Source organism: Meriones unguiculatus, chromosome 2, assembly GCF_030254825.1.
Source record: "Meriones unguiculatus strain TT.TT164.6M chromosome 2, Bangor_MerUng_6.1, whole genome shotgun sequence".
Taxonomy (NCBI): domain Eukaryota; kingdom Metazoa; phylum Chordata; class Mammalia; order Rodentia; family Muridae; genus Meriones; species Meriones unguiculatus.
The window spans coordinates 92,270,372-92,414,550 of record NC_083350.1 but is presented as its reverse complement, the minus strand read 5'-3'; the positions used below and the strand labels follow the sequence as shown (position 1 = coordinate 92,414,550).

The following is a 144,179-nucleotide window of genomic DNA, read 5'->3' as shown; positions in this document are numbered from 1 at the left end:
AATATATGGAAATCCATCAATGTGATCCACCATATTAACAAACTGAAAGAAAAAAACCACATGATAATCTCCCTAGATGCTGAAAAAGCATTTGACAAAATCCAACATCCATTCATGTTTAAAGTATTGGAGAGATCAGGGATACAAGGCACATATCTAAATATAGTAAAGGCGATATACAGCAAGCCTATAGCCAACATCAAACTGAACGGAGAGAAACTTAAAGCAATCCCACTAAAATCAGGGACAAGACAAGGCTGCCCACTCTCTCCATATCTCTTCAACATAGTGCTGGAAGTCCTTACTAGAGCAATAAGACAGTTGAAGGAGATAAAGGGGATACAAATTGGAAAGGAAGAGGTCAAATTATCGCTATTTGCAGATGATATGATAGTATATGTGAGTGACCCCAAAAACTCTACCAGGGAACTCCTACAGCTGATAAACACTTTCTGCAAAGTGGCCGGATACAAAATTAACTCAAAAAAAATCAGTAGCCCTCCTGTATACAAAAGACAAAAGGGCTGAGAAAGAAATTAGGGAAACAACACCCTTCACAATAGCCACAAATGACATAAGGTACCTCGGAGTAACCCTAACCAAGGAAGTCAAAGACTTGTATGAAAAAAATTTCAAATCTCTGAAGAAAGAATTAGAAGATATGAGAAGATGGAAAGATCTCCCATGCTCATGGCTTGGAAAGATTAACATAGTAAAAATGGCCATCTTACCAAAAGCAATCTACAGATTCAATGCAATGCCCATCAAATTACCAACACAATTCTTTACAGACCTGGAAAGAAAAATTCTCAACTTCATATGGAATAACAAGAAACCCAGAATTGCTAAAACAATTCTCTACAATAAAAGATCTTCTGGAGGTATCTCCATCCCTGATCTTAAGCTGTACTATAGAGCAACAGTTTTAAAAACTGCATGGTACTGGCATAGAAACAGAATGGTGGATCAATGGAACCGAACAGAGGACCCAGAAATAAACCCACACACTTACGGACACCTGATCTTTGACAAAGACGCCAAAACCATTCAATGGAAAAAAGATAGCATCTTCAACAAGTGGTGCTGGTCCAACTGGATGTCTACATGTAGAAAAATGAAAATAGATCCATACTTATCACCCTGCACAAAACTGAAGTCCAAGTGGATCAAAGACCTCAACATAAAACCAGACACATTAAATCGGCTTGAAAAAAAAAGTGGGAAATACCCTAGAACTCATTCGTACAGGAGAAAACTTCCTGAACAGAAAACCAACAGCACAGGCTCTAAGAGCAACAATCAATAAATGGGACCTCATGAAACTGAAGAGCTTCTGCAAAGGAAAGGACACCGTCATCAAAACAAAGCGACCGCCTACAGATTGGGAAAGAATCTTCTCCAACCCTTTATCTGACAGAGGACTCATATCCAGTATATATAAAGAACTAAAGAAGCTGAAAAGCAGCAAACCAAGTAATCCACTTAAAAAATGGGGAACAGAGCTAAACAGAGAATTCTCTGTAGAGGAATACCGAATGGCAGAGAAGCACTTAAAGAAATGCTCAACCTCACTAGCCATTAGGGAAATGCAAATCAAAACAACCCTGAGATTTCACCTTACACCCATGAGAATGGCCAAGATCAAAAACTCAAGTGACAACACATGCTGGAGAGGTTGTGGAGAAAGGGGAACCCTCCTCCACTGCTGGTGGGAATGTAAACTTGTACAACCACTCTGGAAATCAATCTGATGCTTTCTCAGACAACTAGGAATAGCGCTTCCTCAAGATCCAGCCATACCACTCCTGGGCATATATCCAAAAGTGGCTCAAGTACACAAAAAGGACATTTGCTCAACCATGTTTGTAGCAGCTTTATTTGTAATAGCCAGAAGCTGGAAACAACCCAGATGCCCCTCAACTGAAGAATGGATGCAGAAATTGTGGTACATCTACACAATGGAATATTACTCAGCAATGAAAAATAAGGAAATCATGAAATTTGCAGGTAAATGGTGGGATCTGGAAAGGATCATCCTGAGTGAGTTGTCCCAGAAGCAAAAAGACACACATGGTATATACTCACTCATATAGACATACAACATAGGACAAACCCACTAAAACCTGTGCATCTAAAGAAACTAAGCAAGAGAGAGGACCCTAACTAAAATGTCCAATCCCCATCCGGAAAGGCAAAGAGGAGGGACATCAGAAGAAGAAGAAAACAGGAAACAACCTCGGAACCTACCACAGAGGGCCTCTGAAAGCCTCTGCCCTACAGACTATCAATGCAGATGCTGAGCCTGATGGGCAACTGTTGGGCAGAGTGAAGGGAATTTTATGTAAGAAGTGGGAAATAGTAAGAGCTGGAGAGGACAGGGTCTCCACAAGGAGAGCAACAGAACCAGAAAATTCGAACACAGGGAACTTCCCAGAGACTCATACTCCAACCAAGGACTATTCATAGAGATAACCCAGAACCCCTGCACAGATGTAGCCCAGGGCAGTTCAGAGTCCAATTGGGTTACATAGTAATGTGAAGAGGGACTGCCTCTGACATGAACTGACTGGCCTGCTCTTTGATCACCTCCCCCTGGGGGGGGCAGCCTTACCAGGCCATAGTAGAGGACAATGCAGCCACTTTTGATGTGAACTGATAGACTAAGATCAGAAAGGAGAGGAGAACCTCCCCTATCAGTGGACTTGGGGAGTGGCATGCATGCAGAGGGAGGAGGGAGGGTGGGATTGGGAGGGGAGGACGGAGGGGCTTATGGGGGGATGCAGAATGAATAAAGTGTAATTGATGAAAAAAAAAAGAAATCAGGTATAATTCTAAGAGGTCTGCCTTTATATGTTACTTGGCCTTTTCCCCTTGCAGCTTTTTAATATTCTTTCTTTGTTTTGTATGTTTATGTGTTTTAATTATTCTGTAGTGGGAGGATTTTCTTTTTTGGTCCAATCTATTTGATGATCTATAAGCTTCTTGAACCTTTTTAGGCACCTCCTTCATAAGGTTAGGAAAATTTTCTATGATTTTGTTAGAAATATTTTCTGGACCTTTGATCTGGGATTCTTCTCCTTCTATTCCTATTATTCTTAGATTTGGCCTTTTTATAGTGTCTCAGATTTCCTGTATGATTTGTGTCAGAATTTTTTTTTTTTTTAGATTTAACATTTTCTTTGATGGATATATCTCTTTCTTCTATCATATCTTCAACACCCAAGAGTCTTTCATCTCTTGCATTTTGTTAAAGATGTTTGCATCTGTAGTTCCTGTTTGCTTACCTAGATTTTCTCCATAATTCCGTCAGTCAGTTTTCTTTATTGCTTCTATTTCCATTATCAAGCCATGAACAGTTTTATTTGTTTCCTTCAAACTGTTTTTTCTTAGCTTTCATTAAAGGATTTATTCATTCCTCCAATCTTTTGTCTTTTCCTCAATTTCTCTAAGGGATTTCTTCTCTTCTTTAAGGACCTCTATCATCTTCAGAAAGTCAATGTTAAGTCTTTTTCTTGTGCTTCAGCTATTTTGGAATATCCAGGGCCTTTTGTGGTAGACATCTGGACACTGGTGGAGACACGTTGCTTTGGCTGTTGTTTCTTACACTGGTGTCTAGGCATCTGGATTTGGGTGATTACAGGTCTAAGTGCCAATTTCTGGGTTTGTCTTTGTTGGATGGGTGTTTTATTCCTTGGTTTCTGTTTTCTCTTTGGTCTTCTGGACTGGGGCGGTGAGGTTTTGGCTAGCTGAAAACATTCTGGTTTGGACCCTGAGAAGATTTGAATAGGAGCCCACAGATGAAGAGAGATCGCTTTGCACCACAACTTTTTACTTCACTTTGCTTTGCTCCTAGGGAGGGAAGTTCTGGAAAACTCTTCTTCTGCTTCCGCTGAATTGTGCCACTGCTGCTGATTTGTGTGGTTTGCTGGCTTGTTGTTTGGCTGGCATGCTGGTATCTTGATGTCGAAGAGTGGAATTGCCCCAATCTAAAGAGGTTCACATGCTCTGTTCCTACCTAAGGTAGAGTTAGAAGGGAGGTAGAGGGATTTAAGAACCCTCAATAAAATAGTTTTTTTTTTTTAAACCAAAGCCTACAAAACTCTATACTTAGTATTTAAGTTGATGTGACTTATTGATGGAATCTGCAACTTTACATCATTTCACGGTTTTATTTATTATTATTTATTTGTTTATTATTTGTTTTCCAGGCAGGTCTTGCTATACGACTGTAGCTGTGCTGGGAACTCTCTGGGTAGACCAGGCTGCTCTCAAACTCACAGAGCCCTACTAACCTCTGTCTCCTGAGTTCTGGGATTAGAGGAATGTCCAACCTCAAGAAATCTGTTTGTTTGGTTTTGTTTGTTTGTTTGTTTTTGTTTTTCTGGGACAGAGTTTTCCTGTGTAGCCTTGGCTGTCTTGGAACTCACTCTGTAGGCCAGGCAGATCTCAAACTCAGAGATCTGCCTGCCTCAGCCTCCCTAGTGCTAGGATTAAGGGCATGTGCCACCACTGCCTGGCTATAAGAATTACTATTTTCATAAAAATACTTTTGGAAAAAAATGTTGGGCCTAAACAGATGGCTGTTTAATAATTTTTTTGGATTATGTTTTGCAATAAAAACTTTAAAGCAGTTAAGTACTGTTAAGTGTTGAGTTCATTTAAATTCTTGAGATTTGATTAGTACACCCTTTATGAATTTCACCCATATTGCCTTATTTTTAGACATCTAGGTCACCAAATTCGTTCTTAAAGCATGTTATTTTTGGAAACTAACGCTAACATAAAAATCCAGGGCGATACATGGAATGTGCGGCTGTCCTGTATTGAGACAAGTGGCTCTGCCTGCAGTGGGACTCTTAACAGAGCTATCACGTGTACGAACCCGCACCTGCTCTTCAGCCCCAGTGCTTGTCGAGGGGGAGGCCATCCTGAGGGAAAACTAATGAGTGCGTTACACCACTTCAGTGGTGAGTGTACTTTATGAAAACACATTTCCTCGAGGACATGTGACTGCTGGTACATGTTTACAGTTTTTAAAATTTATTATTTACTTTGAGTCACTATCATGTTGAAATTGTGCTTTTTCATTAACTATTTAAGGACAAATTTGATGTTGCTGTCCATGTATTTTTAAATCAAAATGCTTAAAATGTGATTTAAGCATACATACTTGTAGAAAGAGCAAATAAGCAAGATGAGCTGCTGGATTTTGTCGCCAGTTGTATTTGTAAACAAAGACAAATGTTGCATGCATGCTTTTAGCCCAGTACTAGGCAGGCAGAGACAGGTGCATCACTGAGTTTGAGGCCTACCTGGTCTACAGAGTTCCAGGACAGCTAAGGCTATGCACAGAAACCCTGTCTCAAAAGAAAAAGTGATTATAGTTTAAGTATGGACTATAGATGTAGTGTTTGCTATTTTAAAGCATAAATTCATTTGTATATTGTATTTAGAAACATTTGTTAGAAATGTTTTAACCTCCAAGCAAAGTTTAACAAAGTTTTCTCTGTTTTTTTTTTCCTCCCTATTTGTGCTTCTTTCCTTCTCTTCTGCAAAACTCAGTCTAAGACTCTTAAGGGTGCTGGCAAGTTACATTCCATGATTATTCTGAAATCCTGAAACACACATGGACATGTTCCTCAAGCCTGTCTTCCTGCCCTTCTGATGGAACCCTCTTATCAGTTCCTCTGTTACTTCCATGGTGCTAAAGCCAAGGGTATCCACACAGAAGAGAAGGGAGTGAGATACTGTGTAGAGTAGGATTAGTCAAATACATACATTAAAAATAATAGTAATTAGGTGTCCCACTGTCACAGCAAGACACATAGTATGGAAAGGCAGGAAACAAAAATTAACTGTATGGTAATGATACATACAGGTGGAATTAGAGATAATGGTGTGAACTCAAGGTTGTCAGTATATGGGAAACTGTTATACATCTCTCTCTATGTGGATGTGTTTATATATAATAGCTCTGCCAACTTGGATGGACTCTCACTCTGCAAATCTAGGCCAAGATGAGCATCAAATAACAATTATAGTGGATAACAAAATACTAAATAAAATATGTACCCATGAGTCTGTATTCATTTAAACAAGGAAATAAATCAATTGAAAATTGGATGAATACTGGGAACATTTATAGTCTCATGCTGTCTGCAACAAACCCCAACTTGTTATAACGACAAAAGACTAGCACTATAGTATACTAGATAAAACACGCTGTTAAGTGGAATATGATGAGCAAGGCCAAGCTAGAGCACACACTACTTTGGTATGCTGTTGTTGTATGGTTGTCTCTTGATACGTAACAAGTTACTCCAAATATATAATAGAAAACATGGCTGTGACAGGGTCAGAGTTTACATGAACTCTGCAAAGGATATTGGCTTTTTCTACAACACCTGGGGCCTCAGCTAGGAAGGCCATAATTTCTGGGTGATTGAAACAACTCAAGGGCAGAATAGCCTGAAAGCTTCGTTACTCTGTTGTCCAGCAGGAAAATTCAAAAGTGCTGGGCTTGGTTTGGGCCATGAAGGACAGTATCTACATACGGCCTGCTAGTTAGTTTATGTCAGTTTGACACAAATTAAGGTTATCTGAGAAGAGGAAACCACAATTGAAAAAATGCCTCCGTGAGACTGAGCTAAAGGCAAGTCTGTTGGGTATTGTCTTGATAAATGATGTAGAAGGCAGATGGTCCTGAGCTACATAAGAAAGCAGGCTAAGCAAGCTAAGTAAGCAGCATTCCTCCATGACTGCTGCTTTGGTCATGTCTCTGGGTTCCTGCTTTGCTCCAGTGCCTGCCCTGATTTTCTTCAATGTTGAACTGTAATATGAAACTGTAAAATGAAATAAACCCTGTCCTCCCCAAGCTGATTTTGGTCATTTTTTTTTTATCATAGCAATGAACACCCTAACTAGGACATGGCTTCCCCATATGACTTCTTGCTTCTCACTGGTTGGTGTTGAGTTCTGAGACCTAGCATCTATGAGAGGGGGGATATTTCAACAGACCTCTGAAGGAGCTATGAAGCTTTTTCTAAACCCAGCATTGGAAGACATGCATCATCACTTCTGTCTCATTCTGATGATGAATGAGAATATCTAACATCCACTTCTTTTACAGCTCAGGCTGGCCTTGAGTTTGGGTCTGAGTGCTGGATTATAGACTTGGCTCAGCTTTCATGGGTGTAGCCCCACTTCTTATTAATATTGAGTGATAAAGACATATTGCTGAAGATCATGAAATGAGAGGAAAAACGAATGGAAAACTCATTTTTTCCTCTTCCAAGTGACTCACAGTTTTTGTGTGGCTACCCAAATATTTCCTCTCTTTTTTAATCAATACCTTTGATGAACATAACTTACATATCTCCTTCCTGTTTTATGTGTTCAACACAATGGCCTTTAGTAAGTTTACATAGTATATATACAACCATTGCCACAATCTGTTAGAACGTTTTCATTACCCTGACAAGGTCCTCATGCCCATTTTCAGTAAACTCTCAGTTGCACCCCCAGCCCCAGGTAACTGTGGATCTACTTTCTGTCTGTAGGTGCTAGTTTTTCAAAGTCTACTTTATTTCAGGGTTCCTTAAAGCCTATACCTCCCTGCCAGCCCCCAACCCCAGGTAAATAAAAAAGAAGGTTGGAAGGGAAAGAGAACATAGATCTCTTTACTTCTTCCAGCGGGGTAGGGATGTCAATACCAGTCTCAGCTGTCAGGATATCCAGCAGTCCAAGTAAGCAGCAAACCAGCAAACACAGCAAGCAGTCCTCCATCTGCCTCCTCTGAGCTGCCGTGTCTGCCTCCTCTGGGCTAGTGTATTTATACCCCTCAAAGTCCTCAGACTTCACGTACCTCCAGCTGGCAAAGACCACACCTCTGCATGAGGCACTTATCAGCTGTGGACAAACTAAAATCCCACACTTGAGATTAAAACAAAAATATGTTTACATAACATACCTAAGATTTTTAAAAAAATTATTTTATTTTTATTAATTACAGTTTATTCACTTTGTATCCCAGCTGTAGCCCCCTCCCCCAGCTCCTTCCCATCCCACTCTCCCTCCCTTTTCTTCTCCTATGACCCTTCCCCAGTCCCATGATAGGGTAGGTCCTCCTCCCCTTTCATCTGACCCTAGTATATCAGGTCTCATCAGGACTGGCTTCATTGTCTTCCTCTGTGGACTGGTAAGGCTGCTCCTCCTCAGGGGGAGGTGATCAAAGAGCCAGCCACTGAGTTCATGTCAGAGACAGTCCCTGTTCCTATTATTGGGGAACCCTCTTGGACACTGAGCTGCCATGGACTACTTCTATGCAGGGGTTCTAGGTTATCTCCACACATGGTCCTTGTTTGGAGTATCAGTCTCAGAAAAGACCCCTGTGCCAAGATATTTTGGTTCTGTTGCTCTCCTTGTGGCGCTCCTGTCCCCTCCAGGTCTTTCTATCTCCCCTTCTTTCATAAGATTCCCTGAACTCTGCCCAAAGTTTGGCTATGAGTCTCAGCATATGTTTTGATACCCTGCAGGGTAGAGTCTGAAAAGAAAGCCTCTGAAAAGAGGCTTTCTGTGGTAGGTCCTGTCCTGTTCCCTATTTTTTCCCTCTTCCGATGTTTGTACCATTTGCCTTTCTGAATGAAGACTGAGCGTCTTACCCAGGGTCCTCCTTCTTGATTAGCTTCCTTAGGTGTACAGATTTTTAGTATGTTTATCCTATCTTTTAGGTCTAGTATCCACTTATAAGTGAGTATATACCATGTATGTCTTTCTGCTTCTGGGATGCCTCACTCAGGATGATCTTTTCTAGTTCCCACCATTTGCCTACAAATTTCATGATTTTCCTTGTTTTTAATTGCTGAGTAGTATTCCATCGTGTAAATGCACCACAATTTCTGTATCCATTCCTCAACTGAGAGACGTCTGGGTTGTTTCCAGATTCTGGCTATTACAAATAAAGCTCCTAAAAACATGGTTGAGCAAATGTCCTTGTTTTATACTTGAGCATCTTTTGGATATATGCCTAGGAGTGGTATAGCTGGATCTTGAGGTAGCACTATTCCTAATTGTCTGAGAAAGCACCGGATTGATTTCCAAAGTGGTGGTACAAGTTTATATTTTCACCAGCAATGGAGGAGGGTTCATCTTTCTCCAGATCCTCTCCAGCATTTGTTGCCACTTGAGTTTTTGGTCTTAGCCATTCTTATGGGTGTAAGGTGAAATCTCAGGGGCTTTTTGATTTGCATTTCCCTGATGACTAAGGACATTGAGCATTTCTTTAAGTGTTTCTCTGTCATTCAATGTTCCTTTATTGAGAATTCTCTGTTTAGCTCTGTACCCCATTTTTTAATTGGGTCACTTGATTTGTTGCTGTTTAACTTATTTTTTTCTCTATTTCTTTTTTATTTTTATTAATTACAGTTTATTCACTTTGTTTCCCCCTGTAGCTCTCTCCCTCCTCCCCTCCCAATCCCATCCTCCTCCTTTCTCCACCCATGTCCCTCCCCAAGTCCACTGATGGGGGGGTCCTCCTCTCCTTCTTTCTGATCCTAGTCTATCAGTTCTCATCAAGAGTGGCTGCATTGTTTTCCTCTGTGGCCCGGTAAGGCTGCTCCCCCCTCAGGGGTAGGTGATCAAAAAGCAGGCCAATCAGTTTATATCAGAGTCAGTCCCTGTTCCTATTACTATGGAACCCACTTGGACACTGAGCTGCCATGGGCTGCATCTGTGCAGGGTTCTAAGTTATCTCCATGAATGGTCCTCGCTTGGAGTATCAGTTTCAGAAAAGATCCCTGTGCCCAGATTTTTTGGTTCTGTTGATCTCCTTGTGGAGCTCCTGTCTTCTTCAGGTCTTACTTCCCCTTCTTTTATAAGATTCCCTGCACTCCGCCCAAAGTTTGGCTATGAGTCTCATCATCTGCTCTGATACCCTGTAGGGTAGAGCCTTTCAGAGGCCCTCTGTGGTAGGCTCCTGACCTGCTCCCTGTTTCCTCCATCTTCGGATGTCCATCCTTTTTGCCTTTCTGAATGGGGATCGAGCAACTTAGCCAGAGTCCTCCTTCCTGATTAGTTTCTCTAGGTGTACAAATTTTAGTATGTTTATCCTATATTATATGTCTAATATCCACTTATGAGTGAGTATATACCTGGTGTGGTGTGTCTTTCTGCTTCTGGCAAATGGTGGGGACTGTTTAACTTCTTAAGTTCTTTATATACTCTGGATATTAACCCTCTGTCAGATATAGGGTTGATGAAGATTCTTTCCCAACCTGTAGGCTGTCATTTTGTTCTAATGACAGTGTCCTTTGCTTTACAGAAGCTTTCAGTTTCATGAGGTCCCATTTATTGATTGTTGATCTTAGAGCCTCTGCTGTTGGTGTTATGTTCAGGAAGTTACCTTCTCCTCAGCACCTCATGGAACCTTCTCCAAAATAGACCATATAGTTGCTCACAAAGCAAGCCTCAACAAATACAAGAAGACCACTATGGACTAAAGCTGGACCTCAACAAAAACAGAAATAGCAAAAAGCCTACACACACATGGAAACTAAACAACTCACTACTCAATGACAGCTGGGTCAGGGAAGAAATAAAGAAAAAAAATCAAAGACTTCCTAGAATTCAATGAAAATGAAGGCACCCAAACTTATGGGACACAATGAAAGCAGTGCTAAGAGGAAAATTTATAGCACTAAGTGCCTTCAAGAAAAAATTTGAAACATCTCATACAAACAACTTCAAGGCTCACCTAAAAGGCCCTAGGAGAAAAAAAAAAAGAAGCAGACACACAAAGAAGAGTAGATGGCTGAAAATAATCAAACTTGGGGCTAAAATTAATCAATTAGAAATAAATAAAACAATTCAAAGAATCAAGGAAACCAAGAGCTGGTTCTTTGAGAAAATCAACAAGATAGACAAACCCTTAGCCAAACTAACTAAAAGGAGACACCATCCAAATCAACAAAACCAGAAATGAAAAGGGGGACATAATAACAGACACTGACGAAATCCAAACAATCATTAGATCTTACTTCAAAAGCCTATACACCACAAAATTTGAAAATCTGAATGAAATGGACAATTTTCTTAATTGATTCCACTTTCCAAAGCTGAATCAAGACCAGGTAAATCAATTAAATAGTCCTATATCCCCAAAAGAAATAGAAGCGGTCATCAAAAGTCTCCCATCCAAAAAAGCTCAGGGTCAGATGGTTTCATCGTAGAATTCTACCAGACTTTCAAAGAAGAGCTAACACCAATTCTCTTCAAACTAATCCACAAACTAGAAACAGAAGAAACATTACCAAACTCATTCTATGAAGCCACAGTCACCTTGATACCTAAACCTCACAAAGACCCAACAAAGAAAGAGAATTTCGGGCCAATCTCTCTTATGAACATTGATGCAAAAATATTCAATAAAACACTCGCAAATGGAATCCAAGAACACATCAAAGATATCATCCACTATGACCAAGTAGGCTTCATCCCACATATGCAGGGGTGGTTCAATATACAGAAACACATCAATGTAACCCACCATATAAACAAACTGAAAGAAAAGACCACCTAATAATCTCTTAGATGCTGAAAAAGTATTTGATAAAATCCAACATTCATTTATGTTTAAAGTCCTGGAGAGATCAGGAATATACGGCACTTACCTAAACATAGTGAAGGCAATATACAGCAAACCTATAGCTAACATCAAACTAAATGGAGAGAAACTTAAATCAATCCCGCTGAAATCAGGGACAAGGCAAGGCTGCCCACTCTCTCCATACCTCTTTAACTTGAAGTCCTTGCTAGAGCAATAAGACAATTGAAGGAGATTAAGGGGATTCAGTTCGGAAAGGAAAAAGTCAAAGTATCACTCTTTGCTAATGATATGATAATATACATGAGTGACCCCAAAAATTCTACCAGGGAACTCCTAAACATCTTCAGCCAAATGGCTGGATACAAAATCAACTAAAAAAAATTCAGTAGCCCTCCCATATACCAAAGACAAAGGGGATGAGAAAGAAATTGGGGAAACAACACCCTTCACAATAGCCACACAGGACATAAAGTACCTTGGTGTAACTCTAACCAAGCAAGTCAAAGACTTGTATGAAAAAAAAAATTTCAAGTCTCTGAAGAAAGAAATAGAAGAAGATAACAGAAGATGGAAAGATCTCCCATGCTTACAGCTTGGCAGGATTAACATAGTAAAAATGGCCATCTTACCAAAAGCAATCTACAGATTCAATGCAATTCCCATCAAAATACCAACACAATTCTTTACAGACCTTGAAAGAAAAATTCCCAACTTCATCTGGAATAACAAGAAACCCAGAATTGCTAAAACAATCCTCTACAATAAACGATCTTCAGGAGGTATCTCCATCCCTGATTCCAAGGTGTACTGTAGAGCAACAGTAATAAAAACTTCGTGGTACTGGCATAGAAACAAAATGTGGATCAATGGAATCGCATAGAAGACCCAGAAATAAACCCACACACTTATGGACACCTGCTTTTTGACAAAGATGAGAAAACCATACAATGGAAAAAAGATAACATCTTCATCAAATGGTACTGTTCTAACTGGATATCTACATGTAGAAAAAATGCAAAATAGATCCATACTTATTACCCTGCACAAAACTAAAATCCAAAGACCCCAATATAAAAACAGATGCACTAAACCATTAGAAGAAAAGGTGGGGAAGAGCCCTGAACTCATCACTAAGTTTTTAAAGAAACCCAAACTTCCATTACATCACCCCCCTTTAAAAATATTTTTAATTTAATTTTATTTATGTTTGTTTATTACAATTTATTTACTTTGTATCCCCTCTGCAGCCCCTTCCCTCGTCTCCTCACAGTCCCACCCAGTCTCTCTCTTCTCCTCCTATTCCCTTTCTCTAGTCCCCTGATAGGAGAGGACCTCCTCCCTTTCTATCTAACCCTAGCTTATCACATCTCTTCAAGGTTGGCTGCATTGTATTCTTCTATGACCTGGCAAGGTTGCATCCTGCAGGAGAAGGTGATCAAAGAGACTACAGTTGAGTTCCTATCAGAGACAGCTCCTGCATCCCTACTAGGAAACTCACTTGGAAACTGAGCAGCCAATGGGCTTCCTTTGAATAGAGGGTCTATGTCTTCTCCATGCATGGTCTTTAGTTAGAGTATTAGTCTCCGCAGGGTCCCCTGGGCCAGGTATTTTGGCTCTCTTGTTCTCCTTATGGAGTTCCTGTCCCCTCCAGTTCTTTCTATCTCCCTCTTCTTCCATAAGGATTCCAGCACTCTGCCCAAAGTTTGGCCATGACTCTCAGTATCTCCTTTGATACCCTGATGGGACATCTACTTCCTTTTTAAAAATGGATTTTTCTCTAACAGTGATAAACTGTATACAATAAGAATAATTATGAGAATTATCAGGTAAAAAATACATTTATAATGTCCCATCCATTTGTATTTGGAAATCTTGGAGAAAGTATTCCACTCTCTATCCTATCCTGGTGAATCCCAAGTTCTGTACCTAAATCACTTTTTTTTAAAGATTTATTTCTTTATTATGTATACAATGTTCTGCCAGCCTGTACACCTGCACCCCAGAAGAGGGCATTAAATTTCATTATAGATGGTTGTGAGCCACTATGTGGTTGCTGGGAATTGAATTCAGGGCCTCTGGAAGATCAGTCAGTGCTCTTAACCTCTGAGCCATCGCTCCTGCCCCCTAACTCACTTTCTTATCATATTTTGCATCTCAACCTAAAACATCTATCCAGACCTTAAAACATCTTTTTTATACATAAACCATTGTCAAGCTTAATTGTAGTAAGACTATGACTACCTAGTCTTCAATCCCATCAGAGACTTGAGAAGAAAATAATATTCCTAAGTATGTAGGAAGCATAGAGCAGACAGCTTCCAGAACTATAGAAATGACAGAGACAGTTAACTGCCTGGACAGTCACAGAGGTTTCTCTATTTTGGAGGCATCTAATCTTCAGCCTTCTGGCCCAGAATATCTGACTTTTTCTCTGACTTTTCTATCATAGACTTTTCTGTGAAGCAGGGATTTTGAAGGACTGACCACTTAGTTTCTGTAAAGTTGGACAGTCAATTTCCCAGGGTCCTGCTTGTTCACAGTTTCAACAGCCTGCTATCAACATTAGAAGGACAACTTTTTCTCCAGTGGCTATCTTGCCACATTTGTTTCTTTGATGCCCATCATCTTCTTTGAAGTAGATTAAAGGTATTGCCAGGAGCAGGTGTCTCTCTGTCAGAAAAACCTTTTACTATTAAAACATCTTTAAAGTCCATATTCTGTAAATCTCTGAAGTGTTTGAAGACCACTTATTTATCTACCATTATAGTGTATAATTATATAATTATAATTATAGTGTATAATCATTTAGATAAAATCTATCTATCTATCATTTCTCTCTCTATGTATTTATCTATTTGTCTATGTATCAATAATCTATAGTATATTAGAGCAACGTTGCTTGTTTTTAGCCATGTACTATCTTATTAACCTTGAAAACATATACAAGAGACTAAATAAAGCTTATTTCTGTAATTAACTAAACTAGTATCTAACAAGACTATAAGATTATTTATAGGTGACTAACTACTGACTTGCATCTCCAATCATCCTGAACAGTTTGCAAAAGTTAGCTTTCATAAGACTAGAATTTTATAGCACGTTTTCAAATGAGTTGCATATGTACAATACATTAAGCAAAAATTGGTCAAAATAAGCTTGAATTTCTATCAATATACAATAATCCATATCATAAATATTTAATATTGGTAGATTAATAATCTACCTTTTATCCTATTATCCTATATTTTCTCCTTTTTTTTTAATCATTCCCCTTTCCCCTCTTTTTCCCCAACAGTAGATAGAAGAGAAAAAGAAGGATAGAAGGGAGAAAGAAAGAGATTCCTGATTCTAACCTTTATTTTGTTTCTTCCCTGACTATGACCCATAACAACTTATAACCAACATTCCCCTAGATGACAACAAACATCCATAACCCACCAAATGACCAAAAACACCCACTTTACCTACTGGGATTGGGGGCATTGTGTTCTTAAAATTACCTTTTGCTGTCTGGGTGTAAAAACATCTTTCCTTAGAAAATGAGGATATTTGCCACACGCTGGAAGAGCTAGCTGTATCTTTTTTCCCCCAGCCTCTGTGTTTTCTGCCTTGTCCCTGCGTTTTTGGTCCAGTCTCTGTTTTCTGTCTAGTCTCTCTCTCTTCTGTTCAGTCTTTGTGGTATTGATCATTTGGGCATGCCCTTTTGAGGAAACAGTAACTGAGGTGGTCTGTGAGGCTGAATAACCTGGGCTACTTGTTTTGTCTTCATTGTTATCTGCTCTTTTGCTCTGAAAAGAAACAGTTTTGAAGGCAATATTATAGGTACATTTTTGCATTAATATGTATGGAATATGCAAAAATCAGCTAAACATAATTTCTGCTCTATGTTTGAGCAAGAAAAAGGCATCTATCAACTTTATAAGTCTGTCTGAACTGCAATATAAATCTCAGTCCATGCTAGATGAAAGGATGAAATGTCATGAGGACCATGTAGCTTATAAGATTCATTTGCTATGCAAGGACATTCATGTTTTAGCTAATAGGAGATCTTCCCTGATCAAATCTAATATTTATGAGTTTTGTTGGTAACCATATTTTTTCATGCCCTGTAGATACATAAGCATAACCACTCCCTATCTCAAAAACTATTGCAGGTTTCCATTCTAATGTCAACACATCTTTATAGTATATTGGTTGTCCTAGTTCCTCAGTTTTTTTCTATAATCCATTGTCTCTCAGCTGCTTTTGTTCCCTTTTCACTGACATTAAGAAAATTTAGAGTTTAAAGCATTATTTAGTCTGTCCTTGAGGGTCCTTACTCTCCCCTTTTGTTTAATAAGCATCTCTTTTAAAATAGGATTAGCTCTTTCTACAGCAGCTTGTCTGTAACACTGTGTGGTAAACCAGGTAATGTGCTTTATATTATAATATGAAAAAATTGCTTTATCTTGCCGGATACAGATTTGGGTGCATTATCAGTCTTAATTTGTGCAAGTATATTCATAACTGTCCATTACTTCCAATTATGCAATCAGCCTTTTCAGAAACTTAAAGCAGTTGTCCATTGAAACCTTGAGTATATATCAATGGTATGGTGTACATACCTTTGTTTTCCAAATTCTGAAAAATGAAACACATCCCTTTGACAGATTTTATTTCTATTGGTACCTTTAGTGTTACTTCCAGCAGGTAATGGAGTTTGGTTATACAGAAAGCATGTAGGAAATTTTATTGTTATTATTTCTTTGCCTTGTTGATAAATGATAGAGATTTTTTAAAAACCTTAATTGTCAACATGGTATTTTTCATGAAATTTTGAGGCTTCTAACACATTTCATATTAGTAATTGATCAATTTCCTCATTTTCTTGTGCCAGTGGACCTGGCAAACCTGTATGAGACCAAATATGAGTAACATAATGGATAGTTTCTACTTCTGATGGCCTGTTGCAATTGCATAAATAACAAAGTCAATTCTGAGTTATCAGGGATAAATTAAGCAGTTTCTATATGCAAAACAATTCCTTTTGCCTATTGAGAGTCAGTAATTATATTAAGAGATTCAGAAAAATCTAATAATACCATAGGATTGCATACAGTTCTGACTTTTGAACTGAGATGTATGGGCTTTTGATCACCTGGCTTATTTTGTCTTACTTATAACCTGCCATCCCCTTCTTGTTCGCATCAGTATAACATGTAGGTGCTTCTGGAATTGATATTTCCTTTACAATATGAGAAAGTATCCAATTAGTTCTTTTTATAAACTGTACACATTCACTTTTATTATATTTGCTATTACTTTCTCCCAAGTAGTTACTACTAGTTCTTTGCCAATCTTCATTGATTACCTACAGTGACATAATCTCAGAGGGACCACAGTTTCAACTGTGTCTGTTCCTGACAATTGATGAAGTCTTATTCCTTCTTTCATAATTAATTCAGAAACCTTTTCTATGTCTTTAATTTTTTACTTTGTTTATGTACTAAGAAAATCCATTTCTATAATACTTTTCTTTGCATAATAAGCCCAGTAGGAGAATGAGTTGAAGGCAAAATGAACCAAATGCAATCAAGTTTAGGATCAATTCGACCCACAGTATTTGTTCTACTAGAATTAACTCTTTTTCTGCTTCAGCTATTAGACATCTTGGACTGTTGAAATCTGAATCTCCTTATAATGTCCGAAACAAAAGACCTAACTCATAAGTACTTAATTCAGTTTTAGGTCTCAACCAAGTTAATATCTCCCATTAATTTTGAAAATCATTAAGAGTTTGTAATTGGTCCCTATGGATCTCTATCTTTTGTGGTTGAATTTTTTTGTTGACTTATTTTTTAACTTAAATAGCTAAGTGAATCGCCTATTTGTATTTTTTCTGGAGCAATCTGTAACCCCATAACAGCAAAATTGTTTGCATTTCATTAAACATTTTTTTCTAAAGTATCTTCATAAGAATTAGACAACAAAATATCATCCATATAATGATAAGTAATAGGCTTAGGAAATGATCTATTTCTAACAGTCATTGCACAAAAAATTGATGCAAAGTTAGACTATTTAACAGGCCTTGTGGGAGTACTTTCCAATAGTATCTTTTTATTGGACCATTATTGTTAGCAATAGGTTTCCTGATAAAGCAAACCTTTCCCTATCCTGTTCATGCAAAAGTATAGTGAAAAAGAAATCCTTCAAGTCAGTTATTATTATAGCCCAAGGTCTAGGTAACCAAGAAGGTAAAGGAATTCCAGGTTGTAAAGAGCCTACTGGTTGAATGGCTCTATTCACTGCTCTGAAATCCATTATCATCATCCATTTTCCTGATTTTTTCAACAAGCACAGGAATTTCATGGGCTGGTAGTCTCTTCTATATGTTGAGCCTCCAGCTACTCTTGTATGAGTTGTTCAAATGCCTCCAATTTTTCGTTTGTTATGGGCAACTGCTCTTGCCACACAGGTCTGTTTGATATCCATTTTAGGGGTAGGGCTGTTAGTATTTTAGCAGTGGCCCTTCTTCTGAATTTGGGAACCCAATCCCTGTGATGTCCTGTGTTTGGACAGGGGGCACAGCTTGTGATTGTTCTTGACTACACGTATCAAAATCTTTTCCAGGAGCATCTACCATTTCACCCCTAATTTCATCATTTTCTATCTCTGGGATTGCAGGAATATTAATTTGAGTACCCCATTGTTGTAAAAGATTCCTTCCCCTAATTTTATGGGTATGTCAGCCACATAGGGTCTCAGCTTCCCTGTTTTTCCTTCTAGTCCCACACATTTAATCCACTGTATATTTGGTCATTTTAGATAATTTACCAATTTCTATAAACTGTGCATAACCTTCTGAAGTGGCCATTCTGGATTCCCAGACTTTTGGGAAAGGTTACTGACATTGGCTCCTGTATCTACCAAACCTTGTATTTTAACACCATTCATTTGTAATATTAATTTGGGTATCTGATTGTTAACACTGTTTGCGAGAATACATGTTTTCCAGTGCTGGCTGATTTCAATCTTCTTCACCATCTTCTGGAGGGAGGCACCATAGCGGGTTCGTATTTCCTGACGATCCCGACCTTCTTGGTGGAACTGAAGCACAGCCCGAAGAGTGCATTTTTTTTTTTTTAACATATGCCATGATTTTAATTTCTTCCTTGCAATCCCCATCTACAATATCTGGATGCACAATAAATCCTTGAGAAGTAAATCCACTTCTTCCCAAGATCATCCCTACTGTCCCTGAAGGCAAAGGACCATAAACACCAGTCTTTATTTTGTAACTACTATTGGAAATAGGGTAAGAGGTTTATCTGTAGCCAGATCCAAACCGGAGCTTCCTTCAATAGCAGATCTGAAATACTTAGTTTCAGTTTTCCTGCTTGTTACATTCTGGCTGTCTGAAGGAAGAAAACTTGTTTTATTTGCTGTAGGGCCTGGAGCTGATAGGCCCCTCCATTTGTTTCCCAAAGGCAAGGGGTTACCTCATATGTCCCTCTTGTGCTGGCAATCCCTAGACCAATGCTTTCACTTGCCACAGTGGCTACAAAACCCCGGAAACCATTACATTCCATTACAGCCAGAAGCCACTTGTTCCTGCCTATGAACAAATGTACTGTATTCTCAGAGTTAACACTTGCTATTTTGAGCTCTGAAGCTTTTAACCTTACAGCTTCTTTGTAAATGGCCAAATTCACTGTAATCAAAGCACCAATAACTGAGAGCTCTAGCTCTAGCTTCTCTTATTATATTGGCATGATGCTCCTGAGAGCCAGTATCAGTTGTGTTTCTTACCCATTCATCTATTGGTGGGGTACCTGCCTTTAAGGGTCTGCTTACTTTCTTACATTCAATATTTGTGTTCTCAAATACCAAGGTCTCTATCAACACCTGTCTGGCATCAAGGTTTGATATGACTTTATTTACAGCTGGAGCCAATCTCTGTGTGAAGTCTGTGAAAGCTTCTGCAGGGCCTTGTATTATCTAAGTAAATGAGGTGGATCTCTTTCTGGGCTCATCAACCATATCCCAGACTCTTAAAGCTGCTAGTTGACATTGTTTGAGAACCACATTGCCAGATAGACTTTGTTCTTGTAGGTCAGCATAACGTCCTTCACCAATCAATTAATCTTTAACAACGTTTAGCCCCCTTGCTATATTCTGTTGTTCTATTTTCATGGCTTTGTTCCTCTACCACGATAACTATTTTAATTGCTGACCAGTTTCTAGCATAGCTGACACCAATCTCTTCCAATCTTGGGGAATAAGTTTGTTTTGTATAGCCCAGTTAGTTAATATTTGTTTAACAAATGGAGAATGCATTTTATACAGTAAAGCGAACTCTTTAAAACACTTTAGATCTAGCATTTCTATTGGATGCCATGTCATCTCATAAGCATTTGACCACTATTGTTAGCAGGTATATGCTGCACAAGGACTGGAAAAGCTGATGTGCCTGTGTAGTTCCAGGCAACTCCTCTGGTGGCACACTTAGCTCAGCATTCATTCTTTTGCCCTGTACAGCGTCCTGCTCTCCCTGGCCCCTTGCCTCACACAGGTGCTCTGGACACCTGGCAGCAAAAGTGTATGGAGAAGGGTGGGGTGGCAGTCTGCCTTTCAGCCTAGTTTGCTTCCCTCTTTCATCCTGAGGGAAATTCCCACTCTCAGACACCAGCCCTGAACACTTTTGTTCTCCTCCCACTGGTACTTTTTGCTTTCCAAGCACTTTAATCTCTACTTGAAAACCCTCTAGGTGCATAGCAAACTCTGCAATCTTTTCTAAAACAAGAGAATTGAGTGAACCTTCTGGTTTTCAGCTATCCTCTCAACCATTTTTTTTTTTTAGAATGGAATACAGGAAGAAGATGAAGAAGAAATAGAAAATTTATTCTGGAGTAAAGTGGAAAAGAACCCAGCAGCAGCAGCCACTACAAACTTTTTGGTGGTATCTTGAAACAGTGCATTCATTCCTTCCTAACTTGCTGCCTCTTGTATGGCATTAGAAACCAACTTTTCCGTTATGCCTAGCCACATCTGAGCGCCACCTGTAGGCGCCCTTTTCATATACCACGTTTGGGTGCCACCTGTAGGTGCTAGTTTTTTAAACCCTATTTATCTGTCAATGTAGATTTGCCTTTTGTATGAAATAATACAATATGCAGTCCTTTGCATCTGGCTTCTTTCGTATGTAGGAAATGACTTATTTCGTATTACTGAGTAATACTAAATACAAGCATGTAAATAATCATTATGCTGAGTGTTCCCCCAGAGGCAACTTCAGGAAGTGAATAATAGAACATCAAAATAAGCTTGACAATTGTGAAAACCAAAACACCAGCAAAAGCTGGGCAGAGAATTATGAGAAAGATGTTCGGATATGTTCAATATGATTATTACATATTGAAAGCTGCTTCTGTTTATTAAACATGGGTGAGACATAACAACTGGAATTTCTATTTCAGATAAAGTGAGCTCAAAATCCACTATCATTTTGTATCTATTTGTAGGTTATTGGTATGCATTCTGGTATATTTTTTATTCTGGTATTTTTGATAAGTAATAAAATTATGTAATTCTACATGCTTATAACTGTTCCATTGAGTGTCAAGTTCTCATTTCACATACATGAGCAGCATATTGTTTTTGGAATTTGTATATGACGTACTGCACATGAGTAATACTTCTTTGTGTTGATATTCAGTTAATTCTTTTTATTTCTGTCATTCATTAGGTTGCCGTGAATACTGGATTATCAAACAATGAATCACTGTCCCAGAAAGAACAGGAGATTAGGTTCCTGTCACATGTCAGATTTTCATCAATCAGTTCTCACCAGCTGAAGCTGGTGGTTTTGTTGCTGTTATTGTTGATTGTGATGGTTTGAATAGGAATGGTTCTCACAGTCTCATGTGTTTGAATGTTTGGTCCATAGGGAGTGGTACCATTAGGATGTGTGGCCTTGTTGGAGAAAGTATGTCACTGTGGGGACAGGTTTTTGAAGTCTCAGATGCTCAAGCTAGACCTAGTATGGCACTCACTTCTGCTGCCTGTGAATTTGGGTGTAAAATTCTCAGCTGCCTACCCAGAACCATGTCTGCCTGCATATTGCCATGCTTCCCACCATAATGATAATAGACTAAACCCTGAAACTGTGAACTAGCCCCAATGAAAAGTTTTCCTTTATAAAAGTTGCCATGGCCATGGTGTCTCTTCACATCAATAGAAACACTAAGACATTGATGTTTAAAGAAATCTTATCTAACATAAATGCATTGAGCTTGACCAACAGCATTTTTTAGGCTCTTGTCCAAAATGATTACTTACATTTCCACTAGCCATTTCTCTACATCCTTCCAAGGTTTATTATTGAGTTTCTTCTTCTCCTCCTCTTCCTCCTCTTCCACTTCCTTGTCATCCTCCTCCTATTCTCCCTTCTTCTTTTTGATAGGCTCTTGCCATATTTAGTCCACGTTGCTTCAGAATTGTGATCTTGCTGCTTTATCCTTCTGAGCCCCAGGATACTAGGCATGCCCTATAGCACTTGGCTAATTGTTTTTTTTGTTGTTGTTTTGTTTTGTTTTTGTAGTAGCCTTTTTAGTATGTGTGGTCTCACCATTGTTTTGAGCAATCAAGTATGATGGGCTTGAATAAGAAGAATGCTTGGTAAGTATGAAGGGTAGCAGAGGCCAAAATGGCTAGAGCAGACTCATTAAGGAAGAACAGAATAGAAGGCAATTCAAGGGCAGATAAGATGGAAGGAGTACAAAGTTCATAGAGGTTTGGCTTTCACTCTGAATAAGACAGATGTCACCCAGAAACCAAAGGCCTCAAACCATACCAATGACTCATTTGCAAGTAAAGATGTGTGGACATCTTTATACTGTGGGACACACTGTGACACACTACAGCTTCTATGATAGATGTTTTCTATGCTTTGTTTTTTGTTTTTTTTATGTTCTAATTGTTTGTTTTTTATTTTCTTTGGGGTGAGGTTACAAGGGCAGAAAGTAGATATGAGACGATGGGGAAATGAGTGGGATTGGGGGCATGATGTGAAATTCAAAATCAATAAAAAGTTTTTAAAACGATAATGTCTCTGAAAGATGTTTAGCAGATGAGTTGATGGAATCCTAAGTTTTGAAAGGTTCACACTGAATCCTTTGTTGGAAATAAAGTATAAGAAGCAAATAATATTGAGACTATTTAGGAGGCTGCTGATATAACCCAGCAGAGAAATGGTAGACGCTTAAGTCACAGTTGCACAAGCAAAGGTGGTGAGTGGTGACTGGGCTTGAAGACAGATGCTACTGAACTTCCTCAAAGAGTTTATAAAAGGTGTGGGCAAAGGAGAGAGAGAGCAGAGAATTATGCCAAGATTTTTTTTTAATTGAGCAGCTACAAGGATGCAATTGCGTCAGCTGAGTTGGGAAAGGCTGCTGGAAGATGCAATTTGAGGGCTAAGGCCAAAAATTCATTTTGTACGCCAAGTTTGAAATGCCTGAAATCTATGAAAGCCACAGACCTCAGTGGAAACTTTCTAGTGGACAGTTATTATACCTTCAAGTCTGTTGTTCAGGTCAAAGACTTGGATTATAGATTCAAATTTAAGAGTAGCCAGCAGACAAATACTTAAAGCCATAATATTAAGGTGAGATGCAATGTAATGGATGGAATTTAATAATCGCTTTTGATTAAGGTGCCTAAACCAGAGCCCTGGGCACTACAAAGTTTAGAAGTCAGGATGAAAGACACTAATATGAGAGTCAGATGAAGTCCAAAAGACCAATGAGGTCTGAGGGAAGAAGTTAAGAATCCATTCAAGCAGTCGCCACCCCATCCACATTGTCATGAATTCCACTATAAAACCAGAAAGCTCGGGAAAGAAAAAATAAAGACATTTGTAAAAGACAAAGTATTTATCCGAGATGGTTTGTTTCGTTTTATTTTTATATTTTTGGTTGTGAGCCTAGCCTTTACTGACTGAGCCATCTGTCCAGTCCCATTCTATTTTTCTTAATGCTCTTTTTTGTTTGAAGTCTGAGCCACTCTTAAGTTTCCATGGAACTGAACCCTGGACTCTCAGATTCAGGCTCAGGAGTCTTATCAATGGAGCTATCCAAGCCTAGCATTTATCTATAACAAGACCAAAGTGACCTTAGAAGGCCTCTATGGTAGAAAGAGCAGAATTAATAACTGGCAAAATGATACCACCCTCTTCCCTATCACTGGGAATGGAAATGCTGAGTAACACCCTCTTCCCTGTCACTGGGAATGGAAATGCTGAGTACCACCCTCTTCCCTGTCATTGGGAATGGAAATGCTGAGTACCACCCTCTTCCCTGTCATTGGGAATGGAAATGCTGAGTAACACCCTCTTCCCTGTCATTGGGAATGGAAATGCTGAGTAACACCCTCTTCCCTGTCACTGGGAATGGAAATGCTGAGTAACACCCTCTTCCCTGTCACTGGGAATGGAAATGCTGAGTAACACCCTCTTCCCTGTCACTGGGAATGGAAATGCTGAGTAACACCCTCTTCCCTGTCACTGGGAATGGAAATGCTGAGTAACACCCTCTTCCCTGTCACTGGGAATGGAAATGCTGAGTAACACCCTCTTCCCTGTCACTGGGAATGGAAATGCTGAGTAACACCCTCTTCCCTGTCACTGGGAATGGAAATGCTGAGTAACACCCTCTTCCCTGTCACTGGGAATGGAAATGCTGAGTAACACCCTCTTCCCTGTCATTGGGAATGGAAATGCTGAGTAAAGCTACAAAAAGTAGCACCATGTACCAGTTTCCAGTTAGCATGTGTCAGTTTACATTTTGCTACATTGATTGACAGTTTGATCAAAGGCATGGAAGTCTTCAGTCCCATGGACATTAACAGATCCAGCAGTTTCCATCTATGCCTATCCCTTGGACCTAAAAGTAGAACACATAGTACCTTCAACTGCCTAGCACACTATGGCTACTGTACATTCAGTACTTTTTCTGTGGTCAAACATGCTACCACTGAGCTCTGCCTTGCCCTTTTATTCACATTATTCCTATAGTTTGGATCACAAGTGTCCTCCAAAGGGCCATAATATGAAGGTAGTTTGGAGAACCTTCAGGTTGTAGGCCAAATGAGAGATCTTAAGTCATTGGGGTCTGCCCTTGAAGGGAGCTGTGGGACTCCATTTTCTTTCTCTTTCTTTCATTTGCTTCATCACCATGAGGTGAGAGTTTTTCTATGCCTCATGCTCCTGCTATGATGTGTTGTCTGGCTTGAAGCAACAGGGTGAACCAATCATTGAGCAGAAACTCTTAAACCATGAGTCTAAATAGTTTCTTTTTATGAATGGATAATCTCATGTATCTGTTATAGGAATAGAAAGCTACTGACACAATTATGTTATTTAATCATCACTATACTCTTAGGAGATGAGGACCATTAGCTTACATTTCTGAAATGAGAGAAAAGAAGTCCTGATGAGTTAAGAATCTTGAGCAGGGCTGGGGAGATGGCTCAGCCAGTAAAAGGCTTATCTTATAAGCATGAAGGTCCAAGTCTGGTTTCCAGAACCCATGCGAAAATGCTAAGCTTGTTGGTGTGTACTTGTAATCCTGAGATTGAAGAAGCAGAGGCAGGTAGATCATTGGGGTTCACTGGTCAGCCAGGCCAGCCTAACTGGTGAATTCCAGGTCACTTTGAGACCTTGTCTCAAAAGAGGTGGATAGCATTACTGAGGATGATATAACTATACAGGCACACACACATACACGTGTCTGCAAACACACACACTCTCACATCTAAATCCACTAAAACAAAGAAAAATCATCAACAACAAACTTGATCAAAGCAGTGAGATGCGATTCAAACCAAAGTCTGGTTACCCCAACTGAGCTTCGTTTCCATGCCTGATCATGTTACCACGAAACTCACATTTCAGCTACTCAAGGCACCAGAAATCTTGAGAGAACCAAGGAGCTGAGGTTAAAATCTCTTCTAAATTTAAAAGTGCTGGCCTATATATTCTTGTTTAGTTTTGTTTTTATAACCCGCCCTTCTATGAAACAATGTGTGATTGGTGTGTTTGGGGGCTATTAACTGACACAGCACAGAGGCCCTGGAAAGCTGATTGTTCCCTTGGAAAAGGAATGATTAGACTCATAAGGATGTGCCCTGAAGGCAAGAAAGGAAAGTAGGTCAAGTAGTCGCTGATATAAATTTCACTTTGGAGGGATTAATGTTGGCTTCTTCACACTCATATAAGAATTGGTTGCTATTTTCTTCCCATTCAATGTGACTCTAAAGGACAGACTTCAAAAGGTAAAGGAATCTTTACCATCCTTGGACTCATCTGCTTCTGCAGTCTGATATTGTTTGAGTCAGTGGAAATCCATCTTTACAGGCTAGAAGACTTGATATAAGATGATGGGTATACTTAGCCTTTACATGTAAAAGGAAGACCATGCCTTTTATAATGCAGACTTCAGTGCCTAAGGGAGTTGATCGGAAATTGTGCATAAGTAGAGACCAAACCAAGAAGCTCTCTTACTCAAAGTTAACACTTGGCTGTTTTCTTGCTATGGGATCACAAGAAACTGTTCTAGTCCAAGAATAGCCACACAAACCACTCAGAGTCTGGTCTCAGTTAATGTGGATGGTTTATTGAACACAACACCCAAAGACTGGTCAGACCAGGGACACAGAAAGAAAACTGGGAGCCTAATTGTGACATTGACCTGTTCGTAGGGCAGTCTTTTGTAGGAAAAGCTAGTGCAGAAGACAAGGAGGGGGTCAGTAACACATTTTGGCTAACGATACAAAGCAACAAGACCTTTTAAGCTAACTAAACAAAGTATTATCAGCTAACCCTTAAGCTTGTTGGTCCCAAGTGAGGCAGGGATCAGGGTCTTCTACAGTACATCCAAAGTGTAGCCAGGTGTATGATAACAAGTGTGCAACCCGAGTGTAACCAAGTATGTTGATAACAAAGTATGAGTTATAACACTATTGAATCATAATAAAATATAAGGTCAGGTTGACCCTCTGGTAGGGTTTGTTAGTGTCAGCTATGAATAAGAAGCAGAGTTAAAAAGTTTAAAATTTTTAACTTAATTTCACCTTATAAAACAAAATGAAGCTGAATACAAAGATGCCTGCACCTATATCAAAGAGCTGGCTTCAAGTGAAACAAACAAGCAAGACAAAACATACATCAGTCAGTCTCACTTGTCAGGGTGCACACCCATGTTCCTTCTTTACGATCAGTGTCCGGTTCTACGCTTTATACTTATGAAAAGGTGATGTGACTGGAAAGTTGAGAACACTGTGCTGCATCATAAGATCTGCTTCAGACATTTTAAATTCCTTTTCATCCAGATACCTTTTCCAGTTCACATCCAAAGCTATATCTTTATGTAAGCACAGACCAGATGACAAACTGTGTCATTTTCCAGATGCTCGTCTTTTTTTTTTAGACACTGGCCTGGACCTGTCGAAGAGCCTCAGGAATCTTTCTGGCTCTGCTTCCCTAGCTCTGTGATTATAAGCACAAAAAACCATATCTGGCTTTTAAAAAAATGAAGTAATCCGTAGGGGCTGCCCTTGGGTCCTCATGCTTGCAAGGCAAGCACCTTACACGGACAATCTCCCAGGGCCTCTACATTTAAACAGATGTTTTTATGTGTATGAGTATTTTGCCTGCATAGATGTGTGTGTTCCACATGCATATCTGGTATCCCTGGAGATCAGAAGAAAACATTGGATACTCCTGGAACTGGAATTACAGATGGTTGGGAGCCTCTAGGTGGGGGTGCTGTGAACCCCTAACCCTCAGAAAGAGCTGCCAGGGATCTTAATCGTTGAGCCACCTCTCCAGGCCTCCATAGCTATCTTTTATGCACTCACCTAGTCCTCGTTTTTTTGACTCCTCACTTTAGAGAGTATTTGTATCACCTTTAATATAATAACTTGCAAATGCTTGATGGACATGTCTTTTTCAAGGGAGTAGAAAATGTCTGTCCTTTGTCTAGTGCTAAACACATGGGAAATATGTAAAAATATTCCATGTTTTGGTTAGATTATCCTGGCTACAAAAAACAAAAACAAAACAAAACAAACAAACAAACAAAAAAACAGGTTACGATTCCTTTAAGTAACAAGAAAGATTACAGAAAAGGAATCTTCCTTGATAAAGCCCAGTTATCCACAAGAAAACCAGGATGTATAGCAGAATTTGGCTGTAGCATATTTTACATTTCAGTATGCTAGGATAGAGCTCAGATTCAGTGACACTCAAGTTTCTCTACTTATTTCTATAGAAGGGCATTTGAGAACAGGAAGTAGCCAAGTGTGGTCAAATATGCAGAACAATTATGCAAAACCTAATATTCCCCTAAGGGCTGTCTGCTGGGAACATGGGGAGGTGGGTTGTCTTCTTTGTGGAGGGCCTTCAAATTCATGGTGCCAGGTAGTCTCTCATCGCTTCAACTTTTTTTCTTCCATTTCAACATTTTTTTCTACTTTTAATCAAGCTTACTGAAATATCATTTGTGAATTAGAGGCTGTCTGTTAGTTTTGACAGATACATGCATTATATCTGTATGCAGGTATACTTGTGTATCCATGTCACAATCAAGGAACAGAGCAGTTCCACTGCCCCCTCAACTCCCTCATGCCCTTTCAGTCAACCTCGCCTACATCCTAGTTAACAGATGTTTTCTCTCTGTGGTTTTTATCTTTTCAACAATGTCATGTATGTGGACTCATACCGCACCTATACTTCTTAGTCTTGAGTCTTTCACTGGGAATGGTACCTATTCATTTTGTGTAGTTTGTCCCAAGTGGTTTCCGCTGAGCAGATGTGGCAACATCTGTTTATATATTCACTAATTAAAGGGCACTCAGAGTGCTTCTAGTTTTAGGTTGTAAGAAAATACCATGTTTCTGTTTTTGTATATATGTATATGTGCTTGGGTTGATATCTTAGTGGGGTGTCTGTGTCATAATGTAAATGTAGCATTAATTTTGTAAGTAACTGAACTCTTAAGGCATTTGTTCAATTCTGCATTTCTACTAATAAGTTTTATGGTTGCACCCCATTCATGGTATTTGGACCAAAAAAAAAAATAACCAAGTAGATTTTCATTGAAGGGTATGTTTGTGTGCTTGTATGCACACATATGCATAAACACATGTAGAGGCCACAGATCTACTTCTGGAATCGTCCTAGATTCTTTAGTGATTGGCTAGGTTGGTCAAGGTGCCCCAGGGATCTGCCTGTCTCTGAGAAGCCAGCCCTGGGGTCACACCACTAATATAGCTGTCCATTATCTTGTAGTGCTAGATAACTTTTTACAGGGGTGCTGGGGATCTGAACTCAGGTTCTCATGTTTGTATGGCAAGTAAATATCAAATAAGCCATCTCTTCAAGCTCTCATTATGGTTTTGATTTTCATTTCCCTTATGACCACGGTGCTGACCATCTTTCCATGCACTTACCAATGTATCTTTTTTAATATCTGATAATTCAATTAAGCACTCAATTTAAAACTGGGTTTTTTTTTGGAGGTGTTAGAATTTTTCATATACTTTGGATATAACTTTAATGTTTCTTGGAAGTATTTTCTTCTAGTCTGCTACTCGTGTTTTCATTTTCTTAGCAATGACATGTTAAGATCAGTTTTGTTTGCTTTCGTGTTTTGAATTTAGAGGTCTGGGAGACAGCCTGTTGGTAAACTGCTTGTTATGCAGGCAGGAGGACCTGAGTTCAATTTTCAGAACCTATGTAAAAATGCTGGAACTGGTGGCACACACTTAGCCCAGGACTGGAGAGATAGCTTTACTGACAAACTTGCTATCCAGCCAGACTACCATTACCTGTCAAGTTCAAAGTCGATGAGCGATCACATTTTAAAGAACAAGGTAGATGGCATTTGAGGAATGACATGAGTCCCATTTCTGGTTTTTACACCCGTTTGCATCTGTCCTTTTAGTGTTAGCCCTTTCCACAATGTCATAAATATCTATGTAAACACACATGTACATGCATGCACCAACACATGTTAACATGCATACACAAATATATGTCACTTTTATGTATTACGTTTCATGTGTAATGGAAGTTTTGGTTTCTTTGTAAACTGTTATGTTATGTAAATATGTTTTTGTTTTAATTCCAAGTATAGAGTTTTAGCTGGGCTATAGTTTGTCCACACCTGTGAATTGTCACGTGCAGGATGTGATCTTTGCCAGCTGGTAATAGCGTTCCATGTGTGTCACGGAGTGGGGCATGGTGTAGAACTCTGAGAGTATAAATATGAGAGCCAAGAAAGAGGAGGTGCATGTGTGTGTTAGCATTCAGTGTTGGCATGTGGTGTGTAGCAGTTTGGAGAGACCAGAGACCAGAGACGGTGTGGCAGTTTGGAGCAGACAGATGGAGAGGAACACTTTGGGGCACAACACCATGGAGGAGACTGCTAGCTGTGTCTGTAGTTGATGGAAATTGGTAAAGAACTCTAAAAGAACCCCTTGGCCCTAACTACAGGGAGAAGTAAAGGGGTCTGAAGCCCCAGTCCTTACTAACCTTTTCTTTCTCCTTGTTAAGATTGGGGGTTGGTGGAAGGGAGGTAGAGGCCTAAACACCCCAGATAGAGTTTTAAAAAGGACCCCTATAGGGGGCTTTCTGCTATATTCATGTTCTGAAAAGTGGTTTCCTAACTGAAGATCACCTACATTTTTTCCTAAAAGTTTTATAATTTTACATTTATCTCTGTAGTCCACTTTAAGTTGTTTGACACGGTGCAAGCCTTGAGCGGGTGGGAAGAAGTACTTTTTTCCTCTTTGAAATGATATCCAGGGCTGAAGATCTGGCTCAGTGACAGATTGTTTGCCTGGTATGCCTTCATCTCCAGCACCCAGAAAAAGTTATTTCATGTGTTTCTTTTTACCATCTTGTTTTGTTGAAACAAATTCTTGCCATGTAGCTCAGGCTGTCTTGAACATTTAACTCCTTAACTCTTGCCTTAGCTTCTTGTTGCTATCACACTCAGCGCCTTTTTGGAGGAAGGCAGAGAGGTATACAGTGGTTCCCACCTACGGTCTTACACATGCTAGCATGTGCTATACCACTGAGCTGTATCGGTCCTTCTTTTTCCAATTAGAGTCTAAACTGACCAGGATGGACTTGAATTTTCTGTATTCTATGTACGCTTTCAATTTGCCACCTTTTCCAGTCTCTTGGGAAGTTGGGATTACAGGACTGAGCCACTAGACTCAACTTTTTTTTTTTTTTTAAAAAAAGGTCATTTAGCACTCACTGTATGTATAGTTCATGAAAAGGAAATCACCTAACCTTGATCTGACAGTCTGATGGCTGCAGATGGAAGGGTGATTTCTAACTTCTTTCTTAAGAAAGGGCTGATAAGTATTGCTATGGGAGTTTTCTCGGTTCTTGTCTTCCAGAAGGACTCAAGAAACACAAAAAATTTCAGCATAAGATTATCAAGGAAAAGCATATAGTCCCAAGACAGTTTAGAGTGGGATGTGCCCAAAAAGGGTACTAGTTGGGTGGATTTTGAGGAAACCTTACGAAGTGGGTGGCATATCAGAGAAGTTGTAATGGTTACTATTGTCAACTAGACAGAATCTAGAACACTTTGGGTATGGGTCTCTGGGTTTGTATGTAAAGGATTATTTTATATTAATTGATGTAGGAAGGTCCATTTTGACTGTGAGTAGGGCCATCTCTGAGCAGGAGATCCTAGACTATATAAAATGCAGACAATAACTTTGAGCACTGGCTTTCATTTATTGTTTTCTGCTTTTCAACTGTGAACAGGCCTTGACTGGCTGCTTCAAGTTTCTCCTGCCTTGATTTTATTGCCATGATGTACCTTTGACTGTTAGAACAAACCCTTTCTTCCTCAAATTACTTTTATCAGACTCTTTTATATGACAGCAACAGGACAAAAAAGATATAAGGTGACCTTCTTTCCCTCCAAAATCATAAAACTTCCTTTCAGAGTATTTGTTTCCATGATTCTCTAGAGTGGGTCTCAACCTTCCCAATGCTGCAGTCCTTTAATATAGTTCATGTTGTGGTGACTCCCAACCATAAAATTATTTTTGCTGCTACTTCAAAAATGTAATTTTGCTATTGTTATGAACTGTCATGTAATGAAGGTGTTTTCTGGCAGTCATTTGACCCATAGATTGAAAAGTGCTGCTCTAGAGTCTAGAGAAGCCCACAAAAGTTGGGTGGGGATATGGTGCACAGAAGTGGGAATATGATGCAGTACTTTAGTTTCTGATATTGCAGGGACAATCGATATGCAACTGAAAGGACATGGAAACATATGAAGTCAACATTCTAACCATTATAAGACACAGCTTCCAGGAGGCAGCTGTATTGTCTTGGTTACTATCTAACTCTTTGATGAGATTGCTCAAAGTTAATGATTGATTAAGACATTTTTGTCATTGCAAGTTTAAAACATTGTTTAAAATAGAAGCTTCAGGATGAAAGCTGAGTCTCTTTTTATTTCTATGCTGCTTTTTGTTAAGACTACACTGAAATGTTAAATAACAGTGACTGACAAACTGTGGCATAGGCATCTATGACTACTCCTATAGAAATATGATCAGTATTGTCATTTCATTTACTTTGATATTGTCTTATTATATGTAACACCATAACAGAGAATACAGTAGCTAAGTAATCTGATATTTCAGAGAAGTAGGAGGTGGTAATCTACATCAACCTTTCAAGGACTGTGGCCAACTCACACCCCCAGAGATCCAGCTAAACTCTTAAGGTCCTAAAATTATAAGAAACTTTGTAGTCTTCTTGAATATATGGGCCAAGGGTAGGCAACAACTGGGATTCAGCCGCCATGGCTTTAAAGGACTGTGTTAATGTTGATGATGGCTATGCATTTCTTGCCTATCCATTTAGTTTGTCACTTCTACAGGATGAATCTCTAAACCAAAGGGATGTCTGAGGATACTCAAATATTGTCATACAAGTTTTCAAACTCAAACTATTTCATTATTAAAACAAAATATTGTTAATTTTAAAAAGTACAGGAGTGTTAATTTTGTAAGCTTCTAGAAGTAGTTATTGTTAAGATGCTTAAAAACAGACTTGTTTTCTCAGATCTGATTAGATTTTTGAAATCACCTGTGTTCCATGTTTTAAAATGGGAATACCTATGCTTCTTGTTTACATCATGTGGCTATATGGTTAGCACTTTTATGGTCTATAAGAAACATGCAGAAGAAAATAAGCCATATGGACCAATTGAATATTAGTATGTGGAAAAGGTCAGCTGAGAATTACAACTAAGTTCAAAATGTTTATTTTCTGGAAATTCACGTCATATGAAAGCACAAAAGAACAGAAAGGCTAAAGTTTTGATGAGGAAGTTAAACCATACATTCTGGAAAATTATCTGTTGACAGAAGAGAGTGAGCAGTCTGAGCAGTTGCTACAGCTCTTTCATTCTGTATGACTACACAGTGGGGGTTTATTGCCTATGTTTCTCACATCACGTGGCTACATGGTTAGCACTTTTCTGATCTATAAGAAACACGCAGAAGAGTCTATCCAAGTTTTTGTTTTTCCATTGTAGCAACAGAGAAATTATTTATGCTACAAGGTTGTTGAATCCTAATATGATCACAGTGTGCCCTTAGCTGAGTGATACTGTAAAATATAAGAAAAGACAGAAGAACAACTTCATAGAGGTGAGAGCCTATGGTTGGTGCAGGGCAGAGAGAGTAAGAACACAAAGCATGGTTCAAATACCATTTTACAGGATAGGAGCCCTTGTCAAGTTATTTCTTTTTGGCACAGTCAGGACAAAACACCTGCTCACCAAGATACACAAAGTGCTTGTTGGCCAGATTTACAGAACAGTTTTTGCAGTTGAAGCAGTAGTCATGCCAGTAATGTTCTTCATGGGCCACCATATTGGTGCCTTTGCCAAACCCAGTGATGGCATTTCGGCATTCAGTGCACTTCTTGGCCACAACGTTCTTGTAGCAATCCACACAGTAATACTGGTTGTCCACAACAGTGAAGCGCTGCCCACTCAGCTCCTTAGAGCAGTTACAACATACAAAGCACTCACTGTGCCAGGGCTGATCCTGGTAACTGATTCCTCCAGTTTTGATGGGCTTATTGCATTTTGTACAACGCTTTGCAAACATGTTCTCATGGCAAGTCACACAGTAGAATTTATCATCTTTAGGGAAGAAGCTTTGGGTTCCAATGACTTGCTTGCAGTTGCTGCAGATAAAGCAGTTTTTATGCCAGATGGTATTGTTGTACTCTACATTCTGGTCTCCTGCCACAATACTGTTGAGGCACCCTTGGCACTTGGGGGCGGTGTCCTGAATGGCACACTTGTTGCACAGGATCTTGTTTTCCCAGGACACAAAGGTCTCAGTGGCCAAGGGTTGACGGCACTTGTAACAACAGAAGCAGGTGTTGTGCCAGTAGCCGCTCTTATAATGCACCTCCTTAGAATCTGCACTTATTGGTTGGCGGCATTCCTCACAGGTATTGGCCCAGTGTTTATCAAAGCACGACAGGCAACAGCATTGTCCATCCTTTTCCACATACTTCTTTCCCTGCAAGGAATTCTGGCAATAGTGGCACAGGAACTTCTCAGACATGGTACCTTATAGCTTGGGTGACTTCCCACTGGATGTGCAAAGAGCACGAGGTGTTAGGGATGGGCTGGATACAGTTGAGAACAGCTATCAATTGATGCCTGGAGATGCCTGTTCATGCAGCAGTGAAGGCCGTCTGCAGGGTGATGGATATGAAGCTGGGGTTTTATAGTAGTAGCTTATCAGGCTGTACAAACACAAAGAGGTCTTGGGATGTCTTCTAGGACCACTCTTCCAATCTCCATTACTCATGTCTATCTTCTACCTAACAGCATGTTTTCCACTCCATAGAAATACATGGTACAGATGACACAGAAAGAATTGCTGATGTACTTTAGCCAAAGATCACCAAGAATTCCTGCAAGCTGAACAGCTTGAGATAGATTATTACTCATAAGAGAGACACTGAATTACATTGCATCTCAGCAATAGGATGTAAGGCAGGGCTATTAAGATTGAGGATTATGTTAGATATTTTGATGGAGGGTTTAAGGATGGAGAGCCTTCTTGCCTTACTTTTGTGATGAAGCAGGGGTGATTGTATGATTTATCTTCATAAATTTTACCTATAAAGAGGAAAAGCTAGAATGAGTAAAACTGTAACCAGTGAAGAAGCAACACCCATTTACTAGTTTGTCATTTTGACTTTGTGTATTCTCTTTGGTGACCTGGATTATATTCATCTTTTTGTTCAGGTTCAAATACTAGAAAGTAGTCTTATTTTTGCTTAGACCATTACTGATTATGAAATAGCTTTGCCTCATGCTGTCTGGCTTAATTGGAAAATACCAAGGCCTACTTTTATCAGGCCAGTTCCTACTAACATTACAACTTCCCTGATAGCACCAAGCCATTTGCTAGATTTCAGGAACTGCTTTCTTCTGTCAGAATATAATGGTTAAATTTGACTGTAGAATTTAGAAAGATCAAAAGTTTGAGGCCAGCTTGGAGTACACAGTAAGTTTAAGGTGAGCCTGGCTTATATAAAGAACGTTTATCTCAATCAAGAATATGATGTTTAAGAACTTGGGCTGTGGTCACAAAATTGGATTACAGAAGTTTATGTTCACCAGTTATGAGGATGGACTAAAATATCTAACTTTTGCTTCAGTTTCTTTGTGTGAATAGAGAATATATAATAGTGCTTGCCTCATTATTGAAAGAAATGAGATGACACAGACTAACAGCTTGTGTCAAATAAATTATAAGTTAAAAAAGTAGTGAGTCATGGAAAGAAAAAAAAAAACAGTTCAAGCAATTGTGCCAGAAGACCAGTATGAATGTGAGAATAGAAAAGTATTATTTACATTGGATGGTAACCTATTCAAAGCTACAGATCATTCAGTTCATTTCAAAATACCAAAAGAATGTATTACACAGTGAACATAAAAAATGTGTTGCCCTTCCATTAATTTGTCATATAAAGTCCAACAGAAACACTATGAAGATGATGACAACCCAACAAAGAATTTTATTTATGCAAAGAATTGGAACAGTTTCATATACTGGGCAAAAAGTTGGACCATTTGTTCAACTTCAGTGCTATCAGCATCTAATTTATGTCTTGCTTTTATAGTTCTGTCTTCTGGCTTGCTACTTTCTGGTCTTACCATTTTGAACTACCTTACTCTGTTATCTAGCTAAATGCTATCTAGAAATAAAGATATTACAGAATAAGAATCAAGATCTACAATGGAGGTTGGCCTATAAAATAAATAGGGCCTGATTTCATTGAGGCTCCTTCTGACTGCATCAAGGTATCTGAAATCAAGAAACAAACAATTCAATCAAGATCTCCATACTTACTATCTTAAAGAGTACGTGAGAACTGAATGTGATGGTATTCAGCTTTTTAAAGATATATGTATACACATGTACTTTTTGTGAGCTGCCATGTGAGTGCTAGGAATTGAACTCAGGACCTTTGGAAGAGGAGTGAATGCTCTTAACCACTGAGCCATCTCTCCAAACCCTGTATTCATTTTTATAAGTAAGGAAACTGAGACAGCAAGAAATGACTGGTTTGAGATTTATGAAAAAAACAAAAAAAACCCAAAACAGGACTACCTATATTTGTAGTTTTAGAAGGAACCAAAAGCTTCCCAGTATTTTTGTTGGTTTATGAACTAAAATAAACATTGCTTTGATTTATGGCCTTAATAATTAGTAAAACCGCTTCAATTTGGGGAAGAAAGTTATAAAGTATAATTTTGTACATTGTAATTTTGCTAGAGTTCAATCTTGAAAGTCACCTATTAAAATCCCATTAAGAACTCAGTATTCGGTGAAAATTCAGACACTCCTAATCATCCAATTCTAGTGATGTGTTCTGTAAAACAAGATTATCCTGATAATTTCAGCACAGTTATCTAAATGGATTAAATTCATTGATTTGGTAGTGATTAAGCTGAAGTCATACTATAGTTCATTTTATTTAAGAACTGGGGCAAAGTTAGTTTCCTCTTGGGATTTTTTGTTGTTAGCACCCCTCTTTGAGCCCTGTCAACACTTACACCACAATGATTAACTTCACTTAAAAACAGGTCTCTTGGGACTGGAGATGGCTCAGTGGTAAAGAGCACTGTCTGCCCTTCCAAAGGACCCGTGTTCAATTCCCAGCACCCACATGGCAGCTCACAACTGTCTGTACCTCCAATTCCAAGGGATCTGACATCTTCACACTACTGCATATTAAAAAAAAAAAAATTAAAAAGTTGAACTCTCACCCTGGTGTATGTTTCCACTTGAAAAATCTTGTATTTTGGTACGATTTATAATGCCCGTTTACACCCACCACCTCTCCCTATCCTCTCAAAAAGTTTAGGGTTTATTTATTGTCATTTTGATCTTAAAAGATGAGTCAACGAAAAGCTTATAGCATTTATCTAGTCAGGCGGCCTGTGCGGAACTTCTCTCATTTGCTCCCCTAAACAGCCCTATAGGCGGCTATTACCAGCTTCTTGGAAGCTCCCTGTCCGGCTTCCCACCAAAGGTTGAGGCAGGGCTGAACTTGAAGAATCCCATAGCCAACAGCATCCTCTTAGGCTGCTTACTACCTTCCAGGACCCCAGCAGGACCTTTCCCCAGGGTCAGAAAGAGCGTGGAGGGTTGAAGACCTGAAGAAGCCCTAGTTAGGAAGTGACACAAGCGCAGTTTTTCTTACTTCCAGTTCATTTCTCACAACGAAGAACCGACCTTTTTCCTCATCAAAATTTTAGGCCCCCTGAAAGGCCTGGGCACCGCTGTGTGAGGAGGGCGAACCTGATGGAATTTACTCCCAAGGATTGCAGTCGTAGGGCAGGCAAGAGGGACGGTACAGCCAAAACAACAAAAAGCCCCAACAAGTTAGCTAGGCCTCACCTCACCCTATCACTTGGTGAAACCCACGCGGAGTGCTGGGGAGACCGGCTGACAGAAGGCCCTGCCCGTCACTCCCTTGGGGCAGCAGCTAAAGAGGGATGAAGCCCCTGGGAGAAGGAGAGGGAGACACTGGCGACCATGCCGCCCTCCTCAGGGGAGAAGTTCTAAATCCCCATAACCGTTACTTCTCTCGAGCCCGCACGGCGGCTGGAAAGTCGGGCGAGGCCCGCGGCCCCAGGCGTCTCAGGCTGCACCCCTCGCTCGCTCTGATTGGGCGCCGGGGCGGAGGGGCGGGGCGGCGCCCACCCCAAGAGGCGCGCAGGCGGGCTGGGGGCTGCCGGGAGGGCTGCGCGCGCCGAGCGACCGGTGGGCGCGGGGCGGGGGGGGGGGGGGGAACGAGCGCGCGTGCGCGTCGGAACCTGAGGCGCGGGAGGAGGCGGGAGCTCCGCAGGCTGCGGAGGGGGCGGGTCGCGTCAGGCGCCACGTCCGCAGCCAGAGGCCGCCGCCGCCGTCTCGGACCCAGAGTCTTCCTGACTCCTGAGCCCAGGGAGAGCATCTGGGTCGCGCCGCCGCCCCGGGGCCGCGTCACGGCCTCTGCTGTCCCCCTCGGTGCCACCGCTCCCTCGGCCCCCGGCCCCGACCCCGCGGTGAGTGAATCGGTCTCTTGTCGGGGGCTGGGAGGGGGCGCCGTCCCGGATGGCCGCCCTTTGGGCCCTTTCCGTCAGCCCTTCTGCTCCTCACCTTGCGCCCCCGGGGCCTGGCCGCGCCAGCCTGGCCTTTTTTGGGGGGGCGCTGACGTGAAGGGGGAGGGGCAGGGCGTCGTTGGTTGGGGAGCGGATGGAGGCTGTGCGGCTAGGTCACCCCGGTGGGTCCCGAGTTCTCGGACGCAGTGTTTGGGGTCCGGCCACTTGCTCCTGGACGCCAGGGTCCGACCTCTTCGCCCGAGTGTCCGGCTGGCGAGGTGGAGAAGATGCGGTGGTCCGAGGAGGAGCCCAGTTTCCTGCAGCACTTAACTTCTGACCTGTTGATAAACGGTCCGGTGGGTTCAAGCACACAGGGCTCGCCCTCAAGCGGAGATTACCGCTGCTCTTCCCAAATTGGGAACTCCGCTCCCACGCCTGTTCTAAACCCGCAGGTGTGGAAATGAAGGGGGCGCTGGCAGTGTCTAGGAACGACCGTGGGAGTCCTGGAGCCGCCGTTACTGCAGTCACTGCCTACCCCAGGCTTAATCCCAAACCAAACCTGCCATGCTCACGCAGCTTCTAGACTGGCCACGGAGCTTCCACTCCGGATAAAATAGTATTGTCTCTCTTAAACCCTTTCAACGTTGGAATTCCGCAGGAGCTAGGGTGTGCTGGGTGGACAACGAAGGAGGAGCTGCCCAAGCCAGCGCTAGCCTCTAGGGTCACTTTCTGCCCCTCCTGCCACGTCACTCCTCTGCTATGTAAAAAAAAAAAAAAAAAAAAAAAAAAAAAGCTTGTATCTAAAGGCTAAAGGTGGATCAATGAGGGGAGCAAGGGCTGCTGGGAAGACCTAGAAACACCTAGAGTAGGAAGCGAAATTTTATTTGATTGTGTCTTTTGTATCTTGTGAACGCTGCTAATCCAAAAGGAAAACATTGTGGTTATTTGTATCTGCTATTGGTTAGTGTTTAAAACTTCTAGGTTTTGGCCTTCAAGAGCTACTACACCAACAGGTAAGTGCTTGTTTCCAATTCTTCTTTAGCAATGCTTAATACATTCATATACATCTGTTTTCTTTTCTTTTTTTTTTTTTTTTTTTTTGGTCTTTGTTATAGGACTTAACACTAGAAATCAAGTTCAATGAAAACATCATTAGGAGAGTTTAAGTGATGTTTACATTAGCCAAATAAATTCACAAGTCAAGTGTTTTTTTGTTTTTTTTTTTAAACTTTTGGGAAAACCTTAACTTTCCTGTTTCAGTCCTTGAGTCTTTGTTCCTTTCCTACTTCCTGATGATATCGGACGAATTACATACAATTACGAGTAGGGTCTTTGTATCTATGTTCATTCATTGTCTCAGCAAGACCAGGCACAAAGTCCGGATGCCAGTATCTAGTGAAACAATGAAGTGTGACGATGTACTGGTTCTCTAGTTTGGCAGAATATTTTAATCCTGTTTCATATTTTATTAAGGAAAACACTTAAAATTTCTATTTTGACACTAAGCATTACTTGTCACCTTGTGTGTGATTTTTAAACTTTTATTGATCAATTTTTCTTTCTTGCCAAAGCCAGTGCCTTTCCTGTAGTCTATTTGCTGTTAGTTGGCGTGAGCCACCTTATAAAAGTGTTCAAGCAGTGTTCAGTATTGTTAGCTACAGAGCATAAAAACAGCAATGTGGTGTCTTATTTTGCCTGTTAGTACATGTATAGTTTTGAAACTCCTCAGTGAAGAAGGATGAGGATATGCCACTTTCTATATATCACATGCAGAATTCCCTCCCTCCTTCCTAGATAGGTTCTCACTCTACAGCCTAGGCTGACCTGGACCTCACTGTGTATAGCTAGGTTTGCCTAACTTGAGGCAGTCTTGCTGCAGCTTTACAAGATTAAGGGTGTGAGCCACCATGCCTAACTTGGGCTTTTTCTTCTATAGAAGACTGACTTGTGTAACAAATGTTTTAAAGAGACTTTGAAGGTAAAGTATTGCACACTCTATTTTGGAATAAACCTTTACTTGACTTTAGAGGGGTTATACCCAGAGGCTTAAAAAACAAATTTTTAGATCTTGTTTTCTTTGTGAACCAAAAGTTAAATTTGTATATAAAATGTTACTGAAACCTACAAAGCGCATTTCTTCATAAATGACTTTATTTTTCTTAACTCACACATACAACAGACGGAAAGGTTCTCGACAGGTGTTTGGTTACTTGTTTCTATTATTGGAATAAATTACCCTCTAGGGAATAGTGGTATTGATATTTGTTCAATATATTTGCCAGCTGCTTTAGTATTTTGTACTAGATAAGAATTATCCCTTTCCCATTAAAATGACTGCTGCTGAATTTGCTGTCATGTTATACAGTCTGTAGTAAAGAAATCTTTCATAATTGACATTATAATGGTTTGTTGTTGTCAGAACCAAAAGATTGAACTGATTATGTTTAAAAAATATGTTAAGGGGGCTGGAAAGATGGCTCAGTGGTTAAGAGGACTGACTTCTCTTTCAGAGGACCTGGGTTCAATTCCCAGCACCTGTATGCCTACCTATTAACTCCAGGATCTGATACTCTCACATAGACATGTATGCAGGCAAAACACCAATGCACATACAATAAAAATAAATTCTTAAAAAAAAATGAAGTCTAAAGGCTGTTGTCATCATTGCCTTCTTTATGAAAGCCTTTTTTTAAAAATAGAAACATATACATTATGAGCTCCTAAAAAGCAGATAATATATTAATACATTTTGTTTCTAGGAATGATCAAAATGGCAATTGCTTGAAAAGTATATTCTCACTTAAATAAGTTCTAGGTTAGAATAGTACCTTTATGTGTCCAATGATAACTGGATGCAGGTAATTAGTAGGGTTCAAGTGTATCTTAAATTAACGACTCAATGAGTTTAGAACAGATGGCTTGTATAAAAATTAATTTTTGGGGCTACAGAGATGGCTCAGTGTTGCTCTTCCAGAGGACTGGGGCTTCAACCCCCAGCACACACAGAGGCTCACAACCAACTGACTCCTGTTCTAGGGGATCAGATACTCTTTTCTGGTTTCCATGGGCACTACATGCACATGGTGCTCACACATATGTTTGTGCACATAGGCCAAGCACATAAAAATAATTTTTTTCTTATCAAAAGGTTAACTTTTATGTATTTGTTTCCTTTTCAGATACAGTCATATTTTTTAGTTCTGGCTGTTCTGGAGCTCACTATGTATAGCCAGGCTGACCTCAAACTCATGGCAGTCCTGTTTTGGTCTCCAGGATGTTGGGATTATAGGACTGGGGACACCTGGCTTTCAACTTGCAATTTTAGTTAAAACTTTAGGATTCAGTGTTTTTGAGTGTATTATAAAAACAATCAGATCATCTGATAGTAGTCTTTTATACTAATCTCTCTATTAATTAGTGCTTCCCTCTAATATATGATCCTGTTAAGTTGTTTTAATGCCTGCATTAAACTTTTAGGAAACTTTAGGAATTTTATAAATTCCTTTTTTGCTCTCTTTGAAGCTATACTAACTATTCAGTGAATACTGATTATTCATTTGAAGGTTTGTTTTGCTAAATTTTGTTTTTCAGTTGATTCTTAAATACAATCTAATGAGGTTGTAATTCTGTTTTCATCACTCATTAGTACAATCACATCACCCACCCTCCATATGTTATCATTTAAAGCCATTGTCTAAACCTCAGCTTGTCTCAGACTGTCTCAACTTTTTAAGTACGATTACCTAAAATGTCTTTTGTGGATTTTCTGACGTCATCTTATACAACTTTCTGTAGATGTTCTGAAGGCATCTAAGATACAACTTGTTCATCTTTTGATGAACAAAAGGTCCCTCATCTTTTGATAAAATTGTTTCTTTTCTAATGTACTCTGTCATGATTATTATTTCTGCATACTTAGTTGATCATTCTAGAAATCTACCACTATATTTTTCCTATAATATAAGCTTGTTTTAATACCCAAATTGGCTTTATACAAAAATTCAAGTATTTGAGTTTATTAGACATTAAGGATCTGAAGATGAAGTTGTGAACAAAACCAAATCCCTTGTTCTCATTGAGCTTACATTCTAATAGGGCTACACATAAAATAGATATTAAGTGAGAATAAGAGCTATGGTGAAATCAGAGTAAAGCAAAAATGATAGGCACAGCAGAAGAGAGTGCTCGCCTAGAGATCTTATAAAGAGATATTTATACAAGAACCTCATTAGTCTCTCCCAATCCTGACAGCATTTGTTTTTATTTTATGGAAGATAGGAATTCTGTTTGGGGTGATAGGGAATCTGTAATTTTGATACCATTTCCTTGATGACTAAGGATATTGAGTACTTTTTAATACATATATTGGTTATTGTTTAGTTCACTTGCTCACTTACTGATTATAGTATTCTCTTGGTGTTTAATTTTATTTATATATTCTAGATGTTAATCCTCTGTTTTATATATAGTTGGCAAAGATTTTCTGTAGGCTGTCTGTTCACACTCCTATTATTTTCTTAGATGTGCTAAATATTTTAGCCAGTGGCTCCTTTTTATTTTAAAGGGAGGAGGGGTTTAGTTTGGTTCAAGGATTTGTAGGCATTTAGTCCCCTATAGCAAGGAAAGCATCTCAGAGTTATGGTATTGGAAACCTGTAGCAGAGACTTCTCACCTGGTTATGGACAAGAACGCTTAGCTAGTTTCTTAAAACACAGATCTGGCATTGTTATTCTGCATATGGTTCCTCACTGTCTATCCACAGGAGTATGAAGTCAATTCCTGTTGTTTAGACTAATGTCCATTTTTCAGGCTAATATAAAGCAGCTATGGTCTATAAGTGGTGGTATTCTATTTTGGATATAAAACAGATATAGAAACACTATGAAACACATTAAAAACAAACAAACAAACAAAAAAACAAAAAAACAGGTTCCCTAGCTGGGCATGATGGCACATGCCTTTAATTCTAATGCTCAGGAGGCAGAAGCAGGCTGATCTCTGTTAGTTTGAGGCCAGCTTGTTCTACAAAGCAAGTTCCAGGAGAGCAGCCAGAGAAAGTCTTTTTTGTGTGGGCAGGGAAGGGATATCTCTACTGAGGAAAATGTAAAACCATTAGTAGGGATTTATGAAATAGGGACACTTTTGAAATGAATACAGTTGGAATCACATTGACATACTTTTAAATTCCAGTTAAAATACATGCGTTGAATCTGGGAGTAGTGGTTTATGCCACTGATCCCAGCACTTGTGAGATTGAGGCAGGATTTGAGTTCTAGGTCAGTTTTGGCTACATAGGAGACTCTGCCTAAAAAGAAAAAATGAAATAAGATGTAGTTATGCATGTAATTTTTTTAAATTTCTGTATAGATTATCATAGCGTCTGTTGATCATGTTGACCGTCAGCCAATTGATCATGTGTTTCTATGTATATAAGTATATGTATGTAGATTTGTGTGTTATGTAGGGGGATATAATGAACAATTTAAGTAGAAGTGTCTTAAAATTTAACAGTCGATTGGGGGAAGAAAGTGGCTGTAAAATAGTCATTTTCCCCCACAGAAGAAACACTTTTTTTTTTTTTTTACAGGATTTTCTGCATGCTTTGTTTTAGAATTTGTTAAGTGATATTATCATTTAGGGTTAGGGCCAGAATATCTTAATTTTTATTTTAAATCTCTCAAAGTTATGTTTCCTTTGCTATATATTTTATATTAGTTGGGATTCAAACTTAGGCATTTTAATGAATACAATGCTGTATAATTTGTTATGTTCTTACCATGAGTATAGATATAAAAGGAAATAAGTGTAAGCTTTTTAGTTTGAGGGAATTTTCCAATTAAGTCAAGTTAGTCAGGAATTTCATCTTGTAGCACTGTACCAACTGATACTCTTGGTTTTTTCTGTACAAGATTATGTAGCTGTATTGTATTTAATCATATGGAACGATGTGCTAAATTCACAAATCAAACAAGATTAGGTGCTGCTACTAACTGTTTTAAATCAGGACTTTCACGAGAGCAACTAAAAGATAGTTATCAATCACATCGTCTATGCTGATGGATTTTAGTGCTCACTGAAGTCTGTTTTAGAATTTAGGTTGTAAGTCATGGCAGGATGTAATGCATGAAGTTAAAATTACCTTTGAAAGTACCTCTTTTTTACATTCTGATCTAACACCCATACCCAAGTCATCATTTTTCTTTTGTTCTTCAGCTTGGATTACTAAAATACAGTGTAATAGGTCTTTCTGACACTGTTTGAGCTTTCCTACTCTTAGTTCATTCTGTAGTAGTCAGAACCATTGTTTTTTCATCCTTTTTTAGGTAGGAGATAGCTGGGTAGCTCAGGATTGCTGGTCTTCCAGTCTTAACTTCCTGATGCTAGGATTACAGGCCTAAGCCACCGCACCTGTTTTACTATTTAAAAAATGTAAATCAGAACACCTCACTATTCTGTTCAGTGTGTTTCATTGCCTTTACATCTTACTCTGCTAAAAGCCAATTTCCACCATTGCCTGCAGGGGCTGGAATGCTCCAGATTGATTACATTCTGTGATTTCATCTACTGCCCTTTGATGTAGTCTTTTCATTCTTTTTTAGCTCTTGTTTCTTGCTGTTCCTGGTAAGCTTTTACCTCAGGGCCTTTTTTCTTGCTGTTTGTTCTGCTTGAGGACTCTTCATCTAAATATCTGATCCTTACCTCTTTTGGGATGCACCTGAAATGAAGCCTTCACGGATCATCTGTTTGAAACACCACATTCTCTTCTCATCCATTCCTCTACTTCTATAGCATTTAGCACTGTTTGATATACACTATAGTGTTAATATATTACCTTCCCCAACTAATGAGACTATTGCCCTAGGGCAGGGATTCATTGCCCTTTGTACCTAGAACATTGTTTAATTCAAGTTGATGCTAAATCACTACTTGTTGATTAGTGTATTAAAGTTCATTGTGCATTTTCATAATGTCTTTTAAAGTTATTTTATGTGTGTACATGTTTGTATGTTTATGATGGCAAGTGCATAAGCATAGGTATGTGTATGTATGTAGAGGCCAGAGGTCAACATTTGGTGTGTTCTTCAGTCAGTTCTCCATCTTACTTTTTTTGAGACATGGTCTCTCACAGAATCTGGAGCTTAGTAATTCAGTTAGACTGGTTGGCCAGCGAGCCTCATAGATCTTCAGCCTCCTCAGCAGTGCTAGTTTTACAAGCACCTGGATTTTAATTTTTTTCTTTAAAGTAGGTATTTGGATTCAGAATTCAGGTCCTCAATGCTTGTGTGGTAAGCACTTGAATGAGCCATCTGCTCAGCCTCCTCACAATATCCTTTTAAAATCTGTTGTTTTTATACAGATATAATAACTGAGTCCTCAGAGACATAGGATAAATACTTGGTTGACTTTAAGGCCTTAGCAACATAGGACAAACACTTATTTGATGGCTGGAATCACAACCCTAATTTTCTGTCCAAGTAAGATAGTATATCATAAAGTCAGTTTTAGGCCAATCTTGTTCTGCCTTTACTTAGTCATATTTATATTAAAAAAACAAATATATTCAGATCATAAAGAAATTGGGAAGTTCTAACTTTCTTCATCTTAGCATAGCTTATTAGTTCTTAAATTTCTTTCATGTCTTTACTTAGAATTAATCATGTTTTTCTACAGGTTTTTCAATTCTGTCATATAACTAAGAAAAACAAAAGACATTTAAGTCTTTTGGTGATTCAGATTAGGCGTGTTATTTGTATAGAAAGGAATCTTATTTTCCCATGATTTTTATTATTGCCCAGCTCTCTTTCTCTATCAGTTTTCAGGTGAAGTTCCACAGTAAAAGCACTGATGGGAAACTTGAACCATTACCACTGTTCTTCATTAGTATTTCCAATAAAATTTATACTGGACTTTGCTGTAATTTTAAGTCTTCTGTAAACTCTACTTTGAAATAGGAAATAGGATGAGTTACTCTTGTGGTAGGTACTTAAGAATTTTCTCCATCTAAATAAAATAGCTTAAGTTGATATATATCATGTGAGAAGTGGTAGTCTTACTCTGAAACATGTTCTGTTTTATAGGTGATAAACATGAATCAGGCAGATAAAAATCAAGAAATTCCACCTTACCTTAGTGATGAACCACCAGAAGGTAAGCATGTACTGGATACTAAGAATGGAAAGAATATAATGGTAAATTAAAGCTATGATCATTTAAAAATTAATTTAAAAGAAAATATTCAATTAATTTCCTTTGCAAGATGGAAGCAGATGTTACAAGCATAAGTCAAACAGTATTGCTATTATTCAGCATATACACTATATTATGAGCAATATTAGATCTGAAATGACTATGTTCTCCAGTTCCATATGAAATCTAACATTTACTTTCTAAATTTTCCCTTTAGAGAATACAAAGAAAGATTCAACTCTCTCCACAGCCAGCATTTAAACATCATGTAATGAGTGCTTTCAGTATTCTAAAAAGTAGTTTTGTAAATTGAGGACAAATAAGAGCTTTTTGTTTGTTTGTTTGTTTGTTTTTTGAGATAGGGTTTCTCTGTGTAGCTTTGGCTGTCCTAGACTTACTTTGTAGACCAGGCTGGCTATGAACTTACAAAGATCCACCTCTCTCTGCTTCCCTGAGTCCTGGGTTTACAAGCGTGCACTACTGTGCCTGGCTAAGAGCTATTTCTAAATAATGAAACATTTCTAAAACTGTACATTGAGAAGATTCTTTCCTTATATGGTTCTTATTTGCTACATTTAGAAAACTGTTAGAATGATAGAAATGTCACTTAGAATGTCACATAGAATGATATGTCACTTCTTACATATCATATTGATAAAAACAGAAACATTAAAGTACATTGTTGGCTGAGTTAGAAGAGTCAGTTGTCCCGATGCATTGCAGGTTGGGGTGTACGGCAAATGGTATCTGTGGGGAAAATTATTTGGCAAATTCTATCCAACTTATTACTCCTCGTACTCCTGGACTCAACATACATTCTTTATCAGTGTGATTAGATGATTCATCATACAAACATGGGCAAAATTCACATTTCATTTAACTGTATAAGCATTAAATGAATGTGTTAGCATAGTTATATCTTCAAAAGAAATATTATTAAATTTATATACATATATATGGAGGAAAAGATTGCCAGAATGTCTGTGAGTAAAACAGTGGATGCACTGTAGCACATAAGTATTTTATTTAAAGCAGGAGGAATAAGAATATATCCAAGTCCAAGCTACATATCTAAATATAAATTTGGAGATAGATGATTTTAGAAAAGAAGCAGTATTTTTATGACTATATTTGAAAACTAAGCAATTGTGTGTATGGTTGTTTTGTCTGCATGTATACCTTTGCACCACATGAGTGCAGTGCCCATAGAGGCTAGAGGAGGTTGAGTTGTAGATGGTTGGAATTATTGATAGTTGGAACCTACCACAAGGTTACTGGGAATAAAACTGAGTCCCCTGAAGGCTTTCCAGTTCCTCTGATCATTTTTAAATAATGACTTTGACTTTTGTATAAGCCAAATTTTTATTTATATGTTAAATGTAAAGCAATGACAAAATCAATGGTAAAATTAGAAAAGTTAACCAAAACAATATAATATTGTAGTGACTATGCTAAAAAAAAAAAGTTAAATATAAAGAATCGTAGCCTTTTTACCTGGTCAACAAACATGTTCCAAAAATAATTGAGTCTTTAATAAGAAGATACAGACCTTGGTGAGTAGAGACATAATTTCCATTATTTAAGGTTTCTTTTCTAGTCACACTCTTATTTTAAGACCATTTCAAAAGCAAGAACATCTTTTTTATTTGCAAAAGTGTAGGAGGCACAGGATTGACTTTATTTTTGGTGTACTGCACACAAACACACCTAATTCAAGATCTGAGATGTAAAGAATTCCTACCGTTCATTACATTATAATTGATACTGCTCTCTAGATTCATATATGGTCTTGGGATCTGCTTAATTTTTCTTTCTAAATTTATCTATTCTAGCTTGGAAATTGTGACACGAATTACTCATATTTTCTTCTAAAAGCCTTGGAAACACTATTTGTCTCCTCTCTTCCAGTGTCTTAACCCTGTACAGAAAATGACTGTAGTCATATTTTACTTGGGATTTTTACTTTCTAAGCTTAATATAAATAATAACCTCCTTGGGGAACTGCATGTTGATTCTTTGGCTAGATGTCCTAACTCTAGGTATTATATTTTTTCCCAGTTCTGTTTTCCTTGTCTATTTTCTTCCTATATCATTAGGTACAGATCAGTTTTTGGGAAGATATAAAAATAAATAAAACAACCCAAAAATATAAAAATAACAATAAAAATCTTACAGGTAAGCCTAAAGGAAGATGGATGCAGTTGTCAGCCATGGTGGCTGACACATGTAATCCTAGCTTTGTGAGGTGAAAGCCAGAGGGTTTCAGCTCATAGCTTAGCTAGTGACTCTCCCACTCCACCCACGGATGATGAGGAACTATCTAATTGGTTGAATTTAGTTTAGTGGGGAAAAAAAAACAAACCTGAAATTATTAGCTTAGCTTCTTTCTTTCTTTCTTTCTTTCTTTCTTTCTCTTTCTTTCTTTTAGAACAATTTGTATGTTTTGTTTTTTTTAATATACTCTGGGTATATGTAATTTACAAATATAAATATTTTGAATTTGTTTTCTATTTCTGTGTCTTGCTTTCTAAAAACTGGTTAACCATGGATAGTAGTGTATGCTTTTAATTCTATCACTCAGGAGGGATGCAGAGGCAGGCAGATCTCTGTGAGTTCAAGACCAGCTTGTTCTACATAGTGAGTTCCAAGATAGCCAGGGATACGTAGTGAGAAACTGTCTTAAAAAAAAAAAAAAAAAGAAAAGAAAAGAAAAAAGAACAATAGCATCTCTTTTTGCCCTCTTTTGATCTTCTTTTTTTAGCTTTTTAGGCTTTATTAGCATACTCTCCCATTTGTATACACACAAATATAAAAGAGAACTTGTAGTTATTTCTTTCTGAGTTTGGCTTACCTCACTTAATATACTTTACAAATCCTTTCATTTGCTTGCACATTTTGTAATTTTCTTTACAGCTAAATATAATTCCATTTTATATATGTACCACATTTTCAATATCATCTCTTGATGGGCATCTAGGCTGTTTCCATTTCTTTGCTGTTGTAGATAGGGTAGCAATGAACATGGATGTGCAAATATTTCTGTGTTATGGTATGCTATCTTCGAGTGCCCAGGAATGACATAGCTGGGTCATACAATAATTCTATTTTTAATTTCTTGAGTGGCCTTCATACATAATGGTTGTATTGGTTTGCATTCCTTCAAGCAGTACACAAGGTTTTTTTTTCCTCAAATCCTCACCAACATTTGCTATTAGTTTTTAATTTTTGTTTGTTTAGAGAGAGGGTTTTTCTGTCTGGGTGATTTGAAACTTGGTATGTTGATGGGGGAAATCAGATAGAACCAATTTTGCTTGCAAATGCCATAATAATACTTTAATGATACTGTGGAAAATAAGTATTTAGAAAAAACAGCTCTTACACAGATCTGCCTACTTCTGCCTCCTGAGTGCTGGGATTAAAGACATGTGCCACTGCATCTGATCTTAGTAGTTTTCATTAGCAATTCTTACTTGGGTAAGATGGTATCTCACAGTTACTTTGCATTTTTTCAGACAGCTAAGGATATCAAACACTTTGACTGGCTAGTGCTTTTTTGTGTGTGTGATTTTTGTACTTCAAGAAAATAAAATCTGGCTGGGCACAATGGTGCACACCTGTAATCCCAGCACTCAGGAGGCAGAGGCAGGCAGATCTCTGTAAATTTGTTGTGCCTGAATTGCGATACCCCAAAAGACCACCACCAGGAGTCGAGTCCGTTGCAAAACACATGAGGATCTTTTTATTACAAATAATTACAAGCTGCAGCTTGGGATCACACCCCCACCGCTGAAGCAGTGAGGGCCAAGAGCCTTGTGCTCAGGTTAGTTGGATGATTTAAAGATTCCGGTCCCTCCCAGCGTGCCCAAAGCATGGGGGGAGTCCTGCATGGCAAGCATATATTGGTTGAAACGCAAAAGGGATGTTGCATTTTGAATTGATTGGAAGGTCCCTATACCATTAATGATCTGGTGTCCCTCCCTAGGGGGATGGGCTGGTGTCCTAGCAACTGTATCTCTAGTAGACAGGAAAAGAATGCAGTAAGACTACTTCCCCTCAGGGGATTAAGGCTGGACATATCTCCATTTGGCTGGCCTTGGTTCAGGCTTGTGCTTTAAACTTTAAAATAATAGCCACTGATTTTTAATTCTTTGTTCTCTCAAGTTCAAAGCCAGCCTAGTCTACAAAGTGAGTCCAGGACAGTCAAGGCTGTCTCAGAAACTCTGCCTTGGATAAAGAAAAGAAAAGAACCCCTCTCCTCCCCCACAAGAAAGGGCATGGCAGTGCACATTTTTAATCCCAGCACTCGGAGGCAGAAGCAGGTGGATCTGTGAGTTTGAGGCCAGCCTAGTCTACAAAAGAGAGTTCCAGGACAGGCAGGACTGATACACAGAGAAACCCTGTGAGGGAGGAGAGTTATTAATTAGTTAGAATTAATCTGGATATTAATTCTGTTTGTTGTATAGCTGGCAAAGATGTTCTTCTGTTCTGTAGGCTTTTTGCTCTTCTGATAGTTTTCTTGTGCTGTGCAATAACCTTTTAATACGATGTAGTTCCAGTTAATTCTGGGGGCTCTTTCCTGCCTGATGCATAATCAGTAAGATTTTCCCAGTTACAATGTAAAGCTTCCAAGCAATGAAAAAAAAATGTATTAAGATGAATTTGTGCCTTGTGTCTTAGAAAAGCTCAATTTTTGAACTTTCAGATGAGAGATTTGTTACATATATATATATATACATATATATATATTTCTAAATCTCTGTTGTTTGGAGTGATAGAAGACAAGTACATTGTTGTAGCTACTTCTGCAATTAGTCGCTTGTGTTTTACATCGTCTAGTTTCTGGAACTCTCAGTTATAGATATGTGAGAGAATGAAGTAAAAAGGCAGTGCAGTTTTAGTATTATTTTGAAAGAGGTTTTTACTGTGAGTCTTCTCCCCTCAAAATCCTTGGAGATCTCCAGAGTACCATAAGAACCACATTATATGAAGGTGATTATTTTGGTAATTATTGGTTGTATCCTGAATTAGAAATTGAAGGCTACATGTTTATATTTTTATTTTTTTCATACCTTTAGGGTAAAATTTTAATAGCAAAACTGTAAGTCAGGGAGACATTTAAAATGCATCTTTAAAAATAGGATTCTATTGTATAAAGTTGTTTAGTCTCTACAATATTTCTTTTTATAAAGTATTTCTTTTTATGGATAAGATTTTGCACTGAGTTTAACTGGGTAACTTACAGGGGTAGAAGTGATTCAGAGACAGCTGCATCAATTAAGTCCACACAATGTGGATGACAGCTCATGGAAGTTGGAAACGTGGAGCATGCTATACTCTATAGCCTGCAGGCAGCTCAACAGGTTGGAGAGGGACCCTTTTAGGTAGCTCAGCTAGTCTCTGCTTCTTCCAGGCACCTCAGCTTGTCTGAATGTCTTTTAGCAGTCCTTACAGTTTTTATATGGTTGGGGAAAGAAGAGACTAGTGAATTTGGTCAGTTTCAGGAACTTCCTGAGGCTGTTTTTGTTTACTTTCTGAGCTTAAGGAGCTTCTATGTAGAATGGAATTTTAATAAAAATAAAATATTTTAATAAAAATATTTACTTTTAATAAAATATTTCTGTCTTCACCAGCTTCCCTCCAAAATGGAAAATTTTAATTTCTGAGGAAATGCCATACAACACTATGCATGCTGGTGCATACCTATAATCTCAGGATTTTTGAGGCAGAGGTAGGAAAGTTGTGAATTTGAGGAAAGTGTGGGAAACATTAATAAGACCTTGCTTTGAAAGACTTAGCTCTGGACCAAGATATAAAACTTCTGCAGCTGTACTCAGGCAAGAGCTCCTTACTGTTCACTCGGTATAGTGGAGTTTATCAGATTAAGCTCCTGATTGTGAGGAAGGTTACTTAACAATTTGTATTTTTCTTAAAAGACATGTATTTGACTGTCATACCATTTTCTCTCATTAGGGTCAATGAAAGATCACCCACAGCAGCAGCCAGGAATGTTGTCTCGTGTGACTGGAGGTATCTTCAGTGTTACAAAGGGAGCTGTTGGTGCCACCATTGGTGGTGTGGCTTGGATTGGTGGAAAGAGTCTGGAAGTGACCAAAACAGCTGTTACAACTGTGCCTTCCATGGGAATAGGGCTGGTGAAAGGAGGCGTGTCTGCTGTGGCTGGAGGTGTGACAGCTGTTGGGTCTGCTGTTGTAAACAAAGTGCCCTTATCAGGAAAGAAGAAAGACAAGTCTGATTAAGAGACAGGTACACTTGCTCTCCACAGCTCATGATGCCAGTGGCATTGAACTGCTCAGTTACAGACTACAACCAAGTCAACCGCTTAACTGCGCTGCTGTGTTGAAAGTATTGGTGACTGGCTACGTTTAAAATAAGAAGAGACCAATACTATCACAGTGTATGAAGGCTTCTCATCCTTAAGTTCAGCTTTTTATCTGGTAAAATGTTACACTCACTCAGTTGTAACTTAAGATATGGTATGTTTAAATATTTGCTCTAAGTCTTTGAGTTTGACTAAAAATGTGAAAGTTCCACTTAGATGATTTTACAGTTCCATGTGTGCAGTGTGCCAGCTAACTCCTATGACCCTTACAAAGGGACTCTTGAGCTACATCAACTGTACCTTTGATGTGCCTAATAGTTTCAGATGTCTTAGTTTTTTTATAACTATAGTGGTTTAGGCCAACAGGCATTCTTATTTAAGCTGGCAGAAAAGTAGCAGGAATTCAAAAGTTTAGAAGATAAATGGTTTTATGATATTGTTAATTGTTTTTTGTTAGATAAGCATTCTATTTGTTTAATCATTGATGCCTTACAAAAGAAAACATCTTTTCTAATACCTTAAATATGTGTAGTTCTTATAATTATCAGTGAATTCTTTTAAAGGTTGTAAAACTAGTTCTCCCTCTTAAGAATCTCAGGAGTATTAAGGTAAAGGCATTTCCTGGTGTCAGTGGGTAAGACAGTGCTTTTTAGCTGTTGTGAGTGGTTAACATGACATGTAGGCTTTAGTACTTGATTCATGGTCCCATCATTAACACACCCCCACAGTGCCTATGGGACATTTCTTAGCTGATCAAAAGCTGTGTGGGAAGTTTCGTATTGAGAAGGAACAAATACTAATTTTTAAGTTCTTATACTTATCTGTTTTTAGGATGTCTTAAATTATCAGTAGTAATTCCATAAAAAATACAATAAAAGCAACCATAAATAAATGAGGATTGACTCTTCAAATGAATGAGATTGCCTCCATACATTTGCTTTGAATAAAAAAAAATGCATAAGTGGTTTTTTTTTTTTTTTTTTAATTTGGAGATGGGGTCTCCTGTAGCCCAGGCTGGTCTTGAACTGAATGTGAAGCTTAGGATAATCTTGAGCTTCTAATCCTCATGCTTTCATCTCCCAAGTTTTGGGATTACAGGCACCATGCCTGGTTTACATGATGTTGGGGATGGATCCCAGAATTGCATGCATGGTAGGCAAGTACTGTATCACTTAAGATGCATTTGCAGAGAAATGTATTCATGCTTTTAAAATATGTTCTCTTATAATCCTCTAAAGCAGCTATAGATATATCATTTCTCAAGCCAGTTTCAGGTAGGGAGTTGGTTTTTTAATATGGATGGTAAGTGTGTTATGTCTTAATGTGTCCCCATAGCTCATTCATTCTCATACAATAGAACTCAAGAGTCCATTTCTTTGTTTTAATGTTGTTTCATGGAAACTTAATAACTGACATATCTATTTGGCATTTATCTTATAATCTAAACCAGAAAACAAACCTTAATTTTCTTTATACTGAAAACTAGAAAACTGTATTCATTCTGCCCCTTGGAACTCCCTAGAGAGAGGAAGTGGGTGGGGTCTCGACATAAGTCAAAATATAGTGTGCCTGAAAACATGGGAAGATCAACCTAATGTGTAGCTTTAAATGTTTGTAACTCTTAAGAGTATTCTATTAGTAATGTGGACCAACAAATAGATAAAAATATAAATTTTAAAAGCATTCATAAATAAAGGCAGGACTTTCAAATAAATCTATGTTCTTGGACCTTTACGCTCAGACAAAATTTAGAATCATTGAGTTTAATTCGGAAGAAATTAAATGGTCATTAATTTCATGCAATATCATTTAAGAGATGTTTTTGATACATCTGGTAAAATGTTTTAATAAATGGTATTTTTTTAAATTGCAAAATTAATAGACCGATTCTCAGTGATCTAAATAATGGTATGGAAGAACTTGTTTCCTGCTATTTAGAAGTTATTGATTCATTGTTGGTTTATATTTCTAACATAAATGCTCTGCTGTGCTTTGTACCTGAGTTAGTCTAAATGTAGACTTAGTTTATTATATGCTTGCATATTTATTTTCAACTTTGCTTGTCTTTAAAATCACTTGAGAAAAAAAATGGCTATAATTAATTTGTGCTATAGAAAAGCCACCTGGTAAGTTTTCTCATTTGTCTTAAATGCTAAAGTTCAGTGTTGTTCAGAGGGGCTTTTAATGGTAGCAGAGAATTGTACAGATGTACAGTTAGCTGGAGTTCAAACTGAAATGAACTTGCATTTGATGATGTATACAGCTCTCTTCCAGGTTATTTACATAGACTAGCAATTTGACCTGTTAAACAGGACCAGTTCACTTCAAGAAACTATTGTTGTATACACCTGGAGGCATTTGTTGTTCAGTTCCTTTTCTGAGTGGGTTTGGCACAGTGAAGATAAATTTGTGTGGCCCACTTGAATGACTGAATCTAATAATGTTGACATGAATACTGTATTTAGTGAAATGTCAGATGAAAATACCTAAATAATGTGGTTTTTTCTTGTTTTTTTTTTTGTTGTTGTTTTGGTTTTTTTTTGTTGTTGTTTTTGTATTAAAGGGATGGGAAAGAACACGTGAATCTGATAATAAAGGACTATGATCTGCAAAGGTGGAATGTTTCATAAAGATCTACAGAAATAAAGGGAATTTATAGACAGGATCATCTAAAAGTTGTTACAAAGCAGTTCAGGAAGTTCTGTAGCCAATTATTTGTGATAATTTACAGACATGATATTTGCATGTAGACACAATGGTAAAGTACAAATACAATTTAAACAACTAAAAGACTGAAATTGGGATGTCTAGGTTTTGCCATCTCAGTTTGTTCAGTCTCTTTAACAACCTTTGTGGATTATTCTGAGGCGCATGGAAGTGTGAAATCTGAGGCCTTATATCTACAGAACACTTTTCTATTGTATATATTTAAGGGGCCAACTTAAGATTGCTGCTGCAGGGGTCCCATGCCTACTTTTCTAGTGCTGGGATTACAAGTGCATGTCACCACACTTGCCACATTTTATGTGAGTTCAAGGAATCACACCTAACTTAGGTTCTAATGTCCTAACCACTTTGTTTACTGATCTGTCCTGAGCCCTCGGCTATTCATATCAACCCACTCCACATAGCCTTTCCACTTCTCTACTCTCCCAGTCACTCTTGATACGGTCAACCAGTGATTGGCTTTTCCCAAGTTCATCATCATTCCCTACATCTTAGTTGCCTCATTGTGGCAATCTCACCTACGGCCAAGGCTTTAAACACCACCACAATGCAAGTAGTGCTGCTGTCCATCTCACTTCTGACTTCTCACCACTCTGTACTTGGCCATTTGCCTGTTATCAACCACTTCACAGTTGACAGTTATCTGTAGAGGATCACGTAGCCTGTGATGTATTCCAGACCTGTTTTGAGAAGGTGGGTGGATGCATGCATTACTGCTACTTGCCAGGACAAAGTTCCAGAGGTTCTCCATTGCGCTTAGAATGAACTCCTGCTCTTTAGATGGAACAGTGATGCTTCTCATTTTGTGCTACACTGAATGAAACATGTGCTCCCACACTCTCTTGGGTGTCACACACATATGTATATATTCAAGTACACACTTGTGATTGAACCAAGGTGAAACACACACTCTGCCACTAAGCTACAGCTGCCAACATCTGGTCTTAACATTTTTTTTTTCCTTGGTGGTCCTGAGTGCTTTGAGTAAGTGCCTTACTTTGAGTCTTAGAACAGTAACTATTAACTTCCTGGGCACTTGTTCCTATTCAATGTCCCAACTAAGGAAATCCACAAATTTGGATAGTGTGGAATAATTGCATTTGCTAAGAGAATGGAAGAGGATAAGGACTGCATTTCTCATTATATTTGAGAAGCTGTGCACCATGTATAGTCAACTGTTGTGCATTACAACCAATGAATATTGTAGTAGTTACAAACTGTACACCTGAAAGTGAGCCAGTCTTTATCTGGGTAATGCTTATCTTAGAAATGGAAGTGGAAACACTACAACCAAAAGTAGTATCACATGAAGTAGATTTTCAGTCTTTTCATTAATTTCAAGTGCATGAATTAAGTCTGAAATTACAGTTTCATACCCCATCCCATAATGTGTTTGCATTCCTTCCTTTTGCTGTCCAGGGAAAGGTAGAAATTTCTATTCCTGGAGATGAACAGAATTCAGATCTTAATAAATCACTCCACCATGAACCTCATTTCTGAAATGAGGAACATAATGAAAGGGTGTGTTTCTTAAGAGATTTCAAACTGACCACAGAAGTAGGCTCTTAACTAATCCTGGATGAGCAACACTCCTCGAAGGTACCCATCCCACACACAAGGTGAGGTTAGTTCTCTCTAAAGGACCAGGCTGCCCTGGTAATGACTCAGGGCTGGTGCTATGGAATTAATACTTTGGTAGCAACTCTAGGAACAAAAATCTTCATGTACTCTGATCAAGAGTGTGTACTTGTCAGTTCCTTCAAAATGATTCATGTAAACTATCACATGCCTGCCATTTAATATACAATGTTTTGGAGTAATAGTTCAAGGTCAAAGTTCCTGACTTTATTTAAACACAATTTATATTTTAAAATACAGCAAATGAATCAAGAGACCATCATTTATGAGGTAACTCAAACATAACTCAGAATCTCAGTAGGTCCTGAGAATCATTAATGTTATAATGAATTGCTTAAGTCTTTGTGAATTGATCACTTTTCTGTCACTCATCAACATTTAATGATGCCACAGGGTTAAAAAATGGCCTTCCTTGTTTGGCTTGCATTTTGGTAAAGTTATTCTCAAACTCCTTTTTTGTTCCATGTAGACTTGATAGATGTCCATCCTTTATTCTGTAGCCTAAAGAATTCAGCTTTCTTATTCTGTATTGAATTACCTGTGGTGTTAACTCAAGAACCATCGGTGACTCTCTTATTTGAGCTATGGAGATTCCTTCTTTCAGCAGTGCCTGGATTCTGTCTTCTAGAACTGGAGCTGGTAATAGAGAAGTGCAGGGCATTTTACAATTAACTGCCGTAGGTCACAGTCTGTGCACTCAAAAGTAGTCTTAGTGAAGGAAATGCTGTTCTGGATGCTTCCTGGCTGAAGTTGAAAAAGAAATCCTTTAAGTTTGGACAGAAGCTGAAGAACTTCAGAGTTTGTGAAGCCTTGTCCTTGAAGAAATTTTAGTATTTCATCTACAGCCGTAGGAGAATTTAACACAATGAATGGATTTTGGCTTAATAATTTTAGCAGCCACACTTTAGCACTGGCCTCAGACCCACCTAAATTTAGGTAGCTCTCCTGGAGAACCCCTATCATTCGTTTATTGTTGTCTACAGGATTATGGAAAATGCTAGAGGCCGTTGTCAGAAACCTGCTAATCATGACATTCTTGAGTCCCAGCTCTTGAAAGAACTGAACATTCAGTTTCTGGTTCTCCTGGTCCTTGACAGTAAAGAAAGGTTCTGGAAACTGGTTTATTAACTGGATTAACTCTTTGTCATTTTTGCATACCATCTGCCAGAGTTTCCTTTTGGTGTTAACAGCAGCAGGACTGCAAACAATGGCTTCTGGACAGCGTTCTAAAATACTGGCTATCACAGTTTTGTTGGCACCTAGTTCTTTCAAAATGTTTGTAATCTCTTCAACGTAGGTTTTGTCCTCCAGAAGCACCCATCCTTTCAGTCTGCGGATTTTCCCAACGTCAACTGAACATGAACGGAGCTTTTCCACTGTTCTCATGTTTTCTTTGTTTGACTTACTATCCGTTTCGTAGATGATGCATGCTGAAGAAGGTTTGATTTTCAGAGCTGGTTCCAGCTTTTTGAAAAGACAGAGCCTACAGAGCTGGTATCCTGTCAGCAACCTCCACGACATGCTGTGAGCGCTGTCTAATTCTCACATTCTAGGGGAATGTCCACATTGTGCCTGTGTGGAAGATGAAGGCTTTAAAGGAGCATTGGCATTTAGAGTAGACACTTGGAAATCTGAGTTCTAAAGTAACTGGAAACGATTTAAGCTAGCCAGGAAGATGACTCCATTATAATAAATCTCATCACCCTTTATAAATACATTATCTTTCTGAGCTCTGCATCTATCCTAGGAAGCAGGTACTCGAGGAGCAAGTCAAAGGCTGTGGGTTCAAAGGTTCATAGGCCTCAACTGTTATGACACAAATCCCCTTTCCTACAACTAGCATGTTTCTTTTTTAGGTGGCATAGTACACAGGTAGTTGTTTTTTGAGGCTTGACATTTTTCAAGTTTATATTTAGCTCAGGTAGATGCTTAGGAAGGGAAGAAGTCATCTTTCATTGTTTTTTAAAGAATTTTTGCTGATGGGCTATAATCCAAACAGATCAGTTTATTTTATTTGAAATGAGTATATAAATGCATATTTGCTCTATTATAACTATGCAAATGCGTGCTAAGTGTTATGTGATGAGTGAAGCCTCTGAAAGTCAGGTCAGTTGTGATGGCGATGGTGCTCTTTGACTTAATGCTACTCCAGCCTATGCCTTTACCTGGCTTTAATTCACAGGGCAATGTTGGTAAGTTAGCTGCCTTCAACTAAGCACAGGAGTCATTTGAGCAGTACCTTCCGGTCTACCCAAATATCCCTTGCCACCTTCATCTATTAGGAGATGGCTACACTGAAGCATTGCAGCCTCTGCGGATGATGTAAGGGGCTGCAGTATTCCACTTCTGTCCTGGGATCCTGGCTGGGCCCATGCAACAAAGCAAAGCATGCAAGGTTATTTCTTAGGTTGTATACGTCATGGGAGCCCATACAAAGATAAAACCCAAAGCAGGGTAGGTTACATTGAGGTGGACAAAGACAGTAAGATGCAAGGAAGCAATGCTACTGAGCAAAGAGCTTAAAAGCTGTGGTATTTCAGTAAGGTTTGGTCTAAAGTTATCCTTAAGAAGGATGTTACTCCTCTTACAGTGAAGGTGGTTTTCCCATGAAACTTTCACCTTCTCTTGAACAGAAGAGTCAGAATAACCCAGCACCCACTTTCAAGTGGCTTTAATTCAAAATAGTCTTATGTCATGCTCTGATGTATTAATATGTCAGCCTCTTCACCACAGTGTCTTGTTTCTGGTAACATGCATATGCCCTAGGGTTTGGTAGACTTTTAGTTCCTGGGAGTGTTCTTGGAATGTCAGCCCTGCCACACACAGTGCTGTGTCCTTTATGGCTTCCTGTATTCATAGATTTGAAAGGGTAAATGCAAAGACAGCCATTTCTAATCCTTGCCACTATCACTGCTCTTGCCATATATGCTGATGACTTTCAAGCCTGTCAATCCAAATGATTACTCTGAGGAATATGATTTGGAGTGGTGGCTCACTGCTGGGGTCTATGGAGGCTAACACTGTAGGCATAGTTTCTGTTTTACTTGAAGTTTAGTTTTCTTCAGGCTATTCCTAATGCCGTAAGGCAAGACAATATATATATATATTCTAAGAGAACTTTCAATTTTAACAGGAAGAAGGTGGTAAGTATGATGAAGCCCAGGCAGACTGGGTTGGGGGACTCCCTTCTCACCGTTGTGACTCTACAGATTCATGCTTCTCATTCCACATGCTGGGGAGACATGAAGGTTCTGTAGCTGAACTGCCTCTATGCCCAGCACTTATGGAGTGTTCCTGTAGTTTGTTAGCTTTACACTAAACACAGTAATTCAAACAAAGTCTCAAGGGAAACTTGTCAGCAAGCATTAAAAACAGCCCTCCTCTGTAAATGAGAACAGCACCCACACCTTACAGGGGTACTACTAGAGTCAAATGCATATCAAGTACATGAAGACAGCCTGGTACATAATAAGTATTTAGTAATGGTGGTTCTCACTGGAAATTATCAGGGACCAAAGTCTTGTAGTGATACAACTTTAAACTGAATTTTAATGAGACGGGGGGGGGGGTGTCTGGAAAAGGAGTTAGGGTAAGGAGGGGTGAATATGGCCAAAATATACTGTATGCATGTATGAAATTCTCAAACAATAAAACTATTTTAAAAAGGCTTTGAAGAGATTGCTTGTCCTTTTACTGGGAGACACATAAAAGATGCCATCCATGAGGAAAAGGCCATCCCCAGAGTCTGCAGGCACCGAGCTTTGGCCACTGCAGCCTCTACAAGTGATGGGGAATAAGCCCATCATCTGTGATTAACTAGTCTGTTTTCTTGTACAGCCCACATGCATTAAAGCAAAATGTGTTCTGCTAAAGTAACAAACCCCAAATCGTGAGTTTTAGATAGAAGTACAATTTACAAAAGACAAATGAGAATGTTTAAGTATGTCAGCTTTTCAAAATAACTCCATAAAACTAATAACACACTGCAGCATTGCTGAGTTCTGAGGAATAATATAAGGAGAAAAACTCAAAACTCCACCATTTATAGATAATTTAATATTTTGGTTTTTTGAGATAAGATCTTGCTATCTGGCCCTATTTGGACTGATACTTGATGTGTAGTCCATGCTTGTCTCAAATTCATGGCACTCATGCCTCAGCCTTTTTAGTGTTGGAATTCCAGGCATATTCCATGCTTGATGACAGCTGTTCATATTTAACTGTTTTTTAAAAATGATTCTTCATTGTTGTATATCTTTTAATATAAAGAGCAAAACTGCACATGGGAATTACATCTGAATCCTGTCTATAAAGTGAAATTGCAAAAACTCAATCTGTGCAAGTCCCAAATAGCCAAGGGCTCCTTGAGGGTTGGGGCAGATCTTGTATAGCTCGGGCACCATATAAAATAGCTGGCTTGGTTTGAGAGTCTCATCTTGCAAAATGACGGAAAATCAGCCACATTTTTAGGGTAACACATTCATTGACAGGCACTTCCTCAAATGAAGCAAAGGGAAGGCAGGCCATAACCCAATTAGTAGTCATCAAGACAGTCAAGGCTGCATCTTGTTGCCTTTCTGCTGGGCAAACAGTGTTAGCAATAAAAATGGAAAGCCTGAATAATAAATGTATGTTACAATTTCTTATTGAGTCCAACCATAGTATTAGAGTGCTAGAGAAGCATTTAGAACGAATGACATCCAGGGCGGGTGTGCTGACTATAGCTCACCCTTATTGCTGAATGGCTGTGCTATTTGCAGTTTGGCTAAATGCTGAGCATCTATCCATGGCATGTCATGTTTGAGCTTTAAAGTGAGTTTCTAGAATCTTAGAGGAGTCGAGAGCCACAGGTTGCTAAAGTCAGGAAAACCCATTCCAAATGACCTAAAGAACACAAGCATATAAGCAGTTCTGGCTATTCTGAAGTATGGAAAAAAGCTCACTGGTGAAGTTTTGTTAGTGAGGCTGACCTTTGGCTAATATGTTATTTTTGGCCTTCGCTTTGCCTTTTTGTCCTTGATAAATCATAAACATTAACATACAAACTAATTATATAAGGAAAACAATGTAATTTTCTAGAATTTCATTCTTTGGTTCATTTTCAGTTGCTGCTATCTTTGAGCACATAAAAGTAATCACTTTTTGAGAGAGAGGCAGAGGTTCTTACATTGTAGTTCCTTCTGTTTTGGCTCCCAAATGCTGGTGTTAGAGGCATGAGTTGTCAATTTTTAGCAAGTTATGGTAAGATGCTAATAAGGCATGGTAGTATTTCAACCATTTTCAAGTGGCATTTTCAGTGGCTTAGGGTACTCTGACAATGCTGTACAACTATTAAGTATACTTAAAGAAATGTTTAACACCCTGAGTCATCAGGGAAATGCAAATCAAAATGACCCTGAGATTTTACCTTACACCCATCAGAATGGCTAAATTAAAAAACTCAAGTGACAACATATTCTGGAGAGGATGTGGAGAAAGGGGAACCCTCCTTTATTGCTGGTGGGAATGTAAACTTGTACAGCTACTTTGGAAATCAATCTGGCACTTTCTCAGACAATTAGGAATAGTGCTACCTTAAGATCCAGCTATACCTATATCTGAAATATGCTCAAGTATACAACAAGGACATTTCGTAGCAGCTTTATTTGTAATAGCCAGAATCTGGAAACAACTCAGACGTCTCTCAGTTGAGGAATGGATGCAGAAATTGTGGTATATTTACACAATAGAATACTACTCAGCAATTAAAAACAAGGAAATCATGAAATTTGCAGGCAAATGGTAGGAACTAGAAAAGATCATCCTCAGTAAGGTATCCCAGAAGCAGAAAGACACACATGGTATATACTCACTTATAAGTGGATATTAGAAATATAATATAGGATAAACATACTAAAATCTGTACATGTAAAGAAGCCAAACAAGAAGGACTCTGGGTAAGATGATCAATCCTCATTCAGAAAGGCAAATGGGATGGACATCGGAAGAGGGAGAAAACAAAAAAACAGGACAGGAGCCTACCACAGAGGGCCTTTGAAAGACTACCCAGCAGTATATCAAAGCAGATGCTGAGAATCATAGCCAAACTTTGGCCAGAGTACAGGGAATCTTATGAAAGAAGGGGGAGACAGAAAGACCTGGAGGGGACAGGAGCTCCATAAGAGAGCAACAAATCCAAAAAATCTGGGCACAGGGGTCTTTTCTGAGACTGATACTCCAAACAAGGACCATTCATGGAGATAACCTAGAACCCCCTGCTCATATGTAGCCCATGGCAGCTCAGTCTCCAAGTGGATACCCTAGTAAGGGGAACAGGGGCTGTCTCTGACATGAACTCATGGACTGGCTCTTCCACCACCTCCCCCTGAAGGGGAACAGCTTTCCTAAGAGGAAGACAATGCAGCCACTCCTAATGAGACCTGATAGGCTAAGATCAGATGGAAGAGGAGGAGAACCACCCTATAGGTGGACTGGGGGAGGGGCACAGGAGAAGAGGAGGAAGAGAGGATGGGATTGGGAGGGGATGAGCAAGGGGGCTACAGGTGTGATACAAAATGAATAAACTGTAATTAATAAAATATATTTTTTTAAAAAAAGCATTACACCTAAGACTTTTCCTGTCAAATTCTGTACCCACGAAACAAAACAATAACTCTCTACTTCTGTCCCATCTGGAAAGCTCCACTCCACTTTCTATCTCCACTCCTAGGTAGGTCATGTAAGTGAAACCATTAGCACACATTAAAAAAAAAAAATTCTGGCTTATTTGATTTAGTGTAATTCTTTCAAAGTCCATTCATGTACAAGTGTCAGAACAGATACATTTCTCTTCAGCTTTTCAGTTGTAATATTTTCACAGCAAGTGTGTGTGTGTGTGTGTGTGTGTGTGCGTGTACTTATGAGAGTGGGCACCCATACAGAAGACACCCACAGGTGTTGGTCCTCACCTTCCACCTTGTTTGAAGCAAGGTCTTCCTGTAATTTATGATGCCCTATTATACATCCCACATGGGCTTTAGTTGTAGGCAGTCTCCTTCCCCCTTAATCTAACTTGCAATTCCTTGCATTGGACAGGGTGCTGGGATTCCTGGCCTGTGCTGCACACTTGGCTTTTTCTGTTGGAACATCTTAACCTGTAGGAAACTCCCTCTTCTGCACTGTCCAGTGATGACCCTAATCTTCTCAACTCGGATCTATAGCCTGCCCATGGTCCTGCCTTATTCCTTCCTTCACTCTCAGCTCTGTCTCTGCCTCATCAAGTATACAATATCTCCACTTCAACCTTTTGGTTTTCTAGTACATATAAGAACTGTATTTACAAGGCCGGCGAGATGGCTCAGTGGTTAAGAGCACTAACTGTTCTTCCAGAGGATCCGGGTTCAATTCATAGCACCCACATGGCAGCTCACAACTGTTTGTAACTGTAAGAGCTGACACCCTCACACAGATATCCATGCAGGGAAAACAACAATGCATATAAAATTAAAACACCCATGTTTACAACACTATGCCCTGTTAACAGTGTAGAGCATTATGTACACAAAAACATCTAAATTAAAAACAACTCCAGATGGGCACTATGGCACACACCTGTTATCCCAGCAGTTGGGGAAGCAGAGGCAGGCAGATGTCTGAGTTTGAGGCCAGCCTGGTCTACAAAGTGAGTCCAAGGCTACACAGAGAAACCCTATCTGGAAGAAAATACAAACAACAACAACAACAACCAAAACAAACAAACAAAGAAAAAAAACAAAAAACAAAATTCAACTTCATTGCTAAAAAGTGCTAATGACCATCTGTACCTTTATTGATTGTAACTGTGGTGGCAGATGGCTTTGCCTCTCATGAAATTAATGGCTGTGGAGTGATCAGTGTTGATTGCTAAAAGTTTGATGACTTAAAAAAAAAACTTTTTATTAGTGTAGTGTAGGAGCACCTGCGGTGGACAGAGGACAACTCAGTTGGTTCTCTTTTTGCACCTTTATATGGATTTTAGGATTGAACATAGGCCATGAGGCTGGCTCAGCGAGTACTCTGCTTGCTTAGCCATCTTGCTAGCCCCTGACCTTTCCACACAAGACTTCTTTGTAACATGTGATGCTGCTTGATAGCATTTTCCTCAAATAGAACCATTTCAAACCCAAAGTCAGGCCTCTCAGACCCAGTGCTTTGTTAATTAAGTTGATGTGACACTCTTAAATCCTTTACTGTTAACCTCACCAGGAATGGATTCCACCTCAAGCAACCATTTCCTGGTCATCCATGAGAAGCAAATTTGATCTGCTAGAGTTTGATCTGGTGATTGAACAATGCAGTAATATCTCTGGATCCATTTCTAATTCTACTTTTGCCACATTCTGTATTTCCCTCACAAAACTCTACTCAAAGGCATCCGTGAAGGCTGAAATCTGCTCCCTTCAACTCCCAGAATGCTGACATCTTGTTCAACAGCAGCAGGAGCAGTGAGTCCTCTTCACAAGATTGACAATGAACTCTGCCCATATCCTAGGATTTTGTACCTCAAAAAAAAAAAAAAAAAAAAAAAAAAAAAGGAAGAGGGGGCTGAGTAGTTAGAGGCACTGACTGCTCTTCCAGAGATCTTGGGTTCAGCACCTGCATGGCAACTCACAACTGTCTAGAACTCCAAGATCTGACACTCTCATATAGACACACATGCAGGCAAAACACCAATGCACATGAATAAATTAAAAAAAGAAAGGCCAGCAAGATGGCTCAGCAGGTAAAGGTGTCTGTTGCCAAGATTGCTGATCCTTCTTTAATCCCAGAGAAGAACATGATGGGAGAAGAGCACTGACTTCTGCAAGTTATCCTCTGGTCTCCCCACCACCTCTAAATATTTTTTCCAACTTATTAAAAAAGACCAGCTCTCTCTACACAACATATTATCTACGAAGAGCAATAAAGATAAGCAATCAAGTGAGGTCACATTCATATTAGTGCCTTCAGTTGTATCTTCTCCTGGATTTCCATCTTTCTTTCTCTGCAGTTCTGATGCTCACTGCTCCTCACTAGTCCCTATTGTTCCCTATTCTTAGCTGATTCTTGCAGATCCTCCTCCTCCATCTTCTACTTTCACAGCTCCCAAGAAAAGGCAACTTTCCTGCAATCAGAGCAGATGAGTAGTTTCAATTTCTATTTTTCTCAGCTTTTGTAGCTTTCAGCATCCTTTGACCACTTGTTTTTTAAAATACTCTCTTGATGTCTTCCAAGCAGCTCCACTCTCCTTGTTCTCACTACTTCTCCACTCTGGCCACCTCATATCTGTCCTCTCTATAGGCTCATCTTTAGGCTTGGTAGCCTGAAATTCCAGCACTAGGGAGGCTGAGACATGAGTTTTAGGTCAACCTGGTCTACACATAGTTTCTAAGTCAGCCTGAGCTGTAACACAACAACCTTGTCTCAAAAAACCAAAATGTATTAAAGAAATAGAGACCAGGAATTTGAGAGTAATGGGTATGTGTGTTTGGCAAGGGTTGGGGGTAGATAGGGGAAGAGAAAAATGATAATTTTAATTAAAAAAAAAACAACAACTTAAAATGGACAGGTTTTCTAGTGAAAAACAAGTAAATATCCTTTCCTTCTTACCTTGCAGTCTCTCCTGAAAGATCCTGTCCTTATCCAGGCCTTCAGTCAGTCCACGTAGGACTTCTCTGTAGCTTGTCAAATGTGATTCTGTCACCTCTCTGCAACAGACTTTTCAGTGGCACTTTAGTACAGACATATGATAATTTGTAAGAAAGCCTCTTTGGGCTTTGTTGCCACCTGAATCTCTATTTCCCTCCCTCACAAACTATGTCACTTCTCAGCCCCTGTGGTGTAAACTTTTCCCACTACACAGTCCTCAAAGACTATGGATTACTTTCACTGAACTAAGGGTTACTGTCTCAAGGAACTGCCTCTGAGCTTTCAGAATAGGTGGAGTCTCATGTCCCCTTTAAAGACACTCCTACTGCACCACAGACTGCAACTCTACTTGAGCTGGCTGTGACTGTTCACGTTTCTGCTTCAATATCCTACAAGAGCAGACCCTTTGATCACTACGTTGTAAGGAGTTGTTTCCCTGTCCTTCATGGACTGACATCATTGACTATGGAAGAGACAGACAGGCACCTTTCCATGTGCTTTTGACTTTATAGTAGCGTTTATCAACTGTCCATCTATTCAACTGGTAGTTTTGTTGTTTTTTAAGCTCAGGTTTCGACCAGGGATGCTAGGTGCTAGCTCTCCTGCTGGGATCACAGACCACCTGAGAACTTGAGAATTACAGACTTTCCAGGAAAATAAGGCCCTCCCACACCTTTTTCACTTCAGAAATGACTTTAGCAATAAGCGCGAGCAGCCTGTGTTAACTGTGTAGGCAGGGAGTCCATGCACTAAATACTGTAATGACCAAAGAACACGGTCCGAAAACCAATTAAATCAAGTCAACAAATCAAGGTCATGAAACAATGCAGTGGGCAAAAGTGGGCATCAGGAACACTCAGATGCTACTCCTTGGTGAAAGCGAATGTTAACAGTATTAGCCATTCATAGTACTTTACTACTGCTCATTAAACCACAATCTAACTTAAAAGTTAGGTCAGGAGGCAGTGGCCAAGGCTGCCCATCTGATAATGGCAGTCCTGCTCTCAGCCTTGGGTCCTATGTACAATAATGCTCTTGGTAAAAAGGTCACGTAACCTGCTCTCTAAAGTTTCATGCCTCTTAAACAATCTTGAGGTATGAAATGCATTTTTATATTAATAACAGCCCACTTGAGAACATCAACTTAAGTGCTGATCTGACAGTTTCAAGTGAATCTCAATTTTGCAAGCAAATTGGTTAGAGTTAGAACACTGCAGGCGCGCTACAGCGACACCGTTTTTACACGTGCAGTCTCCCTTTTTCCGCACGGTGCTCGGCGCTGGAGTGTCTGTGGGGACGTTCTCGGTAGGCAGTTGCTAATCCTGACCTCAGTGGGCTGGCATGAGGCTCAGCCCGAGCTGAAGGAAAAGGGTGGCTCACCTGTGGGCAGCAGTGCGAGCATAGCCGGGAGCCCTCACCTTCAGCTGCGTTCCCACCCCGCTCTGCAGGCCTCTCCACCCAGGAAACAGATCCTAGGTAACTGGCTCGGCTTCACCCCTTGGCTAGTAACCAATCAGAGCTCGGAAAACTGAGCAGGAAGTCACGCCTCCACCCTGAGGGTAGCCAATTAGACTATGGGGCACTGGCTCCCTGAGACTCAGCGTGCCACGCAGCAGGGATTGTTTCACCTGTGCCACCGGGAGCTTCTGTCTCAGCGAACCTCTAGTGGTTTGACTGTTTTTGTCCCTTAGAGAATGTCACAACCTGTTAAATTTTTAGAAGCTGTTGTCTGTAAGACAGAGCCATTCAGAAACCCTAAAACAGTTAAAAACATTGAAACCTGACCTCCCTGCCCATCCCCATTGCTATTGTAACGCCAGGTCTGATTTCCTAAAAGCCTTTTCCTCCTAGATGATTTTGCCCAAATATTCCTGCTAAACTTGCCGAGTGCTTTACATTCTATCCATTCGTTACGGTTGCCCAAACTCACAAACCAAACAAACTAAAGCCAAAGCCAGAATCCTTTTCATCCATCCAGCCAACAAATATTCACAGCCTGTTGCCTCAGCATCAAGCTTGCGGAAATGCAATGCAAGAGCCGAGGGTCGAGCAACAGGAAATAAAACACATTAACAACATGTTAACCGCAATTGTCGTGAAGGGCTACCCAGGACAGAGCGCTCTGTGTGTTGTCGGCCATTGGAGCCAAGAAAATGGAGTTTCCCAGGCTGGTGGCCTGCCGCCTCACATTTCTAAGCACACAGGACTGCGATAAACTCAGGCTGTCCCCAACCCCTTAATGTGGAGTGGAGGCCGGTGACTACTTGTGTCCCTGAGAGCAATGCTTGACCCACAGTTAAACTAGTGAAAATTTTGGGAATATGCTGAGCCTTGAGGCAGAGCTATTCCCACTTTGCTGAGAAAGCACCAGATTTATTTCCAAAGTGGTTGTGCAAGTTTATATTCCCACCAGCAATAGAGGAGTGTTCCCCTTTCTCCACAACCTCATGTGCTGTCATTTGGGTTGATCTTAGCTATTCTGACGGATTTAAGATGGAATCTCAGAGTTATTTTGATGTGCATTTCCCTGATGACTAAGTATGTCTCTTTAAGTGCTTCTTGGCCATTAGAAAATCCTCTATTGAGAATTCTGTTTAGCTCTATACCCCCTTTTTAAATTGAATTATTTGGTTTGTTGGTATTTACTTTGAGTTCTTTATATTAGTTCTATATTATTGTATTAACCCTTTGTCAGATGTAGGGTTGGTGATTGCCATTTTGCTTTGTTTACAGTATCCCTTGCCTTTCAAAAGCTTTTCAGTTTCATGAGGTTCCATTTATTGATTGTTGATCTTAGAGCCTATGCTGTTGGTGTTCTGTTTGGGAAGTTGTCTCCTGTGCCAATGAGTTCTAATAGATTTAGTATATAGCTAATAGATTTAGTGTGTCTGGTTTTATGTTGAGGTCTTTGATCCACCTGGACTTGAGTTTTGTGCAAGGTGATGGATATGGATCTACTTGCTTTTTTTTTTTTTTTTTTTTCATGTAGACAGGACTCCGGACTCCTAGTGGAGGGAGGGGAAAATCCAACCCATCCACAAAAATTTTGACTCAAAATTTACCCTGCCTACAAGTTGTGCAGGGATAAAGATAGAGCAGAAGTTGAGGGAATGTTCAACCAATGCCTGGCCCAACCTGAGACCCACCCCATGGGAGAAAGCCAACCCCTGACACCATTAAGGATACTCTGCTATGCATGTAGACAGGAGCCTAGCACAGCTGTCCTCTGAGAGGCTCCACCCAGCAGCAGATCAAAACAGATGCAGAGACTCACAGCCAAACATTGGGAGCCTTGTGGAAAAGTGGGAGGAAGGATAGAAGGACCTGGAGGGGACAGTATAAGACCAACAGAGCCAACTAACCAGGGCCCAGGGAGGCCTGTGGAGACTGAAGCACCAACCAAGGACCATGCATGGACTTCATGTGGGTTTCCTAGTAAGGGGAGCAAGTGCTGTCTCTGACATGAACTCTGTTGCCTGCTTTCTGATCACTTCCTCCTGGCGGGGCTGCCTCACCAGATCACAAGGGAAGAGGATGTACTTAGTCCTGATGCGACTTGATGTGTTGGGGTGAGTTGGTGGTCAGGTACACTTTTCTGAGTGGGGGAGGGGGAGGGGGATGAGGGAGGGGGAGGATGGGTGGAATGGGAAGGAGAGGAGGGAGGAGCCTATGTTTGGGATGTAAAGGGAATAATTAAACACGCCTTGAGAAATCTTAATCAAATATTATAACCTTGTGGTTCATTCTCAGTGGGCTTTAGTTAGAGGAACTGACAACTTGGCCTTGAGTTTCTTATCCTGATCTCAAGATCATTTCTAGTCTTCAGGATACTCCGGAATTAACTGAGCAGGTACTACATAGATGGGTAGGTTATCTATGTCCAATAACTCTTCTTGGTATATCATCACTCTATTCATGGATTTATTACACATTTATTTAAAGAATTTGGAATCCATGGTTAAGATGTGCTATTCTCTTTTGGGAAAAGAAAATTACAATAAGATATAGAAAAGGATTAGTTACACCTGTAATGAGGGAGAATTGGTAGGGGTTCAAGGACAGCCTGGGCTACATAGTAATTCCAGGCTAGCTTGAGGTAGAGCGTAAGTTGTATCTCAAAAACCCAACCCAAACCAACCCCCACACCCCCAATTAAACAATGAAAAAGTAAAAGTGACAGGTGGTAAAGGCTTGGAATGGCATGCTATGCAGTCACTGTCAGGAAGGGGAGGTGGGACTGAGCAGTGGAGTATGGGAAGCTTACACCAAGGCTTTACACAACCACTGGAGGACTGTGTCCCTGTGCACCATAATCGAAGCAGACACGAACTCAGCTGCACTAACTGCAGCCAATGAATGCAGCTCAAACTTTGCCACCTCCTTACAGTGCATTTTTAGGGCCTGGCACTCAGAAAAAGCCTTAGGAAGAACAAAGTGATGAGACTACTACTCTGCATTATTTTCTTCAAGAAAATTACAAAACGAGACAATTCTGAAGTCTCTAGTATATACAAGAAATAAAATTATAATGGTAACAGTGGCTGTAATGAGAATGGCCCCCATAGGCTTATTGTTTGAATTTGTGGCCCCCAGTTGGTGGAACTGTTTGGGAAGGGTAAGGGGTGTGGCCTTGCTGGAGGAGGTGTGGCCCTGGGGAAGGCTTGAAGTTTCTAAAGGTTCTTGCCATTCCCAGTGCTTCCTGGATAAAGATGTGAGCTCTCAGCTGTTCTTTTGTTCTGCCATCCTGTACTTTAACCCTCCGAAACCCTAATCCAAATTAAATGCTTTTATAAGTTTCATTGGTGTTTTATCACAGCAACAGAAAAGTAACTAGACAATGGCTATTGCTTTTATACATGTAAAAGTCACTAATTTAAGTACATGAGAAAAACATAAGGAAGCTGTATAAGCTAATTCAAAAGCTTGGTTTCTTCGATTCAATTTTCCAAAGGGCGGAGTAGTAAGAATTTAAGGATTCAGGAAGCTGGCTCTTTTCTCTGTTCATGAGCCCAGTTGCACTCTTGCATGTGCCTTTTCCTTTCTTAATAATGTCTACTTCTATTCCACACCCAATTTAAAAGGCATGACTTTTTCTTTCTCCTGCTGCTGCAAGGATTTACCCACCTTGTACAATGTTTTCTCTTAAACTCTAATAAATTATTCTTAAGCTAAAATATCTAAAAATAAAGCCAAATTAATAATAATAATGATAATAATAAATTTTGAAACCGGGTTTCTCTGTATAACCTTGGCTGCCCAGGATCTTGCTATGTAGACTAGGCTGGCCTCCAACTCACAGAGATCTGCCTGCCTCTTCTGAGATTAAAGGTATAAGCCACTACACCTGGTTTAAACAAAAGAACTTTAATACTTCAACCTTTAGTAGGCTTTTGATGACTTACTTCTGTTTATTAGGGGGAGATACAACTGGTGAAAGACAACCAGAACACTACTGTTTTTAACAGTGCTGAAAAGGAAGGTGGGCCCTGGTCTTCTTGACTTTCTTTCTTATTGCTGCAATTTACTGAGCATTATTAACTTGTTATAAGGCATCAGGACCTTACACATTCTAGGCAAGTGCTCTACTTTTGACACCTCGCCACTCCCTCGTCCCAGCGTGCCGAGTGTTTATTACTACTGAAGATAGGAAAATGAAAAGCCAATGGTTAACACAGCTTGCAGTATAAAAGTGCCTAACAATACAGTAAGGAGAGCGACAGTGTTAATAATGGCAGGCAGCCTGTAACCCAGAGAGCTCTGCAGTCTGCAGCTCACATTTATGGGGCTCGGCTGTGTGCCCTGTAGTACTAATGAGCACTTTGCGTGAGACTGGACTATGAGGCGAGTATTATTCTTACTCTCACTTAAGATGGAAAAACGAAGGCAGAAAGGTAACGTCTTGCCAAGACCCCAAAGCTGATCCCTGGAAAAACAGGCTTTGAACCTCAGAACGCACACTCTGACCTACTGCCTCACACAGCCTGACTTACATGACAGAACCCATTATGTGAAAACAGACAAACAAACCACACTTTCAATCTGTCTTCTCGATAATTCTGAAATTATCTAGATCGATGGTACCTATTCTTTCATTCAAAATGGTGGCATGTGGTCTCTATTACTTGTAATCTATTTTCTGTACTCTGTAATCACACCTCACACAGTAATTCTCTTACCAAAAAGACAAACATAATGAAAAAAATGAACACCAAGTACACAGGGTTCCATGTTTGCATATACTTTAATAACAAAGTCACTTTAGCTGTAGATGAACAAGAAAAGGGGGAGACAGTGTGGGTCGGAGCAGCTGCACATGGCAGACTGTCCATGCTGACAGAGGCATACACATTTTGATTACATGTATTTTCTAAAGCATTATTATCAAAGACTGCAAAATTAGAACAACAATAACAAGAAAAATGTGTCCTAAAATTTTAACAAAGTCTTTTAAGAAAGTCTAAAAACTTCCCATTTTCCTGCAATGACTCTGAAAACTTTTCAGTTTTATTTCAGAATATCTGTTAACTTTAACTTTTACCATACATGAAAAATTATCAAAAATATACTGATGAGTCTATACTAACTGACTCTATTTACATTAAGCAAATCTGTTACCAAGTTCTTATATACAAATTACCACTTGTCCTATGTGACATTCATTAAAAAGTTAAAAACCACAGAAATGTTATTAGAAATAATGTTTGAAATGTAACTGTTTTCCATGAATGAATGAATGAATGACATTTTAAAATAATTTAAATGAAAAGTACTGACTTTCCCACCAATTTCAGCTGCGACAGTACTCCTCCTGCATGCTTTCTGTGATTTAAAGGGGGAAAAAAAAACACAAGTAAAACTTGACTGCAAAGAATTAAATAATAATAAACTGATGAGCATTTACTGACTTTAACTTCACAAAATGTATATTTTGGTTGGCATAAAAACTAACTGATAATATAAAGTTTAAGATAACCAAAAATATGAAAAACCTTTAAATACTTTTTTTATTAAATCACAAAACAGTATCAAAAATTCAATTAAAATGGATGTTATAGGAACCTTTTTGCTACTTCTGAAAAGGCCCAGCATTGCTTAAATATTAATGACTTAGGTTTTATAAGCAGCACAACAGAGAAGATAAAAGCATCAACTGAGAATACATTGTGTGTGTGTCATCCTAGCATTTGGAAAGATAGTGTAGGAGGATTGCTATAAGTGAGAGGCTAGCCTGTGTGTGAGTTAAAGGGAAGCTAGCCTGCACTACACAGTGAGGCCTTGTCTCAAACCCCTTCCCTCCTTAACTTAATAGAGTAAAGACTTGGCAGAAGGCTATAGAGGGACCGTATTAAGGTTACTTAAATGAAGAGGATCTTTTGGTTCAGGTTTATAGTTCTACTGTAAGAGAACCTTGTCTTCAGAGGCACAAGCTTTGCAAGTTGACACAGTGGGCTTGAAAGCACTGCCATAAGTGCAGTGCTACGTTCAGTACAGGGCTTCTCTCCTGTTCAGTCAGTGGCTGCGTTAAAACAACTGCCTCATTTGGAAATTAATTTAATTATATACTGTACTAAAGCAGGGAAGAAAAGACCTAAGTATTTACCATATCAGTTACTGCTCTGTCGCTGGACTTTGGGACCAACACTCTGTGTGTCCTCTTCCTGACTAGGGCGCTTCCCATTGCCGAGGCCAGTGCCCATGGAGCTTCTCCCTACATATTTACAAAGGCACATATGAGGTGGGCCAGGGGAGGGCAGGGGGTGCTCCTGTGCTTTGTACTTACCGTGCTTTAGCAGGTGAGTTTGCTGACTATCTCCGTGAGCATAATGTAAAATACCACTTCCTTGAGAGCAACCTGTATTTAAAACAAAAGAAAACAACTTAAAAACTTAACATATATGTATTAGGACCATAAAGCCAATTTTTAGTATTTGTATTTAAGTTTACTTATATGCTTTTCTCAATCTTAGCTCAGCCAAAATGAGTTCCAGGGTAGCCAGGGCTATGCACAGAGAAACCTGTCTCATAAAACCATAAACAAACAAATAATAAAAATCACAATCTCAAATCAAGAAAACCTAATTCAGACTGAGTACTGACATTCAAGGCTGTCTTTTATTTTAAGGGTAGTGTTTACATGAATGTATTTGTGTGTATGTACCTGTCATGTATGTGCTTGCATCAGACCAGAGGCTGCTGCTGTCTTTCTCTACCGTGTTCCTCATTAGTTTTTCAGATAGGGTCTCTCACCGAGCCCAGAGCTCCACCAATTGGCTAGACTGCATAGACTGCATAGACTCCAGGTCCCCCTGTTTCTGTTTCTTGCCAGTGCATCGGCACACCTAGCCTTTACAAGTGTGAGTCCTTGCACAGCAGGCACTTTGCCAAGTGAGCCATCTCCTATCATTTTTTTGAGGTTTATTTTCAGCTATGTGGGTATGTGAATATCAGTGCAGGTGCCCACAGAGTCAGGGTTGTCAGAATGTCCTGGGGCTGGAGTAACAGGCAGTTAGGAACCACCAAAGTGGAGGTTCTTAGCAAGTGCAGTATGCACTCTTAACTGAGCTGTCTCTTCAGCCTTCCTTTGCTAACATAAATTCCTTTACCGGATGATAATGGAAATGTGAACACAAAGGGAAAACATGGGCAGCAGTGAGAAAGATACCCTTCCTTCATCCTGCCCTTTGGTCCACATTCTTCTGTCAGGACCCAAATGTATTTCAGTGGAGATAAGGAAGCTAACTGAAGAATTAAACAACTCAGATAACAAACACTGACATGGAACAGTTACTTTTAACCCTTTCACAAAGAAAAACATCATAAGGAAATTGACTTCTTATAACTGAAAAACTTTATAGAATTTTTTTTTTTTTTGTCAGTGTGCCCAGATTCTGAAAAGTATATGCAAGCCAGGTGTGGTACATATTTGTAATCCAGAAACACAAGAGAGAAGCTTAGGAACAAGAAGCTCAAGGACATCCTTGCCAAATACATAGTGAAACTATCTCTAAACAAACAAACAAGCAACTCAAAACAAACCATAGGGAAAGAGAGAAAAAGAACATATAACCATATGGCCCATGTGATAGGTCACCCCAAGACTATATTTGTTTTTGTTCAGCATAGTGGTGTATACTTGCAATCCTAACACAGAAGGTCAAGGCAAGAAGATTGCCACAATTTAAGGCCAGCCTGATCTACCTAGCAAGTTCCAGGTTAGCTATGATATATAGCAAAACCCCATTTAGTAAATAAATACTGAATACACTTACTTTTTCCCCCTTTTATTGGCAATAGATTCTTTCTGGACAGTAGTGGCACATGCTTTTAATCCCAGTTCTTGGGAGGCAGAGACAAGGGGATCTCTGTGAGTTCGAGGCCAGCCTAATCTACAAATCAAGTTCCAGAATAGCCTGGGCTACCTAAAGAAACCCTGTCTTGAAAAAAAAAAATCTTTTCTCATATAATATATCCTGATTATAGTTTCCTTTTCCCTCAGCTCCTCCTAGTTCTTCCCCACCTGACCTCCCCTCCAGATCTACTCACTTTCTGTTTCTCATTATAAAAGAACAGATTCTAAGAGATAACAATCAAACAGGATAAAATGTAATATGATAAAACAAAAACCATCACATTGAGGCTGGACAAGAATACCCAACAAAAGGAAAAGTCCCAAAAGCGGGCACAAGAATCAGACCCACTCATTCACATACTCAGGAGTCCCATAAAAATGCTGAGCTGAAAGCCATAGTATATATGCAGAGGATGTGGTGCAGATCTGTGTAGGCCTGTGCATGCTGCTTCAAGACTACTTATTTCCAATCAATTTTCATCAAGTGTTTTTGGATAAAGAATTTCGTTTTTCATGTACTGAGAATTTGAAAACTGGTTATCTTGGATAAGAACCTAAATTCCTGGGAAGGTGTACCTCTATACTGTAATAAAGAAGCAAGACAGTCAATAGTGGTGCACACCTTTAATCCCAGCACTCAGGAGGCAGAGGCAGGCGGGTCTCTGAGAGAGAGGCCAGCCTGGTTTAAAGAGCAAGTTCCAGGACAGCCAGGGCTACACAGGGAAACCCCATCTCAAAAAAACTGACCAACCAACCAAACAAAACAGAGAGAAAAGAAGCACTCATATTGCTACTTTAATTCACATTAAAATAATTGATTCCGTCATTCACAGAGTGGCCACTTTCTAATTATACTGAAACATACATCATTTGAACTTGTAATGGGAATAAGGGTCACTGTTCCCATTTAGAACTTGTTGCCATGCATTACTGTATAGTACTGTCTACACCTTCAGGAAGCTATGTTAATATTTTTAATGTCATTGACATGTGCATGTAAAGAGAGATACATGGTAAGCTCATGTTCTATGTATCATATTATAATAAAATGTCAGCAAATACATTTCTTTTTGAGACAGGGTCTCATCATATAGTTCAGGCTTTTAAGAGCCTTGAGAGCCTTCCTCAAGTATATCAGTGCCCCTGCTAACAATACATCTTCATTACTGTAGTTATACATTTCCATGTTACTTTATTTATCTGCAGTTTACACAGTTGCTGCAGACACCAGGGATATAACTGTTATTAACACACAGGATCTATACCACAGGGCTCAGAGTCCAGGAGTAGCAGGCAGAATATAAACATAAATTACAGAGTGTTATTAAGACACAGTGGTGATTCTGAGCAGGGAAAGATCAACCTTTGATAAAAGTCACAGGAAGGTCCTTAAACAAGTAAGAAATAATAACTTTGGTTTCAGTTTCTCAAGTTTATCAATTCTAGTCCTTCTTCAGATACTAAGTGAATGAACTTGAAAACAAAGTGCTGAGTAAAAACAGCTGGACCCCCTGCCCACAGAGAGACAGACAGCCACAGAGATACAGCCACATACAGAGAGATAAGACACAGAGAAACAGAGCTACACACATACAAATCCCTATCCGCCTGCCTCAGGGTCTTTACTACAGTTTACTCAAAAATGCTGACAGCAGGGAAGATACCAACAGATGAAAACAAGTGTTTTATTGGTGTGTGTGTGTGTGTGTGTAACCTGTAAGAGTTCTGTCTTTCTATCATGGGTCCTAAGGATCAAACTCAGGTTGTCGGGCTTGGTGGTAGGTACCTTCTAGAACCAATTTACCTACCCCAAATTACCTTTTTAAAAAAGTGTGGTGATGTATGCCTGTAATCTCAGCATTCAGAAGGCTGAAACAAGCTGCTTTCAAGCTTGAGGACAACCTCGGCTATATAGTAATCCAGTATCTTGAAAACAAAGCCAGCTTACTTCTGGGACTAAGCCATGCTCAGCTGGTAGCCTACAGAGCATGCACAAGGCAGTGGGTTTGATACCAGCACTAGAAAAAAAATCTTGTTCCAGAAAGTTCTGAATGAGCAAAAGTATTGCCTGATCATTCTCCCTTTATGTTACAGAGCCAATAGCACAGAATGGGTTTTTCATAAAATTCTGACTTAAAAACTCAAACATACTGGGCAAAAACTACATAGACTATATTGGAAATTGTCTGGCTATAGCAGGGAGTTCTCACATAGGAACTACAATGACTATGACTGCATGAACAAGACATGCACAAGATCAGGGCAGACAAAATCCCAGCACTGATATGGGAGGGAGTTATGAACTCCCACACCTACCTTGAAGAGTTACTGGCAACTGATACCTGCTTGAAGGTATCAGCTTTCTTCAGGAATGTGGGTCCTGGAGAGTACCAGGCTCCTGTAGGTGGTTACACATGAGCAGCTGGACTCACCATGTGGACTCAGTGAGTTGTAAAAAGAGAGCACTGAAAACTGGAATAATTTCCAATGAGGGTGGAATAGTGCGTGAGGGTGAGGGACTGGACGAAAGGGAATGGGGTGGATTTGATCAAAACACTGTATGCATGTATGAAATTCTCAAAGGTTCTGAAAGACAATGCGCTTAAACGTAATAGAGACTATGGGAGATGGAACTATATGAGGCATTTCTTTTCCATTTTTCCAAGTTTTCTAAATTACATTAAAATTTATTTTATTGTTTCCTACTAAAATGAATCACTTATGCCTACTGTTCATTAGAGGTCTATGTGCAGTATGGGAAAGGGGCTTGTTATAGGTCTTCTAATACAGTCATCTAAATGGCTCTGGTGGGTACTACAGTCAAATATGACAGCATCTAGAATCACCTAACAGGTAAGTCTCTAGGCATGCCTCTGCATAGACTACTAGGCTGGGCTCCTAACTGAATAAAAGGATACAGCAAGCTGAGCAGCAGCCTCCACCATCTGCTTCTCCACTGTGGATGTCATGTAACCAGCTGCCTTAAATTTCTGCCACCATCACTTCCTTACCGTGGCAGATTCTATGCTTGATTGTGAGCTAAATTAATCCCTTTCTCCCTTACATTGCTTTTGTGAAGACATTTTATCACAGTACAATGAGTAACTAATACAATGGCTGAGAATGCGGCATAAGTTTCCATTCTTTGTTTCTATATCAATAAAACTTATTTGGTGATGTATATGTGTGTGCATAGTGTGTGTATGTGTATTTGTTGTTGTTGGTGGATGTGTTGTGTGTGTGTGTAGATCAGAGAACAACTTTCAGGAAGTTTCTCCTTCAGCCAATGAATGGGTCCCAATTGATTGAACTTAGTTCATTAGGCATCTGGGAGAGGAGAACTGCTTTTTAAATCCATGGTTTCTTTTCAGATCTCATTTGCAAAACAAAGCACCAAATCTGCCAGCTATTTACCACGTCCATAGTTCCAGCCCTGAGACTGAGGGAAAATGAATCTGAGGCCACTGCCTAAGACAAAGTTCAAGACTGTCTCAAATGAAGAAACAGGAGGTGGAGTGGGGTGGAGCTCACAGAGTTCTTGCCTAGCGTACAGGGCAGCCCTGAGTTCAAACCTCAGCACTTCATAAAAACTATGTACATAGCTGCAATCCCAGCACTCAGCAGGTAGAGATAGGAGACAACATTGTTGGGGGGTTGGTCTGATGCTTGTATTTTGATCCTGATTACTGGCCCTGAAGATCTGGTTACTGCCCTATGCTTGTTGTGTAAACCCGCCTAAAGACATATTCCTGATTGATTAAAAGGCCTAAAACCTGGGCAGGGCAAAATGGGGTAGGTGTGGTTAAGGTTCTTGGGCTTTAGGTTCAGAAGAAACTCTCTTGGGAAGGAGAGACAGAGAGACCGGAAGAGAGGAGGAAGAAGGAAGCCATGATGGGTTAGTGTGGAGAAAGAGCCATGTGGATGGGGAGGAAGGACTTGGAGGATGGTGTGGATGGAGAAAGCAACCCAGATGAAATGTAAACAAAGTATGTATAAGAGTGTGGACGGTAGCCCAGATAGGAGGAGTTAAGGCGATGGCACTGGATGGGGTTGGGAGGTACATGGTGAAGTTATTGAGATAATATAGGTAGAAATATCTGATAAATAAGGCTCAAGATAATAAGATAATAATAAGCTCAAGATAAATAAGGCAATCATAAAAATCTAACAGGTGTCTATGTCTTATTAATTGTGACAGTGGGCTAAATAATACTGCCAAATAATTAAAGGGTGAATAATAAAAATATTTAGCCCAATACCATTTTTATTTACAGCAATACAACATGTAAAGTAGCATGGGCTACATTAAGACCCTATGTCAAAAAAAACTTTAAACAGCACAAGTTATTAAAATCATTACTTTTTTTTAAAAAAAAAATCATCTCTTTTCAGTTTTTTTAATTTTTATTTTTATATTAATTACAGTTTATTCCCTTTGTATCCCCATCCCTCCCCTCCAGAAGAGGACACCAGATCACAGCATAGATGGTTATGAGCCACCATATGGTTGCTGGGAATTGAACTCAGGACCTTTGGAAGAACAGCAAGTGCTCTTAACCTGAGCCATCTCTCCAGCCATAAAATCATTACTTTTAATCCCATCAATTTTACCTGCACACAGAAAACAAAGACAACTGCTTGTAAAGAATTATTTTTGCTAGCAGTTTTCCAGATTCCAAGTTTATTTCCCTATACAATATTTTAAAAGGCACACTGACATGATACAAAAGCATGCAATTTCTAGAAATGAAATGTCAACCAATCAGGGTGTACAGTGAGTCTGACAAGCACCTAACATACAACTTTTACAAAGAGTGAAGGTGACCTGGGTGAGGCACATCTCACCAGAGAAGGAAAGGTTTGTCTGCTCTCCTCTACGGGGCTCCCGTGAGCAACTCACAGTGCGTTCTTGCTAAATATGGGTATTTAGTGTTTGTCCAGCCGGGTGAATCTGTGCAAAACATGTTGCTCAAAGGCAAGTGTAAGGGCTTCCCATGGATATTCTGAGTGTCCTGTGGCTAACTTTGCTCAGAAAAATCAGAAAGCAGGTACAGTGAGCACTGATGCACTAGCCCTGAGGGCTGGCTAACAGGGTGAGTGGGTCACAGGGACAGGGCTTTACAGCACAGTTCATGCCACTAAACTCATCTCTTTTTAAGTAGGTGCAGTGCTTTGTTTTTAAACTTAGCACTGTGCAACCACAACCACACTCCTATCACACCTGGGAGGTTCTTCACACCCACTGCATTCATTTCATTCCTAGACCCAAGGCGAACACTGACTTACTTTATTCTAAAGCAGTGGTTCTCAACCTGTCGGTTGTGACCCTGGGGGGTGGGTCGACCTTCACAGGGGTCCCCTAAGACCATCAGAAAACACAGATATTATGATTCATAGCAGTAGCAAAATTACAGTTATGAAGTAGCAACAGAACAATTTTATGATTGGGGAGGTCACCACAAGACAAAATGTATTAAAGGGTCACAGCATTAGGAAGGCTGAGAATCACTACTCCAAAGATTTGCTACTTCTGCAAGATGTTAATTTTCCTGTCAGGCTCACAGTGTTTTTGAGGTCAGACATAAGATATGTGTATTAGCATATTGTTCTTTTAAAAATAACATTTGATTGTATGGGCACACTACATATTACTAAGTTGCCATAAACAATCAATAGTTAGCTTTCAGGGAACATGTGTTTTCTTTTGGGAAACTATTTGGGAATGGGATTTGGAGGCCACACAGCAAATTCATGCTTGCTTTTTCACAAGCCGCTGTTTGTCCAAAGCACTGCTGCCATTTTATACTCCCAGCTTCCAGGTTTTTCCTGTGTGTATTTGTTTTGTCTTTTTCACAGTATTGCATTTCCCCCCATACTCTAGGGTTTACAGTAACCATCTTGCCCCAGTTTGCCTGGCTCTTTCCAGGCTGTAGCACCAATCCTGGCCTCAATGATACATGGCTGGTCACTCTTTGTAGATGTGTTTCATTCTGCATTTCTCTGATGATTAATGCTGATGAATGGATAATTTTTTAATAGAAAAAAGTATACCAAAAACTAAATTAAAACTAAACCAAAACGAGTTTCTTAAACACCGAAAAAAGTAAAAATTAAAAAAAAGTATTGCAAAGATTAAAGTTTTCTAGTCATTAAAAAAAAAAAAAAATCCCCCAAAAGAGAGCTGCAAGTATAGCTCAGCAGTAAGATATAGCACAAGAGCGTCAATAAGGACCACGAACTTTGATGTGCCGTGTAAAGCACTGGCAATAACAGCCTACAGAAAGGATAAGAGTTGGGCAATGGAATTTAAAAGCAAGTAAGTCTCTTCAAGTGGGATAGAAACCCGACAGGAGAAAGGCGTAACCCTAAGATCTTTCCACAAGACTCTAGTGTCTAGTTCTAAAATGTCTTTGCTTCCATGTGACAATTCAAACAGTATCTTCTAAAAAAACTTCCCAAGCTCCTTTGGCTCTCCATGATTTTTCCCTTGCACCCTAATCAGACAGTGACTTAAGAGTTCTTCACTTTAGACTGGAAACACCACAAGGGTTTTATATTTTGTATGTCTTTTAAAGGCCCCAGAGAAGCAGCCCCAAAAGTAGTGTAGGCAAACATTTACACAATTATAGTAATTTCATGATTAATTCTTCTCTAACATGAAAAAGATTGTATTTTATATATTTATGAAGCAAAAGTGGTCTAATTTAACTTGCTATCATGATTAGCTTTTAGGATAACTCCAGATGAAGTTATTTGAGGGGCTGAGCCCTGAGGGGACTAAGGAGCAGTGTGCACTGTGTTACTGTCCACCAGCCAGGCACCTGGAGCTGACTAGCGTCCATTCCTGTACTTTCTGCCTGTCATCAGAGCACTCCAGAAAGCTTCTGTCTTTAACACTTGGGTGTGGGCTGATGAGGCAAGCTGTGAACTGAACAAGAGATCTGATAGAACTTTCAAATGACCTATCAAGATTTACTTCAAAATACAGGAGAGCAGCAAAGGAACATTTCATCGTTGTCAACTGTATTCGGGTGAGTCATGTCCCAGCAATGAACTATTTTATCTTATAAACACTACATACAACATCACATCTGCAGAAGAGGCTCCGAGATGCAGAAGAGAGATCAAGGTGTAACCATTTACTTTTTGTGAGACCTTGAATAAACCACCTAACCTTCCTAAGACGATTTCACTAGTTGTGAGACCTTGAATAAACCACCTAATCTTCCTAAGATGATTTCCTTAGGCATCAGGTGAGGACCCCACTACCAACCCTCCCCAGGAGATTACTGTCAAGAGGTAAACCCAAACCCCCTATTTCAGGGTACAAGACTGGCAGTATAAATATGTTTTTCTTCCCCACAAAACTAGTCTTGGAAGATAGCTGTATCAGCTTTCATAGAGACATACAAACTTTCTGATTACAAATATTTATTTTTTTGTCTGTTTTTCTTTTTTGAGACAGGGTTTCTCTGTGTAGCCTTGGCTGTCCTGGAACTCTCTCTGTAGACCAGGCTGGCCTCAAACTCACAGAGATCTGCCTGCCTCTGCCTCCTGAGTGCTGGGATTAAAGGTGTGCATCACCGCCTGGCTAAATATTTACTTTTTAAAGGGGTTTTATTCTCAGTTAGGGAATATAGGTCAGGGTGTAGAACTCTATCCCAGCATAAAAATTCTGGCTTCAATTCTCAGTACCATAAAAAAAAAAAAAAGAAAAAAAAGCTTTATTCTTAATACTAGCTTTAAAAAAAAAAGCACTTCTGAAATGATGTTTTGTTTTGAACCTAGTTGCTCAGCTTCATATGATCTTTAGTTATAACCTAAGAAAACTAATGTAATAACTCAAATTTCTAATACACACTGACCTTTTAAAAATACAGACATGTATTTTTAATTTATGTTTGTCTGAGTATTTGCTTGTCCTTATGTACATCCTGTCTGTGCAGATATCTAAGGAGGCCAGAAGAGGGTGTCAAGATCCCTGAGGCTGAAGTTACAGGCAGTTGTGAGACTTGGGTCCTCTCCAAGAGTAGCAAGCACTCTTCACCAATGAACCATTCATCTCTCCAGCCCCTTAGGCTGACTTTTGACACTACTGTCACACACTGAAAACTGATTAAGAAACTAGACAGTTTCACAGATAAGACTTTGTAAGGAAAACTCATGTGCAAGAGGATAATGCAAGTCTACGGTAAATCCTTCAGCTATGCTCTCAGGATACAAGCCTTTTAAATTACTTTCTAGCTGATATGTACCTAGTGAGAGTAAAAGGTAATAAACATTCTGAAAACAGATCTGAGTTTCATTTTATACCTCAGGTGGATCTTCTTCATGGTGGTACTGCTTACTGATAGACCACTTATCAGAGCTTGCATCCCAGTACCACATAAAAACAAAAACGAAGAACAAAAAAACCTCCAAACCCCTTATCATTCAATTCTCAAGAATTTTAGCTGGACTCCATATCAACTACATGTAATGATATTTTGCATCTATAACATGTTACCAAGGGAGGGATAGGATGTACATATGTATACTTGAAAGCATGTATACAAACAACTTGTAGTTTTAAAGACAGCATTTTTAAACGGTAAAGCCTCTTCTATTAAGGCTCACTAAACAGTTCCAGCTATAGAAACTTCTCACTTACTTCCACTGCTGCTACAGCTTGGGACATTTTCTCCAGGAGCATAGCCCATGAGCCCTCCATTCCCATTAGGATTAGAAGGGACTGAGGCAAGAAGACCTGAAGGGAAACATTTTCCTATTAAATTATGACCAAGAAAAAATTCAGTGATAGCCACACAGATGACAAAGAGACACATCAAAGGTGACTGGTGACTGACATACCTAGCCCTCTGTAACGGGAAAGCTGCTGATAGATCTGTTTCATTCTTTCAATGTTCAAACGGCTTGCCTCGGCATGGTTCACCATTGGTTTAGGGTAATTAACTCCTATCAAACATTTAGCTACCTTCTGGATTCCTTCTGGTGCATTCCAAGGATCATAGATATATTTTGCAGGGAAGCCTCTTAGGACAGGCAAATAACGCCTTTTGGGAAAAGAAGAGAACTAGTTTTTAATGTACTACACCATAAGCATATTACAACAAAATATGAACCATGAATGAAAAAAAGCCAATCAGTATCACTTAAACAATGTGTTTACTCTTCCCATCTCTGCTGTCCACCAAGAATAGAGTATCTTGAATTCAGAGATCTGCCTGCCTCTGCTTCCCAGGTGGTGGGATTAAAGGTAGTGCCACCACACCCCGAAAGACTAGAGAATACTCTAAGTGTTGCTTAAGTAAGTGGTGCTTAAGCAGGAAAAGCTCTTCCTTGGATTAGCTATTTCAAACTGAACAGTAATCAACATTGACTTACCTGATATAGTCACCATTGGGATCTGTTCTCCTACCAAAACCAACAGGGCAGTAGCAGTGGAAAAACTGTTGGAAAAAGGAACTACAGGACAGCCACATCCAACTTCCAGCATTTATGCTCCAATCTGCATCAAGCAGTAATTCTTCAAATACCTTCAGAAGTGACAGTAACCAATTTACACACATATTTACCCAAAGCAGCATTTGTAAGTTCACTATAGATAAAACTCAAGACAAGAAAATCTGGATAGAACTGAAAAAAAATTAAACATTCCAAAGAATTTACTTCCGTACCTGTGGAGGTTTGAATGAGAAGGGCCCCCACAGTCATTTATGTATGTGTTTCTGTGTGTGTGTTCTGTAGCTGGTAGAACTGTTGGCAACAATTAGGAAGTGTGGCCTTGTTGAAGACAGTCACTGGCACTGGCAATGGGCTTATGGTTTCAAAAGCCCATGCCATTTCCTTTGTGTTTTATCTTTCTCTGCTTCATACTTGTGGATCATACGTAAGCTCTTAAAGATATATTTATTAATATACAGTATTCTGTCTGCATGTATGCCTGCACACCAGAAGAGGGCACCAGATCTCATTATAGATGGTTATAAGCCACCACATGGTTGCTGGGAATTAAGCTAAGAACTTTTGGAAGACAGCCAGTGCTCTTAATCTCTAAGGCATCTCTCCAGACCCCAGATATAAGCTCTTAACTACTGTTCCAGTTTCATGGCTGCCTGCCTGCTGCCACGCTCCCATGAAGATGGTCATAGATTAACCATGACCCCAAATAAGTGCTTAAAAAAAAGTAGTGATTTATTATTTATCTAGTATTCTGCCTGCATATGTGCCTGCACGCCAGAAGAGGGAACCAGATCTCATTACAGATGGTTGTAAGCTACCATGTGGCTTGTTAGGACAACAGAAAAGTAACTAAGACTAAGCTTGGACGTGCTACTGTAGGGAGAGTGAAAAATTACTCAAATCATTGATTTTTAAAGAACTGTAAGATGTAAGTAGATTTAAAAAAGATAGCATCCCACTTTTAAGAAAGCACAAAATAAAAAAGTAAAAAATAAATCATGTATCAATAAATTTGTTAAGTAGGTAGTAGGAGATATATGAGATTAAAAAAAAAAACCTCAACAACAACAAAAAAGTAGTAGAAATAGTCCTTGGGGAGGTGAGATGGCTTGCTGGTAAGGGCTGGCGAGCTGAGTGCAATCTCAGAACCCACATGGTGGAAAGAACCAACTCTTACAAGTTGTCCTCTGACCTCCACACATGCACTGTGATGCGTGTGAGTGCACATGTGCACACACATGTGCTAATTTAAAAGTTTTTAAAAATAAAGAATCAGTCCTTGAAACATTTATGATGTAGCTAGACAAATAAAACATGCATATAAGTTTTATATGTAACTACATGGTGATGTTAGGAAATGTAGCGTGCTTCAATGGATGTGATTACTAACATGGTAAAATGAGGCAAGATGACTTATAGCTTAAACTTCATGTATGAGCTCATGGGTGAATATAACAGAAAGTGTCACCTATAAATACATCTATCCAATAAGTTACTTTTCTCACTCTTATTATTTTTCTCATTCATTCATTCATTCATTCATTCATTCATTCATTCATTCATTCATTCAATGTTGTCTGCGTGTACACCTGCAGGCCAGAAGAGGGTACCAGATCTCAGTATAGACGGCTGTGAGCCACTATGTGATTGCTGGAATTGAACTCAGGACCTCTGGAAGAGCAGCCAGTGCTCTTAACCTCAGAGCCATCTCTCCAGCCCCCTACTTTTAAAGATAGGCCTATGATGTAGCCCAGGCTGGATTCCAGATCTTCTCATGCCTATCATGCAGTATGAGATATGGGCTTGCACCACCACACAAGGCTAGAGTGCTAAACAGTAATAGTTCTCTTAATGGGGAGATGGTTTAACCACAGAAATGACTATTGATTAAGCCATTTAACTAGCTCCTGTCTGAGTTTAACACCTTGCTCTTGAAAACTCTGTCGACATTGAGGGCATTATATGCTTTATCCACTGAAAAGCCAAACTACAGAATGCAAAGTGCACCCCCCAGCCCCCGCCAGCCATCCTCTTCCCCATCTCAAACTGCAGCCTAAGATGGCCTTGAGTTTGTGATGCTTCTTCCTCGGCCTCTCAAGCTGCTCATCTAGGTATAAAACAGATTTCTAGATATTTTTGTAATAGCTACAGATTCTTTCACATGCTATGTCAGTCAGACCATTTACCTTCATCCCTTCTTCCCAACTGATCCATAGGTCACCACGTGTCAGGAAACATGCAACTGCATGTCTGGCTAAATGGTGTATCCAGCCCTCCTGACGAAGTTGTGTCATGATGGCATCGATCCATGGGAAGCCTGTCCGGCCTTCTGCCCATTTGGCCAGTGCCTCAGGATTCTTATCCCAAGGGATCTGAACGCAGATGGGGTTCCCTTCCATTTTATCAAAGCGTGGGTTGTTTGTTGCTGCTGTATAAAAAAATTCACGCCACAAAAGTTGCCCATAAAGAGAAAGGGGAGGGGAACTATTTTTCTTCACCTGTGATTAAAAAGCAAAAAAGTATTATTAGAAAAAAATCTTTTAAAGTATTTAAAAAAATACACTCTAACTTCAGATAATACCTTTTTGTAGAGATCTGTTAATTTGAAATAAAAGAGCCGACATGATAAACAACCAAAGCGGAGATAAGGACTGAGTCCAGTTGGGCTTGCAAGCAGGGAATTTGCATTCATTCGAGGTCTTTCAAAGTTTGCCACCCAGGCCTGGAAATAGAGACAGTTACATTAACTTCTTTAATCACATTAAAAGAATGTTCAGAATTATGCCAGTGAGACAGCTGAGCAGTTTGTAAAAGCACCTGCCACCAAGCCTGAACACATGAGCTCAATCCCCCAGCCCCACATGGAAGGAGAAGACCTACCCCTGTAGCATGCATGTACACATAAACACACTACACACACAAAAACACACACACACAGTTTAAAACTGAGAATTTTGAAGACTATGTTATTATCCCAGCTACATATCTCTGATTTATTACTTTTAGAAAGGAACTTTAAAAGGCGAGTTTTCTTTCATTGATGCCATCCATGTACAACATGCATTCATGTGAAATAAATGACCTTCAGATCCCAGGATCAGGTATAAAGCACCTTTAACCTGTCTCTTTGAACACAGAGGTAAAAGTGCCCCTTGTATACCATTGCCTTTCCTAAGATTTCAGATGCTCATGGTCAAATGATGACAGTTGCAAAACATTAAAAGTAAAATTCCACAAATAACTTAGAACCTATAGTAAGTTATTAGAACCTGTGTTCTAAATAACTTACTATAGTATAGATCATAATTATTCTATTTTGCCATTAATGATTGTATTAATCTCCTGAAGCATGTAATTTACAAACTAAGCTTTATTAAAAGTGACCTGAGACTGTAAGGATGAAGGTTATTAGCAAAGGGAACAGTATATGAAGGGGTGGATGAATATGATCAATACATGTGAGTCTTGTTAATTTGTACAATCAATATGTATTAACAGTAACATTAACAAAATAAGTAAGTGCAACTGTATCATGGCATGGCCCTACACAGTAAATACATTTACCGTGTATTTACAAACACGGTAAATAGAGGGTTTCAGGAGTCCACTGGAGTCTTGGACAAAGGAGCACTACTGTAGAAGAAGCCTGCTCTAGCCTGTTCTGGCCAGTGGGCACAGGTGGAAGGAACAGAAGCAGTAGCATGACACTATCGAGAGGCAATAATCAATAGGGAGGAAAGTGGCATTTAAGTGACGACTAACGGTGATTGCAAAACTACTACACTTGTGCTGTTTTAACCATTTCTGTCACTCTTTTCTCAAGAGTCTAATTTTTGTTTTTAAAAGCCTATGTGTAACCACTCTGGATGTGCCCAATCTCATCTAAACGAGTGAAATCATTTTTAAATGCTAACTTCAAAGTATGAACACAGTAGGTGATCTACATTGTACCTTTCTTTCCAAATGCCTTTCCAAACGTGTAAGTGCTTCAGTTTCTCCTCCTGGCCACACTGCAGAGGACAAGCCATCTGTATCAAAGCCTAAGGAAAAAAGAAAGGAAGGTAAAAATTACTATCATTATTATGAAACAAAATTTTTTTTTTATCTGACCACATAACTTGGGGAACACATTACTCTGCAAAAATAAAATAAAAATAAATAATTAAATAAAAATGGTAAGCATAGACTATAACTCTACAGGCCTGCCCTGGCCTACAGAGGAGTGCACAGGCCTAAATAGGTCTACAATGGCCCCACCTAATGTAAGACTCCTGCCCCAAAGACTACAATATGGCTACTATCTTCAGGATACACAACTTGACATGACAGCAGGTCACACATCAAGAATGCAAAAGATATTTAGTTATGAGTTTTTTCTTTTATTTTCCCCTTTACTTTTCTCTTTTTCCAGTAAAAATACTAAAAGTGAAATTAACATGTGATTTATGATTATTAACTAGTTTTCAATATACTTTTAAATTATGTGGGAATTTCATACAATGCACTCTGACCACACTTACTCTCCTCCCCCTAAAGCTTCCTAGATGTACCCACATCTCTCTACCCATCCTGACTTTGTGTTCTTTCTTATTTTTCTTAATAACCCATCAAGTCCGCTCTGTGTTGCCATATACTCTGGGTGGATTAGTAACCTCTAAGGCACCATATTTATCAACAGTTGTGCCTACCTAACTCTTCCAGGGAAGGGACTCCGTATTTCTCATCATGGTCATCAGACAGAGGGGTCGTGCACTTTCCTATCACATCTGACGTGATGGTCTCTGCTGGCATCTCCAGTGGCTCCATTTTGCTGACGAGAGTCTGAAACCTTTTATAAGTTAGAGGTGGCTGTCCGCCATTGAGTTCTATGATCCTATTACAAGAGCGAGTAAAACACAGTTAGTAAATGACAATATACTCTAGCTGATAAGCTCAAAAATGTTTAATATCAGAAAATTTATCAATTTATTAAGACCTTTTGAATGTTAGCTTCCGCTATGACCAGAAAATGCGTTCAAAATGCTTTATGTATCTAAAAACTAAATGAACTTAATGAATCTAAAACTATTTTATTGACTTCCTAGATGTCCATTAGCTGTCAAATAATACATTATCATTAATGACAAATATTCAGGACAAGTATTCACGTGGTTCAACTATTCTACAAGCTATGTATATAAAAACTAATATAAATGGAGAAGTGAAAAACGAGCCAAATTCAAGAAATTTCAGAGGCACCAATAAACTAAACTAGGCTGATAATTACATTAAAAAATAATCAGTAGAGCTGGATGCAGTGATGCACGCATGTAAGCCCAGCACTTGGGGAAGCAGAGACAGGAGGATTTCTGTGAGTTTGAGGTCAGCCTGGTCCACAAAGCAAGTCTAGGACAGTCAAGGCTACCCAGAGAAACCCTATCTCAAAAAACCAAAAACTTTGTTTCAGTTACTTGTGTTCCACTGTGCTATAAAAATATTATTGTAGCATACTGTTCTCACTATTCAATATTATTGTTAACTTCCCTTAATTTATAATTTATAACCAAGCTTTACCATGCTGTGCTTTTTTGACAGACAGCACAGTGAACAAAGGGTTCAATATAATTGGTGGTTCTGAGCATCCACCAGAGTTTTTGGAATGTCTTCCTCATAGATAAGAAGAGAAATACTATGGACACATGCACCCCAAATTCTAAGTCATTTAGATTTAAATACATCTCATCGTATTCTGTTAACCACTCGCTATCTCAATCCAGTCATACTTCTAGGAAAAGAACAGCCAGCAGCACTTGAAAAGGTCTGCATTAACTCTAGACAATGTTTCAGAATAACTCTTTACACTTTTCATTCCAGCTATGTGCTTGTAACTAGTTTAAATCCAGATTTACCATTTATAGATGTAGAAATGGAAGCCTTCCAGAGGCTTAAATAAATTAGCCCAGATCATATAACTGATAAAACTGCTAATCAAGTATTTCTCCATCCTAAACATTATGTATTTTTCTTTATACCCTGTATGTTATCGATTATGTCTTTAGGAAGAAACCACCAGGAAAGCTATCTTCCCTGTTGTAAGTGAAGTTTATTTTGGTTTAATATATTGATATAACACATTAATTACGGGGCTATAATGAATTCTGTTGAATGCAATGATACTACAATGACACTATTACGTGTCTCTTAATTATCTATCAGCAAACTAAAATTCACAGAAAATATTTTATACATAACAATAGTTTTTGGTATGTATTCACAATCGAATTAATTTTACAATATAGCTGATTCTCTCAGAAGAAACTTCTCTTATCTTATTTTTGCCTCCTTATAAGCAACTTCTCTTATCCTATTTTTGCCTCCTTATAACCACTCATTTAAGTTAAGAAAACTGGTAATCCAAAAGGCAAGTTTAATTACCAAAAGGACTTAGCATATCTAAAACCAAGGGAAGACATTTGTCTGAATCAAATAATGTTTTATTCATTCACTTGCTAATAGAAGTAAAACCAGCTTGTTATGTTACTTATATGTTATAGTTTTTGTCAACTTGGTACAATGTGTAAATAACTTAAAAGTTAAAATTAAGTCAATTTCATGCCAAAATTTATTGTACACAGCTTATGAACAGCCTAAATTCTTAGCACATGTTATTTCCTGAACTCAATCTGGCCACAGAATCTTCGCTAGCCAAAGCATCCCAGGGACTGACTAGTGTTTCAATACACATACTGACAGACAGGGTATGACGCCATGGTTCAGAGGACTCTAGCTGGCTAATTATATTACTTCAGTTTTCATCTCAACTAAATGAAAAGACAAGCTAGTATACACAGAAAACAATTACACAAGATATATAAAAGTAATCTATGGCTATGTGTCAAATAAGCTGCAAGTTTAATAATACTGACAGCCCAGAAAGTCATAGTGGGCCAAGTTAGCAATTGAATAAAAATGTGTACATAGAACTTCTTAGTTTAAAACTGAAATGCTAAATATTTTTATTTTATGCACTGTATCTACAATTTTGGTATTACAACTGAGTGAATAAAAATCATAGCAGCTAATTAAAATGCTAAGGGCTTGATATGCACCCATTTAATTCTTCTACAATTCTGATTCTATTATTTCCATTTTTATAACCTTACTCAACTATATACTTAATATCATCCAACAGTATCTAAAAATGCCTCAGGTGGTAAAAAGTCTTACTTGTCTAGGTCATACAAAGTATGTGAAATGCGCACAATGACTTCCACTCCAGCCTCACTGGCCAGCTTCTTGATAGCTGCATCTCGTTCCTTCCCAAAAGGCTCAGAATCATATTCAATTGAAAGTTTAGTTATGTTCCATTCCTAAAACAAGACAAGAAAGGGGAAAATAATACATTACAATTTTATAGTTATGTTTGTCTTACAGCAGTAAGTGAAAAGCTCAAAATCCATGTGAAATGATTATACATAAATCAAATTTCAAAGACGCTGGAGGAAAATATATAACTTATCAACATGAAAACATGCAAATAACAAATATATGATAACCAGATTTCAGGTACTGTGCCAGGCATGACCCAATCTAGCAACATACTTAAATGTACTCTTTTATTAAAGTACTTAATTTTTTTTCAATTACTTACCTTATTTAATTGTGAATGAAAACCACCTCAGTTTGGCATTGTGAGGATAAAATCATTACTATTCCACCTCAGTTTGGCATTGTGAGGATAAAATCATTACTATTTTTTAAAAGGGGTCATGCTTGGGCTCATGCAGACAGAACACATGAACTTAGGCCTGCTGCCTCAAGAGCAGCAAACTTGCGGTGGCTAATATGGGATGAACTGTTTTACTGAGAATGAGTATTTTATTTCTGACTATTACAATGTTGGCAGCAGAAAACTTGGAACCAGGAATAAAAACATTAACTATCAACTGACACCATATCTGTAGCTTACATCTTTTTATAGTAACTATAAATAAGAAATCTATGGCTTAAGAGAATTACATTATTTTCTCACGTAGTCAAGTTTTGTTGAATTCCAAAATCTATCCTGATTTACTTCAAAAAGGGAAAGAAATCCTATAATTTTACTACTATTTAACTATATGATACTACACTGTAACACACCAGAGGTGTTCCCAATGGTACCTTCTAAAGTCATATATTTCGCAGCTAATTACCGTGCACTTATTATTAGTAGTAGCACATGTGTACATGTGCTCATGTGAGTGGGTACCATGGAATCTAGAAGAAGGTGTCAGATCCCTGGGAGCTAGAGTTACAGACCATTGTGAGCTGTCTGATGTGGGTACTGGGATCTGAACTCAGGTCTTCTAGAAGAGCAGCAAGCTCTCTTTTAACTGCTGGGCCATCTCTCTAGCCCAGCAGATATATTTAAAGCATATTTGGACATTTATTCTATTTTGTCCTAGAAATGAATCCTTGAGAAACAACTGATGGATTAAAAAGAAGCACATTTAAAGTTTTGATAGATGGACGCAGTTTCAGCTGTTTTGATTTACACTCCCATCAGCACCAACCTAGAGTGACTGCCAGCTGCATATTATCTTCTCAAGATGGCTGCAAAACTACTAACAGAAAAATAAAGCATTTAAAAGATTTTCCTTCCTTGAAGATCTTGAATGTAACAACAATTAATAGCTGTTTACCTTCAAGCAAAACTGAGGATAGAAAAAGAATTCTTTATTTTGCTGCCTTTTTTGTATCTTAGTACAAAACATGCTACTTTTGAAATGTAACAACAAAATGTAAATGAGGGTAGAAAACACTGCGCATACATTGTGTTTGTTCCATGGCAAGATATACAGACTAGTAGTGAAACCACTCGATTTAAAGTTGAGACTCCTACAGTGAAAAGACTGCTCACTTTGCTAAGCACACTGTTAACAGTCGTGTAGCCTGCATCATGATCAGTGAGCAGAGCGCAGACAGCACACAGTGACCCCTGAGCATCACGGCTCCCACATGCGCACTGCTGTGCCTCGCAGCCAATGTCCTCTTGCTTCTGTTCTACTCAACTGTGTGGTTACTTAGAGTTCCTTGTATTTTAATGACAACAACCCTTTATTGTCTAACTCTTGAAAACCTTTTGCCTAATGAGCATCCTGGAGTTCTATGGGTTTTTTTTGTTTTTTTTTAAGAAATAATACTTTAGATGGCACTTGAAGTGACTCAATAAATAATGCTCCCTGCTATTTTTGCTTTTTGAGTTCAGGCATGTAAGTCAGAGAACTAAAGGTAAAAATATAAAAAGCATTATTAGTAGAGCTAAATTGAGGAACATATTACTAAGTTGTAAGGACAAGCTGATAGTTCATTATTAAACTGAATGGTAGTAGTACTTAACATTACCTACTCTGTCAATCATAAGGAGCATCTCCTTGCACTGTGGGCTGTCACTCTAAAACAGTACGCAGAATAAAATGTATGTGGAGGAGAAAAGGAACTGTTTGAGCCTACTCACTAGTTCTTTCTCCTAAACTCATTAATACATCATTCATTTCTTTCCTGGGAATGAATTAGTGAACATCTCTCTATAAGGAAAACTGAAACTCCAGGGAGAAGAATATTCCCTTACCATTAAATGTACTAATCCACACACCAAATACTTCTAGGAAGCTCTTTCTCCAACATATCCTTGCAATGAACAAACAGCAATGGCTACTGACAAAGCCTAATGTCATGCCACCTCACAAAAGAGACATGCTGACCGCGTCCCTCTCAAGTCACAATGCAGGAAAGAAGGGTGTCAGAGCAAAGGTACAAATACACTGACGCCTGCACTGGTGTTTTGTTTCACTCACCTCTAATCCTTTGCTGTTTCCTTTCTTCTACTTCACAATTGGCTTCAAAATTATTTCTCTGATTCCTTCCTTTCTATACTAATACTGAAAAGTAATAGCTTTCTGCTGAGCACTGCTGGAGGTGAGTTATATATATGTGGTATTTTCTCTCTTTTTAAAAAAATTTATATTTAATTTTATTTTATTGTGCATTGGTGTGAGGGTGTCAGACCACCTGGAACTGGAAGTATATGTGGGAGCTGGGAGTTGAACCTGGGTCCTTTGGAAGTGCAGACAGTGCTCTTCACCACTGAGCCACCTCTCCAGCCCCTGGTATTTTCTCTTGCTACTTATTTTTAATTCTGTTGAAGTCAGAGGGTGAAATTTGTAAAACTTATTTGTTTTCAGTTTCCTGACATCTATTTTATGCATGAGTGTGGTCCGTTTTGGTTAGTATTTTCTGTGCAAATTAGAAATACAAGTCTATTATTGAGCTGGAAAAAAAAACAACCATATACATAAAATTAAATAATTGTTTTAAATAAAGAATCCAGTGTAAAAGTGAGAAGAAAGAGAAAAGGATCTGGGGGTTGGTGGGTGACAGGAACTTCACAAGAAGATCAACAGAGCCAACTAATCAGGACCTAGAGGAACTTGCTGGGACTGAAACACCAACCAAGGACCATGTACGCACTGGACCTAGGTCCCATACAAAGTTATTGCAGCTGGGAAGCTTAGGCCTCATGTGGGTCCTCTAGCAAAGGAAGTGGTGACTGCACTGAACACGGACTCACTTGCCAGCTTTTTAAACACTTTCCCCTGGTAGGATGGCCTTCCCAGACACGGGGGAGAAGACCTGATGCAACCTGAAGAGCTGGCCTGGATGGTAAAGGGAGCTCCCCTTTTTACAGGAAAAGGGGAGGGGAAGGAAGAAGGAAGGGGCTGACTGGAAGGGGAGGAGGGATGGGGCTACAACAAGGATGTTAAGTAAATTTTAAAAATTAAAGTGAATAAGTAAAAAAGAATATATTCATGCAATAAAATTAATGAATAAAAGACTGTGATTTAAAAGATAAAAAAATAAATATCATAAGAATCTGCAAAAAAAAAAAAAAAAGAAATGCAATTTTTGTAATTACTGGAGTTCCTATTCTACAAATACCGGTTACATCAACCTGACAGACAATAGAGTAAATAAACCCAAAGGAGCTTTTCATAACTGGCAGTTTAATAAAGACGTTTTTATATAGCTGAAGGAAAAGCCAGAATACATAAAGGCTCTCTCTATGTGTGTGTATTCATGTACCTATATTATATTAACTGAGAAATGTTATTTATTTAGTATGGGTAGGACAGCATGTGCCTCAATGCCTATGTAGCGGTCAGAAGACAACTTGCAGAAGTCAGTTTTCTCCTTTAACCATGTAGGTCCAGAGACCAAACTCAAGTTGTCAGATCTGGTAACAAATGGCTTTCCCTGCTAAGCCATCTCACTGATTCTGTGTAAGGTAGCTTGATACAATAAAATGCTATTCTACCCAGAAGAAATTTTTTTAAATGTATTTAAATTTATTTATTTATACTTTTCCAAACTTTATTCCCACGCTTCTTCAGCTTAGTTTGCTGCAAAGAATGAATTGTGTATAAGCAAAAACTGAAAAGAGCTGCAGTGTCCAGGAGGTTTGGACTTTATCAGATCCATAAACAAAAGAATTTTAAAAAGCAGTCATGAGATAAAATAGTAGCTCCTGTAACTTCTGCAAGTGTCACCTTTTTCAGAAGTTGCCTCAGTTCAGTTTGCCTCATTTTTAGAAGCCTCATTTTATTATTTTTTTTTTCAATGCAGTTTATTCAGGAACATTGAACAATCCTCGGACCCCGGGGAAAGCCAGCCCACAGCTTAAATAGCCTCTGGGTAGCCAACCCAGGCGTGCCACGGGGGCAATGCAGATAGGTCCACATACATGGAAGCAAGCCAGATCCTCGGCCTTAGCCAAATGTGGAGTTGTTCGTGACAGAGAGCACTCACCATCGGGAAGGTGGAAGGCGGAAACCAGCTCCATCTTTAAGGCATAGCATTCCGCAGCTCTCTACAGTTCCCCCTTTTTGTTTTAGACGCATCAGGCAAGAGTAGAGGTCTGATCTCTGATATTAGAAATAAATTGGGACTTTGTACTGATGTTCATTTAGGTGTCATCCACCCAAAGAGCATCAGACCAGTCCTTTGCCTACATGTTTCACAATGCATGCAGTGTCCTCAAAGGCCAGCAGAGGGCACTAGATCTCCTGGAACTAGAGTTACAGATGATTATGATCTGCTATGTGGGTTCCAGATACCAAATTCAGGTCCTCAGGAGGAGCAGCTAAGTGTTTAGCCAATGAGCCCTCTGTCTAGTCCCAGTGCTGTCGGGGGGTTGGTCTGGTGCTGCGGTGTATTCAAATGTTAAATACCGGCAGGCCTCCTCCCCACCCAAAATCTGGTTGCTATCCAGACATGTTGTATAAACTTTGATTCTCAATGTTCTCTGATTGGTTAAAATAAAGAAAGGAGTCTATAGCTGAACAGAATAGAGGTAGGGAGAGCTTCAGTGCCTGGGCTGGAGGTCTCAGGTAGGGACCATGAGGCTAGGAAAGAGGAAGAGAGGGAGGAAGAAGAGGGAGAAAGAGGATGTGGTCTGATGGAGCAGATCCAGCCTAGATAGGATCACTTAATAGAAAGTAACTTGGGAAATAGCCAGTCTATCTTAGAAATTTAAGCGGTACCTGCTCAGTAACTGTGCCAAAGTTGTTTAAATAAATCGTTAGATCTTTGTCTCAATTTTTGTGGGGGCTAGCCAGGTCACAGAATAACCCTCTAAAGTTTAATAAAATTCAAGAATACAGTACAGAAAATCCAACACAACACACAAAAAAATTGCTAGACTGGGAAAAAGTTTCTTTACAAACAAAATGAAAAGCTTGTTATTTGTAATAACTAAAATCTTAGCAGAAAAATCTTAAAATAAATCTTTAAAAATATCTTAAAATCTTAAGAATTCTATTGTAGTGAAAAGTATCTGCTAGCTAAGTATTAAACACTTCTTTATACTAGGAAAAAAAAAGAGTTAAGCAATACTGCTTTGTTTCTCAGCCCTGGAGACTTTCTCGCTCAGGCAAAGGAATGTCTCTTGCATTAGACATATCACTGCTATTTTTGCTGAGCATGGTGGCACAAGCCTTTACTCCCAGCACTGGGGAGGCAAGAACAAGATGACTTCTGAGTTCAAGGCCAGCCTAGTGGACTGAACAAGTCCCAGGACAGCCAGGCTACATATAAAAAAAAACAAAAACCTATCTTGGTGGGGTAGGACTGGAGAGGAGGGATTCCATTTTTTTTTTTACCAGATTAAAACAAAAGGCAATTTAAAAATATGAATCAAATAGCTGCAACATAAGATATACAGTTAAGAAGCTTACAGGTAATCAGCAGGAAGAGAAGAATGTAAAAGGACAGTCAGGAAAATCAGCTTCTGAGACACTGTATGATCTTGGACAATTCTTGTAAGTTCCCTTAGACCAAGTTTTCCATCTGAGACGTTTTTATTATAGTAAGACCAAGAGATCAGTAAGACTATTAAATTAAGTCAAAACAAACCCAAACTCTCCAATGCTATAATTTTATATTAATGGTAAAATGTCAATCTGGGTAGCCCCTGTCTTAGTGTCTTTTCCTCAGCTATGATAAAATACCCTGACATAAGCGACTTCAGGGAGAAAGGGCTTACTGTGATTCAGTCCTACAGCACGATCCCTTGAGACAATTTCATCACATTACATCCTCAATCAGGATGAACCATGCTGCTTCTCAGCTCCCCTTCTTTATTCTCAGTCCAGGATCTCAGCCAGGGAATGGAGCCACCACAGTAGATGGGTTTTCCCACCTCAATTAATACAGTCAAGACAAACCCTGACAGTCATGTTCAGGGGCCTGTCTTCCAAGTAATTCTAAAAAATCATCAAGTTGACAACCAAGACTAACCATCACTGGTCTCTTCAAAAAAAGTAGCCCAGGGGGTCCTGCAGAGACTGATGGAGGCCAGGCATGGAGAGGACCTAGACCCCCTGCTCAGATGTGGCCGATTGCCAGCTCAGTCTCTATGTAGATCTCTGAGTGAGGGGAGTAGGGGCTGCCTCTAGCATGAATTCAGTTGATTGTTCTTTTCATCACTCACCCCTGATGATACAGCCTTGCCAAGCCACAAAGGAAGAGGATCCAGGCAGTCCTGATGAGATTTAACAAGCTACGGGCAGATGGCAATAGTGGAGAACTCCCCCTTTCAGTGGACTAGGGGAAGAGATTGGGGGTTAAGAGAGAGGTAGGGTAGGACTAGAGAGAGTTGAGGGAGGGGGCTTCAATCAGGACATATAATGAATAAATTGTGAAGAAAAAAATTTAAAAAAGTATCTCACAAGGAACATAAATGTGGACAAGGATGTTCACTGGCAATACCTGCATTAGCAGGAGGCCTAAGGGAAGAATAACCAAACATTTAGTAGAAAACCAGCAAAACAAACTGTCAGCTGGGCTTGGTGGCTCACACCTGCTGTCCCAGCAGGGAGGCGGAGGCAGGAGGATCTCTGTGAGTTCAAGGCAAGCCAGGTCTACAAAGCGAGTCCAGGACAGCAAGGTTACCCAGAAAAATGCTGTCTTAAAAAACAAAACCAAACCAAACCGTATAGATGTTATTCCTATACAATTATAAAGGTCAATACTATAGAGCCATATAAAAGACTCAGGAAATAATATGAAATGATCTCCAACATGTGAATAAAGCATGGAATGGACGGTTGTATAGAATTCTCATTAAACTGTTAAAGCAGAGAACAATTAACACAGACACAGACACACAGGATATCTGAACATGCAAATCCTTGTTCATACAAAGGATATTTCTATTTGCACACATAAGAAATGTAAATAGTTGCTCACTCTGCAGACCAGGCTGCCCTTGAACTCAGAGATCTGTCTACCTCTGCCTCCTGAGTGCTAATATTAAGGATGTACACCACCACTGCCTGATCAAATTTTTAATTTAAAAACACTATTTCCTATGTTTATTTAAAAAATATGCTATTATTTTTACCATGCATGTTTATTTATTTACCAATTATTTTCTCCAGCAAAAATAATTTGCATATATATTTTTTAATTACCTTGAAAAGCCTGGGAAATACATCAGCTGGCTGTCCACGAATTACAAACAGACGAGAATTTAATTTTCGCAGATTGGCATCAAGATCCTCAAGACACTGAAGCAAAAACCTAGAGAGAACAGATTATAACTCTTAAAAACATATATTTAAAAGGTATAAAATCTGTAACATTAGATTATTCTACAAGCGAAAAATGTCAACTCGTCCTCCTATTTACCAGTAACTTAGCATTTTCAGAGTTCCAGGATAGCCAGGGCTTCACAGAGAAATCCTATCTTGGGAAAAAATTAAAATGTGGCTCCTTTCTGTAATGACAGTGCTAATAGTTAAAAGAGGTTTTTTTTTTAATTACATCACAATCTCCAATATTTTAAGCAAGTTCTGAATTAAATCAACTTTCATAAATAAACTAGTAAAAATTAACTTGTAAACATAACAATTATGAAAACAAATATCAAAGCAAGTGAACTACTTTCATTGTTCAAACCTGATAAAATGAAAAAAATTAATAAAAAAGCCATTTTGAAAAATCTAAAATATCTTTTATTGGATAAAATGGAAATGTCCTACTTGGAAACTCTGGACCCCTGAGTAATTTAAGAATCTGGGGTGTGGTAATGGTGCTATGCAGCAGTAATCAGAGCACTTGAGAGATGGCCACAGGGCCACAAATTCAAGGTCAGCTCAATTATGTACCAAAGTTTGAGACCCTGATTCAGAAAACAAAACAAGCAAACAAACAAACATGAATGAGTACTTTTCTAGAGAATACTGCAATCACCTAAGTGAGAGAAACCATATATTCTTTTTTAAATCTAATAAAGTTTCTAATACAAGAAAAGGTTCAAATAGATCCTAAGTCATATGGCATTAATTTTTGACTAAAGAGAATACTGAACTAATTGAGTTTCATGGAGTGGGTGAGACTACACGGACTTTTTCAATGAGGTAAGCAGACATGAGATTTACATATGACAGACATCTGGGAAAGTTCTGGAACGGTGGAGAAGATGCTTACTGTGCACAGTCTATTGTGAGGAAACAGCATTCCTCAAGAACACCCAAAAGGGGTGCCTACTCTGGAACGTGTAGTCTCGAGTCTGTCTAGTTAATTCCATTTCAGCGGGCAGATCTCAATTTGTCTCTACTTTGTTTCTTCTATGTTTTTTAGGTTAAAGTTTCTTATTCATTTGCCTTTCTCACAAGCTACATCCTCACTGAGAAGTAACTGTGATATGAACTCTTAACTACTGAGCCATGTCTCCAGGTTAGCCCTCCCAAAAGTATATTTAAGCTATCTTAGATGTAATGAAGATCAAAGAATTTTTTTGATAAAAGAAATGGGATGAACTAGTTTGCTTAAATTAGAAGCAGCACAAAGCTCAAATGTTCTGTAGAGGTAATTCAACACAGATAATCTCTAAATCTTTGCTTATCACTAAGTCCATGTTTTCTATTGAAACTGGCAATAAGAGTTCTTCATACTGAACTTAGTGGTGGAAACATGTCTGTAAGAGTTAAGGTGAGAAAAGAAAAAAATGCCCAAAGGATATAATTAATTTATAAGAAAAACCAAGTCTAGATTAACAACACAGATGAATTCATATTCACACACCCACAAGAACACATACACATAACATATAACAAACACAGAAAAATACATGCATATTTCTTTGGCATATGCATAAACTGCATGTATCAGTTCATGTAGAGATTTGTGTAAGGAAATAAATGTAAAGTTACTTAGCAAGGTACTTACTCTATATGTCCTTGAAAAATGGAGTTTGAAGTAGAGATTAAAATGTGCTAATTTTAGCTTCATAAAAAAAACTCTCAGAATTGACAACCAGCACACATCCCTTCAACAGAGAAAGGGTGGGACCCTACCCCCTGCACCTGGCTTACAACCTTTAAAGAGCAACAGGCAATTTCATGTTTCTTAGCAACCCCTGCACAGATGTGCATAATCTTATCAAGCCTATCAGTGAGTATTCACTGATCAACTGTGAAAAATATTGAATTTCCTTGTCTATAAAACAGAAGTATTACAGGACTCACATCACAGATATTTCTGTGTGAGCTGAATAAATTAACATTATGTAAGGCTCATAGAACAGGGTGAGCACTATTACGTGTTATTTAATACTTTCTACTCTCCTCCTTGCTACTGATTTCTATTTTTACTACAATAATTCTAGTTTTATCTCTTGCTTGTATTTACTGCAGTGTCTAAAAATAGATCACCTCCTAGCAATCTCTGTCACCATAATCCATTTCAGTACACATATCAAATCTTTGTGAGGCACACGTTCTTGTGCAAAGGTCTTCAAGACTCATCCCTTATATGGTAAGGAGCAAAGTGTGTTCTCAGCTACCATCCAATGGTTCCAGGGTTCATTTTCTACCCCACTCCCGACCTACTGCTCCCACTAAACCAAGCTACTACTCTTTATACACATCCATTCTCTTGGGACATGAGATATATCCTTTCCTCAGTCTAAAATAAATTCGCCAATTCCTATCTCTTACTAAATGTTAAGTCTTAGAGTTGAAGGTACCTTCTCTATTCTCTCAACTTTCAAGGGAGAATATATTGAATCGTAGGGAAATTTCAAAGTGTTCCTTCTACCACACAGACCTGCATGAAAACATGTACATGTGTGTGAGTGTTTGCATGCCTGACACACCATGCCCTTCTGTTGATTTCATATAAAGTACTTATGTCTGATTCTTAATTGCATGGCTTTCTTAACCTATGTTTTAGTTTCTACATCTGGCAAATGTCATCAAGACATGTCTTGCATAGCCTATTGAAAAGGCTTGAAAGGTAATGTGCTAGTAGGCTTTTTTATTTTTTTATTTTTTATAATTCTTTATTAATTACACTTTATTCACTTTGTATCCCCTCTGTGGTTCCCTCCCTCCTCCCCTCCCAATCCCTTCCTTCCTCTGCCCTCTGAATGCATGCCCCTCCCCAAGTCCACTGATAGGGGAGGACTTCTTTTTCTTCCTTCTGATCCTAGTCAATTAGGTCTCATCAGGAGTGGCTGCATTGTCTTCTTCTGTGGCCTGGTAATGCTGCTTCCCCCTCAGGGGGAGGTAATTAAAGAGCAGGACAATCAGTTCATGTCAGAGATAGTCCCTGTTCCTATTACAATGGAACCCACTTGGATACTGAACTGCCATGGGCTACATCTGTGCAGGGGTCTCAGGTTATCTCCATGCATAGTCCTTGGTTTGAGTATCAGTCTCAGGAAAGACCCCTGTGCTCAGATTTTTTTGCATAGCTTTTGAGAGGATCAGAAGTAGCACATGGCTAATATCCATCTAACAGAAGTTATCATTACTTTCCCTTCAGAATGATTTCTATTCTGGGAGGTGCACACTTAAATCCTGATACTCGAGATGTGGAGCAGGAGGATCCCAAGTTCAAGGGCTACATAGGCAGACCCATCTGACTCATGTTAAAGAAAAATATAGAAAAGAAGGGTAATATCTGTTTCTGAAATCAAAACCCCATGTGCTTGTATATGTAAATACTTGGGTACAACAATAGGAAAGAATGAATTAGTTGGATGCCCAGCTGACTAATTCTCATCAAATGTGCACCTTCATCTGAATGTCACAGTGAGCCAAGGTTTTATCTTCTCCAGTGACAAGACCAATGCTGATATAAATATCTATTTAAAAGGTACAGTACAATAAAAAAATCAAAATTGACTAATCTTAAAGCCTGTAATTCTGTGATGGTACTACAGAAAAAGAAACCTACAACAGTACAGCTTCCAAGTATCAAGTCACTGATGAGTGACATTTCTTTTTCGTGATAAATAAAAACTATTATTAAAAAATTATATAAAATCTAACCCTTTGTCCTTTGCCCTCAGCTTACAATGGGATCACTCAGAGTTCAGACTATGTGTTCAAAGAACACATCATTTCAACATTTATATATTATAAAGATATGTGCCTTAAAACAGCATTCAACTCTGAACAGACAAATTTGGCATGTACTGTATAGTCACATACTCCCATTTGAAGGTTTGACTAATAAAGCAGTAGACTGGTTTTTAAATAGGCCAAACTGTAGTAAAACCCACTATGATCCTTTACTGTAATGAAGCACAATTATAATACTGAACAGACTACTCTGAAATGAAGAGACATTAATGCAAGTCCTCATTTTAAATATTTTAAGGAATTTTCTTCTAGAAATTACTACTTTTTACTACTATAAAAACGTACATGTAGTAACTTCCTTACACCACTTCCAAAAGATGATTTCAACATGAATCAACAGAAATAGTTTCTAAAGTAGGTCATCACTGTAGCAACCACTGGGTGGTTTAGCATACTCCCATCACAATGACCTACTTTCTAGTCTGTGCTAGAATAGCTTATATAACTAGTATTTCTAGTTCTACCTATAAAACAGTCTGAAAAAGGCAATGGCAAAATACAACATAATCCCATTGCTACTGAAAACAAGGCATTATGAATTCACATAATAAAGCACACCAGAATAAAGCCATCTGTTCTATGTTGTCGTTTCTATATTATGTCTTATACAGTCATCAATGGAAACTACTCTCAGCATTTTTAAACCCTAACCATACACTGTTGACCCTAGAGAACTAATTTAAAGAATACAAACTAAAATCATTAAAACCACATGAAGAATGCCTCCCTCTATTCTCTACATATGCAATGAAAGTTAAATTGAAAAAAATCTGGATCTACTAGCCTAAATACAAAATGGAGATTCTCAACCATATCCCAAAGTATTTTATTAGAGATTTTAAAATTATAAATACCAACTGGTGTCTCTAAGTATAGAATAAGGTTTTTCTATGCCCCACTTTTTACTTCTTTTTTTTTTCCATAATTTTATTTTTCTCATTAGTTACATTTTGTTAATTCTGTATCCCAGCTGTATCCCTCATTCCCTCCCCAGTCCCTCCCTCCCTCCCTCATCTCCTCCCTGCCCCTTTCCAAGTCCACTAATAGGGGAGGACCTCCTCCCCTTTCATATGACTCCCTTTTGTCAGGTATTTTCAGGACTGGCTGCAAAGTCCTCCTCTGTGGCCTAACAGGACTGCTCCTCCCTTGGGAGGTGGGGAGGCCAAAGAGCCAGTCATTGAGTTCCTGTTAGAAATAGTCCTTGTTCCCCTTACTATGGGAAACCAATTGATTACTGAGCTATCACGGGTCACATCTGAGCAGAGGTTCTAGGTTTTATCCTCTCATAGTCTTTGGTTGAGTGTCCATCTCAGAAAAGACCCTGTGCCCAGATACGTTTGGTCCTTGTGGAGCTCCTATCCTTTCCCCATCAAACTCCCCTTCTTTCATATGATTCCCTGCATTCTGCCGAAGGTTTGGTTGTGAGTCTTAGTATCTATTTCTATTTTGGAGCACTGCTAGGTAGAGTCTTTCCATTGCTGGTGGGAATGTAATCTGGTACAACCACTTTGGAAGTCAATCTGGCGCTTTCTCAGACAATTAGGAATAGCGCTTCCTCAAGACCCAGCTATACCACTGCTAGGCATATACCCAAAATTTGCTCAAGTACACAATAAGGACATTTGCTCAACCATGCTTGTAGCAGCTTTATTTGTAATAGCCAGAACCCTGGAAACAACCCAGATGTCCATCAACGGAGGAATGGATACAGAAATTGTGGTATTTTTACACAATGGAATACTACTCAGCAATCAAAAAGGAGGAAATCATGAAATTTGCAGGCAAATGGTGGGATCTAGAAAAGATCATTCTGAGTGAAGTATCCCAGAAGGAGAAAGACAAACATGGAATATACTCGCTTATATAGACCTAAAAGATAGGATAAACATAATGAAATCTATACACCTAAAGAAAATAATCAAGAAAGCGGACACGGGGTATGATGATCTATCCTCATTTAGAAAGACAAATGGGATATGCACTTTTTACTTCTAACAAATTCTTAGTGCTTTCTTTTAGTTTGTCAACTGTGATTCATTTTCTCCACAGATAATACTTTAGCATTTAACACAGATGAAGTATACAGCATGGTAAATTCTGCACTTGTCAGGCTCAAAATTAAGAGCACAGATCCACAGACTCATCAGAACACAAAGTTATTTTTATAACAAATATTTTGCAATACTTTGTTTAAAAATCCTAAAACAAAATTTATAGATATCCCTCTCAAACCTTCTCCCAAAGAAACCAACAGATGTAGAACAGGGCTTCTGGTGTGGGTGGGTGCCCAGGCATGGCCCAAGGAGATGATGATGAGCACATTCTGACAGTAGAACACTTGCTCAGCATGCTCAAGGCTCTAGGTTCAACATCAAAAATTAAGAAATTAAAGAAGGGATACAAAGTAAATAACCTGTGATTAAAATAAAAAATAAAAATTAATAATAAATAAAAAATAAATAAAAAATAAAAATGTTCTATAAAAAAGAAATTAAAGAAGTAATAAAAACATTTAAAAAGGCCAGGCCTGGCAGTGCACACTTGTATTTTAGCAGTTGAGTATTCTAGGATACTGATACAGCAATATCTGAATTCAGTGCCCACCTGAAAACATAGTAAAACCTTGACTGAAAAAATAAATACATTACATAGTAATTTTAAAATCAAAAGCTGCAAAAACAGCAGATTGGTGTAGCTGTGTCACTGGTATCTCAAACAGGATGAGCACCACTATTTTTGGTGATGCAACTCCTGAAGCATTAAGCATGACTTACTAAAGTTCTGAAGCTTCCTACGATGTGCATAGGTAGTAAAACCCAGAAAATCTCAACATATATAAAACAGTATTTCAATACCCATGGTTTGATATACAATAAATCTAGACTTTCATTCAGAAGAAGAGAAACTTTGTGCTGGAATCTAAGTATAAGACAACACAATTACTGTCTGAAGCATCATGTAGGACACTAGGAAGTTCATTCTACTTCTGGCCTCTCTACACCAGTTCTCTAGCTTCCTTCAACCACTTTAACAACCAAAGTTGCTTCAGAAAAATTCTAAAATGCCTTCTAAGGAGTGATAACTAGCACTCACCAATTTACAAAACTGTGATGTTCTAATGTGCACAGAACTAGCAAAGGTACTTAAACATGTACTTGATATACAGAAACACATTACAACCTTCTATGATCAAAGACAACATGTGTCACATGAATGGGTAATACTGATACACTGTGAAAAATCAGAAGGGAGAAAACATTTCTTGGCTTTTCCTCCTTCTCTAAGCTAGCGAAGATACTAAAAATTCAAGAATATAGTCACAGTGGAGAAGAATCTTTTAGTATAAATATAGTTTAACAGAGGTGGAGAAAGAGAAGAATTACTGGGCACTAGCCTGCAATTTTTGACTAAGGCCAGATTTACCACTTTCCAATGCCCACATAAGCAGGACATATAGCAGGACTGCTATAAAAATCTACCTAATTAATCCCCAAACGAATTAATTACGTCATGAAAAGGATTTTTAAAGGCTTGACGCAATAGTGAATGGAGAAGCATGATAGGGAAGAAATAGTTGCTACATGTCTATTTTGCTAGGCACCAGTCATACAACTCCAAAAAAAAAAAAAAAAAACATAAAAAAACCCTAATAAAGTTGAGAACTCATCATGTACATTTTCCAAAGATCAGCTATGAAATGAAATACACATTTTAATTTGGGGCTAGTGAGATGGCTCAGTGGGTAGAAGCAATGGCCACCAAGCCTACGTACGGACCTGAGTTCAATCCCTGGGATCCACATGGGAAGGGAGAGAGTTGATTCCTGTAGTTATTCTCTGGTCTCCAAACACAGGCTACGTAGTGTATGCACGTGTATCTGTGCAACCCGTGTGTCCACGTACACATACACCCACACAAATAAGTATACAAATACTTAATATTTAGGGCTGGAAAGATGTCTCAGCAGTTAAAGGTTAAATTCACAACCAAAAAGAGTCATAGAATTTAATGATTATGACTTCAAATATGACTCCAAAGCTGTGCTCTCTGCGCTGTATAGAGCGTGCAATCGTATACTGAAGTGCCTAATTAGGTAGTGACATCTTGTCCTGACTCCATTTTGTAACAGTTACATCTGCCTTGGAAACACATTTGAGATTTCTATGACCTTCGGCCATAGTCCAGATATAACCAAAATAATTACTGTACACTAAACTAAAGAAGGTAAATGTCAAAAATAATTGCCATGTTATATCTGAAATATTACTATGCTCTACAAGGAATGAACATTTCAGGGTTACTTCTGACCCTTATCAAACTTATGATATCAATTATGTTTTTTTTTTGTTTGTTTGTTTAATGTTGAATCCCAGAGTTTAGGCACCAAGAGACTCTGAGGCATGAACCTGTTCTTGGTTGCTGGCTAATAAAGAACTTGTATGTTTTTAATTGGCTTAGTCAGCATGGTTGTTATTTCTCATATAAATTATTACAATAAAACGTTTCAGAAAAATTAATCTGACAGCTTTAAGGACAGAAAGATGACTAGGATAGTTTTGTTTTTCCCTCAAGGTGGAAGATAAATAGGCACTGTATCCATTTACTTTTCCTTGCTGTGACAAAATATGTGCAACAACTTATGAGAGGAAGGCTACATTTTGGCCCATAGCTCCACAGACCATGTGCATTTTACTTAAGTTAAAACATAATGGTAGGAAACATGAAGTGAAGCAAAATGATTCATCTCCTGGCAGCCAGGAGGCAGTAAGAATGAAGATACCTGTAAAACATCTGTCTTTTCAGGGCATTTCCTACCCCTACTCCATGATGTATGTCTTCCAACTACGCCACACTTAGCTTCTACCACTTCCCAATAATGCCATTAACTTACAAATCTCTCAATGGACTAACCCATTTATAAAAGTACATCATGGTCTAACTGCCTTTTAATAGTGTCAAAAGCCAAAGACCAACACCTCAGCCACGATGGACATGAGGTAAATAGAGTGGAGAATGTCAGTCATACAATGGAAACAAGCTACTTCCAGACTCCAGGTATTCTACAGGTAGTAGATTCTTCATTCATGCTCTGTTACAGATCTGCTGAGGTATTTCTACTCACAGAAGAAATCTGAATGTGTGTGTGTGTGTTGTGTGTGTGTGAGTGTTTGTGTGTGCGGGGGTAGGGAAGAATGATAGGTGTCAAAGACACTGAAGCAGGGAAGGCAATCAGAAAAAGCATCATGACTCAATCAAGAAAACTCATAAATGCTGAGAATGGTGAGTAAAGTGTTATTGAAAAAAAATCACTATAAGCATCATAGTTTTGAAAATAATGTGTATGTTCCTCAAGTTCTACCATTTCAAAATGTATTAAAATTCAAGGCCAAATGAAGTCTTTTACTAACCTTGTTTATAGTACATTGGATTAAGATACTCCAACAGAAATAGCTAATAAGCTCACAAACAACAGAACTGAACATTTCTCTGGGCTGCTCTAAAAGCAGGGTGCTAGAGTCAGCATTAGCCTGAGGATTTCTACAAAGCCCTGGGAAAGCTGAGCTCTATCCAGGTTAAGGAAGACAGAAAATAAAAGCCAAGTCTCATCAAAGTAAGGAAGCTAATAATAGAGTCTCCTTGTCTAGTCAGAGTTTCCAAAGGCTTCACTCCCAATTCAAATGTAAACATGACAAATATTAAGTCACAGAATAAGTCAGTGTAAAAGACTTCTTCCCAGTCTTGAAAAGACAAAATATTTACCCTTGAGTTGAGAGAGTAAACCAGCAAACTTGCAGTGGACAACAGAGGCACAATCAGAGTAAACCCTGATTAAAGAAAGCAAATATACCAGTGCTAAGTCAGCCATGTCAGTTACGATACACACTTGGAGGTGATGGGATAGACCACTGTAGTTTTTTTTTTTTTTTTAAGTTTTATTTTGTGTTTGTGAGTGTGTGTCTGCATGTATGCACATATACCATGTGCATGCCTGGTACCTGTGGGAACAAAAGAGGGCACTAGAACTCCTGCAAGTGGAATTACAGACAGTAGTGAACTCCTAGGTAAGCACTGGGAACTGAACTTGGGTCATCTGCAAGAGCTCTAAGTGCTCTTAACTACTGAGGAATCTCTCCAGTCCTAAGAAGAAAATGTAAAGCAGAGCATTGCATTTAAAGTAGTGCCAGGTTCGTAGTAATCTGAGATAGCTAACATGTATCTATGCATGTCTGTGCCCCTCCAACAGGAATAAAATACATATAACTCCCAGCTCCCTCTCACGCCCCAAAACACACACACACAAATAACAAATTCTTTCAGAATCTTTACTTCAATATATGTTACAAAGAAATTCCATGAAAAGTTCCACCAAAAATCAATCACAAAACAGAGAAAAATAACTTGAGTTGCAAATTGAGAAATCTGAAAGTAATTGAGAACTCGTGAAAGGTACTAATTCACAGAACACATGAATCTTAAGCAAGGTAGTAAAAAGAACGATGTAGGCAGGTTGTTTGGGTAAGGGAAGAGTTGGAAGAAGTGAAAAAACAAAGAACAGAAAACAAAGTGATATACAGAGGGGAGTGTGAGGCCATGGAGATAGTGATTTAGAAAATGCCTAGATCTGAAAATTCGTGAAGATACACCTAAAATTTATTGAATGCAACTTAAGTGGTACTGTATTAGTCAATTTTGCCTTACTACATCCAAATGCCCAAGACAACTTCATAAAAAGCAGCAGTGTATTTAGATCATAATTTTAGAGGCTGCAGTGTAGACTGGATAACCCCAATGGTCTGGACCTCTGTGTTATGCACAATGGTGGGGCTGTAGAGGGAAGTGAGTCACATATGTAGCTGGGAAGCAGAAAGAATGGAAAGGATGGGTGTGGACCTACTATCCCCTTTGAGAGCACACTATTAATGGCCAGAGGACTTCCTATGAGACACTACCTCCCCTAAGGTTTCACCACTTCACAACAGCACCGAGTCTTCTTCAGTCATGGAACTTTGGGGAACATACAATGTCTAAACCACAATAGGAGCTTAGAACTAAGTGTGTATCAGCTTAAATACTTACTAGAAAAGAAGACTTTAAAATAAGTTAGAAAAACAGCAGGAACTCCTAAAAAAGTAGAAAAGGGAAATTATAAAGATGTGAAAACAGAACATAAATTCATAAGAGAAAAAAAGGTCAAAGTTATCACAATGAAGAAAGTAATTTAAGCAGAAATATAAAAGTAATATTAAAAAGTATGGTAGCTCATGCCTACAGCTGAGTCAGGACAGTTAAAATGAGTTTGAAGCCAACTTGGGATTTAGAGTGAGACCCTGTCTCAAAAAACCAAAATAAAGTAAAATAAAACTAAACAAAGTAATATAAACTTCTGGTAAGAGTAGTTAAGAAAATAAGAGAAGGCAAAATAAGCAATATTAAGAGGAAAAAGGCATATTCTCAGATACTGATGGCTTTAAATTAGAAGACAGTATCAAGAAATTTTATGCAAATAAATTAAAACTTAAGGGGCTGTGGGAAACGGCTTACTCAGCAGTCTGATAACAGGTATCCATGTAAAAGTTTGGCACAGTGCTATGTACCTGTAACCCCAGTGCTGTAGAGGCAGAGACAAGAGGATCCCTGGGTTTTGCTAATTATCTTGTCTTTTTGAATTGGTAAGCTTCAGGTTCAGTGAGAGACCCTGTCTCAGAAAATAAAAGGAAAACAATTTGAAAATACACTCAACCTCTGGCCTCCATATGCGCTTGTACATATATGACATACACATAAACACAGACTTCAGTGCAAAAAAAAAAAAAAAACCACATTAAAGGATCCTAATAGTATAAGAAAATTAAGTCAGGGTGGTGGTGGTGGCACACACTGAGGCAAGAGAACTGTTGAGACCCTGGAGCAGCCAGGATTACACCGCCAAGCAAACAACAAAGGATCAAAGCTGGCATATGATCTCACTACTCAGAAGGTAGAGACAGAGGACCAGGAGCCCAAGGTTAGGGGGGCCTGCATAAGACTGTCTCAAAAAACAAAACAAAACAAAACAAAACAAAAACAAAGCAAAAAACAAAACAAGAAAAAAAAGAGGTAAGGGCTTGTGGGAGCAAAGATCAATAGTTAAAAAGTTAGAAAGAATCACAGCTTTAGAGACAAATTTCTATTAAACATTCAAGAACGGATAATTTTTCAGAGGTTCTTGTTTCATGCACAGGACAGATCAAAAACTAAAATTTCCTTATTTTTCTCTGATCTTTAAAAAGAGGACAACACAGCTATTTATAATCTGGAAATCATATTCCTTGTCTAATTTTAGACACTCCTGTGCTGTGACTCCACAAAGTCAGGTTAAATCAAATGTAATATATACTTTTAGGCTTTAGAGGACTTACATATAACTAAATAGCTTCTGCTTAACATGTTCTTAAAAACATGCTGCCCTAGATCTAAGTCTGATGCTGTCCGTAATCTAACTCTCTTACTTGAAATTGCTGGCCTTCAGATTAATGATAATAAGTTCTACTTTAAAACACTTTATAACAGCATACATTAACTATTCAGATGTGATGAAGAGTTGATGAATGGCCAAGATCTTTCTCATACACATATTACTACAAAGAGTGACAGCCACGTAATCCAATTATCCATTCATCATCTACCAAAAACACACTGAGAGATGACTCTGTATCCCTGGCAATAGACAAACCACCACCACAACAAAAGCATGGCTAGTGTCACAAAGTTTGCATGTTAGAAAGTGTCTATTACTATCAGACAGGAATCTCTTTACATAGACAAAATCATACTTTGATGTAAGTACTTCTTAAATTCCCAGTAATGGAAAACTGAGGCATGTAAAAGCTGGGAAAATTTCCTACATTAAAGTGGCAAAGTCAGAATATTAAATCCTGTCTTCTTGGTGTACATTCCAACCTCTTAAAGCACTACGGTATATCCTAACGGTTATGACTTCCATAGAGAAGACAAAAACAGAGTAAGGCGATATAGAGATGGGGGTTATAACTTTATACAGTATGTTACACAGTTTTCATCATGTGCTAAATACCAGAAGTAAATAAATTCATTAAAGGAAAAACTTTCTTTGGGCTCACAGATTTGAAGGATTCATTCAATGATCAATAGAGCCTGTTGCTTTTGTTGCTGTAGTTTGGTACAGCAACACACCATGCCAGAAGTGTGAGGCTGGAAAGAAACTGCTTTCTCAATGATTCAGGAAGAGACCAGAAGAACATAGTCCTCTTTGAAGGCCTATCTCAAACAATTCCCTCTGGACTCCAAACTCTTAAAGATGTCCTCAACTCCCACAGGACTTGGCTGAGACAAAATCTTTTACATAAGAAGGGCCTTTGCGGCACATTCTAGATACAGCTGACCCATAGATTTACTGATGATATGCCATTGACCATTCAGACACCTGCTTTAGAAGGTGACTTCAGACTATCTCCTCCCAAATATTCCTTTCTCAGCATTTCCTCCACTCTTCCTTCAATTACTCAGGCAAAGCTTCACTTGTTGCAATATGATAGATAGGCTGTGTTGCAGTAGCCACCAAATCATGATTTTTTAGCTTGCTTATATTGTAGCTCCAATACCCTCTAAATAGCAGCTTTATCATCCCAGGTGCTTTCATCTACTGGGCTCTACAATTTTGATTCAAGGGGCTTCCTTCACAGCAGGGAAAGAACCAGAGAAGCACATAGGGGACTTCACACTGCTTCAGCAAAGCAGTTCCTCACACAATTCATTGTCCATGTGCAGCAGCACAGCCTGGATGGATTGCAGAGAAGGCTGAGAAGTGAGTAGAGTTAGAAAGACAAACTGGACAATGGTGAGCACCATCTAAGCATCCTTGACTTCTCTTTCTTCCAAGCCCTACACTTAAAACTATGGCAAATCTTATCAGTTTACCTTTAAAATACAACTGCTGCTCTTACAGAACACAACAGATAGAGTAAATCATTCTTTGGTTCTCATTTCTAGAGACTTGGATATCCAACAGTGAGAGCAGGGACATACCTGGTCAGTGAAATGGCAATGGGCTAGCAAGCACATGGGAAGATAGAAGAATTGGACAGAACTTACACTTTTATCAGGAATCAACTCTTGAGATAGATTACTATGAAAGAAAGCCTTAATTAATTCATGAGGAAGATAACCACAAGACCTAATCACTTCTTAAAGTTCTAGTTACTACTATTACAAAGTCAATTAAATTTCAGTAAGAACATTGGTAGAAAACACTCAAACCATAGTCTTCATATATGCAAACCATTACACCTAGGATGAACAAAAACCAAATGGAGTCAATGTATTCCAAGGTCTTTGTGTTGTTAGTGTAGTAAAAGTATTATTTATATTGGCTTTGAGAGGCCAGTTATGTTTGTTGTTTTTAGGTACCCACCAGAAGAATACTAAAATAAATTCTAATAATTACAAAATGAAGGAAAATAGTATAATAAAGTTTTTTATCAGAGAAATACAAATCAAAATTACAATGAAATATTATCTTTTCCTAACTAAAGTCACTATTATCAAAAAGAAAAAAATAAGGAATTCTGTAAAGGAAAAGGAAGAAGGGAACTTTTATGGATTAAGACAATATAGACATCCCATCAAGTGAAATAATACAGATATACTGACATAGTATGTGGGAGCTAAAGAAACTGGTTTCATATAAGTATAGACTAGAACAAAGACTCCCAGAAGTTACGAAGGAAAATGGAAGAGGGGATAGAGCAAGACTAGAAAACAGGTATCAAAGAATAGTTGCATAGAAGGAACAGCCCTAGCTGGGTGTCTATAGCTTATAATAATTATTATATAGTTCATAAAGACCAAAGGGGAAGAATATAAAGGTTTTCAACGTAAAGAAATAAAAGATGCTGAAAGTGATAACAGTTACTGTGATTTGATCATTACATACTGTATGCATGTACAGTGATCAGGGACTATTATGTCAATTATTTTTTAATTAAAGAGGCTGGCATAAAACATATACAACATAAATACAGCCAATAAGATATAAAATATAAAGACATGAAAAGTTAGCAAAAACATCTAACATGTACAAATGGATTTCTGAAAGGAGAAAAGAGAACAAATCAGGATGGATTAAAAAAAGGTAATAGCGGAAACATTTTTTAAACTGACAAAAGACACCGATACACAGGTTCAGAAAGCTGGACACATCCATAAGGAATATGAAATAATATACAAATTGTCATTTAAAATATTACACAGCATCAGAGAAAGGAAACATTTAAAGCTAGTTAAAAACAGTATGTTATTTTCATAGAATTAATATTGGGGGCAACAGTTGATCACATAATTCTAGTATTCAGGGAAAAAAACAGGACTGTTATCCTATAATTCTATACTACAGTGTAACAGAAGATGGCATGGATGGAATATTTATGACCACCAAAAGCTCATATGCTAAATGCTTGAGTACCAACTTGTGAAACTATTGGGAGGCAAGAGAAATGGGGGAGGGGGACCTGCAACCTGCTCTCTCCTCTCCTCCTCTCCCTCACGTGGTTTCCTAGATGCTGTGAGGTCACCAAGCATTCTGAGCTAACAAACATTCCCACCATGCTATTTGACATTGGTCCAAACCATGGGGCTAAACAATGGTGAACTGAAATCTCTGAAACCATGAACTAAATTAAAACCTTTCTTCTCTCACTGATTCTCAATACTTTGTGATATGAAGGAAATCTTTTGCAGTATCTTCAGACAAAAAGAAGGAACTTGCCCCTAGATCTTCCACTAAAGTGAACTCTAAAGTCAGGCCAGACAAACGGAAACTGAGCCAAAGTGGAAGATCTGACATGCAAGGAGGAATAAAGGATATAGAACATTATAAATATGCACACAAGTCAGCACTGCCTTATAAGTGATAAGAAGGCAAAAATGTCTAGGAGGAGGTGAATTAGTATACAATTTAAATTTATTTTACTACCCAATAAAGGGACAAATTATTGATTAACTGCAGACATAAATCTATAGTTAATAAACAGTGAATAATTAAAACAATGCATACCTTCCTAAGTAGCAGAAAGTTTGTTATCCCTGGAGGGGATGGAAGCTGGGGGTGGCACAGTGGCTCACATCTTTAATACTAGCACTTGGGAGGTACTTGTGAATTTGAAGCCAGCCTGGTGTACAGACTTGAGTTCCAGGACAGCCAGGGCTGTCCTGAAACTCTATCTAGAAAAGCCAAAACCCAAACCAAAAATAAAACAAAAGAAAGGCCCTATTAGAAGCTGACTAAGTCTTGGATGCTGAACCTTTTGTAGGGGTTAATTTAGCTCTAGGTCACAGTTTTTTTAGGGTTTGTCACAGTCATAGTGGAGAGGCGGAAAAGCAGTTTATGAAATAAACACCAAGCCCCATCCTAAGTAATTATTTGACAGATGTAGTTCAGAAACGTGAAGTGTATTTAAGACAAAACAAAACAAAACAAACAAACAAACAAAAAACCTCCTTCAAAAGAAGGCTACAAGTGAATTTTCTGTGGTAAAAGATATGTTCTATTATAATTGGGATAGTTGTTACCCACATATAGCAGTTTATCAAAACCCATCAAGCTATACATATTTAGGATTTGAGGCAGGCAAATGTAAGAGACAGTTTAGTACCCTGGGACCTCCATTTGGTTTCAAGTCATGTACACCCACCCTTCTTGTACCCACAGTTGTGGGTAGCACACATCCTTCTCCAAACAATGCAGCTCCCAATTCATTATCTTACTCTCCAAATAACCAACTTAATAACCATTCTGGACATTAGTCTGTACTTTTACATTCACAGTGTATGTATATATGTATGTACATATGTGGATGCATTCACAGTATATATGTACACACACACACACACACACACACGCATATGGTTCCTCTCTATACTGCTATATGCCCCATTTCCATAGGATATGAGGCAAGGTTGGTCTAATCTGGCTGCTTAGTACTGAGTGAAGTGGGGTTGGGTAGTTTTAGAATGGAGTGGCATGATGGCATGTTTAGGCAGATCTAGACATGGACCACACAGTGGACTTTGATCTGCAGCTAGTTAAAATGAAAACTAAGGAGGGATTTCTCTTTTGCAGAAGGAATTAGAGAGGGATTGGAAATAAAAGGAAAGATACAGAGATAGAGAAGGCATGTTTCTCCAGAGGGAGTTTAAACTTCTTAGAGGTAGTAGAATTACTGACTCCACTCCAGGGCAGTTTAAGTTTACTTGCAACAAAATGAAAATTTAAATTGGGGCTGCACATCCACTCAAGAGCGGTCAGTGCTTTCTAGCTTGCCCCTCCACCTTTATTCAAAGAGCCAAGGAAATCTCACTGTAAAATGTGGAGGGGCATTTATTTCTGCCTCACCCCTTCACTACTATGTATTTGTGGCCTGTAGAACTGTTGGCTTAATGCTTCAAAGTGTCTTCATTGAGACTTTAAGTCTTACTCTGGTACTAAGCCTTGATTGTCTTTCTTGAGTTGTAAAGCCATCAGAACCAGCAATTCTTGTTCCCTGGGATCAGCACTCTGTTAGGACAGAAGCTGATTACATGTTTTGCTTACCATTTGTTTGGTGATTATCTTAGTTCAGGTTTTATTGCTGTGAAGAGACACCATGGCCATAGCAACTCTTAAAGAGCCATCTTGACTGGGAGCTGAATTCAGGTACCAGGAAATATCACAAAATGTGCACCTGACAGAAAACAAAGTTAACGCTCCTAGGAACAGCCTCCAGGAAATATCACAGAATAAATGCTTCACAGAAAATAGAGACAATCTCCCTGGCAATAATCAATGAGAATTGGTTGGGAATCAGGTGGGAAAATTCTCCCCAATGTTTCAGATATAGTTTAAAAGAATAGCCATTGTAATCATATGTCTTAGGCCATTGTGCCTCAGAGAGGCATATGCCTTAGGCAATTGTACCTCAGAGAAGGTCACCTCACCCCTCTAACTTTTACCTAATCCTGTAATGTCAAGGCATGTGCCCCCCTGCTTGCTGTCAAGGAAACCCCCTGATCATAGACTTTCCCTTTAAAAAATCCTGCTCACTCAGAGCTCGGGGTCCCACTTCTCTACTGCTGTGTCAGTGAGACTTGGGTCCCGAGTTCGATCGTTCTCGTAATAAAGCTCTCTTGCAACCGCATCGAGTTGTCTCCTGGTGGTCTCTGAGGGTCCTGTGAACCTGGTATTACAACACCACTTTGGTTTATTCATGATAGTAAAGATGCGTAAACTGAAGTCCCCAGAGAGGAAAAATAGCTTGGTTTGTGTTAAAAGTTTCTAGAGGCTAAATGACTGAACTGTGTGATTATAGAGAATAAACATATTACAGGCCATAAACAAATTATCTTAGGCTATTTTCAGTCCCTTTCAAAGTCATTCATTGTCTGTCCTCTGTCTGACAAAAGAGCATAGTTACTACCAAAACCTTTAAAATGTGTTCTTAACAGACCACCAGTTTCAACTAATCCAAAGCCAAAAAATATCACCAGCTATAATCTGAAACCTCTAAGGTTTCCTTGCTTTGCTGTAACCTGTCTATAGTAGTCCACACCAGTGCTTGTTAAATTCCTTGATTAATTATTTAATTTGTTCTGTAGCTAATAAAACTCATGTAATTACTTCCACAGTAAAACATGGTATTTGGGGCAACTCGAATCTGTTATCTGTGTTCCTAGACCAGGTTACTCATATTTGGCTGCAGAATAAATTCTTTTCTTCCCTTTAAAGTGAAACCTGGGTTTTGTTTGTTTTAATGACAGATGTAATATTTTAAAGTTCCTTGTGTCCTTGTCATCTTATAATCCTAAGAGGAAAACCAAGAAGATACAAGTTTCCATTATTTTATTTCTTCTTTCTTTCTTTCTTTCTTTCTTTTCTTTTCTTTTCTTTTCTTTTCTTTTCCTTCTTTTTTTTCTTTTGAGATATGGTTTCTCTTTGCAGCCCGGGATGGCCTCAAACTCTCAAGACTCTTCTGTCTTAGCCTCTCAGATGCTGGGTCTACAGGACGTAGTCTCTATTGTCTATGAAGTAACGTCAGAGAAAGTAAACTGGCACTGTCTGAGACACCCTCACTAAATAAATCTGTCTTAATTCAGAGATATCCCAGGCTCATACTTACTATATATTTACAGAAATCAATCAACCAATGTATCTTTCTTTCACCCTCCCCTCTCTTGCTAGCTGCTTTGTCTTTCTAGATGGTTTTACTCACTGTCACGTGGAACCCAATCTGTAACAGCAATAAAGTGATTATGGTAACTTCTTTCTTACCAATGGTTTCATTCGCTATATTCTCAATTACCTATAGTCAAGTGAGGTCTCAAACATTAAATAGAAATCCCCAAAATTCATACATTTTAAAAAACTTACTTAACTACACTGTTAAAATTATTCTATTTTTATTAGTTATTGCTAATAACCACTTAAGCATTACATATATCTACAGGGTTTGATAAACATATATATGGTTGTATATTTGATGGTGTTTTGGGGTACCTGGAACATCTTTGAAAGTATCCCTGTAGATAAGGGGACAAGTATATTTGTGTCTGTGTGTGTGTGTATGTGTGTGTGTATGTGTGTGTGTGTGTGTGTGTGTGTAGACAAGAGTTCTCTGTGTAGCCCTGGCTGATAACTCACTCTGTAGACCAGGCTGGTCTTCAACTGAGAGAGTGTATCTGCTTCCTGAGTGCTGGGATTAAAGGTGTGCATGACCACTGCCCATCTATTACTTTCATCAGTACAATTCCTGGTGTTTATCCACTTAGGTGTGTGTGTGTGTGTGTGTGTGTGTGTCTTTCTGTCTGTCTCTCTCTCTCTGTGGTGGTACTGAGCATTAAAACTAGGGCAAGGCTCTACCTGCTAAGCAACTGAGTAGGTGATGATGTTACTGACCACACCACTACCATTTTTACAGTTCAGGAAAGCAATAATTCTGATACTTGTATCCATTTATCCCATTGAGCAATTCCTATATCTTACTTTCTCATGTTCAATTCAATTAGATCTTGTTCTCTCTGTCTCTGTATCTCTGTATCTCTCTCTCTCTTTCTCTCTCTCTCTCTCTCATGTGTGTATTGTAAAGGTGTGTTGATGCTTGTGTGTGTACATGTGTATATGTATATGGTCAGGTGTCTTCTAGATCTCCTCCTTATTCATTTAATAGAGACTGGGTCTCAATGAACTCACAGAGCTCCTTCTGCCTCTGCCTATTACAGCTGAGATTAAAGGCCTATGCCACAACATCTAGCACTTCATATTTTTTATTACAAGATTTCTCACTGAACCCGGAGCTAATCTCTAGGTATCACCCTGTCTTCCATGAATGAGTGGCATAAAGGTTGGAAATCCAAACTCAGATCTTTCTGATTATGCAACAAGTACTTAACACCTGAGCCATTTCTTCAACCCCTTTTTGAAAGTCTCATGTGGCTAAGGCTGGACTCAAACTCCCTACGTAGCGAGGATGACCTTGACTCATCTTATTGCCTCCAACTCCCAGGAGCTAGAATTACAGGTATGTACTACCATCCTTGGCATTAAATCCATTTTTTTTAATGATACATAAATATGAACCCATATTTACTTCCCTATTCAAACTCTATTTCCCACTCAAACTTCCATCTTTAAATGTGCATGAAGAGACATCTGAAATATTTATATACTATTTAAGATATAATTTCTAGTTGGTTTTTAAGCCTCTTTGTACTATTTTGATTTGCTTGGTTTCTGTTTTAAAGAGTAACATTTTTACAAAAAAAGAAAAAAGGAAGAAAAGAAAAAAAAACGAAGTTATTATTTTAAAAGACCTAAAACCATCTAAACCTTAAGACGATTCAGAAATCCAAAGACTAGCTGAGTGGTGGGTGGTGTACGTCTATATTCCAGGACTCAGATGTCTAGGGCAAGGGGATTGTCACATTGTCATTTTGGCTATATAGTGAGACCCTATCTCAAAACAAACAATACCCTGCCCCAATGTGCAGTGTGCCACAGTGTGCAGGGGATAAAAAGAAATCAGAGAAAAGGAAAACAAATAATCTATAGCAATTTCTGGGGTGCAAAAATATAGAAAAGCAGTATATAAATGGTGGTCCTTAAAGAGTTAAATCCAAACAATTATGACTAATGTGGCCATAAAAGTTTAGTGTAACTGCTAAAAAACATTTTAGAAATAAAATATAGAACTGAAATTTGGAGGCACAAGATGATGATAAAATTAGGTTCAAATATACTATTAGAAATTTAAAATAACTACTAGTAAAACAAAAGTTAAAAAAATATAAAGTTGTCTACCAAAAAGGATGAAATTCTACCAAAAAGGATGAAATCTACCAAAAAAATGAAATTCATTTAAAAAGAGCAAAAAAAAAAAAAAAAAAAAAAAAAAAAGAAAAGAAAAATATGGAGGAAAATAGGCAAGAATAAAATTTTAAAGTCAACAATAACAATAAATGTGACAGGATCATATTTAGATCCTGTCTAGAAAAGGTTAAAAACCCAAAGCAGGTTAATGGACCTAGAAGCACAAGCCTGGAACTACAGCTACTTGGAAGGCTGAAGCAGATCTCAGCAACTTGTGAGATCCAATCCCAGAAAATTAAAATGAGGGCTGGGGATAGAGCTCAACCATACGCTAGACTCCTTGTTTAAGGCTCCGCTTTCAATTTCCAATACTGCTTGTGTTGGATTCTGCTTTCAATTTCCAATACTGCTTCCTGACACTGACACCAACTCCCCTCAAAAAAAAAAAAAAGGAACCAGCATTCAAAGGAAAAAGAAAAACAAAGATAAATCAGATAAATAAAAATAAATACTATTCAAAACTAAAAGAACTCACAAAAGGAATAAGCTAGAGAAGTATTTGTAAGCCATAGTCTATAGGATGAATACATACAATCCATTGCTTGCTTTTGTATGAACTGTAAGCTAAAAGCCATTTTTATATTTTTAGAGGGTTGCATAAAAATATGAAAGAGACCCTACTCATGGCTGACAAAGCCTAAAATATTCACTGTGTAAGTTCTTTAAGAAAGTTATTGTCTTTGGATATTTTGTGCAATTATAAAAGAATCACCTAAGACTAAGAAATTCATAATTTATAGAAAGTTTGCTCACAGTCCACAAAGTCCAAGATCCAGGGACCAGCATGTGGCAAGTGCCTCCTTGCTTTATCATCCCATGGGAGAAAGAAGGGTAAGACATGTGAATATGTGAACACAAGAGAAGAAACCCATTTTTAGTATCACAGTACTTATGATCTGATCACCTCTTAAAGGGCCATCTCTCAACACTGTCACACTGAGGATTACATATCCATCCAACAAACGAACATCAGGGAATATAGTCAAACCAAAGCAGTTGTCAACTTGGTGTATACTATATTCTAGTATACACCAAAACAAAAGGTATGGGATAGCATGATTCATAATTCTCTGATGTACAGAGGCCTCTGTATGTTAAGGAAAATCACATTTAATATACATACTGCCATCACATAGCATGTCTATAAGTTTTCTTTAGCATGTTGATATTGGCATGTACAACTTTTATATGATTGTATTGTCGAATTTACCAATCTTTCATTTTTGTTTTCAGGGATATATATTAGAAAGAGGTTCTCTACTTCAACAGTATTTTATTGTTGTTGTTGTCTAAATATTTTACTTCTAAGTTTACATTTTTAGTTTGTTAAGAAATTAGCTTTCCCAAGGTACTTCCGTAACCATGAAAAAAGGACGAGACTCTAACAGCAAGACAGCAGAGCTGAGATTAATGGAGGAATTCCAGAGCTGTTGGGCAAATAGAGAAATGATGAGGACAATGAGCAGGTGACAGGGCTTTGGAAGAACCTGAAACTGTTCTTGCTGGAAAGACTTAAGTTGTACTCTGCTGAAGGCCTGAAGAATAGTCACAGCTAATGAAGTACTACTATTTCACACCTCCCTCTCCCTACACTATTAGAGAACAGAGCTTGAGTGAAGAATATAGCACATTACTGTCTCTACATCTGAATTAAACTTATCTATGGTGTAAGGCTCTGTAGGGTCCAGCAAATACTTCTTTGCTGCAGATACCTGTTATCTCTGACAACCTCCCCCAACCCCTCTTCAGAGATGATCCCTGAACCTAAAGAACAAACAAAAGGAGGCCTTATAAAATGTATACTGTTCACGCCAATTTTCTGTGACCTAGATTAAGAAATACTGTATCCAGCCACACCTCCGAATTGTTACTGTATGACCCTGGATATTTCACAGTCATCTCATCTAAAAATAGCAGAAATTCTCCTTTCTCCTTCATTTCTATGCTCCTTATACTGCATACTATAAGGCATATAATGCTGACCAGAGAGTTTATCATGCTCTAGATTTGACAGCTTCTAACATTACCCATCAAGCAAGACAGTTTGAGTTGATTTTTCATATCACCAAGTAGCCTTTTGTTTCTGGCTTAGAAGTAGTTTTTATGAAGAAGAAATGCTGAATTTTATTAAGTGTTTTCAACATCTGGAAATTATTTTTTTCTTTTGATCTACTTACTTATATGAATTATGAACAGTTTACAGGAGTGTATTTCCAGTACTGAACTATCCTAAGGTATATTTCCAAAGTGTTTCTGTATTCTATTTAACAATTTTTATACAGTTTCCCTTTATTATGACTGTGTTTAGAAACCATCTGTGTAACACTGACTTACCTGTTCTCAGAACCCTGTAAGTGTTGCTGTTTCCTCTGGGTTGGGCCTGGCTGTCCCTGTTTTAGAGCAGAACATAGTGTGAGGCTCTCACAAGACCTCACAAGATTATTAACACTCCTCCTGGAGAGAGAGTGAGGGTCACAAGGCCCATGAGACCCTCACCAGGGCCATCCTCTTCCTGAGGATATAAAGAGCAAACAAGTGTGAGGTGGGACTTCCTGCTGCCAACAGCTATCTGAGTTGACCATGCTCCTGTAAATACACCCATTGGTTCAAAAGGCTGGATCTGGATGGAATCCTTTCCTTATTCTGTCAACACTTTCCCTGAGAAGTCAGTAGATGTGACTTTCTATCTCTCTGGGAAGTTATTCAACAAACCTAACTATGAAATTATTTGGACCCTGGACCTCATGCTTTTTGTAAGGGTGATCCTTTTAATATTACTTACTATTTTCATATAGGAGGTTGTTTTTGTTCCCTCCCTCGTTTCAAAAACATCTTGCAGTGGAATATAGGCTGCGTCTAACTTTCAGCAATTTTCCTGCCTTAGCCTCCTGAGTCCTGGGATTAAAGATGTATACCAGTCTCCTGGACAATAACCAATAAAACAGAAAAGCAGCCAGAAAACCTCAGTTAAAGCCAAAAAAAAAAAAAAAAAAGAGAAAAATCCAAATCCCTATTAGCAACATGAGAATGGAACTAACAATTGTGGTAATTAAGAGCTATATATTTCAGTAACACTTATAAAACCTGAAGTTGTAGATTAAATATTGACATGTGAGGAAAATATGAATATAAAGTTAAATAATCAAACTAGAAGTCTATCAAAGATGATCTACATGTTTTCTACTGAAATCATATACTGGAAGAAAAAATGAATAAGCATGTAGGCACATCTGCAGATTTAGTTATTAAAAAGAAGCCTTGTAAGTGATAGCTTCAACTAAGCAATTAAAGCTTAAATGATAAGAGTAATGTAATCATTGAAATAATTTTTAAATTTTGTTTTCTGAGATAAACTCTAATAGAGTCCAACCTGACCTCAAAACCACTACATAGCTGAGGGTGAATTTCTGATTCTCCTCTCCTTTATCTCCCAAATGCTGGGATTATAGGCATGTACTACCATTCCAGGTTAACAAGTTTTCTCAGTTATAACTTTAAGATATGCATTAGAAGCTGGAATACAAAGTGAATAAATTGTAATAAATAAAAAATATTTAAAATGATATGCATTAGTATATAAGTTTTAAATAAAGTAACTGCCTCCTTCTTAAACCCTAGCTCTATAAAGAAAATTAAATTAATATTTATCAGGTGACAATTATGTAATCACTATACTATAAAGAATAATGACACACACAGTCTTCTACAAGAATAGAAGCTCCTCAATGGCAGAGAATTGGTTGTATTCACTGTTGCAAATCTCTAGGAATAGAAAGTTCCATGAATAGGAAGAACAGTGAATCAATTTTTGATTTAATGAAATTGTAGCTTCTTTTCAGGAAGGTACAATCTGCTAAATTGAAGAGAAATGAATACAGATCACACTTCCTATGGTCTGAATGTTGTATTTCCATTCCCCCAAATTCTTATGATAAAATCTAATCTCTAATGTAATGGTATTATAGGGCAATCAAATTAGGAGAACTCTACCCTCCTGGAGTGTGATTATTCCCATGATCAGACCTGTAAAAATCTTTTCAATTCCTCCACAAGATAAGAACTTATAGAACATGCCATCTATAAAGTAAAATGCCCTTGCTAGATATCAGATCTGCTATTGCTTTGATCTGGCCTCTAGTACTGAGAGAAATATTTTTCTTTTCTTTCTTTCTTTTTTTCTTTGTAAATTACTCAAGCTAAGGTGTTCTGTTATGACAGCCCAAACCAACTAATGATACCAAATACTCATTTACAAAAACAGTTCATCCTATGAATGTGTAAGAAGCAATATCAAACAAATGGTATAAGAGTTCAGAAGACTGTATCATCCTAGACTAGATAATGAAGGTACCACATAAAAAATGACATCTGGGCTGAGTCTTGGAGATATAAGTAGAGGTTTTTAAAGTTCACAATTTAGTGGCTATTCATGGAGGTGAGCAGACAAAACTTTCTAGGAAGTTTTTACCACCTCTGTGCCCATACCCATGCCCTTCCAACTCCCCAGTTTCCCCAGGACTAAGTCACCACTAAGCTGCTCTCAGTCCCTGTGTATTTGCCCATGTGAACAGGCAAATAAGCACTGCCATATAATACGTGAAGTTTTTTTATGACTAGCTTTTTCCACCTACTATGCTTTTGTGGTTCACCTATGTATTTTACAGCATTTATCAATATTTCATTCCTTTATGGCCAAGTAAATGATACATGGATATACTACATGATGAATTTCAGTAATCAACTGACGGACATTTGTGTTGTTTTCACCTTTTGACCATGGCAATATAGCTCCTTTGTTCTGTTCAAGCCCATAACCCACTTGCCAGCACATCCTGTGCAAGCCATTTACAAATCTTGCACCTGGAAAATGGTAAGCCTCCTCAGTGGGTTTCCCACTTCTTGTCAATCTTCAATCCCCCATTCACTGTGTTCTTGGAATCACACCAAAGAAAATGTTTTCTAACTTAAGTCAGATTACTTCACTTATCTGCTCATAATCCTATAATCATTTCCACTTTATTGAGTAAAATCACAGACCTTAGTAATTGCTTATAAAGCTCTATTCATTCGGCCCTATTACAACTCTGACTTCATCACCTACTTCTTTCCCTCACTCATTTTGCTCCAGTCATCCTGGTTCCTTCCAAAGGTCAAGCACATTTTCACCCCAGAACCTTTTCCTGGAAAGTTCTTCCCTTAGATAGCTGCATCCCATCACATCTTTCAAATCTACTATCACTTTCTCTATTATTTTCACATTAACCAACTTTTTTTCTCCCTATGGTTCCAAGTATTGAAACTCACACATACTAGGTTCTCTTCCTGATTAATATCTCCAGCTAACTAACATTATTTTAAAGTGTGGCCCCATCCCTATTCCTGTTTACCTTGTCTCATTTCTTTGCAGCACTTCTCATCTCCTAAAAGACTACCTGTATGTTTTCCTTTCTTGGACATAAGCCTGAGGAGGACGGTTTTTTGTTCACAACTCTATGCCTCACATTCAAAGCTATGCCTAGCACATAAGCTATCAATACATCTGCTAAACTAATGCTTTCACTTCATCCAGCCACACAATCTCTATTCTGTTTTTTTTCAGGTACAGTTCATAAACCGTCCCGAGGAGTTCTTCCCGTGGCGGCGATTCCCTAGAAGGATTATACTTTGCCTCGAAAGAAAAACTGTGCTTTATCTTGTCAACCACAAGGAGGAGTTGAGAGAGAATTGAGCAAAGAGAAATCGGGTAATTCTTTCCCTTGCTTTTCCTCCTCTAACCTCAAGGGGGAAGAAAGCTGGATCTGGAGCCAGCTGTAATAAATGAATGGTTTTTCTCCACACTATGAGTTACCTAAGACACACACGTCAACATTAAAAATTACAACCCTTTCATAAGCCAAAGGAACCAGGCCATTTAAGATCTGGGCGTGTTTAATTCTACTGATCAGGGAACGAGCTCCCATCAACACAGACACATAACTTTCCCAGTGGAGGCCAAGATGTTCCAGGTCGTCAGTACTCTCTACTATTAAGTCTGTACTATTTAATATTGACCACATCTACAGTTCTTAACGGTGAAAGCAATTCGGTTCCTGGACTTAAACCAAATCTCAACTCTGACACCAACTCATCGGCACCCGATCAATTTCCCAAGCCTTTCGGACTCACCGCCACCTGTTGATGCCTACGTTGGAAGAGCCGGCGAACCAGGGGTCGAGAATGTAGACACAACGGATGGTGTCGGCGCCCTGTATGCACTCCTTCAGGGCGGGGTTGTCGTGGAGTCGGAGTCCCTTTCGGAACCAGTGCACGGCGTTCACCCCCATACCCTGGGCGCGGCGGGTCACCCCGACTTCCTTTACCGAGAGCTTCAAGGGAGGAAAGCCGGGCTCATAACCGACACCTACGCTTCCAGGAGAACCTCCGCACGCGAGGAGTGGGGAAAGGGCTGCAGAGAGGGGACGGGAAGAGGCGCCGCCGAGGCCGGGCGCGGAGGCGGCGAGCGCGCAGCTGCTGGATGAATGGAGGCTGCCGAGGCTCGGGGGTCCACGCGCGACGTCCTTCAGGAGCCCGCGCCCAGGGTCCGGAGGACGCGCATACCTTCTGGGGCCTGCGACCCCCGGAGCGCAAGCGAGCGCGCGGGGCTCGAGCCGCCACGACGGCCCGAGCTGGCCGCGACAGCCCCGGGAAGCTCGTCACGGAAACCTCGCCCTACCGAGGCGACCCGCCCGGGACGGCCTCCACGGGTGTCCGCGGCCTCCGCGCGACGCGGCCTGTGCGCCCCGGAGTGGGCAGCGAGCTCGGACAGCGCGGGCTAGAGCTCCAGGCCGCTGGACGCTCGCCGGGCCGGTCACCGGTCCCGAGGCTGCCCGGGTGACTCCGCCGCGTCAGCGGCCTCCGCCCCGCCCCCTGCTCCTCATTGGGCGACGCGCGCCCCACGTGACCACCGGCACCTCACGTTTCTGAAGTGTGTTTACTACGCCGGCCTGGACCGCGGCGTGCGCCGTGGCGCTGGCTGCCAACGGACCGGGGGCGACCGCTGGGCGCGCTCGCGACCTCAGTTCTCCTGTGGGAGCCGGGCTCGCTGCCTCTGCGGGTCTCCCCAGCCCCGGGACGCTCGCGGGGGCCCCAGGCCACGGGGAGGGGGGGAGGCGTAGTGCCGCTCCCGGGGCCGGGAATCGCCGCCATTGGCTGAGGCTCGCGGGGACCCGGATGAGCACGGGGCGACGGGGAGCTCGCGGGCGCGCGCTCTGCCGGGCACGGCGCGCGGGAGGGTGCACGCGTAGGGCCCAGGGGACGGGAGCGCGTCCAGGGCTCTCCTGGGCTGTGAGGAAGGTCTCGGGCCAGTTGGGCGCACTCTGAGAGGTCTGCCTGAGAGAGGCACAGAGGAGGAACCGGCTGAGCTTCAGCCCGGTGTTAATCGGAGTCCCCTGCTCTAGAAAGAGCGGAAAACGTTCCCGTTAGCCTTTGTGTGTGTGTGTGTGTGTGTGTGTGTGTGTGTGTGTGTGTGTGTGTGTTTACCGCGGGCATCTGCGCAAGCTCTGGAGAAGACAGGTCCGATACAAGATATTCAGCTCTTCCCAGGATCTCTTAGTACTGTCAGTTTATCAACCCTAACCTATTACAGGAAGTGTAGTTTAGAAGTTATCTTGGTTAGTTGTTTTGTTTTTTTTTTTTTCTTCTTTTTCTTCTTTTTTGTCAACTGAAAATCTGGGAAGGGGAATCTCAACTGAGTAAAGATCTCCCTCAGGTTGCCTGTGGGTTGTCTGTGGGCTTTTTCTTGATTAATGACTGATTTTGGATAACCCGGCCGGGTGTGCGTGTGCCACTGCGAGGCAGGTGGCCCTAGGCATGCCATATAAGAAGGCAGGCTGAGCGAGCCATGAGGGACAAACCATGGCCTCTGCTTCAGCTCCGTCCCCAGATTTCTGTTTTGAATTCCTGCCCTGACTTCTCTCCAGGATGGACTATTAACTGTGAACTGCAACAAAACTTTCTGCCCAAGTTGCTTTTGGTCGTAGTGTTTTGAAATCTGACAAGAGCAGAGGTCCATGTGTGCACCTTTCCCAGCCTTTCCAGCAGTATCCTATGTGCCATCTCTTACACAGGGTCTCATGTAACTGTGTTAAACTTGAACCTGCTGTGTAACTGGGGATAACTCTGGAGTCTTTTGTCCTCATCCCTGAGTCCTAGCATCACCTATTTGTTTATATTTATCTACAAATTTTATTTTTGAGACAGGATATCGTGTAGGCTGGCCTTTAACTCACTTTGTAATCCAGGAAAGCCTTGAAGTTTGGATACCCTCTGCCTCAGCTTTAGGAGTACCTGTTGTTACAGACCTGTGCAGCTGGGGCCAGAATAGCAATTACTTATTGAATGAAGCAGATGTGTTCAAAAGACATAACAAGACAGATAAACCTAACAACAAAACCACCAGTCCTCATGGAGTTTACGACTCTTTGTATGTGCTGGATTTTTCCTTTGACCGAGGATGCTCTTTGAGATCTACAGCTCACTACAGTCATTTTTGAACTACCTAAAGTATATCTCCTCATACCCCATTGGACCCAAATAAAATGCTCCCTAATTTGTGAAAATATTCTTTACTTCCAAGCATGTGTCTGATGCATCACTTGCCATGCCGTTATGAAGACTAATGAAAAGTTTTTTTAATCATAATACTTAGCTATATCGCTTCAATAAAACTTACTGCTATATAAATGTGTCTCTGCTTCCCCTCAAAGTGAAACTTCTTAAGGTCAGGATCCCTAAGTCCAGCTTATTTTTGTGTGTCATAAATACCCAGTACAGAGCTTGACATGTGTATGAATGCTGAGTAGATGAACGAGTGAGTGAATGAAGACTTGCTAGGCACCAATATGTCTGGCAAAGTTAAAAGGAGAAAGGAAATAGTGATAGTTTCAGGATGAATTGTGTCTCCTTCAAATTCTGCACTCCCTACCTGTGTAAAAGGCTACATTTGGAAACAAGGTCTTAAAGATAATCAATTTAAGATGAGGTAATTATTAAGCTGTATCCTAATCCAATGTGACAAGTATTCTCAAATAAAGGATAAGTCTGGCCATAGAAACAGACATGCATGCAGGGAGAATGTCATGTGAAGACTGAGATTATGGCTGGCCACAAACCAAGGGAAGAGCAGAAACCAGCAGAGCCCTGGGACAGACCCTTCCTTAGTGCTTACAACATGGCACTCCTGACGCCTGCTTTTGGACTTCTGGCCTCTAGAACTGACACAATAAATTCCTGTTGCTTTGAGCTATGGAATATGCAGAATTTTATTATGGCAGCTCTAATAAATGACAGCAGGAAACCAACTTCAATAATCTAGGAAGACAATGTCTAAACAGTCTTCTCTACCTCCACTTTGGTTGCCGTAGTAGGAGCTCTTCCTTTTCTTTTTTAATTTCTGCAGAAAGGTTTGAAATTATTTGCATGGAGACCATAGAGAATTAAACATAGTGTTTATTTTTGTAGAAAGGCATTTTGTGTGTGTGATTACTCCTGGGGACCTTCTGAGCCTCTCATCACCTATGCAGAAGATCTGAAAACAGATCAGTTCCTCTACATGCATTGTGCTGTATTCCAGGACCTGGTTTTTGTACCTTTAAAAAAATAGTGTTTTACATTTTGTTTTCAGCAGTTTGAAAGGAAGCAGATTGTGATCTAAAGATGTAAAAACTGTTTTCAAGCATCCAAATGATATGGTGGAAAGTGAAAAGAAAATTGATCCATGTAGAGTTGACTTCTGTTTATGAATTGTTCATTTAATAAAATGATTTTTTTAACAGACAGCGTGTAGGTGTTTGTGTAACTTTAACATTGAAGATTCAATCTTTATAAACATGAATCAAGAGTGCATTCCTCAAATACAAATGGGTTTTAATGGCACATAGACCATTACTTTAATATATTTGGATTGGCAGATGAAAATTGCCATTTAATAACTATGAGTTATTGAGCATTTATTATGTGCTATGTCCTATATACAATGTATTAGTAATATTTGTGATAGTTTTTTTCACTGTAGTATTTTTATGAGTATTAGGGGGTTGTGCTGTGGCGTCACAGAAAAGACAGCTTTCAACTTCTTCACACAGAAAAAGACTTCCACATTTTGGCAGTAACTTCTCTGCCAATCAGTGGATGCCCAAGTTGTATCTTTTAAAACCATCTTGTTGGTTCAGGAAGTGTTCTAAGATGCTCTGAGCCTGGGCAGGGGCTGGGCTTTCCAAAATGATGGACAGGCCCAAAACTAGGACTGAGAGCTACAGGAAGACCACCTGGTGTCTGTGGATTAGTAGCAGGATTACCCACCAGTGTAATCTTTATAATACTATCAGGGTACAGTTAAATCCATTAAGGTATGTTAAATCTTTTTTTAACTTTTTTATTTTTTATTAATTACACTTTATTCATTTTGTATCCCCCCCATAAACCCCTCCCTCCTCCCCTCCCGATCCCACCCTCCCTCCCCATGTCCACTGATAGGGGAGGTCCTCCTCTTCTTTCTGATCTTAGTCTATCAGTTCTCGTCAAAAGTGGCTGCATTTTCCTCTACTGTGGCCTGGTAAGGCTGCTCCCCTCAGGGAGAGGTGATCAAAGAGCAGTCCAATCAGATTATGTCAGGGGCAGTCCATCTTCCCATTACTAGGTAACCCACTTGGACACTGACCTGCCATGGGCTACATCTGTGCAGGGGTTCTAGGTTATCTCCATGAATAGTCCTTGGTTGGAGTATGAGTCTCTGGGAAGTTCCCTGTGTTCAAATTTTCTTGTTGTGTTGCTCTCCTTGTGGAGTTCCTGTCCTCTCCAGCTCTTACTATTTCCCACTTCTTACATAAAATTCCATTCACTCTGCCCGACAGTTGGCCATCAGGCTCAGCATCTGCTTTGATAGTCTGCAGGGCAGAGGCTTTCAGAGGTCCTCTGTGGTAGGTTCCTAGTTTGTTTCCTGTCTTCTCTTTCTGGCTTTCAGAGGCCCTCTGTAGCAGGTTTCTAGGTTGTTTCCTGTTTTCTTCTTCTTCTGATGTCCATCCTCTTTGCCTTTCAGGTGGGGATTGAACATTTTAGTTAAGGTCCTCTCTCTTGCTTGGTTTCTTTAGATGCATAGATTTTAGTGGGTCTGTCCTATGTTGTATGTCTATATGAGTGAGTATATATCGTGTGTGTCTTTTTGCTTCTGGGACAACTCACTCAGGATGATCCTTTCCAGGTTCCACCATTTACCTGCAAATTTCATGATTTCTTTATTTTTCATTGCTGAGTAATACTCCATTGTATAGATGTACCACAATTTCTGCATCCATTCTTCAGTTGAGGGGCATCTGGGTTGTTTCCAGCTTCTGGCTATTACAAATAAAGCTGCTACAAACATGGTTGAGCAAATGTCTTTTGTGTGTACTTGAGCCTCTTTTGGATATATGCCTAGGAGTGGTATGGCTGGATCTTGAAGAAGCGTTATTCCTAGTTGTCTGAGAAAGCGCCAGATTGCTTTCCAGAGTGGTTGTACAAGTTTACATTCCCACCAACAGTGGAGAAGGGTTCCCCTTTCTTCACAACCTCTCCAGCATGTGTTGTCACTTGAGTTTTTGATCTTGGCCATTCTCATGGGTGTAAGGTGAAATCTCAGGGTTGTTTTGATTTGCATTTCCCTAATGGCTAATGAGGTTGAGCATTTCTTTAAGTGCTTCTCTGCCATTCGATATTGCTCTATTGAGAATTCTCTGTTTAGCTCTGTTCCCCATTTTTTAAGTGGATTACTTGGTTTGCTGCTTTCCAGCTTGTTTAGTTCTTTATATATACTGGATATGAGTCCTCCGTCAGATAAAGGGTTGGTGAAGATTCTTTCCCAATCTGTAGGCGGTCGCTTTGTTTTGATGACGGTGTCCTTGGCTTTACAGAAGCTTTTCAGTTTCATGAGGTCCCATTTATTGATTGTTGCTCTTAGAGCCTGTGCTGTTGGTGTTCTGTTCAGGAAGTTTTTTCCTGTACCAATGAGTTCTAAGGTATTCCCCACTTTTTTTCTAGCCGATTTAATGTGTTTGGTTTTATGTTGAGGTCTTTGATCCACTTGGACTTCAGTTTTGTGCAGGGTGGTGAGTATGGATCTATTTTCATTTTTCTACATGTAGACATCCAGTTGGACCAGCACCATTTGTTGAAGATGGTATCTTTTTTCCATTGTATGGTTTTGGCATCTTTGTCAAAGATCAGGTGTCCATAAGTGTATGGGTTTATTTCTGGGTTTTCTGTTTGGTTCCATTGATCCACCATTCTGTTTCTATGCCAGTACCATGCAGTTTTTAAAACTGTTGCTCTATAGTACAGCTTGAGATCAGGGATGGAGATACCTCCAGAAGATCTTTTATTGTAGACCATTGTTTTAGCAATTCTGGGTTTCTTGTTATTCCATATGAAGTTGAGAATTTTTCTTTCCAGGTCTGTAAAGAATTGTGTTGGTATTTTGATGGGAATGCATTGAATCTGTAGATTGCTTTTGGTAAGATGGCCATTTTTACTATGTTAATCCTGCCAAGCCATGAGTATGGGAGATCATTCCATCTTCTCATATCTTCTTCTAATTCTTTCTTCAGAGACTTGAAATTTTTTTCATACAAGTCTTTGACTTCCTTGGTTAGGGTTACTCCGAGGTACCTTATGTCATTTGTGGCTATTGTGAAGGGTGTTGTTTCCCTAATTTCTTTCTCAGCCCTTTTGTCTTTTGTATACAGGAGGGCTACTGCTTTTTTTGAGTTAGTTTTGTATCCAGCCACTTTGCTGAAGGTGTTTATCAGCTGTAGGAGTTCCCTGGTGGAGTTTTTGGGGTCACTCACATATACTATCATACAATCTGCAAATAGTGATAATTTTACTTCTTCTTTTCCAATCTGTATCCCCTTGATCTCCTTCAACTGTCTTATTGCTCTAGCAAGGACTTCCAGCACTATGTTGAAGAGATATGGGGAGAGTGGGCAGCCTTGTCTTGTCCCTGATTCTAGTGGGATTGCTTTAAGTTTCTCTCTGTTTAGTTTGATGTTGGCTATAGGCTTGCTGTATATCGCCTTTACTATGATTAGATATGTGCCTTGTATCCCTGATCTCTCCAATACTTTAAACATGAATGGATGTTGGATTGTGTCAAAGGCTTTTTCAGCATCTAGGGAGATTATCATGTGGTTTTTTTCTTTCAGTTTGTTAATATGGTGGATCACATTGATGGATTTCCGTATATTGAACTACCCCTGCATACCTGGGATGAAGCCTACTTGGTCATAGTGGATAATATCTTTGATGTGTTCTTGGATTCGGTTTGCAAGTATTTTGTTAAGTATTTTTGCATCAATGTTCATAAGGGATATTGGCCTGAAATTCTCTTTCTTTGTTGAGTCTTTGTGAGGTTTAAGTACCAAGGTGACTGTGCCTTCATAGAGTGAGTTTGGTAATATTCCTTCTGTTTCTATTTTGTGGAATAGTTTGAAGAGAATTGGTGTTAGCTGTTCTTTGAAGGTCTGGTAGAATTCTGCGCTGAAGCCATCTGGTCCTGGGCTTTTTTTGGATGGGAGACTTTTGATGACCGCTTCTATTTCTTTGGGGGATATAGGTCTATTTAGTTGATTTACCTGGTCCTGGTTCAGCTTTGGTAAGTCAAATCGATCAAGAAAACTGTCCATTTCATTTATATTTTCAAATTTTGTGGCATATAGACTTTTGAAGTAAGTCCTAATGATTGTTTGGATTTCCTCAGTGTCTGTAGTTATATCCCCCTTTTCATTTCTGATTTTGTTGATTTGGGTGGTGTCTCTCTGCCTTTTAGTTAGCTTGGCTAAGGGTTTGTCGATCTTGTTGATTTTCTCAAAGTACCAGCTCTTGGTTTCATTGATTCTTTGAATTGTTTTATTTGTTTCCAATTGATTGATTTCAGCCCTGAGTTTGATTATTTCCAGCCATCTACTCCTTCTTGGTGTGTCTGCTTCTTCTTTTTCTAGGGTTTTTAAGTGAGCCATTAAGTTGCTTGAATGAGCTGTCTCAAATTTCTTCTTGAAGGCACTTAGTGCTTTCCTCTTAGCACTGCTTTCATTATGTCCCACAAGTTTGGGTATGTTGTGTCTTCATTTTCATTGATTTCTAGAAAGACTTTAATTTCTTTCTTTATTTCTTCCCTGACCCAGCTGTCATTTAGTAACAAGTTGTTCAGTTTCCGTGTGTGTGTAGGCTTTTTGCTATTTCTGTTATTGTTGAGGTCCAGCTTTATTCCATTGTGATCAGACAAGATACAAGGGATTATTTCAATCTTCTTGTATCTGTTGAGGCTTGCTTTGTGACCAACTATATGGTCTATTTTGGAGAAGGTTCCATGAGGTGCTGAGAAGAAGGTAAATTCTTTTGTGTTTGGGTTTAAATTTCTATAAATGTCTGTTAGGTCCATTTGATTCATGACATCTGTCAGAGACATTGTTTCTTTGTTTAATTTCTGTTTTGTTGACCTGTCCTTTGTTAAGAGTGGGATGTTGAAGTCTCCCACTATTAATGTGTGGGGATCTATATGTGGTTTAAATTTTATCAATGTTTCTTTAACAAATGTGGGTGTTCTTGTATTTGGGACATAGATGTTCAGGATTGTGATGTCTTCCTGGTGGAATTTTCCTTTGATGAGTATGAAGTGTCCTTCCCCATCTCTTTTTATTAATTTTGGTTGAAAGTCTATTTTATCAGATATTAGAATGGCTACTCCTGCTTGCTTCTTGGTCCATTTGCTTGGGAAGTCGTCTTCCAACCCTTTACCCTCAGGTAATGTCTATCTTTGTGTCTTAGGTGTGTTTCTTGTATGCAGCAGATTGCTGGGTTTTGTTTATGTATCCATTCTGTTAATCTGTGTCTTTTTATTGGAGAGTTGAGTCCATTGATATTGAGAGAGATTAATGACCAGTGGCTGTTAGATCCCTTGATTTTGATGTTGGCTGTGGTCATCAGGTTGTGTGCTTGGTTGCTTTTTGTTTTACTGTAGTAAGGTTAATTATTTCCTGTGTTTTCTTGAAAGAAACTAATTTTTGGGGGTTGTATTTTCCCTTCCAGTGTCTTCTGTAATGCTGGATTTGTTTGTAGGTATTGTTGAAATTTGTTTTTGTCATTGAATATCTTGTTTTCTCCATCTATGAGGACTGAGAGTTTTGCAGGGTATAGTAGCCTGGGCTGACATCTATGTTCTCTTAGGGTCTGCATGATATCCGTCCAGGCCCTTCTGGCTTTCATAGTCTCTGTTGAAAAGTCAGGTGTGATTCTAATGGGTTTGCCATTATATGTTACTTGGCCTTTTTCCCTTGCAGCTTTTAGTATTTTTTCTTTGTTCTGTATATTTACTGTTTTGATTATTATGTTGCAGGAGGATTTTCTTTTCTGGTCAAATTTGTTGGGTGTTCTGTAGGCCTCATGTATTCTAATTGGCCTCTCCTTTAACTTGGGGAAATTTTCTTCAATGATTTTGTTGAAAATATTTTCTGGGCCTTGGAGAAGGGAGTCTTCTTTTTCCTCTATACCTATTATTCTTAGGTTTTGTCTTTTCATATTGTCTTGGCTTTTTTGGACGGTCTGTGTCAGGAATTTTTCGGATTTAACATTTTCTTTGACGGATACATCGATTTCTTCCATTGTATCTTCTACACCTGAGATTCTTTCTTCCATCTCTTTTAGTCTGTTGGTTATGCTTACCTCTGTAGTTCCTGTTTTCTTCCCTAGATTCTTCCTCTCCATTAATTCCTCCATTTGTGTTTTCTTTAATTTTTCCAATTCTATCTTCAGGTCTTGAGTTGTTTTGTTTACTTCCTTCACCTGTCTGATTGTACTTTCCTGTTTTTCTTTTAGTTCCTTCAGCTCTGTTTTTTTTTTATTTCATTCAGTGCTTTAAGCATTTCCTTTCTAAAGGCCATAAACTGTTTGGCTGCAACTTCCTCTATTTCTTTAGGGATGGCAATATTCTGTTTGAGTTTATCTTCCTCTATGTCTTTACATATCTTGTTTGTTTCCTCTGTTATCATCTTCATGAGCATAGTTGTTAGGTCATCTTCTTGGATTTCAGTTATGCTGGGGTGTCCAGGGCTACTTGCCCCTGGGGAACTGGGTTCTGGAGATGCCATATTGCTCTGTCTTTTGTTGCTTGAGCTTTTACGCTGGCCTCTACCTACTGTGCTATCTTAGGTGTTTGGGGTTATTTTCTGGTGGTTCCTGGGGATCCTGTGGTGGAGAGAATCGCCTTTGCAGAAAGCTGGTTTTTCCTGAAGGATGTCTTCTCAGCTTTTTGAGTATAGTCTCTGGATGGCTGGCGTTTTTTCAGAAGTTGCTGCTGCTCACCTCAGGGATAGAGACCTGAGTGGTAACTGTGGTCTTTGTTAGTCGAGAGTGTTCTCCTCTCACCCAGGGAAGTCCTGAGGACAGCTGCCCTGTTTCTGGGTTTCTTGCTGTAAATTTAATGATCAGCTGCTGTGACCCAGTTGGACATCTGGTACGCAGCCACTGTTTGTGCCTGTGTCTGGAGCACAGCTGAGTGATGGCTGCTCGGCCCTCTGGTCTTTGCTAGTCTTTTTCCAGGGATGGATTGGGTGATTTAAGTCAGTAAAGTTTCCTTCCTTCCTTCCTTGTGGATTCTCTGGAGACAGGGACTCCCAGTCTCTTTTTTTGCCCTGGTGTGTACTGCTCAGTCTCTGCCAGCTGGCTGGCCGCAGAAACTGCCTGTGTCTGGAGCACAGCTGAGTGATGGAGGCTCAGTCTCGACCAGCTGTCTGGTGCGCATAAACTGCCTGTGTCTGCCTTTCCAGCCTTTGGGAGCCTGGGTGTCTGCCTAAACTGGGTGATTTTCCCGAGACCTTTTCGGGGTGGGGGTGTCAGCTGAGTGCTCTGAGATCAGACCAGCCGTTTCCCTTCCTGTGTGTTTGTACCGGACAGTGAAACTCATTCGCTGGTGCCCTGGTGCCCACAATTCTATCTCAGGCAGCGAATCAGGCATGCAGGCAGGCAGGGCTCTGTGCAGGAGGCTGGGTCCCTGGCTCTGGCTCTGGGCTGGCTCCTGGGGCGCCTGTGGAACCCAAGTCTTTTCCAGGGGATATCTGGGTGACCTAAGGTCTGTCCCAAATCGTTTCCTGTACCGTGGGGTTATCTCTCGACTGAAAATTCCAGTCTCTGATAGTGTGGTGTGCACGGTTCAGTCTGGGACTGTGACCAGAGACACTGGCTTGTGGCTCTGGCCTGGGGCTGGGGCTGGCGGCCGGCAGCCAAACGTCTGGCGGAACCGGATCTCTTCAGCGGTTTAGCTGGGTGAGTTAAAAGCTGATTGAATCCCCCACCGTTGGGTATCCTCTCACCTGGGAAACACAATGAATGTGTTTTATGCCCGAGAGTTCTGATTGCTGGTCACTGTGCTGATCCTGCTGTGCTGCTGCTCAGAATGAGAGTCCTCCCGGTGCTGCCATCTTGCCCCGCCTCCATTAAATCTTACTGTTAAGAAACTAAAACTCCAGGACATAAATAATAAAAGTGGATGAAAGTTCTGAACTATTTCTGAATCTAAAGCTCTTCTTTGACATACAGCTCATCACCAACCTAAGCTCTTTTAGAGTGAAGTTTTATGTATAAGCATTGTCACCAACTGACTGTGGTATCTCATGTACTTGGGAGCCTGAGGCAGGAAGATTGCTATAAATTCAGGACCAGCCAAGGCTACTTGGTGAGGCCCTGTCTCAAACAAAACAAAACAAAACAAAACAAAACAAAACAAAACACACACACACACACACACACAGAGGCCAAAGAATTACTGGTGAAATTCTTGCTGGGTTCAACATCATGATAGTAGTAGAAAGAATATAGGACCAAGAGGAAGAGACTGCCTCTTTCTCTTGTAACTACTGCAGGACTGCTATGATTTGGGTGTGTTTTGTGCCCATGGGTTAGAGGTTTGGTCTATCAGTGTGGTCATATGAGATGCTGAGCCATTTCTCCAGCCCTACAGTAAATTCTTAATAGCCCCGGTCATGTATAACACTATATTTAATCAACACATCAGTTATTAATTATTGCATCTTAGCTCCAAATTCACTTTTCTTTACCTCCTGGTAATGGAACAAAACCTGGTAATGACCTCTCCTTTGCCTCGGGCATTGCCTTCCACATTGCCAGTAGAAGACAGTGATGGAAGCTTGAGACGGGCGGGACGTCTCTTCTGAGTTCTGGTGTGCTTCTGATTTTTCTTTTTCTGATCCCTATTCAGTGGCTGGCAGAAGCCCTTGGAGAACAAACATATAATGAACCAATTTTTAGCAAGTTTCAGCAGCAGGCTGGTTGGCGGCTTCCCAGTGAATCTTGCAAACATCCGGGAAGTTGGTTATCCAGCCTCAGCCAAACTGCATTTTGGGAAAGTATTTCCTGTGGCCACTCCCATGGTTTTCTGCCTACAAGCCTCCGAGTAATGACTGGACAGCAGTTCTGGCTAATTTTCTCACCATATGGTGCCTGTAGCCAGCCCTCTGGTGGGGTATAAATCATACCCTTGGGGAAGATTCCTGGCATCACTCTTCCAAATGTGTCCACAGTACTCTTGCCTTAGTACCCAGACATAGGTTTGGCATGTTCTTTGGAGTTCTATTTATCTCATTCAATCACTTATTATAACTCATAATGCCTCTTATTAAATATTTTCCATTTGATTTAGCAAGTCATATTGATCTCCTGACCATGATGAAATTCATAGCTGACCTTGTTTATAAGGATGTACATGTGAATAGTCTTCCCTGTTGTTCTTACCCTCCTTGCTGACTGAGTGCATTTAGAAAGTGTAAATAGTTACAAATGTAGCAATGTTATATTGTGAAATATTAGCCAATGTTTTTTTTCCTCCCCACAGACTTTTTTTTTGTCCTATGATGATCTTCATGCAGATCATTGGATACAAGTCTCAGGGCAACAGAACTGGGGGACAAAGTCTTGTTCTGAACTCATGCCCTGGTCCAGGTGTAAATCAGGAATGCTTTTCTGCTTCCCACTCTTTTCCCCAACACTATAAAAGCACTTCCCATCGATATAAGAGTACAAAATCAACATCGATATTGCAGCATAAAATAAGATAAAATGAAACCAAATCTTATCTAGAATAAGAAGGTAATAACTTACACAGTATTTTTTGCTTTTAATATATGACCAGCTCTTGATTACCTAGATAAACGGTGAGCTGAGGATAGAAAAGACTTATGCCAATTTCTGTCTGAAATTAGGAAGCCAAGATCCACGGAAAAGCTGCTATTCAAGACTTTTGTGGTCCCTCTCAGAATGCATGTATGGAATGCCACTACAAAGGACAAAGATGTCCTTACCATGTGGGACAGAAGAGGCCTGGGAAGCCCAGCCAAATTCCCAGCCGCTAAGAGAACAGCCAGATTTTAAATCTTTTTTGTTTTTATATTTTTAGCTTTATTTTATGTGTATGAGTGTTTTGACTGTGTGTATGTATGTGCTGTTAGGACCAAATAAAACAATGATGATGATGCACACAGCAGATTTTATATGAAAGAAGTTTATTAGATGGAGATGAAGAGGGAGGGAGAAGGAGAGAGTGAGACATGATAGGGGAGGAGAGGAGTGCCCTGACAGAGAAAGGGGAGAGGGCAAGAGAGGGCAAGAGCCAAGAGCCAAGAGAGGGACAAGGTGGCAGGTTGATCCTTTTAAGGAGCAATGTAACCATGCCTGCCAGGTGTGACTACCTGGCCAGCAACACATGATGACATCATAGGTTGCTAGGAACCCAGCAGCAGGTGCCAAAATACTAACATGTGCACCATCTACATACCTGCTATCCCAGGAGAGGAGAAGCTAGCTTTATCCCCGGAAACCGGAGTCACAGATGGCTGGGAGCTACCACGTGGGTTCTGGGAATCAAAGCTGAAATGACTCTTCATCTCTGAGTCATTTCACCAGCCCCTGTTTTGAATTCTTTATTTTTTTAAGAAAGGAGCTCATGTGGCCCAGGCTGCTTTCAGCTCTCTATGTAAAGGATGATGACTTTAAACTTCTGATTCTGTCTTCACCTCTGGAGCTCTGGGATTGCAGGTCTGAGCTGCCATGCCCAGATTACGTAGTGCTGAAGATCAAACCCACAGTTTTTATACCATTCCAGACAAGTACTCTATCATTAGGTTTTTCTCCATGGCTACCCTTCCTCAGAGGTGTAAAAGTTGGCTGAAAAAGAAAACCAGCGACTTAAAGAGTTATACCAAAGGAATGGTGTGACACAAAGGGTCACAAAGTGACTAGAGGCAGAGGAGGACGTAGATATTCAACAAATGCCAGTTTGGAGAGATTATAGCTTGGGGATCAGTCAGGATCATCTCTAAATCAGACTATAGAATAGACAGCCGTCCTAAGATGTGATGCCCATAAATGGCAAGGAAATGGAATGGGCCTAGATGTTCATTGACAGATAAATGTATAAACTCAATGGGATTTTACTTAGCTGTAAACATGAAATTATGAAAGTTCAGGAAAGTGGATGGATATGGAAATTATTATATTAAGTGAGATGACTCAGACAATATCTGTCTATTTAAATGTGTGTGTATGTGTAGGTGTATAGATGTGGATTTGAACATAGATTACGAAATTATAAAGGGGACCATGAAATGGAAAAAGAGGCACTGAGAAATGGAAGGGCAATCGAATATATGTTACATGAAAGGGGAAATGAGGCTCCCAGAGGCAGAAGAGTATGAGGTTCAGAGGGGAAATAAAGAGATAAAGATTAACTGAAATAGATTTTATCTGAGAATGCCACAGTAAAACCTAATACTTGTATGCTAATTAAAGAAACAAAAATGAGGGCTAGAGAGATGGGTCATCAGTTAAGAGCACTTGCTGGATGGCCCAGTGGAGATGAGCTGGGTACAGGATCCAAGCCTCATTGTCTCCCATCCTGAGGAGGCCTGTGTGGCACCAGACCAGTGTTCAGCTTAGAGATCTCTCTGCCTGCTTCTCATCTGTCTGGCACACATGGGTCACAGACACAGAGCCCAACAGGGGTGAGCTGAGTGAGGGACCCAAGCCCCATTGTCCTGGATCCGGAGGAGGCCTGTGTGGCATTGGACCAGAGTTCAGCTTGGAGATCTTTCTGCTTGCTCCCCATCTTCCTGGCCCACCTGAGTCACAGTGAACCCAACAGAGGGAACAGCAGGCTAGCGAACACCAGAGTCAACCAGATGGCTAGAGACCAGCTTAAGAACACGATTAACAAAACTCAGGGCTATATGGCATCACCAGAAACCAGCAATCCTACCACAGTAAGCCCTGGAGACACTATCACACCCAAAGTGCAAGATTTTAAATCTGAGGTTATGAAAATGATAGAGGCCTTAAAGGAGGAAAATAAAGCTCTCAAAGTGGCACAGGAAAATATAACCAAATAGGTGAAAGAATTGAATAAATTCCTTAAAGAAATATAGAAAACTACAAACAGGAAAAGAAAATTAGTAAAACTGTTCAAAACCTAAAAATGGAAATAAGAAAAATTTAAAAATGCAATATGAGGCAATCCTGGAGATGGAAAAACTAAGGAAGAGGACAGGAGCTACAGACATAGCATCACCAACAGAATACAAGAGACTGAAATCAGAATTTCAGGGATAGAAAATACAATTGAAGAAATAAATTCATCAGTCAAAGAAAATGTTAAATCTAGAAAACTCCTGATACAGGACACCCAAGAAATATGAGACACTATGAAAAGACCAAACCTAAGAATAATAGGAATAGAAAGAGAAGACTTCTAGCTCCAAGGCCCAGAAAATATTTCCCACAAAATCGTAGAAGAAAACTTTCCCAACCTAAAGAAAGAGAGGCCTATAAACAACAAGAAGTTTACAGAACATAAAATAGACTGGACCAGAAAAGAAAATTACCCCACTACATAATAATCAAAATACTAAATGTATAGAATATTAAAAGCTTCAAGGAAAAAAGGCCAAGTCACATGTAAAGGCAAATTTAACAGAATTACACCTGGCTTCTTATCAGAAACTCTAAAAGCCAGAGGGGCCTAAACAGATATCTTACAGACAAAAAGAGGCCACAGAAGTCAGCCCAGACTACTATACCCAGTAAAACTTT

General features: G+C 39.3%; 4 protein-coding genes across 13 annotated transcripts; 1 reads left to right on the top strand and 3 right to left on the bottom strand.

The window, feature by feature from the left end:
* Positions 1-32,930: 32,930 nt before the first annotated feature.
* Positions 32,931-68,241, bottom strand: LOC110561957 (four and a half LIM domains protein 1-like). 6 transcript variants are annotated; one of them, XM_060377822.1, is made up of 4 exons: positions 68,225-68,241; positions 66,806-66,926; positions 46,434-46,473; positions 32,931-34,830 (listed from the first exon to the last, which is right to left on the bottom strand). In XM_060377822.1, the coding sequence occupies exon 4, from the start codon at positions 34,265-34,267 to the stop codon at positions 33,425-33,427; it is 843 nt and encodes a 280-aa protein (XP_060233805.1). In that variant the 5' UTR covers positions 34,268-34,830; positions 46,434-46,473; positions 66,806-66,926; positions 68,225-68,241; the 3' UTR covers positions 32,931-33,424. The 6 variants fall into 6 exon arrangements, with proteins under 6 accessions (XP_060233805.1, XP_060233806.1, XP_060233802.1 ...); XM_060377823.1 differs by lacking the exons at positions 46,434-46,473; positions 66,806-66,926; positions 68,225-68,241 and adding exons at positions 38,366-38,645; positions 38,880-39,015; XM_060377819.1 differs by lacking the exons at positions 46,434-46,473; positions 66,806-66,926; positions 68,225-68,241 and adding an exon at positions 37,428-38,020.
* Positions 38,068-55,447, top strand: Tmem263 (transmembrane protein 263). 4 transcript variants are annotated; one of them, XM_060377826.1, is made up of 4 exons: positions 38,068-38,271; positions 46,121-46,283; positions 46,386-46,455; positions 52,465-55,447. In XM_060377826.1, the coding sequence occupies exons 3-4, from the start codon at positions 46,395-46,397 to the stop codon at positions 52,749-52,751; spliced, it is 348 nt and encodes a 115-aa protein (XP_060233809.1). In that variant the 5' UTR covers positions 38,068-38,271; positions 46,121-46,283; positions 46,386-46,394; the 3' UTR covers positions 52,752-55,447. The 4 variants fall into 4 exon arrangements, with proteins under 4 accessions (XP_060233809.1, XP_060233808.1, XP_060233810.1 ...); XM_060377827.1 differs by lacking the exon at positions 38,068-38,271 and adding an exon at positions 39,033-39,320; XM_060377825.1 differs by lacking the exon at positions 46,121-46,283 and having other exon boundaries at positions 38,071-38,271.
* Positions 57,385-66,926, bottom strand: Mterf2 (mitochondrial transcription termination factor 2). Its single transcript, XM_021658561.2, is given in 3 exon segments — positions 57,385-57,838; positions 57,841-58,771; positions 66,806-66,926. Coding segments are annotated over 2 exon segments (1,155 nt in total). The 5' UTR covers positions 58,721-58,771; positions 66,806-66,926; the 3' UTR covers positions 57,385-57,563.
* Positions 68,242-73,066: 4,825 nt separating the features above from the next.
* Cry1 (cryptochrome circadian regulator 1) lies at positions 73,067-128,915 on the bottom strand. Of its 2 annotated transcripts, XM_021658568.2 has the most exons (13): positions 128,184-128,913; positions 100,646-100,754; positions 92,862-93,004; positions 90,344-90,528; positions 89,607-89,695; positions 88,237-88,377; positions 87,842-88,153; positions 85,578-85,729; positions 85,044-85,246; positions 84,844-84,939; positions 74,625-74,696; positions 74,445-74,552; positions 73,067-73,663 (listed from the first exon to the last, which is right to left on the bottom strand). In XM_021658568.2, exons 1-12 carry the CDS (start codon positions 128,339-128,341, stop codon positions 74,449-74,451), a joined length of 1,764 nt encoding a protein of 587 aa, XP_021514243.1. In that variant the 5' UTR covers positions 128,342-128,913; the 3' UTR covers positions 73,067-73,663; positions 74,445-74,448. The 2 variants fall into 2 exon arrangements, with proteins under 2 accessions (XP_021514243.1, XP_021514244.1); XM_021658569.2 differs by lacking the exon at positions 74,445-74,552 and having other exon boundaries at positions 128,184-128,915.
* Positions 128,916-144,179: the final 15,264 nt, after the last annotated feature.

Bases quoted from the DNA above. Each gene is read 5' to 3' on its own strand.
- LOC110561957 (XM_060377822.1), bottom strand. From the start codon at position 34,267: ATGTCTGAGAAGTTCCTGTGCCACTATTGCCAGAATTCCTTGCAGGGA.
- Tmem263 (XM_060377826.1), top strand. From the start codon at position 46,395: ATGAATCAGGCAGATAAAAATCAAGAAATTCCACCTTACCTTAGTGAT. The intron at 46,456-52,464 runs GTAAGCATGTAC...TTCTCTCATTAG, and splicing joins TAGTGATGAACCACCAGAAG to GGTCAATGAAAGATCACCCA.
- Cry1 (XM_021658568.2), bottom strand. From the start codon at position 128,341: ATGGGGGTGAACGCCGTGCACTGGTTCCGAAAGGGACTCCGACTCCAC. The intron at 100,755-128,183 runs GTGAGTCCGAAA...TGTTCTCTCTAG, and splicing joins GTAGGCATCAACAGGTGGCG to GTTTTTGCTTCAGTGTCTTG. The intron at 74,553-74,624 runs GTAAGTACAAAG...GTAAATATGTAG, and splicing joins AACTCACCTGCTAAAGCACG to GGAGAAGCTCCATGGGCACT.